Source organism: Scatophagus argus, chromosome 3 (genome assembly GCF_020382885.2).
Source record: "Scatophagus argus isolate fScaArg1 chromosome 3, fScaArg1.pri, whole genome shotgun sequence".
NCBI lineage: Eukaryota > Metazoa > Chordata > Actinopteri > Scatophagidae > Scatophagus > Scatophagus argus.
The window spans coordinates 16,414,934-16,536,829 of record NC_058495.1 but is presented as its reverse complement, the minus strand read 5'-3'; the positions used below and the strand labels follow the sequence as shown (position 1 = coordinate 16,536,829).

Here is a 121,896-nt window from a genome sequence, read left to right as displayed (position 1 = left end):
CTTTTAAACTCAGCACAACTAAACAAACTTACATAACCTTGAACTTTGTCTTTTATATTCCATATAATATGTACCGAATTATATATTTCTTTCATGGAAATATTAAAGAAAATGGCGGGCCTGTAAAATATATCCCCTCCTCTTCTTATTGTATATTATCAATGTACTGTGTCTCAGTGGATAGAAGTCCTTGTTTATCTGCCTTTAAACAACACTCCTTCACTGTTGTTATGTTATTCTCCTTTTACATATCTGAGATTTCCCGACTGCACTCAGATGACAGCTCTCCAGGTCAGTCATGATCTTGAGGCTAACCTGGGGTGAGGAGGACTGATCCCTCGCCCCTTCTCCTCCCCCCCAACTCAGCTGTCCAACAATTTGCTGCTGCTTGTCACTGAGGAGCAGTGGAACAGTCTTCTCAGTGACAGGGCAATCCTGGCTACACACACACATGCACACTTACATTAACACACACAAATACACTCTTGCGCACACATACAAAATGTATTATGTGTAAATTATTTAGCTTCTATTGTTGTAAATCACACAGTTATCTTTATGTGCTTTCTCTTTTGATACATACTTGTCCCATCAATTGATTGTAGATATTAAAAACATTTTTATTTTGCTTCTCACCTATGGGTGATCAGGTACAAGCGGCTAAAATATAAAGTACCGCTATGGAAACGATAAAGAGAGATCAATCTATCACAAAAGTGAATATTTGAGTTGATCAGTAATTTGTTCAGTTCATTAGTTTGGGCTTAATGTCACTGCACTTAGGATGGAAGTTTCGGCATGTATAATATCTACAAACAGTAAATAAACACCCGATCTCCTCCTGCTTTACTGCATCTCAAGTGTCCACTTCAAAATGCTGAGAGGGGGACTTGTTCCCCAAACAAGACACAAGTGTTTGCCTGAAACTCCAACACACATGCACTAAGTTCTCTCGTTCTGCTGACAATGGGTTAAGATGACAGAGGGTTATGAGTGACTCTGACACACTGCAGACCCCCTCCCTGCTGTACCCCTGAGAACAACACAGGAGTCTTTGTACTGGCTCCACCATCAGTGACTATCCATCACAGACTAACCTGACAGGCCACCGCAGCCCTGCGCCAAGCCTCGAGTGCGCTCTGCCTCGACCCCAAACTCCAGCCCGAAGCCCACGACTAGACCACAATCTGCTGCTGCCCAGTACTGCCCAGTACCAGATTTGAACCCTTTGTCTATATCAACAAGTTGTTTGTTCTAATGTTGGATAGTTTCTCTCACCACTGACGGCAAAGCATCCCATAATTCAAACATGTAGGAGAAGTATTTAAATCTGTTACTTAGATAAAAGTACTAATACCACACTGTGAAAACACTCCACTACAAGTAAAAGTTCTACATTCTAAATCCTTATTCAGTCAAAGTGTGTAAGTACTATCAGCAAAATGTACTTAAAGTATCAAATGTAAAAGTACTCATTCTGCAGTGAAGTGGTCCCAGCCATGTTTTACTATATATGATGTTTTGATTAATATTACCGCTGTATATTTAATGTTTAGTTAATTTAAACTCATAAAAACAGCCCTGTTTCCAGCTTTCTGACAATGCATTTTTCAACTGAACCAAGGAGGTTTTAAATAGTTTATTTAGCTCCAGAGGTAAAATAAAATGTTCTCATAAAACAGTTTAAGATATGTATCATCAGTCTTCAGGGAGAGGCCAATATTACCCCAGAGGAACTGAAGTTTCCCTTGCAAACTATGCTTTCAAAAAAACTGAACATTGTGCTGTAAGTTACACTACCAAACGGCAACTAGCAACTTTATGAGCTGCCACAGATGCATAATCGGACTAATCACCTAATAATCTGTTGCTGACTCTTGTTGGGCATTTCGCAGTTGAATGATACCAGGAAAAATAACTTAAAAGAACTTTATTTTTTAAAGAATTTTAAGACAGAAAATTAAGCTATGTGTTAGCTTTTGGTCCAGTTTTTATTTTATTGTCTCTGTTAGGGAAAGGAGAAAGAAGGAGGTTCTGAGAAAGAGAAAGGATAACATATGACAAATGTCTCAGGCTTGACTTGATTTATAACTAGCAGTATTATGCCTTTATACTGTATACATTATGCAGTATGGCCACAAATCAGAACAATCTCCCTGTCTCCAGCAAACCTTTCCTGTCTGGTATGGGTATCACAGAGATAAACCTAACACTCACACTATGCCTGTCATTCAAGGCCTCTTCTCTGCTGACAGAAGTGTGTGTTTTGGCTGTTTGTCCATGCTAGCGGAAGCACGTCCAAATTAGTTTGTGAGCTATGAGGTTGAAACATGTCCTGGAAGGATTAACACTCAGTGGCTAGGCTAACGCTATGACTGACTGGAAGAGGTCAGGACAACGAAGGCCATGCCTCTGCGTGGTTGTCTGATCATTGTCCCTTGATTTCCGAGAGTAACGGGAGCTAGCGTCAGCTTGGTTCTGTACTCTGTCTGTCTCTGAGTCAACTTTAGCTTAGAAGGTCCCTTGCAACGCTCTGTGCAACCATGTTAGAGGGAAAGTCAGTAGATATTAATGTGACTGCATAAAACCAAGACCCAAAAGTGGCATGAGCTTTAATGTCACCTAAGATGTTGCATATTTAGCAGCCGCCACGTTCATTATTCTGAACGCTCATCCACAGCAGAGTACAAGTGTTTATATGTGACCTAGTTACGAATAAACAACAATTTCTGGCCTCATTTCCTTCCCATTTAGAACTACATTCAAACAAGTCCTCGCCATTCCTTATCATTGGCTACTAGTAGAAGTGACAGCTGTTTTCAGACCGTTTCTACTGCCCGTCCTACTGTTTCACCCACCATAGCAGGGGAATTCATGTATGGTGTCATGGAGGGAGACGCAAGTCTGGGATTAGCTCATTAAGATAGACATCTTTGATCCGAGTTTATCTCTCCCATTTCCACAGCAACTTGATCATATCCTGGCCTCTTAAGACGGGCACAGGCGCACAGACCCACACAAGGGCACATGCAAACACACACACACACACACACACATTAAGGGGCCTTAAAGCCCTGGAGAGCAGGGCCCAACAGAGATGTGAAGTGTAGATGTGCAGCAACAGCTAAACGTCGTGTCAGGTTTCTGGGGGCTCGTGCTAAATTTAACCCTGTGATCCTGCAGCAGGCAGAGGGGTTTAAATGCCAGCCTACAGTTGCTCCACACCAGTTGTTCTCCACACGTCTTCCACTCATCACAAACCCAGGCAAGACAGCCTCATACACCTACACTCCGACACACACGCTCCAGGCACCGGACCGAAGACCACATACAGTACAGCAGTTCCAGGGGAAGCAGGAGTCTTTGTCCCCTTTCAGACCACAGCATTGTCCAGTATGGAGCTTTTTGAGACCAACCCTTACTTCTTCCCTGATCAGCGCTTTTATGAGGGAGGGGACAACTACTTCCCCTCTCGCCTGCCTGGGGCGTATGACCAAGGTGCCTACCAGGATAGAAACTCCATGATGAGCTTGTGTGGGAGTCTGTCTGGAGGTGTTGGAGTTGGAGTGACAGGAACAGAGGACAAAGCCTCTCCGTCCAGCCTGTCACCTCACTCCGAGCCCCACTGCCCCGGCCAGTGCCTGCCCTGGGCCTGTAAGCTGTGCAAAAGGAAGACGGTTACCATGGACCGTCGGAGAGCGGCTACAATGAGGGAGAAGAGGCGCCTGAAGAAGGTGAACGAGGCCTTTGATGCTCTGAAGAGGAGCACTCTGATGAATCCAAACCAGAGGCTGCCCAAGGTGGAGATCTTGCGGAGTGCCATCCAGTATATTGAAAGGTTGCAGGCCCTTGTGTCTTCCCTCAACCAGCAGGACACTGAGACTGGACAGCAGGGACTGCATTTCCGACCCACTGCGGCCCAACCCAGAGTAAGTAGGACAGAGGAGTAATGATTAGAAGCAGAAAGTCAGGTATTCAGCCAGAAGGTAAACAGAAAGAACAGACAGAGAAAAGATGCAATGCACTAGTTGTGAATAGACAGAATATGTTGAAGATGAAATGTGAAGTAGCAAAAGGGAGACACCAGATAGGAAAAAAATGGAAAATTGTTCAAAGAAAAAATATTCTTGACAATGTGAGGCTTTGATGAACTGATACACCCTAAACTCAGAATTGATCAGTGAGGTTAAGATTTGAAGTTTCAGCTGCGGAGGCTGGTGTATAACTCTGTAGGCATAGAATGAACCTGACATTGTCTTTATTACTATTGTTAGGATTATAAGGATTATAATCCAGTTTTCAGTTGCAATGGGCCAGAATGTAGCTTTCATGAATCTGAAGGTGATGAGACATGTTTCGCCGCAAAAATAAACCTTTATGAAGTCCACAATCTAATGAAGACTGGCTCTGTGAAATAGTTACACAAAGTCCTTTATTTTCAGCTTTCTTTTTCTGATCGAAAAGAGAGTGCACTGAGGGGCCACAGGATGCATTGGTGGTGGTGGTGTGTGTGTGTGTGTGCTGTGTTTCTGTGTGGGGCATAGTGTGCCGTGTCACAACACAGAGTGACTGACAGCAACTTCTGTGTGTGCATCTCCATGGTCACAGGTGTCGTCATCAAGTGAGCCCAGTTCGGGCAGCACCTGCTGCAGTAGCCCAGAGTGGAGCAGCACTCCCGAGCAGTGCACACAGAGTTACAGCAGTGAGGGTGAGTACAGTTCTCACACACACACACACACACACACGCATGCAGGGTATCATTAGATGGTGCAAACAGATCCATGTAACCTCGCTCAGATGCTGAATTTGTGCCTGGGTATTTTGCAGATCTCCTGAGTGTTGCTGACTCTCCAGAGCAGGGGAACATGCGTGCTCTGACCTCCATTGTGGACAGCATCTCTGCAGCAGACGGTGCTGTGACCTTTCCTATGGACATTTCCAAATAGGCCCTTCAGACAGCGGACCCATAGGCACGCAGAGAGCCACAGACAAAAAGGAAAATGACAATTGGCAAAGCGGGCTGAAAACCTGTCCTAAATACCAATTGAATTTATTTTTCCATCTCTACCAATCCGATTGTCTTATACTAAAATTTAAAAGCAGTGATTTATTTAATTGCAACTCTGTTGATCAGTGGGTCTGCTAGCCAAACTGAATTCCTCTGTTCCCAGCGAGGCCTTACTCCCTTTATTCCCTGCCTTATCCCGTGGTCCAGACCTGTCGGTCAAAGTCACAGGAGCTTAGTCTAACTAGAGATTCGAGGACTTTACTGCATGAACCCAACACCTATTTACTAGAGTGGATCTCTGTCAGGCTCAGTCTGACAGAACCACAGAGGAATGATAAAGCCTGGTTTTCTCCTTACTTAATTTAAGTTTTCCTTTTTTCGAAACCTTTCCCTGACCTTCTCTCATTCTATTTGTGTGTGTTTTTATGCTTAAAAAAATCATGAGATAATTTGTGGGGCCAATAAGTACCATGGCAGTTTTGACCAAGATCTGCTTAATTTAAACTGGTTATGAATGCTAGTGATGTAAATACGTTCCCTTTTTCTACAGAGTGGTTTTGCCATTTTATTTTTTATTTTTTTGCTAATTTATTTTTGACTTTTATAACTAAGATTGTTGTGTATTTGTAGATGTTTTGAAAGGTGATATTTTCTGTCCAATTCTTGCAATAAAGACCATTTTCCATACTTTCTTTGTCACTTTCCTCAACCCCCAGTGAGATATTCTGACTACAGTGAAAGGAACACAACATCCAAATCTTTAAAAAACAGCTTTACTCATGTCTATATAGTGTCATAAATACAGTTCACTTTTTTAAATAGCCAAATAATAAAATCTTGATTTGTCAGCATTGTTTCACACCTGGAATAAAGACACAGTACTCATAGCTGCCACATAGCACATTACACCTTTTAGACACCTTGGAAAAAACGATAACATAATAATAATAATGATTAAAAAAAAAAAAGATTGTACACCCATCCAGCACTTCACTGGTTCATATGCTGTGTTCTCATCGGATGAGGAGTTGGTCAGCCAAGAGTACTGACTGCTCACTGGCACATCTCCATGACAACTAAATCAGTGGTGACAGAGGAGAATCAGACGAGTCCATCACTTTGAGCAGTTTTATGAGTATATCATTGGCTGATGTTGAGCAGCAGTTTACGGTTTGATCTGAGAGAAAGCAAGGAATCAACAGAGAGGAGCTACAGTGTTCACACTACCCATTCACAGAGAAACGTCATGGTCACACGGCTGGGGTCGGCCTTTCACACGCAACCTCTCAAAAGTCTTGAGCAGAGAAACTCATTCGCTCACTCTATCTGTGTGTCTCTCTCTCACCTGCACGCACACACACACACACACACACTCACTCTTCATATTAAAGGATTCTCTCTACTCTAGGCTACATAGTGTCATACTGAAGGCGAGAGAGGCGAAGAGAGGAGAGGTAACAGCTACATAATGTCAAAAGAAGAGGGGAAAAGGAAAGAACAGGAGAATAGGCAAAGAGAGAAGTTTGAAATTGGACCCATGAACCTGTGACGAGTCCTTGTAGAAACACACCCCATCCTTAGCGAGACCATCCCACTAACGAGTCACACACTTACAGCATACAGCAAAAGACACACAAAGGTCCAACACGGAGAGAAAGAGAAAGAAAGAGAAAGAGAGAGAGAACAGTCACTATCGAATACAGGGCATTGGGTTTCATACAGCAATTATATTATATTATTTTCCATATATATTTCCAATATATATATATATAATATTTCTATAAAAAACATAAGTCATCCATTTTCTGTACAGAGACGATAAATGAGTAATACCTTGCATAACCGGTAGAGGGGCAATGTGCAGTGGGATCTGCCATTTATACAAGTATTCATTATTCCCAAATCCAAATCAATGACTTGTCACCATGCCTTCAAATCTTTTGTTTTTTTACACTCATCAACTTTTGTGTTGCCTAGGACCTAATGGCACAGGAAGATTGGTTTGGACTTGGCCATGTTGAGAGATAAGAATCAGAACAAGAACCCACATCTGAGACCAGGGGAGCAGGAGCACAACACCACAACAACAAGGCTACTGGGAGCACTGGGGTGAACTGGGAGAGACGAGGATGAGTCTCCTTTACAGCAGCGAGCGCAGCCAATGAGCACTCTCAAGAGTTCAAAGGTCAGAATTGGCCTCTGTATTGCACATGTCCGAAGGAGAGGTGAGAGGTGAAGGGCGGGAGGTGAGGCTGGGCGATAAATGGTGGCACCCAGGACTCCCTCTCCAGATTTGGCATATCACTCTCAAAAGGCCGCAAGCATGTGTCCATATAGGTAATGAGAATGCACTGGAAGAGAGAAAAAAGGTGAGAAAAGTGAGAAAAGAACCAAGAGAAAGATCGTGTTTGCGTGCTAGTCGGTTTTACTTTGACAAACAGGAAATCAAATGGCATGACATGAAAACGGTGACAGACTCTCTGAAGTGTCATTATAAACCACGTCACATTAAAAACTTACACTGCACCTGTTAACAAAGAGTGGAGTTAATGAACCAAAAACTACAGCTGTGCAATTATTCAGAGTAATCATTATTGCCGTTCACATAAATGATTCCAGGCAATTTCTAATAAGACCTAACAAAATGAGTTATTAAAGGAAAAGGCTGGTGTTATTCTGCATTTTTTCTAATTATCAAGAATTTCCATGAAAATCCTTTAACTAGCATTGAGTTAGGTCATCAACTTTGCTACTCAGACTCACTTCTGTGTTCACTGGTTGCTACTAAAGATGTAAAAACAGGTTACGAAAAGGTAGTTTAATTGCAGAAAATTACACAAAAACATTTTCCTAAAACAAATAGAGAAACATAGTGCATTTGTTAGGGACTATTTTCTGTTGGGAAACTTCAAAACCTTTGTCCTTTAGTAAGCATTTTTGGCGACAGGAAGTGAGTTGAAATAAAATACAATAAAACGTCTACATGTAATGAAGGAACACGTCACCCAGTGCAACAATGTGGCTTATATATGTGTATGTTTTTTCATGGTCTTTTCATAAAACATTGATTGTCTCATTAAACTGTTATGACAAAAGTGCTGGCCAACGCATCAACATTAGCATTCATTTGGAGTCGTGCTTGTGTCTGATGAAGTCTGTGTTTACTCTGCTTTTGTCTCTCTTTTGGTCTCAACCACCTCCTGAGAAAAATATCTGACTGCCACCACATACTAGATTCTGAAAACTAAAACAAAATAAACAACAAATCATGCATAAAAAGTTAAATCTCAAAAAACAGAGGCAGACTGCAAAGTTGGTTGATAAATCTCTGTGGGTTTGTCACATCAAGCAACATTTTTCACATAGTTCACTAGCTAAAAGGCTCAGATCAGCCAAAAACACCAATACTCCAGTGCCACATTCCTTTGTGTTCTCATGCCACGCAAGTGGGCAATGCTGGTTAAAAGCACACCGATCTGTTCAGTTCAGCAGTTTCAGGTAGTTGTTGTATTGGCTTACCTGTTAGCATTAGCACTCCTGTTAGTAAGCAGAGAGAAGTTAGCATGAGTAGGTCCGCACAGCCGAGGGGTCGAGTCTCGGGGGTGCCGGGGGAGGAGCTTGAGAGGATGTGGCACAGATGGGGTTCGGGCACAGCAGGACAGAGAGGGCACAGCATGCAGTTAGTCAGTCCAGACCAGCCCAAAGAAGCCCATAGATAGACAGAAAAGTACTGAGCAGTTTGGTTAGTATTGTGACATACCTTCAGGCTGGAGCTGTTTCTTGGGCATCAGATTTACAGATGGTGGCATGGACATGGATGGCATGCGGAATCCAGCAGGAAGTGTTTCCATGGAGCCCGCCATCATGCCCAGCCCCGCACCTCCCTCACGTGCCCGAAACCTCTTGCGCCACGATGGAGAGCGTCGAAAAGGCTTGTCATCGCCACTCTACAAGACCAGGGAGAAAAGCAAAGTCAGACAATGGACCCTTTTCCGATTATACTGTATTTGATCGTGGCAGCAGCTTGATATATCACCTCCTCTAGTCGACGGTCGGTCCCCAGGGCTAACAGGTTGTTGAATTCTCTCTCCAGAACCTGCCGTGCCTGAAAAACACACACAGCCACTGTCAGCAGGACACATAGCGAAGCTGTGGGTTAACCAACAAGAGGCAGAAATTAACAGGAACTGATGGCAAAAAGTCAGTGAAAGCTCTGGAAGTACTCAGCCACAGCAGAGTACCCTCATGTTCATCTATAAATATGAAACTGTGGGCAAGTAATCTAGCCAGGAAATTCTCTCATGTGAACAACAGAGCCCTTTTGATCAGAGAACAACTGATACAAAATCTGAAGCAGGAGTAAATGTTAGCACCACAGGCAGATGGCAGTAGAAGGAAATACTGACTGCACATCAACCACTGCGTCAATAAAAGGTAAATCAACTAATATCACAAAAACCTCAACAACTATGACTGTCCGAGGACAGACTGGTTGCAAAAGGCCATATGTTTCAGAAAGTAAGAAAATGTTCAGTGAGTAGGATATTAGACCTCAAAATAAAACAAATCTCATTCATACAAATTTAGTTTCGGTCCATATTGTACACAGATAATTCATTAAGACAGACTCCCTTTGTAACCACCTGTGTGTTCTGCATAGGGATCTGCAGGATGAGTGCTAGGCTGCTGTAGTCAAAGGTCTCATCCAGAGCAATGAGGGCTCCGTGAACACCGCTCTCCAACAGGTTGCTGCTATACTCCCTCAAACCGATGGACAGGACCCAGTGGATCACCTGTTCATTGGTCCACACTAGGACGTCTGAAGTAAAAGAGAGTGTGCTCAGAGTCACGGTAGTGTAACACAGTGTTATACAACATCAGCACACATTTCATTACCAGCAAATGAGAATAACTTGTTTTTGGGTAAGAGAGCTAGAAAGAAATAGAAAGAGAGAGAGAGAGACAGAGAGAGGGACAAGGAGATAATGTGCATGTCCACATAGTGTCAACTCACTGGCACACTCCCTTTGTTCATTTAAAGCACAGCTGTCAGCCAGCTTTCCAAGTTGGAACAGGCGGTGTGTGTGTGTGTGTGCGTAAACAGGGCAGGATTGTGATCTGACATGGCAGCTGAGTCAAGTTCATGTGCAGAACTCAAGGTCAAAAGGGCGAAAGGGCTGGATGGATCTAAATCTGTGTGTGTGTGTGTGTGTGTGTCTGCTCTTGGTATGTGGTGCTTTGGATCATAAGATTGCAGGCCTGCTTCAGTTGGCTTTTTGACAGTCTTGGGTGCAGCTGTTTCAGTGCTCAGGCCAAATTGACAATCTCAGGCAAAACCACTAGGTGGTACTCTGGCTTGATGAGTGTTGGAACGTGTGTGTGTGTGTGTGTGCATGCTTGCTTTTTTGCTTTATTGTCACTGTGTGTATCAGGGTGTGTGTAAAGTGTACCTTTCATGTCGTGTTGGCTGTCCTCTCTCCGACGCTCCAGGTCTTTCCTGTCATAATTGAGTCTCTTCAAGCACATAATCCCATACTGCAGACTAGCCCTAGTACACACAAAAACACACACAGAAACACACAAACATGACAGAGCAAACAAGCTCACAAATACGCACATAGAAAAACACAAGCATATACAGTATGCATCATTAGCTTTCTCATCTCCATTGCTAATGTATCTAATTAGCAGGAGGCTGATCAAACAGCAGCTAAGATAATTGCCCCAGCTACAGACCTATGGAAGCTGTCCACCATCTTGAGGTGGCTCCTCAGGTCCTTTTTGGTCAGGTGGTCCAGCATACGTGCATCCACCAGACACTCCATGAAGTAGGAGCGGTACTGAGGCAGACCAAGGCTGGGCAGCCACTCATTCCCTATCCACTCGTGATTCATGTCACCATACGCCAGAGTCTACAGGGAGAGGAGGACATAATGTTACTAATCTGTGCCACAGAAAAACAGAGAGACTGCTCCCTGTGGTACTGTGGCCCTGGTACTGGACAGCTTCACTTACTGGGACACTTAAATGTAACCGAGTAATCATTATTGTATGATACACCTATCCTTGCCATGCTAAGACAAGATAAACTATGCTTTGCTGTGAAAAATATTAAAAATTACATTTTGTTCAATTGCCTGTCTGGATGATATTCCTGCATTTCAAGATAAATCGGCACTACTGAACACTTCATATCTGTGTAAAGGACAGCCTGGACACACAGGTGTTTTCTGTCATTCTCTCTGATTAGACGTCCACTCATGATTGATTGGAAATTGCACAAGGTTAATAAACCCCGTGTAACAAAAGATCCTTTTTCACAGACAACATTTAGTCATGTCACAATCAGCGAAAAACAATATTCCAATCTTCCAATAAAATACTGTAAATAATCACGGAATTACATTTAGCTGCTTCGGTTTCAAGGTCAAATTCAAAACATCTGCTGTGAAAAACGGAAACGGAGGAGGCATTAGTTATCCTGACTGACAGATGCAACAAAAACCAGTAGGACCGTAGTGAGACACATATCACTGAAACACAGTCGCTACATTCCCACAGTGCTAAGAAGAGCTCTGATCAGGTAGATGAACCGAAAACACCTGCGTAGGTGCATCATGACAGTGTATATACCACAGATAAAACATGCAAATTGCTAAGATATGGGATGATGGAATATGTTGCTGGTGAATGCAAACATAATCATAATTTATCTTTATTAAGTTCAATACAAAAGTGGTTTAGTCATGAGCGTGGGCTGAGCGCGTGTCCAGATAGATGTTAGCGTCATCTCACCTGTGCCCAGCTGCCCTCCTCATTGTCCTGAGAGGCAGCGTGGTAGAGACAATTTACAAGGTTAGAGAAACAGAGGCTGGATAACCAAAGACACACACGTTGCACACTCAGAAACACACATACAAAAGCTTTTACTCTGCAGTGTACCTTCATTGTATCAGTTCACTGTAGAAACACACCACCTGACCACAGCTTGCAACATATACAAATACCAGCAAAGAGATCCAAAAGTGCATTAGTGTGTGATATAGGGGTCTTCCGGGAGAGGACAAATGTGTCACGGTGGGGACAGTGTGAGTGTGTGAGAGTGTGTGGTGGGAGGGTGTCAGGGGAGGGGAGCACCCAGATGGTACTGACCGCTTTGGTGGAGGAAGCCAGGTTCTCCATCTCTTCATGAGTCACCCACACATTTCCGGAGGACTGCTCAGAGAACGAAAACACACCCAAATAAACACACACACGCACACACACACACAAACACACCCAAGAATGCGCTCATTTATTTTTAAACAACCCCGCCACGCACACACACACACACACACACACACACACACACACACACACACATACGCATACACAGACAAAAACTGTGTTGAGTGTTGCCAAGGGAGGGAGTGCATTTCAGACAGGTAGCTTGTTGCTATATCTGACATAGTTTGTGTGTCGTTTTCACACAGAACCTGGTGCAATTTACGGCGGCAGAAAAGAGCAAATCATTTTGAGGTGAAAGGCATAAACCAATCCTCCACTGTGGTCTGAACAGAGGAACAAAAGAAAAGAAAACAAATAAAGCCAAAAGAGTGAGGAGGCATCACTGCAGGGTGCAGAGTGAAGTTGCGGTGCAGGTTTTTCAGTGTTTTGTTTAGGATAATGAGTTCATATTCACACAAGCTAGATTGAATTTTTGTGTGGGTACATATGCACATTATTTGCACATTTACATGCGTGTGTATGTATGATCTTGGAGGTGTATTTGCTGTATTATTTTACCGTTCGAGAGGTAAGTGGTGCAGACGGGCTGGTGAGGGAGACCATCTCCTGGATGGCCAAGCGGAGTTTGAGTCGGTGCAGAGGGTTGCTGATGCCAATCTCCCGCTGGATTTCTGTGTCTGACAGAGCTGACATGATGGCTCCGCTCTTCACGTTGGCACGACAGGCTGCCACATACCACGCCGGCATACCCACCCACAGCTGGGAAGAGTCGTCAAGACGCTCAACATCACTAGCACCATAAACAGTAATGCAGTAATGGCCTGTCTCATTTTTCATATCTCTGATATAAAGACAGTGAGATAGAAGGAGGTTTTGTGAAAATTTATGGCTGGTAGACATAAAAGTAGATTAGGGTGTACCTCTAGCCAGGAGACAACAGTAGGGCCGTCCCACTGGGCAAATGGCAAGCCTCTTTTCCTGGCGTCTTCCAGAAGCTCGTGTCTATTGAGGGAATTAAAGATGAACAGAGAAAGAGAGCAGGAAGTGAGAATTACTGGAGAAAAAGCTTTGTAAATATATATGACAGGAGTGAGAGAAGAAGCACATGAAGTCAGACAAAGAAAGGAAGCTTTTACTTTTTCTTCATCCTACGGTCCCTCTCAGCCTGTGTGCCCAGTTTTCCCAGAGTCATAGTGTCACCGATGCCCATCTCAAAGTCTGAAATACACCAAAACCATGTTAATTCATACCTCTGTAACTCTCATAGAGTCTCACACAGTGTGGCTCAGTGTGACTGGATGGATTTAGACTGCAGGGGACCTGATACGGCCGGTAGAGGCTGTCCGTCCCTGCCTACACTCTGCTCCATTCGACCCCCCTTCTCCTTCTTCCCGAACAATCGGCCGATAGACGACTTGATGCCTTTCTTCTGCTTGCTGCAAACAGAGCAAGTTGTGTTACGCTACATTTTATACATTTTATTACAAACATAATATATGATCATCAGCCTTGGATAGGCAACTGTTGTTTTTGTGTGAATGATCAAAGGCAAAGATCACTCAAAACTTGTCGGTGGAAAGTTGAAGTGGACTGTGCTGATGCTGATTTATCACACTGAGCTGCTTGTGGTGTGTGTGTGTGTGTGTGTGTGTATTTACCCTCGTCCATCCTCTAGGCTGCCTGTAAACTGGGCGAAATTGGTTTCCAGCCGTAAACTGCGTGGGGATGATGGAGGTGATGTCTCGCACTTGATAGTAGCTTTGTCCACTTCCACTGGAGACTAGGAGAGGAACAAAAGCACCTCAGCGCAGTCACAAAGTCTGACCAAAGCAGCCATAAAGTGTCAGCTGTGTTTGCAAACTTACTGCTACTTTCCTGCGGTGTTTCCTCAGGTCACTTGGCTAACAAACAAAACAACATACAGTTACACACACGCATCTTTTACAATAAAAATACTGCTGTTTGTGTGTGTGTGACAGATGGAGTGTCTGTGCTCTCTGACCAAAGTCATGATGCCTAGATGATGGCTGGTGTTGCGTGAGTGGTGTTTAGGTGTAGAGTGACCACTGGTCGGAGGGGATGAGGACGATGCCAGGGACTGGGCGGTGGCCGAGGTGGGCAGGGCCCGGGGTCGAAGCGTCACATTCAGTCCATCCATGCTGCCGCTGTTCACACGAGACTCAATCTCGTCCGAACGGAGGTCCGCTGACTCTCTTTCCACCTGGATCATCCTGCACGCATGCAAAAGTGCACACATACAGCATTACCTTTGAATACCGACCATCTCATCCATTAATTAAAATTAAAAATAAAAAAAAAATGCATTATTAATCACATATTTCTATTTTAATCAATGAAATTCAGTCAATAAAAAAGTATTTATATGGAGATTTTCTCTGAAAGTAGTATGTTATTATGCATTTATCTTGTTTCTCATTTATTCAGTGAATATATACAATAATCACAACTTATTATGATATTAATTTATCATTTACAGTTGCATAAAAATGCAATCAGGCAAAGATCCCAGCAAATTTTGTATTAAAAAAATACTACATATAGCAAAGATATTATCTTCACTTGCTTCAGTGAAGTCTGGCTCCTCTGCGGCATAATCATCATCTATTTTGCATCTCCTCACCCGAAGCGTATTCTGAGGGGTCACAAGAGGACCTTGTTTACTGTAAACCACAATAAACAGAGTCCTCTTCCCGATAGAGAGAGGCGTCTTATCTATGAGTTATCATCTCTGTGATGCCACTATCAGCTCTGGTGCATCCTGTTTGGCCACAGGCCTTCATCCTTTGCATTAAGAGGGAACAGCAGCACCAGTATTTGCTGTAACATGTTCAAAATGTCCCCAATATTTGTTGTGTTATCTATCTGGATCATGAAACTGTCATGTGTTGTAATCTAATGTGCCTGTGATTTGACACCTTATCTCTTCATTGATAGCATCAAGCTGCTCCTGCAGCATGAGAGCCAGAGTCTGAGCATCTGATTGGCCGCTGGGGGAAAGAAGGGCTGAACTGACGTCGTCATCCAGGTCTGACTCTGCCTCGATGTCGCTGCCAAGGAGATGGCTGACGCTCCCGCGCAGAGATGGGTAGTCCTGCTCAAACACCGCGCACACCTGGACACAAGAAGGCACGAGCTTTGACAAACAGTGTGCAGATACAGTCCGCATGTGAAACACAACAAAACCTTATCAGATTTTGCTCACTAATTAATGTACCTGAATTTTGATTAAATGTTTACATGTAAAAATACAACATGACACTTGCGGAAGTATGTGGCCAGTTATGAGAAGAAATGGATGAACAGGTAACTTACATCAGACAGCATGTCCATGGCAGCACGTGAAAGAGAGACAGAGAGACAGAGAGGTTAGTAGAGAATGGTACGGAAGTTAGACATGGAGATCATCATACATCAGCCAAGCTCTGACACTAATCAGCAAAGCAGACATGAACTTGGATAAAGCGTTGGTGACGAGCTGTATGCGGTTAGAATAATAGTTGACACATGATCTTGCGATCTGCAGGTTGGCCATCCTGCTTCGCATATGTGTATGTGAGGACCTGTGCAGTTGTTTCAACCTGATAAAAACATTAGTAGCACCTTGTTTGGGTCATCTCGTAGCGCTGAGAGTCTGCCCTTCTGCGCTCGCCTGATCACAGTTGTGCTGTAGTGGCCGTCTTGGCCCTCCACCACGGAGAAGCGAAGGTCGCTGGCGCTGCCCAGGTGAGACCTGAGATTATATACACAAAAGAGCTTACCATCAATAGTGAACACATTATAAATCATGTATATGAGAGAGTGTGTGTAGAGAAGATGCTTGTCTGGATGTACCGCGGATGAGTTCCGTCTCCAAAAGCCCCACTGCGGCGTTTCAAATGGTCGATTTCATTTCTCAACTTCTCAATCTCTCCGATCAGCCGTTCCTGAGGGAGAGAGCATTACAGGCAGTGTAGTGTAAGTAAAAGTAGCAACAGGCCTACATATGCTATAATAATAATACTCTCTTTACAAGTGAAAGTCCAAGTGAGAAGTAAAAGTAGTATAAATATTATTTTTAAAATGAGATAGTCATTATGCAAGAGGAGGCTCTGAGTATCGGTGCATTATTGGTTTTTATGCACTGTATTAACTTGTGAGGTAAGATCTAACTCTGAAATTTCTCCACTGAAATGTGGTGGAGAAAAAGTATAAAGTAGCCTATCATAAAAAGGAAATATTCAATTATAAGTATCACAGAAGTGCATGTACTTAGTGACAGTCCTCGACTGATGTGGGCCAAGTTGTAAGTGGGGAGGTAAATAGGTGATTTTTATTTATTTTTTATTATTAAGTTTTACTGACCCTGGTGTGATGGAATTCTTCAAGCTGTTTCTGGCAGTTCTCGAGGTCTTGAATGAGGGAGTTCTAGACAAGAAAATCGTGAAACTGTGTCAAAATAACTCTGGGATTCAAGTACAACATGTGCGACTGTATATTCATTTGTTCTGTGAGGCAATACAAAAAACCAAAATAAAAATATGAGCTGCTGCTTAGATGAATGTGTGTGCACGGCCCTCGCCTTGTCCTCCAGGGCAGCCATGCGCTCTTTCAAATGGAGCTGCAGTCTTTCATTGGACTCAGTGAGCAGACGATCCACAGTGTCTGACAAACGCTTGTTGTGCTCCTCATTCATTTTCTCTCTCTGACGAGCCTGATGAGCGGAGAGAGAGTCAGACAAGGAGGGGAATGACATCATCAAATTTTCTTTTTGACACAGACTCCATTTGGGTGTATTTATGCAGCTAATCAGGCATCTCTGCATGGATTAAAGGATGAAGTGTGCATTTAGCCCAAGATCACCAGCTGCCAGATATAGGTCTTCTTGCCCAACAATGGATCTTGCAGACAGAATGATTTAATTACAGTCATTTACATGATGATGAAAAGGGGTTAAACGCCTTCTCTTAAATGGGAAGCGTGTTGCTTAATGTGCAATCTGCAGTAATTTCATTAAAGTAATTTAACACAGACACACACAAACACAAATCTGTATCCTCAGAGAGCTCCTTTGACTAAATATAGTCATGAAATCACAGGGAGATAGAGAGAAATTAGCCTTGCGTGAATTATTCAGAGTCTAAAGATAGCAGCCAATCAGTCTTATAGAGGGGGGGAGGGCAAAGTGTTGCAGCATGATATGTGGAATTGGTTCAAATTCATGCAACAGTGCACCGGGAAAATGGAGAGCTCGACATATGTGTGTCTGTCCTGTGTGTGTGTCTTTGTGTATGTGCATGCGTGCCAGAGGGAGCGCAGAGCCAGGAGTCGAGGCGTCCAACTAATGTGAAGCATCAGTCCACACACACGCACAAACACACACACACTAACACACAGAGAGTGAGAGGTCAGAAAAACCCTGAAGGGCTGGCACACATGCACATATGCACACACACACACACACGCATACACAAAAACACACCCTTCCAAGCTCTTGGTTCTTCTCCTCCAGTTGTGACTCCAGCTGTCTAAGCCGCTCCTCCACGTTGCCATGGCGCTCCTCAGCCTGCAGGGGGAGACACTTACATGTAAGTACAACTGCCTCTATGTACAAGTTCTGTAACTGTGGTTATGTATGTATCTGCTTTTGTGTTTTGTCTTTAAATGGTTCCTTCTCATTTGCTTTGCTATGTTTTCCACAGCTGCATCTTAACATGTGTGTATGTGGATGCATATTCCTGTAGTTGTGGGGACAAAAATCTGTTCACAGATCACACCGTGGGGACCTGCCTTACTTATGAGGATAAAATTCAAGTCTCCACAATGTAAATATTAAATATTAGGGTGAAGATTTGCTTTAAGGTTAGGTTGAGATAAGGGTTAGGATTAGGCAAGTAATGTTTATTGTTATGGTCGGGTGGAGGTTAAACCTGCAGGCAATGACTGTAAGTCATGTATGTAATGTTCTCAAAAGTGATGTAAAAATGGTTGTGTTTGTGTGTGTGTGTGTTACCTTGGACAGTGCTGCGACTCTCTGTGCCAGTTCAGCTTCCACCTCTGGTAATGTCTCAGCCTTCCTCATGGTCTGTGCCAGTCTCTGCTCTGCCATCTCCAGCATCTCCTGCAGCTGGCGCACCTTCTCCTCACTCTGACATGCACACACACACACACACACACACACACACACATTAGTGTGATCATAAAAGAGGTGTAATCAGTGTAGTGCAGCCAGCGAGCAGCAAGAACACGACACACAGGCACAAATGGAGGATGTTCCTGGTATCCCCCATCTGAACCCAGATTCACCCTGAACTACACATGAACCTTTGACTTGGATGTTCACTCACCCACTGACTGTAATAGTCTTCAGTGACTTACATACGCTGTTCTAAACACAGTCGATTTTCTGATTTTATTCCTGTCTCAGCTTTATTGGGAGTGACATTGGCATGAAGTATTAAAATGATATAAGAGAGACACATAGAGAACAGACTGGACGTATGTCACCTTGCATAAAGACAAATGTGCCAATTTGCTGTCACTTAACAACACATTAGGATTGTAATACACTTGAGGAAGCCTGAGCATAGCAGAATACGACAGTGCATGACAGTGATGTAGCCCTAATGTCTTACACTAATATCTGTTGTTGTTTTTAAAAACTGTAAATAATACTGACAATAACAAGAGACGTGTTCTGCCATATGCGTGCACATCTGGCCTTGCCCCATTTTCAACTTTTTCTGTTGAGTTTTATGGTGGTTGGCATCCATAAATTATTATTACCATCTGATCGACTATCCATTATCCATCTATTAAGGCATCACCAAGGCATGTCTGAAACAATGTAAGACAAAAATGTTTATGAATGAAGCTGCATGTGTGAAGGCTTGAAAACATGGGCAGTGAATAAAAGATTATTCCAGTAACCTACCAAGAAATATGCGTGAAACAGGCTACGTTACCTGCCGGTGCAGTGAGTCCTTGGTGGCCAGTTCATTCTCCAGTTTGTCATTGAGGTCGTGGATGTGTGTGGTCTCCCGCTGAGCAGCCAGGTAGCGTTTCTCTAATGTTGTTATCCTCTCTTCCATGTCCTCTCTCTGTGAGTGCAGACACACAGCAACAACAACAAGAAAAGCATGAGAGAAAAACCTGCAACAATGTGCATGGTGTGCCAGTGTACTTTATATTTATGGACAAATTCCCCAATTTTATGATTTCATGCTACACCCTTGAAATAAGTTTTCTTAAAATCAGGCCAGGGTTTTTTTTCCCATAAGCCTGCTGACAAAGAGACAACCGAAAACTGATGACCTCCTTTGAGGAGCTAATAACACAAAGAGATATGGTGCATGTCTGACCAGTCTTTCTCTGTAGGGGTGAGAATACTCAAGGCGTGTTTTTTTTTTTAATAATGATGAAATTATCTATTAATATAGACATATTAATATATGATGTATAATATATATATATATATATACATTTAAAATATAAGTGTTTTTTTATTCACCAAACTGCACAATGTTGAATTTTTTTGAATTTCATTATTTTTTTTACTTAAAAGAGCTCAAAGTTTTGTTAGCTCCCCTGCTCTCAGCGCTTACTCTCAAAACAAAAGCATATTTTCCATCACCTCTCTCTGTTCCCTCTGCTGTTTGATTGACAGCTCCTCACTGCGGCTCAGTTCTCTGCGTGCATTTGCGAGCTCGGCCTCGAGATCAGCTATACGGCTGTTGAGAGCGGTGGAGTGCTCGCGGCTCTGGACCAGCTCCTTATTGGTCCGATCCAGCAGCTCCTGAAGCTCAGACACCCGGCTGCCATCATCGTGGGCGTCTATAGAGCCGTTGGGCAGTCTCTGTGAGATGGACACCCGGAATGAATGGATATATATATATATATATATATACAGGCATGTGAAAAAATTAGGACATCTTATGAAATCCTGTGTATTTTAAAATATATTTGGACATATGGGTAGTTAATGTCAATTTTAATTAAACTCAGGGATCCAAGTAATATAACTAAACAATAAAAAAATAAGAAAAGCCTTTTTAAAACTTTCTGTAAAATTTAATTAAAAAATAATGCAATTTCTGGTGAGGAATAAATTAGGACACCCCCTATATTATCCCTCTTAAAATGTTGAAAATCCCAAACAGGTGCATCACGTCAGGTGCACATGATTAGTACATCGTTACCCAGCATTTGAATGGAGCCTTGCCCTATTTAAACCTCAGATTTAGTTTGGTGTGGCCCTGACAGTTGAGATGTTGAGGTGAGCGCCATGGTGAGGTCTAAAGAGCTTCCTGATGCCCTCAGAAAGAAGATTGTGGCCGCTTACGAGTCTGGTAAAGGATTTAAAAAGATTTCAAAAGAATTTAACATCAGCCATTCCACCATTCGCAAAATTATTTACAAGTGGAGGACATTCAAAACAACTGCCACCATGCCAAGATCTGGCCGTCCGGGCAAGTTTACCCCCAGAGCAGAACGCAAGATGCTCAAAGAGGTCCTGAAAAATCCTAAAGTGTCATCAAGGGAATTACAGCAGGTTCTGGCAACTGTCGATGTGAAAGTGCATGACTCTACGATCAGAAAGAGACTGCACAAGTGTGACTTGCATGGGAGGTGTGCAAGGAAGAAACCTTTGCTCTCTAAAAAAAACATCAAGGCCAGACTGAAGTTTGCCAGAGAGAACATAGACAAAGACCACGACTTCTGGAATAAGGTTCTTTGGACAGATGAGTCTAAAATTGAATTATTTGGACACCAGAACAGAAGACATGTTTGGCGTAAACCAAATACAGCCTTCCAAGAAAAGAACCTCATACCAACTGTAAAGCATGGAGGGGGCAGTGTCATGGTTTGGGGTTGCTTTGCTGCAGCAGGACCTGGCCAGCTCACCATCATAGAATCTACCATGAATTCTACTGTGTATCAGAGGGTGCTTGAAGAAAATGTGAAACCATCTGTCAAAAAATTAAAGCTGAAGCGTAACTGGATACTGCAACAAGACAATGACCCAAAGCATACCAGCAAATCCACCAAGGACTGGCTAAAAAAGAAGAAGTGGAGAGTCCTGGAATGGCCAAGTCAAAGCCCTGATCTTAATCCCATCGAAATGCTGTGGGGTGACTTGAAACGGGCTGCACATGCAAGACACCCCTCAAACATCTCACAGCTAAAAGAATTCTGCATTGAGGAGTGGGCCAAACTTTCTCCTGATCGATGTCAGAGACTGGTAAAAGGCTGCAAAAAGCGTCTCGTTGAAGTTATATCAGCCAAAGGGGGCAACACTAGCTATTAGGGGGTAGGGTGTCCTAACTTTTTCCTCCATTAAAATACATACTTTATTTTTTTTCTTTTTTTGGATTTGTCAAACAATGTTCATTTTTGTTGTTAAATTGCAATCAAATCACTTTCTTTTTGAAAAATACATATAAACATGACTGGATATTGGTATGTGAACCATTTCTAAATAAAGAGCTGATTATTTAATGGGGTGTCCTAATTTTCTCACATGCCTGTATATATATATATACCCAATGTTTTATAACATTTTATATGCCCAAATGTGTTTGTTCTGAGAAGTGAAGCATGTATACAAATATGAATGGTTTGGGTGGAGAGTACTGAGAGTTGTTGCAGAACTGATAAAGTTGGATGACCTAGATAAAAAAGTATTGAGTCTTATGCATAAGAAGTTGTGTTGTGTGAGGTTAGGCAGCCATGCTGTTGTTGATGTTTGTCTCTCTTCTTTATTCCTCTCAACTCAAAATGCAGTTAATTCCAGGGCCTTAATTAAACAAACCTTTGGGGACACATATACAGACAGGCAACACAGTGGGCAGCCAAGGTTAGCAGGACCCCCCTCCGCTCCCTCATGTTCCAATTTTGCCTGCTCATGAATACCTGACAGAAACATAAACATACCATGAAACACTGGGGGAAATAGGGCCAAATGGTCTGAAGCCGTGTACTAAAACACACCTGGTGTTTTGTGCAGTTGTACATAATTCCACTTCAGCCATGTAAACTCATTAAATTTACTCCTAGGGTCTTTGGAAACAGTATTGTACAGTCCCATCTGACTGACAACGTGTAGCAATCAGATATGACGTGGCTCTAAGGCATGCTTGGTAACCGTTCCTGCTGAAAAGTACATGATAATTGTACGGTGTTGCAATTGTAAATATCCCACAAAGAGTGCTGGTTGCAACATCCGGGGGCAGTGAATGTTAGCAGGGCAGCGGCTGTCATGGATGTATTTCCTGGCAGAGTGTGTATTTTACACTGTTCATACCATAAGACATTTATGCTCCTAATGCTTGTACCCTCAGCAACTCTCTCTTCATCTTTTCACCCTCACTCTCTCTGCAGCCGTGCTTTGATACAGTCTTCTCCTAGTTGTCATTCCATCTTAATGGCAAGTTATTGATTTTTTTTTTTTTAAGTTTAATTATTCCTTTAAATAAAGCTACTGTATACTGACAGTTATTTCTGCCTTCTCTATTCTTAAGCCAAAGAAATAGGAGCCAAAGTAAGTGGATCTTGCACTGCTTCTCCTCGGCTGCCCAGGCCCGCACAGAGGAAGGCGATTTCTATCCAGATACAAACAGGATCTGCTGTTTAATCGCCCAAAGGTTTGCTGTTACTTGTTACCCCCCGTGGATGGACCCAGACACAGTTACATAATGTGTGCTCGTTTCAGGGCCGGTCTCAAACCATGGAGGACATGGTTTGATTAGAGAGAAGGAGTTTTATTTTTGTCAGAATCATAAAAGATAAAGGAGAATTCACACTTGTAGTGCCATTATCCTATATATGTGTGAATGTGTGTGTGTGTGTATGTGTTGCAGGACAGGATAAAGACAGAATAAAAATTCAAAGACAATGATCGCCAGACAAAGGAATACTACAGGCAGAGATAAGATAAAGCACAGTGCAGAAAAACAATCACACAGCCAGGAAGACCTTCCATGTAGGTTTGGATCCATCTGTTCGCTCCACTGAGTCACCGTCCTTCCTTTGTCTCACCATGTTCAACTGAAATGGAGATTAAAAAGAAAAGAAAAAGAGAAAGAACAATGAACAAACTCACACATTTACTATCTTCTCTTTTCTCTCAGTGAATCCAAGAACAAAACTCAGCCTCCCAAAGGGAAGCTTGGCTCTCAGGCTGCCAGCGTGCTTCAGACAACATGCTCTACCATCTTTTACATAACTGCAAATATGAATTTTGCTCAGAATAGAGGAAGGAGGGTCTGCTCCTCTTATAAAACTGTGTGATCAGTGAAATTTAACAAGTTTTGACTTGAGCCACTGGGAGTCAGAGTTTTTACTGAGCCTGTTCTGAATATTTAGCATCACTTTATCTTTAGAATGATTTCTCAAATGACATTTTTAAATAGATGAGCACAGAGGATGAGCTGTGAATGTGTGTGAATGGAGGGCTAAGACGACCGAAGCTCTTACCCAGCGTGACTCTTGAAGCATACAGCAATCGATCACAACATTAAGAGAATCACATAACCACCCCCCAGGAATCACTCCGCTCAGGAATGTCTCAAGGACCACAACAAAAGCCTGCAGACTCCCCAGATCCCAACCTGACTGAGAATCTGCGGGATTCACTGGAATAAGCCCAATCCACCCTCTCACCAGGTGGGGCCTCCAGGCCTCCTCCCTCGATGCAGAGGACCCAAAGGATCCAATATTCCAATGCAGGCACCCACAAATTTCCCTTCCCCTGACAAGTCAGAGCTGTTTCGGCAGGGGGGGGGGGGCATGGGTGGTTTTAATGTTATTGTCAATTTGTGTTGTGTATTAGATCAGACCGGAGGCTTCAACAGACCACTTGGGGCACAAGCACACACACACACACACACACACACAATCGTGTTTCCATCACTTTTGGAGACATCATGTAGACTTACATTCATCTCCTGGAGGCTTAACCACCACCTGACCATAACATTACTTGCCTGATCCTAACCCTAACCTCAGCCTAACCTTAAAGGAAGTCTTCACCCTAATATTTAATGATTTAGGTTATGGGGACTTGCAATTTTTGTCCCCACAGCTACAGAAATACGCGTCCACACACACAGTCACATTCGCACTCCTCACCTCTTGTGTAGTTGCTGCTAGCTGTCCCTCCAGTGTGGCCACCCTCTCCAGAGCCACTCGAAGCCTCTCACGTACCTGACAATCATATCATGTCAAGACAAATTAATATAATTTGATAACAAAATTTAAAAAAGTGAAAGTACTGTTCATTTGAAGCTTTATTGAAATTAAAGTCTGTGATAGGCTGAAATGTGACCCCACTTAGACACTGTTTTCTGTAAGATGTTAGATGAAGCAAGTTGGAAACCACTAGTTTAACCTTTAACATTGTGCTGTATTTGTTATATTATCCATTGTGTAAAATCGTCATCATAAAAGTAACTGTTTACTGTTGTATATATACTTTTTTTATATTGCCTTCGATATATATTTTAAATATGCCACTTTTTATTTTGCTGTTTTTAACATTTTGTTTAGCTTGTTGTGTGCATTGCTGGTGCTGCACTACAATTTGCCAGCCTGGGATCAATAAAATCTATCTATCTATCTATCTATCTATCTATCAAAGCTTTCAAATAAATGTGGTGGAGCGGAAAGTACTGTATTTCTCTCTGAAACACAGTGAAGGAGAAGTACAGTATAAAAAGTAGTATAAAATGGAGATACTCTTGTAGAGTACAGGTACCTCAAAATTTTGCTGAAGTACAGTAACTGAATAAATGTCCTTAGTTACTGACTTTCCCCTATGGTATTTCAAACTACAAAATGTCATATAGTGGCTGAGGAGCTTTTTTAATTTTTTTATTTAGCTCAACTGAACAAAAAAGCAGTTTTATTAATTCTAATTTCCCAGTTCTACTGCATTCATTTTATGCCTTAATTTTTTAGGTGTTTTCAAAAATTTACTTTGAAGTGCAGACATTCATTTACAGCTTAATGATGAGAAAACAACAGAATTAATTATTAAGGTATGACAGTAACTTGAGTGACAAAGTGTGTTGTATGTCTGGACTGATGGAAATAGCATGCCGGGAAGCAACTGTTACCCCTGCTTTTATTTGTTTGAACACACCACATCCTTCTATGTATTGTATCCGCGTTTGTGTGTGTCCACCTTTTCATCCAGAGCCTTGTGGTGTTCAAACAACGACTTCAGGGCTTTGAGGACCTCCACCTCGCTGGAGACTCCAGATGGTGGGGGAGCCTGTCTCTTCACCACTGTCATCCTCAGACTGCGTTCGTGACGAGACACCAGACACTCCAGGTGCTCCAACAGCAGCTACAGCACACAAACACACACACACACACACACACACACACACACACACACACACGACCAAAGAGAATACCAATTTGAAACTTTGCACTGTTTGCTTTCATCAACAGCCATCACCACGCACTTGCACTTACCCCCCACAACCCCCCCACCCCCACCCAACACACACACATACACACACACACACACACATACCCTGGTGTTGTTCCTTTCAGCTTTCAGCTCCGATATTTCCTCCTCTTTCTCCAGCAGCTGCTCCCTGCATATGTTCAGCTCTTTCGTCAGGGTGGCAAACTCCTACACAACACAACAGCAGCAGAGGTTAGTGCTGTACCAAGGATAAACATAATTGGCTTTGTTTATGTGAAACAGCTGAAAACTCAGAGCGCAAGCACACGTGGGAGCAGCTGACCAGCTTTTGCAGTTTTGGTGGCACACAGTCACACTCCTAGTGCAGAGCAGCACAGGTTGAGCGCATTGCCAGTACCTGCACGAGGACTACTTTATCAGCAGATGAAGTTAGGGCAGACTTAAATAATGGTCAGTTCAGGCTATCTTCTCCTCAAAGAAAACTTGTTGTCCTCAGCTTTCTGTGTACTTGCGATAAGAGGTGGTCTGAGTGGGAGGAAATGGCCGAAGTGACCGTGTGCTATCTGATCTGCATAATAACAGCCTTGGCTGTGCCACTCTGCCCACCGCAGCGCTCGCCTCTGGGTACTTGGGAGCTATGAAATTATTGCAGCAAGTGCAAAAAGAAGTGGACTTGTATCTAATGGTGTTGTGTCTAATTGAAAAGAAGGGTCAAAATCAAGAAGGAATAAGAGAATAGAAAAGAACAGAATTTTGACTCTTGCTGTTGCTGAGACACGACCACACTGACCACACTGTGATTAAATGCAAGACAAAAATAATCCAAATCCATTAGTGTGAGACAAGAAGAAAAAAACAGTGTACCTCAGCTGTTGACTTCCCATTAGTCAACAAATGAAGCTGCAGCCAGTGCAGGAAGATTTTTCTTTTGCATGCTTCGATCTGTCATTTATCTCACATCGTCATGTCATTCACTTCTCCCAGTCATCCTTACTTATAATTTCCTTCTGTTATTATCTGCTGCTATCAGCTGTTCTCATCAGCGGGTGACATCTATCCAACAGCACAGCGACAAAGCTACACCTGCTGTCTTTTTAAGCACAATTATCTGCCTTTAGTACGTTCATGCTGCTGTTCATGCACTCCCCTCCACCTCCCCACCATAGCCCAGTCTTTGCAAATTCACCAGCTTCGTTTCATCAGACTCTCAGTGTCAGCAGAGTCATCAACCATCACCAGCACCAGTGTCTGGACTCCATGGGAGGGGTTTACCTCGCTGCTGCTCAGAACAGACGCCCCTTGATTACTCCCCGTGGAGTCTGGGCACCAAAGACTATCTGACAAGACTTAATTATCGCACATCATCTGATGTGATAAACAATTATCATAACTTAATTCGCTTGTCTCTCCTGGTCAAAACGTGGCTTCCTTCACATCTGCAGAACTGAAAATGGGTGGAAAAGAATGTCTAAACATGTCTTTTGGTAAGAGACAACATTATGGACTGTTGTTTTCACAGTCCTGTGATACCTTTCAATATATTGTCCAAAAAGCAGATACAATTGAGTGAAAACAGTGTCATTTTACTCTGACAATCAAACACATCCATAAAACCAAAGGGCTTTTCATTACTTAATTGAAGATAGATTATTGATCATTCAAAATGAATTCTTAGCTCTGTGAGAAGTGCATTTCATTCCGGAGCCTCTTGATTTATTGAATCGTCCTTCACTCTCCTCAACACTGACAGATGGCTATGCGCTTCACCGAAGCTTTTAAGCATTTGCGGTGCTCCAGATGTCCTTTATAGCCACATTTGAAAAACTCTCTGACCGATGAGCAACTTGAAGTTGTGCCACAATGGTTTCTGGTCGGTTGGGATCCACTCAGTCTGTCAGAAATCACACAATTGAAGCAATTTTCAGTCTAGCATTCAGTCACTTTGTACAAACAGGTAGTACAGCATAGAGCACAGATGCAATTCTGAGATACTGTTGGCATCTTTGTCAAAATGAGAGCATACATTCTAACTACTGAAGGTTTCCACACCTGTCAGTTGAAACACACTACTTAAAAGAATAGTTGGACATTTTAGGAACATGCTTATTGACTTTCTTGTCAAAGAACCAACTACTGGCTGCATGTAGCTTAATGTTTAGCGTACAGACATGAGAGTGGTATCAACCTTTTCATCTAAATCTTCCTCTGATCTGTTGAGTGTGCAGGGTGTTACTGCGTGTGGTTTAATCACAGCCCATTCTGTTCAAGATGGGAGCATCACCTTTTCACAGCTCTGCGAGCAGCCATATTTGATGGACATTTTATGCTATTCTCAAGCAGTAAAGAAGATGGCTCCATTAACTTTAATAGTGTGGGAGAAAGATGTGATGGAACCACAGCACCATTCTGGTATGTGTTTGGTTTTAACGGTATATAAACTTTAATGACATTTTACTTTGATGTAATTTTTCATTTTGGGATGAAGTAGTCTTCAAAATAACAGGAGTCAAAAGTCTTTGACATAGTTGCTAGCAAAAATGAAGTGACATAACTTCTTCATCATCATCATCTCTCTGACTAACATACCTGACTGAATATCTGATGCCTATTAACATGATACTTTAACCATCAAGGGAACTTTTAAAACATTTCTATAGAGTTTCACAAATCCTCACAAGCTTATCAGTTTTGCTGAAATTGAAAAGCTTCACCTGCTCTGCTCCGGGATTATAAATTCTCCCCATTCTGTCCTGCTCAGATAAATTATAGCAATGTAAACTGATCCTCTCACAGCTCTCTTCAGATCAGTGGAAGAAAAGTGGTGAAAAAAGAAGTGTTTTTTGTCCTTCTTGTACATCCAGTATTCCGTCGTTTGTCTTGCTGTTATCTAAGTATTCGTATATCAGAGGGCATTTCCCAGTCTCCCAGGCCTTTACTTAAACCACTTGCTGATACGATTTTCTGCTATTCTTTCTGCCATTGATTAGATTTACACAAGATGAGAAGTAGTTGTTCCAGTGTACAACAAAGAATGAACCAGCGACTCACACAATTTCTGCTAAGAGTTGATTTTTAATATTTTCTGTGGTTTGGTCACACTGGAGCAGAGACGGCAGTTTGTTAAATGTGTGTGTGTGTGTGTGTGTTCGTGTGTGTGTGTGAGAGGGGGAGAATCTCTTTGTGTGTGCATGTTGTTTTAATGTCTCTTGGTGCTTTGTTGGCATTTCCTGTAAGCTTGGATTTAGTCCAAACCAATACCCAGAGGCTCATGCTCTCTCTGCTTGTCTCGAGCACACACACACACACACACACACACACACACACACACACACACACACACACACGCATACACACAGCTTTAAAGTCCTGGTTCTCTCTGCAGCCATGACACTGCACTTTTGGCTTCATATTTCTCACTGATGACCTAGACTACTAACCTACACTAGGCAAGACTAAGAAATACTTCCTTTAAGTTGAACACACAGGAACGTTCTACTTCGTGGATCAGCGGTTAGGGTGTCGGACCCGTAACCGGTGGATCGCTGGTTCGATTCCCCGTCCCGGTGTCCATGGCTGAGGTACCCTTGAGCAAGGTACCTAACCCCCACTGCTCCCCGGGCGCTGCACGCGGTCGCCCACTGCCCCGGGTTTGCTGTGTGTGTGCACGTCACTTGGGTGGGTTAAATGCAGAGCACAAATTTCGTTGGAGTGAGTTCCCTCCAATGACAAAATATGTCACTTTAATCTTTAACTTTAAATGCTATAGCACAGCATGATGTGCAGATACTGCCACACACTTCTAGTGGGTGATAAGTGATGACTAAGAGGTGACTCTCAGTTATGCACAACCGTATTCTGACATAATTCTAAGACTTTTGGAAATATATCCAGACTAGTGATACGTGGAACACAATTATATCCACAAGCAGCGCTGTTATTCCGCGGATCAGGAGTGTGATGCGTCTGTCCATAAAGAGAGACACTGTGTGCATGCTTATGAGGCACAGCAGCTTAACTTCATTGATCATTTAAATCTCCCAACATGGAGATGAGTCAGGATCGAAAGTTAATTAATGTTGTGTGTTCTTCTGCACATCTGAAAGGTCACACAGACACAGCCCAGATGCATACAGTGGAATTGTTTGGAGAAAAGCAGCTGTCTTTCAGATAAATCCTGAGCTCTATCAGATATGTCTAAAAATATTTGTAGGAAGCTAAACGTTTAATTCTGTTTCCTCTGTCCTGTCAAGTTTATAACAACGGCTATCAGTTTTGCTGCTTAAATAAGGCACAGTATTTGCATGACATTACTATGTGCATGGAAACGTTTAAAATTACTGTAAGCAGCCTCCACCCACTTAAGTAAATCTTTGAAAAAAAATCATTTTTATACTACACAAGTTACAACCCTAGGCTGATTTCTTGCTAAATTAATTATATTAATTATATATTTCAATGGGTCTGTGCTCTTCAGAAAGCACTACTATCTACTATGCTGATGTAACTGGCACTGAGTTGATGATAATCTAAATTATAGATAAACAAACACATACATATACACATGGACATGCACAAAGTAAGAGAAAGTGATTTTGATTCCTGTACATCACACTGCAAGCAGAAAACAAGTAAGGTGAGAGCAGGGTAGCGATGGGAGAGAGGAGAGAGAGAGGGAAGCAGTGCAAAGAAAGTGGGGAAAATGGGTCAGCGTGTTCATTTTACTTTCTCTTATTCCACAGAGGCCCACCAATAGACAGGAGCTCAGCCAAAATCCACCAACAGATGTTAGAGCTCACTGTCTCTTTCAGTCGTGGCAAAAAGGCTCAACAGGCCACCTCTCATGCTCTCTACCTCATCTCCTCATCCCTTCATCCTTTCATCCCTCTGCCTTTTAGAAGCCCTCTGCATCTCCCCACAAACCGCCTCAAAATGCCAACAAAAAGCATGTAAGAAGCATGCACTGACAAATAACTAAGAATAGATAAAGGTATGAATACATAACCTTTGTTAGAAGTATTATATAACAGAACAGACACATTATATAAAATATACAAACACATCACTGTCTAGACAAAAAACTTTTCTGTTTAATTTCTCATGAGTGTCGGTCTATTGCCTTCCCTCTGGCAGCTTCTGCTGTGCACTATACAATCCTAAACCCCCAAAACCCTGCGAAATAGACCAGGATGTTTATTCAACTCCACACAACAGTTAGATACAGACGCGACATGTGTCAGGGACTATATCATATAGAGCGGAGAGAGGGTTCTGGGCATCTGTCTCCAACCTCAGTGTGAGATAGCAAGTGGTTACCAAACACTGCTGAGCCAAGACATTGTGAAGGGATTTCTCCCCTTCGCTTCCTTAAGCAGTTTGGGATTAAAGGATGAAAAAAAAAAAAAAAAATGCTGCATATGTGTGTGTGTGGAGAGAGAGAAGGAGAGCGACTGAAGTGTGGTTGGATAAAAAAAAGTCTCTCAAGTGCACATGCAATAATGATAATAATAATAATTTTAAAAAAATGGTTTATAGTGATGTGCTTATCTCTCTGTACGTTTGTATATATGTGTATTTGCAATGTGCTCAGAGGTCAACATTGTCAAGAGTTAACTTGCACATACCTGAACTTTGTCTGAAAACTCCCTCTCATTCAGAACTAAAGAACATGAACTATTTAGTCTATAATCAAATGTTTGGACATCCACAGCATCACTGTGAGCTAAAAGTAGTGCTGTACATTTTTCATTTCCTTCCAAGCAGCACCGACATACAGCTTGGCATATATTCTGCATTTAATATAGGCATAATACAAGCAGTCAAATACAATATGAGAAATGAATATCAATACTATACTGAGCATAATTCTAGAATACTTTCACAATTTCTTTTTTGCTATACTGCAATAAAAGCAAACCGACTGTGAGTATTTTAAGCTCACTTTCGCTCATTAGCTCACTGCTAACAGTATTCAGACACTTCTTAAAGTTCCGCTGTAACATGCAGTAGTCATTTTAAATTCCTCTACATGTCTCCTACTGAGGCTGCCTCAGCATTTCATATCCCCTCTCAAAGTGAAAGTTGCTGGTCATCAGCACTGATCCCAGGATAGCTCTGGATACCCACTTTCAGTACTTTATAAATGGAATGACATTACAGATGACTTCAAAGTCTCCTCTCGCTGGATCAATTTAAAACTTTGGATCTTTTTTAGGGATATTTGTAATTGTTTTGGATGCTGTTTGCATGTGCATGTGCATGTGCGTGACTTGCTGTGTTTTGCTGTGTGTCGTGTCTGTCTTCTTATTTCTGCTGTGGCATCCTGACTATAATCATTTATAGATGAATCCAACATAATCCCTCTCCAAATCAAAGTGTTAAACCTGTGATCACCGTCTCTTTTTTAAGCCTTCTCAGATATGGACTTACAATAGAAAAGTGAAGGAACAGACAAAAAGTACAACCTTCTTAATTACAGTGTACAGTGTAACGTGTACATTTAATAATGTAACTTCTGGTGTCCATCCCAAGGTTTGTTCTTGCAGCACAGAGGCTCTAAAGGCGAAAAGACAAAGAAACAAGGACACACAAAGAGATTCAATGAATCACATAAGATGTCAGAGACAAATCTTGGGAGTGCCTTGGCACTTTCATGCTAACAAAAAAGCAGTTGATCTCATATCTCTCATCTTGTATTTTTCCCGTTTTTCCGTGTAAGCTCACAGAATGCATATGGGAATGTAAGTTGTACTGCACTACTACTACTACTACTACTACTACTACTACTTTTGTCTTTAATAAGAAGTCTCCACCTCTTACCACACCATTGCTTTCACAACTGCTCACTCCGCCTGCGCTCACAGTCTCAGCACAGTGGAACAAGTTCTGTTCTCTGCAGGCTGCTGAAGGTCATTTGGGGAAAAAGAGAAAAGCACTAACAAAAGCAGATTTTAAAAAGGCAAAGAAGAGGTTACAGGGCTGCATAATACCACACTCGATTGACAAACAACTCCAGGAATGGCTAGAAGTTTACAGATACAGTAGCATACCTTTAAAGGATTATTAAACTGAACAGCAAACAGCCTCTAATTCCATGGCTACTTCTGCTATGTGTGGGCAGTTTACAAGATTAACAACGCGGGAGGTTTAAGCCAAAACAAATATAAATCGATGAGAGTGGGGACAGCGGGGCATCAAGCATCAGCTGGTGGGAGGAGAGCAAAAGAGGAAAATATGTGACTAAGCAAGAAAGGAAAGAGATGGAAACTGTAAACACGACTATGAACTCATTCACACATTGTATGATTCACAGGGCAGGGTTGTGATATGTGATATCATTTATGCTAATCTGAGTACACATCACAAGCACTCAGAGTGTGTTTGTATCTGTGAAAACAGGAACACACTCTGAACAACGTGAAATTCCGGTGCACTTAAAGGCCAGTGACTAAAATTACTCAATCTGTTTTGCTTTTTCCAATTTTCATCTTCTGTCATTCAGCAATAATGACAGAGAAAAAAACTGTTCTAAATAATACTGAGTGATCACCTTCACCCAAGTATCTCGCTGTCACTGTATCGTAAACAGAACCAGAAACCAAGGTAGGAAGTGTTTATTTGAGAGATTCTGCAGGAGTGATGTGGCACAAATTACACAATGCAAATGCAAGAGGGAAATCGCCGAAAAGATCAAGCTTCACCAATACGCCAACAGAAATAATGATTTGGTGTGGAGAGGCAGCGAAGAAGGCGGTTCCTCATCACAGATCGTATATAATCACTGAGCTCATTTCACTTGTGTGCACTGAAAGACACTAAATTAACTCTGATGTAAATTGTGGTAATTCACTTAGGAGCGCCACAGTGAAGATGAATGCAGCGCCGGGGACTGAAGAATGAGCGAGTCTCCAGGGAGACTCAGATATCAGCTCTGCAGCTCTTCACCACCACAGAGCGAGTGAGGTGGCAAACAGCACAGAGATGGACTCCACCTTCCTGACAAATCATAGTCAACACACACACAAGCACAAGAACTGGGACACAGTCCACCATCAGCACAACACCTTGCCCAGGCGTCTTAGGGTGTTGGCCCTAAGAAAGCAGTGAGTAATCTGTTGCCATGACGCCACCCTGCGCACTTGGACTGTCACCATGGCAACGGCTCGTTAGGAAAGCAATGTGTTTGAGCAGAATGCAAACTTTGCATGAACATTTCATCAGCTGAGCGCAGATGCACATTCCACGCGGGCGCACAAACATGCACAGAGCCCGCTGACAGATATTCCCTGCGCGTGGTGGTGTGACAGCTCTTGAGACGTGGGGAGTGAAGCAGCTGACTGCAGCACTTGACAGATCTCCACCCTGACTGGTGCTCTGGAGGAACAACTCTCACCAAAAACTTTTCTCCAAAGCTTCCCTTTGGAACGCAGAACATAGATAGCAAATGTTTTAAAAATTGTTGTTATCCTTCATGGCAGAGACAGATGTGGTAAAATTAGGCTTCTGGATAAGTGAGTCACGAGCAAATCAGCCTAAGTGAAGCACATGAGGGATAATGCCAAGACTGACTGAAGCCGTGCCAGCTCTGGCCTCACTCTTGGAACGCTAATAACACAACGGTAAATGCGCTCGGCATAAATACAACTCAGTGAATCCCTCTCCGCACACCTTGGAAAAATTTTGATTTCTACGTGAAATCCGAAACATAAGTGAATCTAGAAGAGTTCCAACCACTTTTGGAGGATTAAAAAGGGGACCTAGCAAAAACCTCTGTGAACCTGCATATCAAAAGTAACTTTACCCTGATTATAGGCCTTAAAGTTGATTGACACAGCAAACATATTTTTACAACTGACACATCAAATAGGTCTCTCTCTCTCTCTCTGCTTTTCAAAGGATGCTTTTCTTGTGCTTCATGAACAAAAGGTACCAAAGCATGGCAAGTTTTACTACTTTCTCTCCTTGTCTGTGCCCACTGAAGGCCTGAGCCCAGAATAGCATCCATTCATGCATTCCAGTTTTCATCATTAAAGCAAAACAAAACCTGCAATAGAAAGATGCACAAAGAAAGAGAGGAAGGAAGAGAGGGAAATACTTCCTCTGTTTGGATGAAAGGAGAAACACAAAGAGTTTTTGTTGTGCATCAGTAGAGTCTGCCTCTCCCCCACACACTGTAATAAATGTAAAATGAACTGAAGGCTCACAGCAGAAAACTAGGGAGATTTCCTCATCAGTGGCATGACCGATGTTTATCTCCTTGATTTTCGTGGACAAATTAGAGGTTGAAAACATGCAACTAGCCACATCAACCAGCAAAAAGCCTTAGTGGAGGAGGTGTGCCCACATTTCTAAACCGATTTGCAATTTGCATCACTGCGCGCATTAATCATTCTCTGCCGTTCAACTGAGGCATGGTGCTGAAAGGAGGGAGGACGAGGAGGAGGAGGAGAGGAAGAGGTGGTGAGGAGGTCATATCTCAGTCCTGAAAAAGAGCTATCAGCACTGAAATCAATAGGGACATATGGGGACCACAGAGAGAGAGAGAGAGAGAGAGGGACAGAGAGAGAGAGGGAGAGAGAGAGAGAGAGAGAGGGAGAGAGAGAGAGAGAGGGAGAGAGAGAGCTATTTCAGCTGGAGACAATCCTTCACTGATAATATGCACAAACTGTACAGGAGCTGGGTCCCTACCTGGTACATGTAGGTGTTAAAGTGGGTCCCATTCTGAAGGTGGATCTTCACTGTTGGGTTCATGGTGAAGGTTAAACATCTCAAACAGAACCCCCATAAAAAAGAGAGAGAAACAGGCAAAGGGAGTAGGAGGAGGTTTAGGAGGAGGAGGAGGAGGAGGAGAGATAGGTAGAGGGGGTAAGGTAGAAAAGAGGGATAGCTCCCGTGAGTCGTTGCCGACAATGAGAGCAGCAGGGCTAGAAGAGATTCCTGTGCTGCTCCCCCTGCCCTCCGCCTGGGACAACAACACTCCGCTAGTCAGCCTGCTCTAACTGCAGCCGGGACAAAGACAGCGGGGACAAGGGGCAGGGAGAGAGAGAGAGAAAAGAGAGGCAGGGAGATGGATACACAGGGACAGGCAAAAAAAAAAAGAAAAACTAGAGCAGGGGTTGGTGAGGTAAACATGGATGATTTTGATCAGAGAAAAAGACAGAATGAGACAGAAATGCTGAGGATGGATATAGGAGGAGGAAGAGGAGGAGGAGGAGGAGCAGCAGCTCGCACTGATCAGCTGATGGAGGAAGGAAGAGGCAGGGTTTAGATGAAGACTGCTAGGGGCTCAGGCCACCTGTTCTCTATTGCTCGTGCGCACAGGTGCAGGCACACACACACACACACACACACACACACACACACACAGGGAGTTTTTAAGTAACATTTGGAACTAATGCCAAGAATTAGCATGAAATTAAACGCTCTATTTCCTCCTTATAAAAACTACAGTCCCTGCACACTCAACACAAATTCAAGAGACCCATTTTCCTCCAGCGTGACATTGTCCGTACTGATTCTTTCTATTTATAAATGGCAGCCCATTTCAGCCCTCCTCTCTCGGTCAGATTTCACAGCGACTGAAACACCTTCAAGTGGTTTTATACAGTAAATAATATCAAGTATATTTTATCATCATATAGGATCTAATGTTAATAAATGTGTACTGCTCACCATTATGAAATGATCACAGTACTAAGACTATGTCATTAGTTCCATTAGACAAGTTATTTCAATTATCCCTGAATTGATATGTTATGTTTCCATCTGACAACCAGTTTAATTAAACTTTCTATGAGAACAGGTAGGCCTACTGTACGGCTGAGCAAATACATGAGTCTGAAATAAAGTTTTATTTGACTGTAATCCAGCTAATTTTTTAAATTAATGTGAGGAGAAACAGTGAATTTAAATTTATAACCTCATAAGAATTTTTTAAATCATTATTATTATTATTGAGATTAATTATTTAATATCCGTGGTTCAAGTATCATATATATATTCATGCCCTGTATAGGGAGTTTGTGGTTTATCAACATTTTTGCATCAAGCGTCAATTGAAAAAAGTTCCTTATTGAGTGTAGTTAATATTTTGTGACACCCATTTCACATTTTCATCTGTTCAAATGTTTTCAAAATCAAAATAAAGTGAAATTTTGCTTGATATTTTTGATTTTTGTCACATTATGAACAAAACTCTAACTGGAACACAGACTGTAAATGGCACACATACTCTCAATATTACTTACACTGTATGGACAAAAGTATTGGGACAACTGACCATTACACCAACAGGGACTTTAATGACATCACATTCTAAATACATGGACAGCTTTGCAGCTGTAACAGCTTCCACTCTTCTGGGAAGGCTTTCGACAAGATTTTGAAGTGTTTCTGTGGGAAATTTTGCCCATTCAGGCATTTGTGAAGTCAGGCACTGATGTTGGACGAAAAGACCTTACTCACAATCTCCATTCCAGTTCATCCCAAATGTATTTGAGGACAGGGCTCTGTGTGAGCCAGTCAAGTTCTTCCACACCAAACTCATCCAACCATGTCTTTATAGACTTTGCTTTGTGCACTGGGACTGGAATAGAGAAGGGCCTTCCCCAAACTGTTGCCACAAAGCTTTGCTTGCATTTGTTTGCTGGAAATTTGTAGTCCTTTTCTTAAGCTTACTTGGCTGATAAAGTTGGCTCAGACTCCAGATACACCTCAGTCAGACGTGTTACAGCAGAGTGTCTCTGTGATTAAGTTATGGGCACTGTCTAAGTAGGTACAACTGATTTGTTGATTAATTGCATTCTACATATCTCCCATCTTTGTTTATTCATTAATTCCCATCCTTGCTGCTTGTCCTGTGCTTCATCACTGGCTGGGCTTTCCCACTCGCTGATCACGCTCTATGTTCAGACAGTAGAAAACATATTAAAGTGCTCATTCAACATTATAACCATTATGGCTGGCAGTGAATACAATTAGAAAATGAACCGAAAATGGTTCCTGTCTTCAGGTCTACATGCTTGCACCTGGTTGTCAAGGAAACAAGGTTCACAGGAGAGAGAGAAGAGAAAGGGAAATAGAGATGAAAGGGGGAGACAGACCCCCAAAGCTCCCACACATTAAAACATCCTTTAGTGATTGTAGTTATTTCCACCACTAACTGGCTGCAGCTCACTGCTGGCTTCAGCCTCAACATCACATCCACTGAGTCGCCAAACACACTGGTCACTGCTGCTATACAGGTTAGTGGTGAGAGAGAGACCTCAACTGGCAGGACAAGGTACTGCCACAAAGTATCAGCAAACCAAGTCACCACATTTACAATTTTGCACAGAAACAGGCAAAATATGCATGTGAGGAAGAGGCAACATTAGCTTTAGCTTGTCATTATGGACTGATGACTGCACATGTGGTCATTTAGGCCCACGATAAAGGAGAAGCAGGAAAACAACAACAGAGGCAGCTGAGACTTCATGTACGTTAACAACTTCTCATCCTTGACACCAGTGGGAGCCAGACTTGAACCTGAGAAGAAGAAAAATTCAAACAAGCACTGAACAAACATATACACACAAACACAGACACGCACACACACACACACACCACAAAGCACACATGCACATCAGCAGTACTGACAAAAATACCAAAACTTGACACATTTGAAACAGCATTTTTTCTGCTTGCTTTTCTCTTCTTGCTACCTTAGTCTCTCTCCTCTCCCTGCTGCCTAACTACACTTGATTACTTCTTTCACACTCTATCCACTCCAGTTCCTCTGTGCTTGCTCTCTCATCCTTTTTTCCTGTTTTGCTCTTCCACTCTTACTCCCTGTTTTTCTCAAGCGTTGCTAATCTCAGCTGAACCTTTCCTCAGCGGAGAGCAGCCATTTTACTTTATAATGTAACATGGAGCAGAGGGCATCTCCCCAATCCCAGCACTTCCTCTATCACAAACAACACACAAGCACAAATAAACTTAGAAATACACACACACAAAGGTTGCAGGTTTGGGTTTAGAAGAGTAACATCTGCACACTGTATGAACCACATGTTTACCATGTTCATCATCATAGGTTAGTATGCTAGCATGCTAATGTTTGCTGAAACAAAAAACACCACTGAGGTTGATGGGAATCTTAGTAGTTTTGCAGGTACACACATTTGGAAAGTCCTGGACAAAATAAAACTTTTGATAGTGCTGGATAAATGGGGATTACCAAAGTTATTACAATTCTTCTTCAGGGGGAACAATTTTTTTGGCAATCAGTGCAAAAGATGTTTAGGTCATTCCACTGAAATATAAACCTGAAACTCATGGTGGTGCCAGAGAAAAACTCAGCACTTCGATCAGCACTTTGTAAGCTAAATTCTGGGAGTGGCATGCAAATGGAATGGGCATGAATGTCTATACAGAATCTATACATAAGTGGTGCACCAACTGGGCATGACATGGTGGTGCAGTGTTTAGAACAGTCACATCACAGCAAGAGGGTTCCAGGTTCTAATGTCTGAACCCTTCTGTGTGCAGTTTGATATTCTCCCTGTGCCAGAGTGGGTTTTCTCTTCATACTCTGGCTTCCTCCCACAGTCCAAAACACATGTACATTAGATTAATTGGCTACTCTACATTGCCCCTAGACATGTGCGTCTGTGGTAGTCTGTCTTTGTGTGTCTGCCCTGTGGGTGTACCCTGCCTCTCGCCCTTGAGTTGCATGGAAAATGGATGGATGGATGCACCGACTGGCTGACAGCACTCTCATCTCTAAAGCCACTCACTACCATGGCTAAAAATGTCTCCAAAAAAATGAAACTATCAACATAGTTGCAGAGTGATTAGTGAGTTGTTGCTGCGGCTCACAAAACTGTGAGAACACTGTTAAGTTAAAGCAACCTAGGTGATGATATCTGCATTTCTATCACGTCAAAGCTCTTTGTGATTCCCCCCAGCTGTCCAGTCATCACTCTGGGAAGGTTTAGCCATACTTCTAGGTCATCACCTTCCTCGCCACGTCATTCTCCTGCTGCTGCTGCTCTCCTTCTTCCTTCTCCTCTGTCACCTCCTCCCTTCTGCCCCTGTGTAAAGCACCGGTGTCAGCTCTGTGGCTCTTTCGTCCTGTCCTCATCACTCAGTTGGTGCACACTTCCTACCTCCCTCCATCTCTCCTTCACCGTGTCCTCCTCAAGCTCCTGGTCAGTCTGCAGGGAAGCCTATTACTACGATGCACGCAACTATTGCAAACAACAGACTTGTATACACATTCAGATCTGAACTCCCCATGCAACCCCAGCTAGTCTGTCCCCGAAATGGGAAAATGCTCTTCTCTTTCTATCTATTCTCACATCTTCATAAAAAAATGTACTAACAATATTGTGTTTGTGCAGAACAAATAAAATAACCAACATTAAAACAGCGCTTAACAAATCGATGATACACATTTTTGGTTTCCAAGTCTGGCTTAATATACTAATATATACACCCCGACTATAAACAAACACATCGACTCATTCACTGAAAAGTACACAAGCTAACACACACAAATACTCCAGAGACCACACAAACACACACACGCAGTCCATCCCAGCTGCTCTGTTTTGCAGATGAAAGTGTATTATGGTTCTAGAGGAAAGCAGGGGATGCATCAAACACAGCTGTATTAATATTAATCTTCATATGCACAGTAAATAAACTGCTCCAAGGGTACATCCAGCATAATTTTCAATAATCTCTTCTCTTCCTAATCCTTCATGTGGCTAAAAACAGCTGTGAGTAATGAGTAGCCTAGGTGTGATGTGTTTGTGCGTGTTTGTGGAGGTCAGGAATGCTGCTCTTGCCCTTCACAGAGTGCAAACTGCAGTGGCAGGATGTAACTCTACACCACTGAGTGTGTGTGTGTGAGTGTGAGTGTGTATGTGTGTGTGTCTACAGTACGTCTACAATAACTGTAACTGCAATGACAGTGGCACGACAGGCACCTCTCATGGTGCCTGAAAGTGAGGAGTCACACTGCTGTCCTGCCCTTCTCCCACAGATTCTGCCCTTCATAGACTGGAAAACACACTGATGGGAACACAGTGTGTGAGAATAAAGAAAAAAAAAAGCAAAAAACAAACGCTGGTCTGAGCAGTATTTTTACATTATTGAGAGTATAATTGTAAGGGTATAGTTTTATCGTGCAGTTTTATAATGTCTTGCTCAAATTCAGCAACAAATCAATTCAACAAGGTACGTCTTCAGCACATTCTGCCAGGTTGAAGGGTTAAAGTGTCCACCATCGCATACGCTGCACCCCCTTGTCCTCCATCTTTGTAGTCGACACATCCCATGGGAGCGCAATACCCTTGCGTTTGATCTTGTGTCAGGGATACATGGATGTTTTCCATTGGGGCTAATTTCACATCTCCCATGGCTCAAACTCACAACCGTAGACACAAGGGACAAATCATGCTGCTGCTGCCAAGTGAGACATCACTGACGGCTGCACATGATGACTTACGCAATCACCAGGGTTGCATGTAAAGGCAGATTTCAAGCTAGTGTCAAAAATTCATATGTCAAGACAACGTTTGTGTACTTCAACTACACAACTTAATGATGTCTGTAATCTACTTTTACAAAGACTGATTGCTCCACACTGATGTTTAAAGGTGTTTATTTCCCATCGACTACGTCCATCCATCAATTTTCTATACCACTTAGCCGTCAGGATCGCGTGGGGGCTGGAGCACCCTGGACTGGTCGCGAGCAAATCGCAGCACTGACACAAAGACAAACAACCACACACTCACACTTAATCTAATGAGCATGTTTTTGGTATTGTGGGAGGAAGCCGGAGGACCTGGAGAAAACCCACGGAGGCACAGGAACATGCAAATCACACACAGAAGGGCCCAGACCGGGATTCAAACCTGGAACCCTCTTCCTGTGAGGTAACAGTGCTAACCACTGCACCACCATACCATTGACCACAACGGTAGTTTGGAATAGATTATTTAGCGAGAATTCACAGAATGTGGGGGAGTAAAGCACCAATGTGTAATGATGGTGTCATGGCTTTCTTTTTCTTTTTAAACTAACAAACATGATCTCTCTTGTTTTCCTTCTGTAGAGACATGTTATTGTTACAGCTTGCACATTATGATGTATTTCCGTATGTCCGCCTTTGGAAGCCAAATTATGTCAGTCAAGTCTTTTGATGTAGCAGCACCATTTTTCCAAATCATATCCAGACTGAGAGGTGTCAATGTTGGTGCTTTGCTACGACAGAAATATAGCTGCAGTATGAGATTACACTGAGTTCAAATTAAAGTTTGTTCTACTTGTCATTTTAAGCACATTATGCAAGATTAAAATCAGTGCTGCACAAGAATAAGAATATGAGTGCACAAATATATTTTTTTTGACACTTAGCAGAAAAACATATCCAAAACAAACATGCTGCTCATGTAGACGTCTTTAATAATGCATCCAGCTCAACAAGAGGAAAATAAATAACAAAAAACACAGCAGCAGTCCACAGCTAATATCTTCCCCCCTTCATACTCTAGCAGCTATATTGTATATTTCCACCACAAATCACACAAACACACACACATCTCATTTCTGAAATTATAATTCCTCACTCCAAACATGCTCATCTGGGTGTGATGTGGGTTGTGAGCAGTGGCTAACTCATTTCAACTGACTGTTTAACGCTAAATAACCTGCATTATTCTTTTCCCTCCCATCCATAAATTCCCGTCCATCTACCTGCGTTCTACACTTCATCACTCATCGATTCCACCGTGGGTTTGTCCTCGTCTCAAGCACCCGCCCGCCTCCCCAGTGTAACTGCTCATTCAGCATCATAGCCTTCAGACGTGCGATGGTGGCTGAGGGAGAAAATGGGGAGAGTAAGAGTGTGTGTGAGAGAGAGCGAAGCACAGAGAATGTATCACGAAAGACTTTCTCTCACGCAGGTTCCTAAAATACTCATACCCTAAATACTTTCTTTTCACAGCTCAGGAAGCACACACAGATATAATACACTGGTCCCATGTAGAGTCACTTTCTCCAGTGTCTGACATTTGTTCAGATATGCAGATTAACCAGTATTTATCAAGGTTTCAGCTAGACTATATAGACAATAGTATTCAGACACACCTCTTTATTACCGCATTCAAGCGGGGTTGGGCTTGGCCCCTTACTTCCATTGAAGGGAAATCTTAATGCTTCAGCATACCAAGACATTTTGGACAACGCTATGCCTTCAACCCCACAGCAGGCATATTCACCCCAGCATGACTGTGCACAAAGCAAGGTCCATAAAAACATGATTGGATGAGTTTGGTGAGAAAGAACCCGACTGGCCCGCAGAGTCCTGACCTTAACCTCAACAAACACCACTGGGATGAACCCAGAACAGAGATTGCCTGTCAGACCATCCGTCCAACACCAGTGCCTGACCCAACAAATGCTCTACTGCATGAATGAGCAGAAACAGACCTAAATCTTGTGGCAAGCCTTCCCAGAAGAGTGGAAGCTACCACAGCCACAAAGGGGGGGGGGGGCAACTCCACACCAATGTCCCCGTGCTTAGAATGCAATGTCACCAAAGTCCTTGTTGGTGTAATGGTCATACTTTTGTTACTTTTGTTTATATAGTGCATGTTAAGAGAGTAGTAAGTGGACAATACAAAAAGCGCCTTCTGCAAGTTCCTAACACAAACAGACATTTTGTGGACTGATGAGAAATATAACACTGTGAAAATCTTTATTATTTACTATAAATTGTTACCCTTATTGTATATTACAGGGCAAAACTTGGTGGATTTTTGTCATGGTTCTGGACAAAGGGACGGTAAGGCTCTGCCACCAGCTCAAGAGCATTAAAGCACACACACGGAGCAGCAGCACACAGCTTTTTAAAAATGATTCGCCTCTAATCTGGCCATGGTATGACGCACTGCAGTCTTGTGTGTGTGTGTGTGTGTGTGTGTGTGTGCGTGTGCGTCCGTGCACACATTTCTGCACATACATCATAAGGCCATGGATGATTTATTTATGAAATGTGATTTTTCTTTCTGGTGCTCTCCAGCCTTGTAACACAAACTCACACTCATTTACTCAGTCACTTGCTCACAACACACAGACACACAAACACACACACACACACACACACACACTGGTCACTTTCAATCATACTTTGCTGTGACACTAATGTACAGCATTTGCTCTACCGAGAGATGATTTTGTTTATTTTGGGATATGAAGATTTAAATCCTGTGTGTATAATATGAACATGTTTGGGGGGGGACTGGGGTCATTTTGTGTGTGTTTGTATATTGTGCGTGTGTGAGTGTGTATTTGTGTGTGATTACTGTGGCAGCCCCTTATTTTTCCACCGGTTTAATCCCTCACAATGTACCATTCCCTCTCCTTGTGACTCATGCAGCGGCGGCTCATTTTCACAGAGAATGCAGGAGCTTTTTCTGTCACAGCGTGTGTGTGTGTGTGTGTTTTCTCATATTTTCATACTAACAATAACCCTGAACTGCGTCAGGGTCATTGTGACTCTATTTTAATTATTTCTGCATGTATTGTGACGTCTGTACAGTCAACTTGTATGCAGTGGGCTCGTCAAGGCCGGTGGGTGAAAACATGGAGACCAGAGGAGGAAATATTTATGCGAGTGGGTGTGGCATGGATTGCGTGAGTAACTTCTCTGCTACTTCTTCGGTCTTTGTGAGTCTTTGCGTGTGTGTGAAGTGAAGCCAGTCACACTGAGTGACTGAGTGAGCTCATCTGTTCTGGGGGTCTATAAATATTGTAGATGCCATGTGCCTGCAGTAGACTTTCTCAGCAAGCTACTGTATGATGTCATTCTGGCACACCTCTACCCAACACACACGCACACACACAGCTGTGCTGCCAAGGCCTAATATCCATGGCAACGCTGGGGTGTGGTAGGTAGGGATGCAGAGCCCACGGCTGTTCAATGAATCCAGCAGCTCAACACTAACATCTTCAAACTTTTATATTTCTTATCTTTTCCCAACAGTTTTCATTTCCTACAGTACAATCATATTTTTTTTCTTCCCATTCCTCTCATTCTTCCCTTCACCCACTTTTTTTAATCATCTTGCTTTTCCTTTTCTTTTTATTTCCTTATTTCTCATGTTCACCGCCTTCCTGCATTGGCTTTCTGGTTTGCTTTGTGAGCTCCAAGTCCATCCTCTTTCCCCTGAAGATCATGTGGCCAATGGAAAGACGAGAAAATGTTGGATGAGGTCTGAAATCCACACCACGATTACTTGCAAAACCCAAATTATTAGTCAAGTAATGATACCATCATGCAGCTATTGTGAAAAGACAAGACATTAAAGTGGACTCGGGAAAACTGGTCTTTTTTCATTATTTTCTGACATTTTATAGACTTGAATGAACAGAAGAGACACATTAATTGATGATTGTTGATCAAACAATTCTGAACTGTAGCCTTTAGAAATGATCAAATTTCCCTGTGTCATCATATAGAAACCAATTTGTTGTTAAATACACCTGGGATAAGATTCTCTGTGATCACAGTGAACCTCTGTGTACTGCAGGGATATTCAATCAGGATATTCAGTAGGATAATTAAAAAATCTTTTAGGCAAAGTTCGCTAAAATAGAAAGTCAAAGAATCAATATCATAGGCCCTGTTCTGTTAAACCATTGCTCTCTCCTTACTTCTTGTCTATCTGCTATCAATAAAGGCCACAATGTCCCCCAGATCAAATGAATATGCTCTGTTTCAAATACTCTCATTGCTGTTATTTCTTTTCTTGGCCATGCACTTGTCATATCGTATGACATGATTGTGTTTCCTCTTAAAACCATAACTATTATACAGTATACATGTGTTTTTAACCTTTATTTCGGTTTTCCATCATCTTTACTGAAGCCCTGCGCCTCTGACATGGCATCTTTTTATCTGTTCCAGCTCTCCCTCAACTTGACTCTCGACCTCAGCTGTTGTTTCTCTCTCTCTGTTACACTGACTACTTGTGTTTTATCAAAGTGTGTGTTAACTCCAGAACTGCATCTAACAATCATTTTCACTGTCTATTGAGGCTTATTATTTAGTCAAATAACTTGTTAATTATTTTATCGATAAAATACAAAGAAAATAAGGAAAAATGCCACTTACAATCCAAGTTAACAATTGTTTTGTTTTTTGTTTTTTTTTTGTTGTTTTGGCCAATCATAGCAACAAACTCAAAGATATCCAGTTTACTGTCATAGAAAACCAACAAATACTCACACTTGAGAGGCAGGAACCAGTCAAAAACTGACTTTCCAACACAAGGGACACAATCACATGCTGCCTGGCAGTGACTATTTGTACTTAGGGTTAAATATAACTTGTTGTTTTGAGTGCATCACAGGACTGAGCCACAGCCTTATGTGATAGCACAAAGTTAACAGAGGTACAGTATTCACACCAGCCTCTTCCTATTTGCTCTCTTCTGGTCCAGCCCTGCTTTCATCATCCTGTTCCAATGAACAGGGGATTCCTTTACACAGTCCTTCAGCCAGACCCAATGACACACTGAGTCGCTCAGCTTTGGCCACTGATTAAAAGCAGCCACGAAGGTTGAAGCCATACAAGCCAACGAATACACACATTACACACAGATACAAATTCAGCTTTGTAAATTCACCCATGTCAAATGGAGATGACTTCTGTCTAAGATGTTCATTTGTAACTCCTTCCACCTTGGGATTTTAAGGCTCATGCAGCTCACATTCATACATTATATTTATCACATGTGAGGAAAAAATGCATACACATGCACACATGCGCACAGACACACAAACATGCAGAGTTGCTGACAGTTGGTGTCCCACGAGACAGAAGGTGTCAGGAAGTCAACATCATCCCCTCCCTCTCCCTCCCCTCGTTTCCATGGAGACTGAATTTGCCGGGCTTTAAGAGGTGAGGAGGAGAGAGAAAACCATGGGTCTGCACGTGAACCCACACACACACACACACACACACACACACAAAGGTATGGAGTCCGCTCAGATTGCCAAGCGGAGATGTTGAGTAAATAAGAGTGCAAACAGGATGGCAGGATACATGGTGAGTGTGTGTCTATGTTGTGTGTCGATACATGTGGGTGAATGCGCGGCTCACTGGCGCAGTGCCCTCAGGGAGAGAGGGGAACACTGGAGGGACGGATGGACATATATTCCACTGGGTCAGCATTAAACAAGCTCCAACTGGATCTGTTCCCACTGGGGTGTTGTGTGTAGTCTTTGTGTCTGTGCGTGCAAGTGCAAACGTGTGTGATAGCAATGATGCACCACAGGTATGAAACATCACTTGTGACGGGGAGGGAAGGAGAAGTCATTGTGCACAGAAAATACAAACAAACCGACAATGATTTTAGATCATCTTTGTCTTAATAAATGCCAATTATTTGACATCGGAAGACATCAGTTTTTATGCTTAGTTAACGGGTAACTTTCACGAATGAAAATAAAGAATAAACTCTTGATTGCAGAGTCGTGCAGGCTTTCCCCAGGGCCTGTCAGTTAAAGTGCTCTAAATCAGCCAGAATGGGAGGATTTAAGCAGCTGTTTATAAAGGTATGCCAATCAAGAGCAAGTGCAATAACTGCTAATCTGTAGAAGGCTTGTTAAAACTGCAGGAATGTTAAACCTAACTGATGGATCAAAAGGTGATACAAGACCTCCCCTGAATACATGCTTAATCACACGATGAAGCATGTATTCAACAATCTAAAAGGTTGTTAAGATTAAGATTAAAAGATTAAAGTGACATATTTTGTCATTGGAGGGAACTCACTCCAACGAAATTTGTTCTCTGCATTTAACCCACCCAAGTGACGTGCACACACACACAGCAAACCCGGGGCAGTGGGCGACCGCGTGCAGCGCCCGGGGAGCAGTGGGGGTTAGGTACCTTGCTCAAGGGTACCTCAGCCATGGACACCGGGACGGGGAATCGAACCAGCGATCCACCGGTTACGGGTCCGACACCCTAACCGCTGATCCACGACTGTGTGTCGCTGTTTCTGTTCATCCTGCTTTCTGTATTCGTCTCATTTTCACTTACACTCACTCCTCAATATGTTGAGTTGTTTATGGGCAGGGAGGTCTATTACTGTAATTTGGCAACCATGGAAACAGTATAGGGTTACAGAAGAACAACAGACTGTGGATGACAATATGTGCTTAAAAGAGATAATAGGAGAGAAATATCAAATACATGTTTGGGGCACACGCTACAATGCACCCACCACCCTGGCAGAAAATCCACACAGCCAATCTGCACCAATTAAAGCACAGATCTGTGGATGCCTGAGTGTGTGTGTGTGTGTGTGTTTGAGTTTGCTCCTTCCAGGGTAACCCCTCCCACATTATTTGGCTCATGCAAGATAGCAGAGAGAAGAGAAGAGAAGAGAAGAGAAGAGAAGAGAAGAGAAGAGAAGAGAAGAGAAGAGAAGAGAAGACGTTGCTGACACAAGATGCTGACATGCCAACACTGGCTGCGAGATGGCTGAGAGGACGAGACATGGGGAGAGGAAACGGAGGATCAGATAGGAGAAGGCAAAAATGAACAGATCACAATGACAAAAGGATGCGACTGAAACTGGAGAGGCACAGGATGGAGAGGAATATTGGACGATGGCAGCGGAAGCGAAGTAGGGGATGGGAGAGGGGAGGAGAGATGACACTGTCTGATGCAAGCTGAGGAGCTTCATATGACCTTATGTAACTGAACTATAGGCACTTCCTCTCCGTTGCAGTTCTCAATTGTCTTCCCTCTCTCATTTGCGAGGGGACACACGCCTAATGGAGTCAAAATTAAAACAGCTTTCATTTGAAGCTTTTAGCAGCCATCACTGAAAACTTGAGCAGAGGGAATGAGTGCACTCCTCCACTTGTTACTACTCTGTTTCACGCGGCGGCTGCATATGAAATTTTAATACAATGTTTGTTTCACCCATGAAATTAAGCAAAAAAAAAAAAAACAAAGAAAAAGAAAATCTATAAAGACAAGCGATTGTGGTGGAACTGTTAGATGCAAGGCTAGTCAAATGTGAACCCAGTGAACTAAAGGTTCAAAGGTATAATAAAACTGGAAAATGTTAAATTTTAGGACTTGTTGGAGTGCTGTTGATAAACACCTGAAACACCTTTAAAGATGGTCATTAAACTCTCTCAGTTCCAAAGAACAAGCAGCTATGTTAGGAAATAGCTAACAATAAATAATAAATCATATAAATGTCAAAGCGCCAAGACCCTGTGCATACAAATGTCAGAAGTCCACTTTCGTTTAGTAAGAAAGACATCCAATCACGGGGCTTAAAATGAAGCAGCTGAACATTATTCTTTGCAGAAACCCGATTCATTCATGAGCCTGTTCACTTTTAGATTCTGCTCCCATTTTGGATGAATCAAGGATCTATACTCATTTCCCCAAACTATAGAAACAATTATTTGTAATTTGTGAAAGCAGTGATGGCTCATTGGTATCACAGTATTTGTCAGGTCGAAAATCAAAACCGTTCACACTGATGGACAGAACTGGTGGCAGACAGAACTGTTGAATTATCCAGGAGAATCCTGTTTCATTCAACATATTATTTAAAGAAAACTTTAAAGCTACAAAATGGTCTGGATCAATATTATTCCACAACAGGCACCTGTAGCATTTGATAGTAGTAGACCTTTGATATTTTGCATGCTTACACTTTAGTGGTTTAACAAAGCACTAACCAGGAGGTCTGTTAGGCTCTGAGAGCTTTCCAAAAGGCCCAGGCCCATTTTTACATGCAGTAAAATTATATCCCATTCACGCTCCGAGTCTTCTAATGGGAGCTGGAGCGAGCAAATCAAAACTCCACCACACAGATCACATTACAAAATGTATGATAAAATTTAACTTGGAGTGCAAAGCACTCTTCATAATCAGAATTTCCCTGTTTTTAGTTTGTATAAAAATAAGCAATAGATACGCATAACTGGAATTATACTATATTTCCTGATTTAACAACAATAATTATTTCAGCAGTAACAGAACACTAAATATACTTCTGCCACTAAATGTACTGAAATCATTATGCTTTTTTGTAACATTTTCTGTACATGCAAGGGTGGCCTTGCTTCCTAGCACTGTTTGTATGACACAGATTGCTAAGAATCCTGATCTCCTTGAGCACTGTGGTGTACACTGTAGTGTCTAAAGGCATCTAGAGACCAAAAAGAACTTCTATTGAAGAAGTCCTGGCAGACCCAATGTGCTGCATGTTAATAACAAACAGACAAACGTGCCCTCAATGTTAAGTCAAACAGAATGCTGTTGGCTACAGGTGCCTTATTATAGTTATCCATATCCAGGCCATTTCCAATTGCATGTACTGCAGGGCATTTCAATTAAATCGTCACAAATATTTCTCAGAGCACTTATATTCATTATTTATATTCTCTACTGACAGGGTAGTTACAATGAGTGCATTTCTTGAGCTTTAATCCAAATTTGAGGTATCCAAAAACATCTAAGAGGCATTTGATATCACTGTCGTTTCTGTGCTTTAAGTCTAACTGTAAGTGTGTGTGTGTGTGTGTGAACGCATGCTACAGAGGGAGTGTGCGACAGTAAGCATGAGTAAATGAAAGGGTTATTGAAGTGTGGAATTGAGGGCAAGAAGAGACAGTGCAGGGCACACGGCGACGGAGAGAGTGAGCAAAGCAGCTAACTGTGAATGATGTTCTTCTTGCGAGGGGGCAGGCCACGTCACAGCCCCCATTATTCTAATGGGGCACCACAATGCTTACTGACCTTCATCATCGACAGGCAGAGCTGGCCACCGAGATGACAGCGAGTGTGTGGATATCAGTTATTCATACAACGGCTTGTAATTAGATGTACTACGAGGGCTTTGCAATCGCAATACAAATGTTTCCTTGGTTCCACTGAAAGAGTGCAATAACAAGGCATGTGGATGGCTGCACATACAGTATAAGCACGCCCTCATTTAGACATAATAAAATGTTCTCCGGCTACAAGGGAGAAGTGAAGACTCACCAGACCTCTTAGTTTAATGAGCTGATTTAGGTCAATTCAATGCACATATGCAATTGCTGAAGGACATATGCATGCACACACACACACACAAACACACACTTCCACTTGATGTGATATGTTAAAAAGAAAAAAAAAAAAACCTTCGTAAAACAACATTTTCAGATTCATCGAGCTAACGCCAAGAGACTGAACTGGAATCACAAGCTGAATCCAAAAATATGAAAACATGTTTTTAAGAAATGTTTGAAGTTTGTGGCCCAATATGACATCCCAGCAGCTGCTCATATCCCACCTCATGCAGTCAGAGCAAAGCTGTAAGTATAATGAACTGGGAGCGAGATATGAAGCATTATCTGACAGAATGATAGCTAACTAATAGACCTCTCAGCACACACGCTTAAAGCCATCAGCGCTGATAAGAGGTAGTCAGTGAGACAGAGGAAGAGAAAAAAGGGAGGGGAGGGAGACTTTAAAGAGAGAGAACAGATCAGTGTGTCGTGATCTTAATATGGATATTGGATCTTCACTGATACAGTGATTTTTAAACAACAGGTTTTCATGCTTTGCAGAAAACAAGGAGACACAGCAATGAATGAAATCGAAAGCGATAAAAAAGAAGCAACTTCACCAGAAATTCAGTGAAACAGGGATTGAACTTGAGTATGTGTGTGGGCATCAAACTGTGCACACACATTTGAGTGTCTGCACCAGCCCACATGTCTGTGAATGGAGCTGGAAGTAAATGAATAACAGACTGCAGCTGAGAACTGAGGCATGTTGTAGGTGGTGATGAATAAATGGGTCTGCACATAATGCAGGGACAAGACGGTCTGAGAGCTTGCTGTGGATGAACTGTATATGCAACAGAAATATCTTAGTTTAGTTTAGTTTCTTCTGCACGTACTTAGCAAAGTCACGCTGTTTAAATCCACATCAGATAGTCTCTTTTCAGTAGTGTGAGGTTGGCGTATATTATCATGTATTTATCAAAGCCTGTCCTCACAACACAGTGTATTTTGGTGTCTGGTAGACCATGACCTGAGCTGGCTAACATCTCATTCACATCAACACATACATCTCTCTCTCTCTGTGAGACATAGCCAAGTCTGAGTGTTGTGTGTGTTTATGCACCATGGCTGTGTGTGTATGTGATGTATGGACAGTTACAATACGGGAAAGGGCTGACTCGGTGTGGGCAATTCATCACTTGAAGTGTTTTCTTTTGCAAGAAATCAACTCCTCTAGGATCCTTTTACCTGGAGAAACAAAGTGAGCACTGTATGGGGAATGGGCCCTGCGACTGACTGGCGACCAGTCCAGGGTGTACCCTGCCTCTCGCCCGTAGTCAGCTGGGATAGGCTCCAGCTCCCCCGCGACGGATAAGTGGTATAGAAAATGGATAGATGGATGGATGGATGTATGGGGAATGATCATATCCTAAATTTAAAAGCCTGGGTCCCTTTGTAAGTGTCCATCGATCAATTACATAAACATTTTACCCAAGCATGTAATCCAGGAGGTACAAAGGTACAACCTGTAAAAGAATTCAAAGGTAGCTCATTGCTGTAGCTATGGGCCATTAGCTCAGTTAACTGAGGAGCTAGTGGCCTTATAGCTGACTGGATGGTGTCTAGACTGTGACCTCAGATCACCAGGAGTGAGTTACCACGAGCAGTGGGATTCAGCTCAACCGGACTCTGTAGTCTGGACACCAGACTGGGAGGTGATACAGGACACAGTCATCAAGTAATGCAGGTTAAAATATAATATAAAAAAATTATTAATTTCTAATTTTTACCATTTTATTTGTTCATTTGAGATTCAGTTGAATTTAAAACATACTGCTGATCACACCACTCCTGAAAAATAGTTTCCACATCCATTTTTGCTGCTTAGTCATTCCAGTTCACGAAGGCTAAGCGAGGCTATCGCAGATGCATATTCATATCCCAAAACCACTTCAACAAAATGATTAAACAAACATGAACGAACACACATAAAGACAATGTGTTCTGTAGCCTGTTCACATAGCATGAATATGCACACAAAGAAATATATGCTTCATGGGAACCATTAGTCATATACAGCAATATTTGTCCTACCACTGTGTCCTTCTCCCAAATCCTGCATTTCACTTGCACCGCCATGCTCCCTCAAATCTCTGTGAGTGTGTGTGTGGGTGTATGTGTGATGGTTTTATTGACAGTCAGCAGCAGGGGGGGCGGTATGTTGTGAGACACTGACAAGCTGTATTTCATGCAGCAGATGAAACATTTTGAAGTTCCTTAAATCCCTTTAAGGGTCCAGCCGGGGACTGGCGCTTGTGATGCCGCTGCCTCTGTGCTGCTGCTTAACTCCATTGCTGGGAAAAACTGGGGTCTACAGGATATCGCTCCTATTGCTGCGTGTGTGTTGGTGTGAGCATATTTTTGGTAGAGAGGCTGAGGCGATGCGTAGTCCTGTTTGCCTTTTGTGTTTTTTGCAGAACACGTGCTGGTGATTACATGTTTACAGCAAGGAAGAAGTTGGAGTTAACATGATATGCTGGGAGCAACCCCCCCTCTCCTTCCCAAAAAAAAAAAATAAAAAATAAAAGGAAATTTCAAAACATCCTGTGATATCTGTAATATAGCCTCTTATTGCAAACCTGGATAGAGAGCCAGTAGCCTACAGCCTACATTGATTGGACCTGTCCAACAGCAGTTCAGCAATTGTCTCTGCTGAGGTACAGCAACACTACTTGGACAAACTACACGCAGAACAGCATACAACACACCATAACACTAGAACCTGTACAAGAGTAATGGCCATTTGAGTTTTGTTGCTATTATGACTACAGTTGCTCATGACTATTTTTGACAGCGGTGTGAGGTGGCCTGCCATTGAATAGCAATTTGTTTTATTTATATTAATTTATCAATATGTTGGGTAGGATATTTTGAGCATGTTTGAATATATTTTATACTTACTGCCTTGGCTTAGAATGCATACCTTTGAGGTTGATCTTGAGCACTGACCCTCCCTCTCTCTCCCTTATTCTAACAGAGTTGCAGGAGGGAAAGTGAACTGACAGAGTTCCAATAGTGTAGTTGCTAGACATTGCAGGGCCGCTGTGGGCTTAACTGCTGGCAGGAAAACTTCATCTCACATCCCCCTGCTCCTCCTCCTCCTCTTTCTCATTCTGTCCTTCTCTGCCTCTCTCTGTCATTACTCTTGCCTTCCCCTCTGGTGGTCCTGCAACTCCAATCACTCCACTCTTATTACCAGGCAGAGGAAACTCACACACGCACACACATCGACAGTTGGTTCTCCCCATTGCCAGAGCATGTCCCTCGCTGCCGGGGACCTGCAGTTATGCTTGATTCTGCTTCTTTCCTGACTTACTCTGTTTCTCTCTTCGCTAAATCTTACGCTCTTTATCTGTATCTCTTTCTCACTCCTCCTCTTCCTTCCCTCACTTTCTGTCTCTCTCTCCAAAGCAGCCAGGGGGACAAATTGGCGCCCGGCTGAGCTAAATGTGCCTGGTGCTGAGAGCCAGATGGTACTGGCAGAGGGATGGAGCGAGCAAGGGATGGATGCTACTGAGAGATGGAGCTCCGAAGCCGTGGTGTGGTATGGCAGCGTGGGGGAGCTAGCTTTGCACACTAATAATCTATTAGTGCTCAGGGGGCCAAAGGCTGTGCACAAGCTCTAACCACAGGAAAATCTGACCTGGTCAGAGCTTTTGGGCAAACCTGAATCAAGACAGGATGACATACTCAGGAAGAATAAGAAAGAAGATTGCGCAGTGAACTGCAGAAGCGAGGAGGGAGAGAAACTGACAGATGATGAAAAGCTGTCATGATGCAGCAGGAGGGGAAGAAAGGATAAAAGAGAGAGAGAGAGAGAGAGGTGTGATATCAGTCAGTTGTTGGGAGGTAGATATGTTGTTAATTAGACTTACTTCTCACTTCTTATGAGGTTATTTGAGGTTGTCTCTTGCAAAATTATGGACCTGAACATGGTTATGGGCAGAAGGCCTGGTCTGCTGAAATACAGGGTGGGGCAAAGGCATGAGATTAAAGGATAATTAAAGACCCTTGACCACAAAATTCTAATCAGTTCATATCTGAGTCTGAGTGGATGTGAGTGCCAAATTTGAAGAAATTCTTTCAAGGTGCTAATGAGATATCGGGTTCAAAAGAATGAGAAGGATGGACAAGCCAAGAACATGCCTCCAGCCATGATTATGGTCAGTGTGAGGCACAAAAAGAAAGGCTGGAGATTGTTGGGGATAAGCAAAGGTTTGGTGTAGATAAGATGAAGAATGTGGACAGGACTGCCTTCTCTGTAAAAGAAGAACGCTGGCCTCGCTGATTCTCTCCCTCTCTTTTCTTACAGGGTTTCTTGGTGACATTCAGCTGTTCACTTCATGCTCCACTTTCCTCCCCATCAACCCAAATTCCAGTATTTGGTTCTTACATAACACGCGGCACAAGATTTGGACTTCAGCAGCAGACCAATGGGATGTGGTAATTTTTCAACTGACCTCGCCCACCCTCCTCAATATTCTCCTATCATGGTGCACAAAGCTGCCTCAGCCATCCATGCATAAGCAACACTAGCTGTGGGCATGCTCGCTCGCACACGTACACACACACACACACACACACACACACACAGTCAGGACGACATGTAGACAGCGCACGCTGACATTTAAGAAAACACAGGCAGCGCGTGTGTTTTAATGTTTGTTTGTGGATGAGTGCAGACGTGAGTAAGAGCGTTCGTGCCTTGCTGAATATGTGTGTGTGTGTCATGATAGGCTCAGGCCACCTCCAAACACAGTACAGGGGGACCTTGAAGCTCTTCTTCCTTCCTCTGCAGTGTAAGGTCTATTAGCTTTGACATGCACTCCCACTCACACTGTACCTGTAAGCAAAACACACCTCTAGTACAGTAACTAAGATGGCTGAGTACCAAGCCTGCAAGGCTCACTTTTGCTGGCTTCGGTTTAAGCACTGTGAAATACCCTGTTCTCGACCAGCCAACCCAACTATTACCATATAATAGGAATGAAGGTATTAAACTTGTATATTTATTCATTGCAATAATGCGGTTAATTAAGGTCTGTCATCAGTTTCTTTGTCCTTTATTAGATATACACTGAAGCATTTAAACCCTGGCCACATATCATAGTAGGAATATTAATAAGAGTTACAACATTGTGAGGTACACTTCAGCACTTCAGGTACATCACAGCAGCAAAGTGAGAGGTTAAAGGGTCAGTCGACCAACCTACCTACAGCTGACCCGTAGCACTATTTATCCATCCAGAATGTTTTGGTTTAAGCAGCAGAGTTCTGGGAATTTTGGTTACAGAGATGTTTGCCTTCTCTCAGATATAATGGAACGAGATCTTAGGTGAACTAGATGGAACTGCTCACAACAAGGTCTGTGGATTATCTTGAGTAAATATTTCAGAATTTCTGGAAACAGCTTGCTTGCTTGCTTTTATTCTGGTTTCCAGATATTTTTGGCTCTGTAAACACCACAAGCCAAGTGCCATCAAGTTCCATTACGTTCCAAAAGCCCATATCTCCAAAACTCAGCAATTCACACCAAAACAATCTAGATGGACAAATAACACTACAGGTAAGAGAAAAGCATAAAAACATTTTTGATTCTCGGGTGAACTATCCCTTTAAAGGACCGTATCAGCAAAGAAGATTTTCAGTTGCTGCTAAGCTGCACTTTAATGTTTCCTAAACACAAGCGTCAGTACAAGAACTTGCCTAAATGAAAATCAGTTGAAAAATTGTGCCCGTCTATCAGCTTATCATGTCTAATTCGAACAAATCCCCATTGACCAAATGAGGAACTGGTGCCTGACTGTTATGTTGTCATACAGACACGGGGTGCTTTGCAGGGCTTTAAACAGCGAGCAGTCTGTGTCACCTTCCCTCCCATGTAGACTGTGTTGAGCTGTGGGCTAAGGTCAACTGCAGGAGTAGGAGGGGACGAGCTCTGTCTCAGGGACCAGATAATGGACTACTGGGTTATTGATGAGTTAGATAAACAGAGAGAGAGAGTGTGTGTGTGTGTGTGTGAAAGAAAGAGGAGGAGAAAAACAGAAAACGAGAGCGAGGTCAGAGAAAAGTCAGGCGGAACAATAAAAGAAGGAATGAAGGACAAGTACAGAAACAAAAGGAATGAAAAAACTATAAACACTACCTGAAACATGAAGAGGGACAAAATGAAGAACTCATACAAATAAACACAAAGGCATAGATGACGTGTATTCCTTCACAGGCACTCAGTGAACGTGTGTGAGCAAGTTCTGTACGTGTGAATTTCTGTTTATTTGTCTGTACAAGGATAAAGCGGCGACACGTCCCAGGAAAGGTCGACGGCACGTGTGAGGTTGAGTATGTGTGTAGACGTGTTTCTGAGCGGACACACACGTTACACTTTAGAACAAGAGGCGGTTGTTGTTTTGGAAGGGCACCGAGGTGTGTGTGTGTGTGCCTTTCCCCTGTCTATTTGTACGCTGGCAAAAAATAGCCAGTGTTGTGTCTGACTGGAACAGGTGTCCAAACATAACAACACACACACACACACACCATCAGACATACCATGAAACTCACATCCCATTATGAAAACATGCACCTCCTTAAAAAATGGAGGAATAGAAGCTATTGATATGGTGTGTGTGTGTGACACAAAAGAAATTATTTAAGCTTTATTTTAAAATAAGCTAGCAGATGCTAAGATATCTTGATTTTAGCCTCTGGAATGGATAGCATTTCAAAGAAGCTGGATTCAACAATTTCCACAATGGAACTAAACAAAGACACCCTTCCTGTGTGGTGACCATCCACTTTTTTAAAACCTCACATCTTCAGTTTGTAACACGGGGTTTCTATTAATAATTAAAAGTCTCAAGGCCAAGCTGAGTCATAGAAGACATCATATAACTGTTTTCTGAATACAAAATAAAACAGTCTGGTGGGATTCCCCTTCAGAAACAGTGTGACATTTTTGGAAACAGGTTTATTAATTTATTTAGGCAAGAATTAGATAAGAAATTGAAACTAATTTCAAGTCTGTCACATGGCTCTAATTAACTTACTAGCTGTTTTGTCACTTACTGACCCATCTGCTTGAACCCATAATATTTTGTAGTAAGTAAGCTTGCGCAACCTGGTTAAACCTCGAGTTACAGACCTGCATGTACTACTGGCCGCTTGAAAAATAAAACACCACTTACATAAGATCAGTTATTAACACGTTGATTCTTGTTTGGTTAATCTGTACGTAGACGGAAAACAAAAAAACAAAAGTTTGCAGTTTGAATTGTATTTCGTTGTCATGGTAACAAGCAGCGGAGACTAAACTGTTCATGAAAAAAAGCTGGCAAAAATGAAAATAGTAATCAGTTAATTGATATCTCCTCCAAAAAAACTACAAATTGTTGTTTCTGTGCGTATTAAACACAACACACAGATAGCCATTTTTCCCATATGCTTCTAGTCTTCATGCTGTGCTATAAGCTAACTGCATCCACACTTAATTCACCAACAGAATGGTGCCAGTCTTTTCATCTAACTCTCTGCAAGTAAGCACATAAACTTGTTCGCCAAAATATTGAACAATTTCTTGAATTTTGACAGTTTGTGGGGTTAGGTTGTGACTCCCCCAGTTGGTACAGTACTATTAGATTAGATTAGACTCAACTTTATTGTCATTACACATGTGCAAGTACAGGGCAACAAAACGCAGTTAAGCATCTAACCAGAAGTGCAACAAGCAGAAAGTGCAGGATATATATTATCTACACCACTGTAGACAATACACCACTGACCCATTAACACTGGTACCTTTCCAAGTCATTGTACAACATTTAATAAAAGAACATAGTGATAATATAGAAAATTATTACATGGATAAAATACTGACAGTAGAGGAAGAGTGACCTGCTTTGTTTGACACACAGTGTTCACACACTGTCTGCTCTCTCTCTGCGTTACACACACATATGTACACACACTCGCCTCACAGCACACTATACTTGACAGTGTCGGAACAGTTTTTCTCACTCAGAAGAGGGGCGGGCACTATGAGTGCGCGTGTGCAAGCGAGCCCGTGTGTGCAAGCATGTGTGTGTGTTTAAAATCTAATTTGTCTATGGGCAGACCCATCTCTGAGGGCTGTATTAAAGGCATTTTGCACTGTAATGGGCTGACATGTTAATCTGAAACTCTATTCTCTGCAGCTAATGAACATATCCATCCTAGTCTCTGTACGCCCGTGTGTGTGTGTGTGTGTGTGTGTGTGTGGTAAAATGGTATTGTCGTCCCATATTTGTGACACTGCTGAGGCAAACATAAAACTGAACACTCATGCTGAAGTGATATGACTTTATGTATTTTTAACAATGAAGAGAGTGAGGAACACTGCATTTTGAATTGTTCACACAGTTGCTTTGTTTGTATGTGTTTATGTGCGTTTCAGTGTGTATGTGTGGAGGAGAGACGCAAATCTGACAGTTCTGGGTCAGACCAGTCCCATGGAGTAAGGAAGCCTACAGAAGACATAACAAAATAGAAAGAAACACACACACACACACACCTAGTAGATGAAGATGACAAATGTTAGGCAGATGGAAAGAGAAGAGTGGTTGGATTTGGGCAAAAAAAAAGGCCATCCTGCTGTGCCAACACTCATACATCAGTCTACACCTCAGGAGCAGAGAGCACACAGAAAAAAAGAAGTACAACACACATGTAGAAGCTGCTGACTGGAGGGCTGCACAGGGAAGGTGCAAAGAGCAAAAGGGAAACTGTGATATTACATTGTAGATGAGGTCATCTGCACACCACACTCCGGTCATGTTGAGCGCAGTCGCGAATTGGCCTAATTACCACTGTCACATATAAGATGGTGGGGTCAGCAGCATCGCCAGCATCGCAGTGCATTCATAACACCCGAACTTGAGATAGCAGATGCAGTATGTTATTCTTTCCACACTTCACCCTCGTTATTATAAGATGCAATTTCCACTGACGCATCAGTGCCAGACTATCCCCATACTTCAGCTGAGCAAAGAAAACTGAGCAGAAATCAATTCCAACTGAGAATTTTCTCATTTTTCATTGCTTCACTGTCCATTGCATCATCTCTCCGCTCTGTGGCTGGTGTGGAGATGACCACTGCTGTGTTTGCCATATGAGTGTGCATGAATGTGTCTAGTGATTTGAGATAGAGAGAGAGAGAGAGAGAGAGAGAGAGAGAGAGAGCAGGAGACAGCTTATGCATGTGCGCGCCAGTCATAATGTCTGCATAATGTCCCCGAGGTCTATGACTGTATAACTAATACTTGCATTATTGCTAGAATAAAACATTACGCTGAACCAAGCAGGATTAGAAAACAAGCATGACAGCCTCTTCCCACTCTCTCCTCTCTCTCTTACACACACACACACACACACACACACACACACACGTATGCATGCACGGAAGCAAGCAGCTCAGGGCCATGTACACTAGCAAGCGGCCATGTTTCTTTCACAAGAGGCTGCAGTGAGTCTGTCATTGTCAGCATGGTTTTCTCCCTCACACACACACGCTCACTCACACACACACGCGCGCACACCCTGCTGTGACATCATGCCACGCATTTAGACCAGAGGGCAACTCAGCTGTGTGTGCTGAGGCTTCATTGTCGTCATGCTTGCTGACTGCAACGGCCCTAATTCAGTTCTCTTTCTCTAAAATGCACACACTTAAACACACACATGGGCAACAGACGTCAGAGTTATCCCTGTATACCATCAGCTTCTTTCGCTCACATTACCATTGACAGGCAGGTCACCACATACAGAAGTGAAGATGTTTCAATCCAGATGATGACGGTTGGGCCCTGCCCTCCTCTCTCTCTGACCGGCAGGACCCCTCAACATCTGGCAAAGACCTTGAGAGTCAACAATCTTCTAGTGAGTAAAAATGTTCCATTACCTCCCATCCACCTTTCAGCCTACTACATAACCTTTTTACCCACTAGATATTTAGATCCTCTTTTTTGGCCTGCTGCCACTTGTGAGTGTTTGAAGCGGTATGTGCTCACTGTGCATCCCCATCATCCTCAGTTACCCTCATGGTGATATCCCAGGACATGTGGGAGTGTCCTCGGAGGTGTATATTTAAGAAATACATCTATACGTTCTAATACGTTCTTATTCAACTGTTTCAGGTCTAGCTCTTTTGATTATTTGCCATGGTCCAACTCACTGGCCCAGTTAAGGAGTATTGTCATTTCATTTGCTCCAAAGCAGTCAGCATCAGCACCATCATGGATGTGTAAACCTGTGAATTCACCCAGTGACAAAATAAGGTCCTCGGGTCCTATTAAGCCCCCCCCCCCCCCCGTTCTTCCCACTTTCTGTCATTTTTGTATGCTACAATATTGCCTTGCAGATTTGTGTAGGAAAACCAAGTATTGTCGGCCTAGGCAACATAGAAAAAAAAGAAAGAAAGTAAAAAAAGGGAATAATGAAGGTCTTAAAATTTGATGCACAATAGCCCTAAGTTCTGGACTATGGAGTTCTGGGGCCCTGAAGGTGTCCACTCTGCCTGGTTTGTGATCCAGCCCTGGTGTATTGAGCTACTATCACCTCACACAGTTCTACGGTGTAGACAGCTGTCCAACTCAATATCATATTTTTACCTTACGACAAATTATGCCCATGTGGTTTGCTGCTCCTTTGGACAAAACCCTTTCCATCTTACCCCACACCACAGCCCGACGCCCTGCCAAATCCCTCTGGAAGCCGAGTGCTCCTCACCTGAGGCAGCGCAGCGTTGATCTGCCGCTGGAGCACGTCCCTCTCGTGCAGCGCCCCCTGCAGCTTAGTCTGAGACTGAATGAGGGTCTCCTGAGTCTCCCTGAGGGACTCCAGCAGTTTGTCCCTCTCGTCCAGCATGTTGACCATCAGTTGCTCGAAGTTGGCCTCCTGGTCCGAGCCGTTCGGGACGCCGCCGGTGCCTCTGGGAGGACCGGCCGAGTCTCCCTCGCTGATGGTCGGCATCACTTCGCACATCATCTTTCCTGCTCTGTGGTGTGGGCAACGCTATAGGACAGTGTCGCTATCGGGATTCAAAAGCAGGGATATTGGGGGGTTATAAGCCTGACAAACAGACTTACAATAACTGATAAAGAGGGCCTATTTACGCCTCGTAGCGACGGACAGCCTGTGCCATCATAGATACGCGCCTCATCCCCATTGCATTCAATTTCTCATGCATCAAACATGCATCCTGAGGATTCATATCACCTTACCTAATCAGAGTGATTGAAATGCTGTGCTGATGGCTGACCTTTCATCCATATTAACCGGCGTCTTTTCACCCCGTGTGCACAGCAGATCCGCCCTGCCCGGCGCGCCGTGCACTCACATGTAGAAATCCCGGCGTGATATGATTGACAGCTCAGAGATAGACGGGTGCGTGTGTAGGGGTGGTACCCGTGAGCACGACGTAGATCATAGTGCATTGGCAGGAAAATAAAGAAGCAGGAATAAATCCGAGAGGAGACGTTTTAGCTGCGTCCTTAGTACTGTGGACAGTGGGAGAAAGTCTTATCTGCATCCGCCTTCTCCGCTTACATCGCTCCACACCGCGACCGAAACGACGCTCACTCCTCCTCCCACTCAATCTCTCTCTCTCTCTTTCTCACACACACACACACACGGTCACACACACAGGGGAATCTGCAGTTGTCACCACCAGGCTACAGCTCTGGAAATATGGGACCAATTCCGTTTAGCGCCACATAGCCTAACGCATATGGAGGACTGGATTTAGCGGGACGCCCATTAATGTCAGCGCTAATCTCTCAGCTCCGCAGCAGTATCATGTTTCTACAGTTACACACACACTTGACCCTTGATTGGTAAAATGTAATTAACTTTTCACATCAGGACCACTAAGCACGTTCGTGATCTGACAGCTGCTGAGACGTGATGTGCGCTCTGGCGACATCAGCTTTGACCGAGCCTCTGGGTGTGCAGCGCCCCCTGCAGGATCTGACACGAACTTTAGGATTGTAAATATTAGTAATATTAGAAAGAAACCTTCTCACACCAAATTTTTTTGCTGTGCATTATTTTGACTCTCACAGTTGTTTGGTTGTTCTGAAATATATCGACGGTTGCATGTGTTGCAATGTATAATTAAATACCTATCAGTGGAAAAATGAAACTAAATACATTTGTTCAAGCACAAAGTACAAATTCATTGCACTTACTTTATGATTTTTAATTACATTTTTTTTCCAATAAAGTGAAGGATTAAGTGTTCCTGTGTAGGTTGAACATATTCCCCCATGTCTTAAACTAAATAAATTATTTAATCCTCCTTTGGATTAGCTAGAAGATGCACTGTCATGGACCTGAAAATAGGACTGCTTTTACTGGCTCATGAAAAGTTGACATTTTAAAGATACAACATTCTCCGAGGACACTACAAACACCGGATGCATTGCTGTAGCAACAGTACATGAAGTACTCAAAATTACCACAGCCATAAACAACTACAGCAGTAAAATGGAACATGCACAATGCAAAAGTAATATTGATCCAAAAACAACAGATATAATATCAAAGCGTTGACCAAGTAAAGTCTGCTGAATATTCTTATGTATTTTTACTAAGGTAAAGATTTGAATGCAGGGCTTTTATTTGTAGTGACATATTTTCACAGTGTGGAAGTTTTAAGTAAATGAAATAAAGACCTGACTACCTTCTCCATCTTTGCTCACACAGGAGTAAGGGGATATTCCTCTCTAAGGACAAAACAAGGGAATAGTGTAGTGTGTAGACTTCAGTGAATTGTCTTAACCTAAATATCCATCCCTCCATCCTTTTTCTATACCGCTTATCTGTCGGGGTCACGGGATTGACCTAAATATTTAAAAGAAAAACATGGTCCTAAATTTCCTTCATTGTTGGATAACTTGTGCTTCCACACAGTAGACATTTAAAGAACTTCTTGGCCAGAAAAGCAAAATATATGAAAGGTATACATAGTTGCTCTTGCCACACAAGAAATCAGACACCAGTGATGGTACTCATCTAATTTAGTGTATGCTTGTAAGTTTTAGTGGTGGAAAACAAGTATATGTACTAACACACTAACATACTTAAATACTTAGATACAAATCTAGCAGTACTTTGCTTGAGTTTTTTCTTTTTATGTCATTTTCTAATTCTACTCCACTACATTTCAGAGGGAAATTTGTAATTGTTTTGGCAGATTTAGTTGAGTTTGCATCCACAACACAGAAAGAGTTTTGTTATGAATTAAACTACAGAAAAGTGTACACAATCAAAGCTGCAACAAGATCAAAACTATGACCTACTGTAGCTTTCACTTCAAAGGTTAGCAACAGAAGGTCCTTTGTCGCCACCTAGTGGCGTAAACTGACATCACCTCAGTCGGAGGTAAGAAATATTCATATTTTTCTCAAGAAAAAGTCTAAACGCCAAAGTTTATAAATACTTAGACGGCTTAAATCCAAATTGAAAGTCAATGTAGAATGGCCCATTTCAAAATAATCAGAAACGAGAACAACCTGATTTCCCCCAATGTCTCCTCTGACCCATCTCTAAAGTTGGAGGAGATGAGGCATTCACTGCACACATTACTTAATTGTCAGGGAGCAATTTCTCATGACCAGGGGTGGAAGCATCACGTCTGCTTTTTTAGGTCTTTTTTGACTCCAGCAGGGATTTCTCCAAAAGCTAATTTTGCAATAGTTTCACAGGGATTTGCCCCAGGAGATGTGGCTCTCTGCAGAGCTTTCAAGGTTTTGACAACATTGTTGTCAACAGTCATTCTGAGATGCTGTGGAGGCCTGTGGCACTTTTGCAAAGTACTTACACAGGTCACTGAACACAGCACTGTGGATCTTTTTATGTTTGAACATCTTCCTTTTCTGACTGGTGCTTATCATCTGAGTCTACTTTGCTCAGTGATGTCTGAGCAGCTTTAATGGTGGGCATTAGAAGCCTTATGACAGCCAGAGTAACAAAGTATCTGTGTTTTCAGTCCCATTCTGACATTAGTGAGAGAGAAGTGGATGAGCAGATGAGACTTGTGGCACAGAAGCCATTTCATGACTTTTCAGATTTTTCTTCTCCACTGGTCAGCATCACTGAACTCTGACTGTTAGCCAAAACAACAGAGATTTAGTGCAAATTAATATACACACAATTAATCATCAAACTATGAAAGATGTTTGATGATTGATGAAAGATTGTTTAGAAGACTCCCCAGAAAACTCCTAATATGATGCCATGATAGACAACAGAGTTGACCTTCTATGAGGATGAATTACTTATTATAATAATTACTTATCCAAATCATAGCCAGAAATTAATGAACAGTAGAACAGTTTTAAACTGCTAATGAAGCATCATAAGCTTAGTTTTCAATTATGTCTTACCAGCAAAACTTTTGATGTTGTTTGAGACCTAATTCCATTTTTTCAGAATAAATGTTAAAAATAAAGCAATACACAATATTAACACCGAATCAAGAAGTAAAATGATTTCTATTAGGCTTAAGATTCACTGAAACAATAAGAAAAGAAGTGCAGTTGTTTCTTGTGTTACAATAACAAGACCAAAAACCCAGTTTTCTACAGCTTTCTTTTGGTCTCGAGAAATGAAATGATCGCAGTGACCGGCAGATGGCGGTAAAGCAGAAGAGGAAAAAAAAAATTCAACGAGAGTCTCGCGTTACTTGAATTTTCACGTCATTCCATGATGGCTGAAGATCCTGGGGGAACATTTTTCAATTTCTCTCTCATTTTTCTTTCTTTTTCTCTACCTCAGCTTGCCATAGAGACATGGCAGTATTCACAGGCTCGTTAAGCGTCCACAGATCATTGGTGTCGACATGCCCAAGAAAGGAAACCGAAAACGGCTGAAATTTAGGGCCGGGGATGTTTGTTCGGAATCAGGTAATGTTAAGTTACGTTTACACCGAGCGAGCAGGCTAACCCGCCCACTATTAGCAGTGGGTAGCTGGAAACCTTCAATTTGAAGGGGCATATCAATGCACACGAATTATTATTACTATAAGTGTTGTAGGACAGAATTTTAAAAGATAGGACTTTTGCTACCACCTTTTTATGTGTGATTTCCAATATTACCAATAGCCAAAAGCCACTTAAATGTAACTTTAATGTAATAGAGGTGTTTGTTTTCCTAGTCACCGTTGCTGATTATGCTGATGCCGACCCTGCCGTTGTGAAGTCAGGGAGAGTGAAAAAGGCTGTTGTTAATGCAGTTGAAAAAGAAGGTAACTTGTGACGATGTTCAGACAAACATTTCTGCATATTAATGCTTTGAGACTACAGTGTCACTTGGTCTTGTCTGGAAAGGTGATCTAAGTGCTTTACTTATCACTGTGGGTTTCAGTAAAACTCCTCTGCGGCCTGGAAGCATCTCAGGGAGCTGTAGAGGAGGTCCTCTCGTCTGCAACAAGTGTCAGAGCAGATGCATTAGACAGCAGCGATGACCTAGACCCCGAAGAAGATGGGGAAAATGAAACTAAAGTGGCCCCCAAGAAGAAAAACAAGAGGAGAAAGGGTATTATGCATAATTTGTTTGAATCATTCTTGCAGAGGAGTAAGTTGACTGTGGGTGGCTAAACATTTTGGGAATGTTACCACCTTACCAGAGTGTTTACTGTGATGTTTGAATATTGTCACCACAGAAAGCAGTGAAAGCAGCGATGGGAAGGAGTATCCGGTGGACATATGGTTAGTGCTCTCCTCTTATATTCGGCCTGAGGATGTGTGCAGATTCGCTCTGATCTGTAGGAATGCCTGGACAGTAACTTGCACTGCAGCTTTTTGGACCAGGCTCTACAGAAGGTGAGGTGGTTTTATTGATATGCTTGATTAATAATGTATAACACATAACAGGAAAGTTCAGTGCTTTTATTTTTTCCTGCAAATATTTCTGCGTCAGAGTTAAGCTATTGTGAAGTTAACCAGGAGGAAAACAGAAGGACATCTTTGCTTCTCGAGGTCCAATTCAAAGCAGCGAATTGAATGCTGTTGCAATGGGATTTTGGTTTGTTGATGCATTATGTCAAAGAATTATTCGGCGAGTCACTCAAGAGTGAATGTGCCAGAGCCGATAGGCGCTGCAGCTTACATACATGCTTTCACTTTCCTCACTGGCTATAAATATAAAGTGACATTCTGTATAATTATTTTTTTGTGTAATTATTTCTTTCCTTCACCCCTTCCATCTGTCCTTCACAGACACTACAGGATTGATGTTCACCTGCCGTTTCGTCTCCAGCCTGACTCTATTGACAGGATGCGCTGTTTACGGGCCAGAGTGATTCGCTCCCTTTTCCATTTGTATGAGCCGTTCGACCTGCGTGTCTCAAAAATTCCTGCCCTGCCAGAATCCACGCCCACAACCTTGCTCAACTCCAAGGTAAATTAACTGATGGACCTTCAGTCACCTAACTTTGTCGCTGTGGACCTAATTTTGGTTTGTTTTTTTGTATATTTATTTTCAATGTGAAAAAGACACTAGGAAGAAACGCATACCTGTATGTTCATCAAAGCTGAAACTGGCCTTTTTTTATGTGCTTAATGTTTCCTCTTGCAGTGTTTACTGTTCTGGGTCAGAAAGGTGTCAGGGACCCGGCCTGAGGCATTGTGGGAGTTCAATTTCAAGTTTATAAAGCAGGTAAAAAGGGTTGCTTAATTCCAGCAGAGCTGATATGATCGTCTTTGACATAGTCAGTAATAGCCTGTGGTTGTTGCTGCTTATGTTTATATTTTTGCGTTTCTCAGCAGGGACACAGTAAGAATGGTTGTGCCAAGTCCCTGCGCATGCCCAGACAATACGAAGATGTCCACATGAACCCAGACTCTGACTGCTACATGCTTCAGGTCACCACCCTCAACTTCATCTTCACCCCTGTGGTGATGGGCATGACGCTGACCCTGGTTAGTAGCCCTTGGATTTTGGTGGCTCTTGGCTACTCCATCACTATCAGAAATTGGGTAACAGCAAGAGGCTGCATGTGTCGATCGATGCATGCGCACTACACATCGGTAGAGAGACAGACTGTTTTTTCATTACCCTTTTTAACTGTTGGCCTTATTATTTTTGGTAGAATTAGGTCATCAAAAAGGAAATCTTTAACAGTTGAGATGATTTTTTTTCTTTCCAGTGAAATATATGTGTAGTGACTGAGAAACATCTGTGGCATACACAAGGGAGCAGTGTGGTTTTATTTGACGATACAGCCTCCACCACTGCTGTCAGTGCTCGGGAACACCACGGTTTAGTGATGCTAAAGTATGGGTGGGCGATCAGGCCAGAAAATAATATCAAAATTGATTTAATTGCAATTGTGATCTAGATTACGATCTTTTTTTCTCATTAATTTAAAATGCCCTGTAGATTTTAGCCAGACTTGAAATAGCTTATGAATGTCTCAGTCTTCACCATTATAACACAGTGTTTTTTTAAAGATTATTTTCTGGCACACGTTCCTTATTCACCAGGCTTTTTACTATAAATCATGTTGGACTGCTTACAATACATCACCCAAGGAAGAGCCATGTGAAGTGATTCTGCCCAGTGTCAATGACCGTATGAAGGTTTAGAGACTGTGTCCTATATGCTGATCAAATAAATGAGTTTCGATCTGTTAGCTGTTCAGATACCTTTAAGACTTGAGAAATGAGAGGAAGTATTGGTATGATAACAAGGCCAGAGGTTGGTAAGGGGTGGACTTAGGAGGATGGAAGGAAGTTGTAGTTATAAACTCTTTCAGGAAGTCTGATTGGGGTGACACCTCTGGAGCTACATTCTATAAGCACCAAGTACCCTTAACTCATCCTCTAATTATATTATATAATTATATTATATATTATTAATAATCCAAACTGCTCTGTTTCTCTCTTTGTCATAGTTCACAATCAACGTTAGCACAGACATGCGCCATCACCGTGTTCGCCTGCTGTTCCAGGACTCGCCGCTCCAGCGGGGCAAAAAGAAGGGGGATCAGGGCGGGACCCAGGTGGTGTTGGATCCAGTACAGAGTGTGAGGGTCATGGATTGGTGGCATCCACAGTACCCCTCCTCACCTCACACGTAGGAGTCCCGCTCTCTCAGTTACTACTACAGCAGAACATCACAGCAAGAATACTGCTGTCATCCCCTGACCAAACAGAAATATGATATTGTATGATTCTGCAGAACGCTCAATTATATTCAGTGACTGAATTTTTGGCATATTTTGATCATCATTGCTAGATGTTGAAGAAAGCAAACATTGACGGGCCTGGGGTGGGGCTTAGGGCTTATCTATGCATACAAACCTGCCACTCCTCAGTTTCTGCAGTTTGCTGGTCTTTCTGAAAACATGAAGAATTAGAGATCGGCAATATGGAAATGAAATCAAGGCCACAATAACCAGAATATCTTATCACCTGAAATCGGAAAAGCATAGTCAGATTGTTTTAGTAGTTTCTCACTTTGGACAGTATGGAAATTGAAAGTCATAATGAAACTGTGAGTTTCAGATGACATTCTCAAGAAGTTTAGAAACTGTTCTGGGAGAAATGCAGCAATGCGTCTCAGTGTAGAAAGTGATAGTAAATAGATTATAAGCCTCGATTTATCAGCTCGCCTACAGATGTGGTAGAGAGGAACATTTGAAGCCGCTGCATTAAGGGATTTGCTAGGCCGCTGTTTAACTCTATTTAATGTAAACAACACTGTTGCATGTTGAACCGGCGTGACAAGTTTTTAAACTCGTGGATTAAACAGGGTGGAAAATCTGCACCATCCTCCCTTGTTTTTTTTTTTTTGTTTTTTTTATGTTCACTTGAAAATTTCTCCTAAAATGTTTTCGTTTTGCATTTGTTTGAATTTTGACACCACTGCATCAACAGAATCCATTATTAGTCTTTTAAACCATGTTTTTTTTTTTTCTTGGTGTATTTAACTGAAGGCAACCTGGTTTGGTATTATGTGAATAGTAATAACACTGCTTTTTGCTAAAGGGGCCAAAGAGATGATTTACCTCAGATATCATCTGATCAATTGCTGATTTGGACAGTGTTTCTCTTCCTTCTGGTGTCGTCTCTGTGTTGAGCCCTGTGTGAGCCGTCTCCTCTACTGCCTCATGTGGAATCTGTCTCAACTTTGAGTGGCTCAAAGTGTTTAAGGTGGTCTGTCTTATGAGTGTTGAATGTAAGTAGGATTGTACAAATCACGTACTTGATTATGACAGGGGAGAATAGCTACTATTGACATTGATCCATCCATCCATCCATCCATCAGACAAAGTCGTTTAACCTGAATTGATTTTTACATACACATTGTAGATTGTAAATGAAAAACAAAAAACAAACAGACATTAGATTATCCACAAACAGAAATAAAAGTTAGTTCATGACAAAACCCCATTGCAGAATACTGATATTAATTGTTTTAGTTGGAGATCTAGTTTTCTCAGACAGGATAAATTGCATTGATAAATCGATTTACTGCACTGAAATAAAATCTGAAACTGCCCATTCAAAATGCCCTCAGTCTCCTGTCTTGAAATGTTGATTTGCTTCCCTCTTGTGGTGGTTCCCGTGCTGAACAATCTGAGATCCATGGATCCCACGACTGAACTTACTTTTCTCCATGGCCTGGTTCAGTCAAAGGATAATACAAGGACCCTTTTTCTCAAGTCTGTGAATGCTTTTCATACTCATAGTGCTAGCTGTACAGATGAACGTGCAGTATTCTTAACAGAGAAATAATAATGAAATAAAGATTGCATACATAAAATTGGACAACCAACATCTTGAAATGCAAGCAGTCAGACTTCAGGTGGTCTTTATAATATAATAATATAAAGAGTATTTGGGAACTGGGCTTTGATCATTAGTATTAGGCATTTCACACAACATGAGGAACAGCTGTGCACCTATTGCATAACTCAAACTGTGCCTTCATAAATATATTTATAGATTTTTTAAAAAAATATATTTTAAGTGTAGCCGCTAAGATTGAAAATGGAAACTTGGGTTGCATGAACTGATACATGACACTGAAACACAAATGGGACTAAATAAGGGGTAATAAATAAAGGTTTGCATAAATATGTAAACTTGAAGTCAAAGCATAGACGCAGACAGATGCGCGTCTCAGCTGCAAAACAAAAAAACCCAAAAAACACCAGTCGTGTTGTTGGTCTTTGAGTGTTGGCTGACAGTTGGAGGACTTCTTTGCAGTCAACAGGCATCACGTCATCACCTCGAAATACCGCCGACTCCAGTCTGTAGAGGATGTGCGAAAACTACATTTCCCATAAACCCATTTACGCTGTGCCATTGGTGGTGTCACAGGTGACCGTAGACGCTCCGAGCGTTGACAACATCTCGTCGGTCAAAACGAAAACAAATTATCGTGTGAAGTGCCAGGGGTTTCACGCCATAGCGGTCTGTGAAAATACACAGACTCTCTAAACTCTTTTCGAAGTTTTTTCTTTCGACCCTTTTCCTCTTCTGAAAGTGTCTGCGGGCAGGTTTGGCGTTACCGGAGCGCGCAAGAGAAGTTGGCACACACTTTTCCTGAACCGGACTACCTCGTTCTGTCTGACCTTCAGATAGGGTAAGTGAGATTTTCACCACCGCCACCGATATTTAGCTGCTGCTACAACGCCACTGTCTCCGGAAAACCCGCCAATCCACATTTAAAGTGCGTATTTCTCGCCCAACGTCTTGTCATTGTTTAAAGTTTCAAAAAGAAAAGTAGCTCACTTGTTATGTGCCCTTTGGAAATTAAAGGCAACACTCTTGTATACATGTATTTTATATATGTTTATATTTGTATATATTTTTATAAGTGGACGTTGATAAATCATTGCACAAATAGTAAAGTAACGATTTCTGCCTTGTAGAGAAGTTAGACTTTATCCTCAAGCCTTACATATAGGCTACATGCATCACAAATGACAGTGCACCGGTTGTTGAGTTTGTCTGTAGTTCATGTTATGATGATTTTGATTGGAATAAACGTTCATGAGGACATACTAAATATTTAAGAATAAAATAGACATCCCAAACACCCTCATTTGCCATTTTCTTTACATAGATTTTTGTTTCTAAAATAAAATAAAAAAATATTTAAAATAAAAAATAGTATAACAATATGGACTAATCCAGCAGTGAAGTTGGGACAGGGACGACAGGGACACTGGTACTACTTTGGGATCCACTGGGTTAGACCATAATGCACCGCTTCACCCCCCTTTACTGTCATCAGTGAGTCTGAGAGTAAGAGCTGCCCCTCTTGCCATTTATAAGCAGTAGCCAAGCTGGTATCAGTAACAACACCTCAGCCCCGGGGTATGCTGCTATGTATAATCTGCTGCTTATTCAAGTGCTTTGCTTAAAAGTCCTGCATGGTGCAAACACAAAAATAATGAAGGCAATAGCAACAATTTTTTTGTTTGTCCCCTCTGTAGTGTGGGCTTTAATTACATACTGTGTGTTTATTATTAGTGTGCATACATGGGAGGTACAGTTCGTTATGCCTGATGAGTATCCAGTGATGCAATATCTATGTTTTATTCCATCTGTGACATTTGAAACATTGGATTTAACTGTGACTTTTAGAAGAACCCACATGTTTTATTTGGTTTTACTGTAGAATGAGACCACATTTATTCATGTAGATATCAAGACTTACAGCTTTCTGAAAGTAGTGCCAGTCTGTCTTCTTAACTCCTTCCCCATTTAAGGACTCACTATATCCCCTCCCTGAAGCCTGCAGGCTGACCTGCATGTCTCCTTTGAGTATGTGTGTCACCATACATCACATCAACCAAGTATTTGACACTAGACCCTGGTCGCTTACCTCTCCGCTTGGCCTCTGTGATCATCCATACCTTTCCCCAGAGAACAAAGAGGTTCAACGGTCAGGGCAGAAAGGTCAACAGGCATGAGAGCATGTAACTGATGTCCTCTTATTTTCTTTCAGGCTTCTGCTTAAATTAATGACTTGTGTACTTTCATTCTTAGTGCCTAAGGAATTTCCCTTTAGACATTGTCATCAAACACTCTGATGACATCTTGAAGTGAGTTAACAGAAGCAGAAAATCTAGCTGTCACAATATGACTACTGTATGTATGTATGTGACATAAGTCGCCACAGGTAAACCATAGAGTGGCCTATCAGTAGTTTATGTTTTTAATGAAATATGTTAATAGAAATATGTTTGTAAAGTAAGGTGATCTCTTTTAGTCCTGCTTTGCTTCCAGTCACTTCCAGTAACATGAGTTTTTACAGAGGATCACTGAGGTCAGTCAACCACAATAACAATCTGTTTTCAGATGACATATGTCCCCCCCCAATGTAAATGACCGAGAGAAAATGATACTGAACGACAAAAGAACTTCCACATCTGAGACACACAGATGGGCATTCACATGCATGATGGGAAGGTCAGTCTCCAGGTCTGAGGAACTGAGACCTGCATAGACTCACTTGAATATGTTATTGATGTGTATGCAGGCCGTACAAGAGTTAGCTAAACAGAACTGTAGCATGTGAGTTAGTAAAACAACAGTTATGTCATCACATGATTAAACCTGAATTACAGTAATCCTGGAAAGACACAAGACTTCCCTATTTGTCTCCGACTGGTTTATGTGTATATCTGTACATGAATTAGACACTGGAAAGCAGTTTAGTTGTAGCTATCTCATGTCGGTAAACCAGTTTAACTAAGTTGTCATCTTAAAATGCCTCTGAACGAAAAAGAAAAAATGAAAACATAGGATATTTCTGTAGATATCCACCGTCTGCGATATCTGACACTTTATCAGGAAGCGTTTAGCAATGAGACAAAAGTTGGACTTTAATAACCACTTATCTAAGAGGAAAACATATGCAGGGTGTCCGTGTCAAAACAAGTGTGTGTGTGCAGCGTAGGAGTTGCGAATGGGACAGATGCGTGTCGGGGAGACAGTGGGGTTATGGAGTGCACACAGTATGAAGGGTCAGGGGTTAGTTAACACACTGAGCCGTGGGGTCACTGTCAGCAAGGTCAGAGGTGAGAGCGGCCACTATGTAGAGCAGCGGTGACGCCTGACAGGCTGATTGCGCTTTCTCCAATAGCATAACAGTTGGCAACCTGCTCAGATGGCCAGCAAAAGAAAACAGGGTAGAGTTTCAAGCTCTGAAACCACACTCACAAACTACTGGCTGGTATTAGAGCATTTCTCTTGTCACAAGATTTCATCTTGTCTCAAAAAGCGCACATATTAGCACAAGCACTACATCCTGAGTATATGGAAAAGTGTGTGTGTCATATTTTCAGCCTCATTGGACTCATGTCCGCTTGTAAATGTTGGGGACTGGGGTTAATTTTCTTCAGGTAAACAGAGGCAGTGGTGGACACACGCACATGCACACTGACTTGGCTCAATGGATGTACTCTAGTGTGAAAGAGCAGCAGGTGTGTGTAAATACAGCTTCATCTGTTTGCCATATGGACAGATCTCTCATGGCCTGCACAGCGACTAGAGCAGGAAAAGGTTAACGAGAAACTGTCTTTATGGTCGACTGGATTTCCCTTAAAAATAAAAACAAGACCGACAAAGAGACCAAATAAATTACCTTGTAAGATTGTGACTGAAGATTGGACTTTTCAAACCACAAGAATGACAGCTTGGCATGCGCTGTGTGACAACATGACCCATGATCTGTCGGAGGTGAGTGTGGGTGGGACATTTCGGGGCATGTGCTGAATGTGTGACTCCACTTCCTCATCTAATCTCCGTTTCACTGTTTCATGTCCTCTTTTGACTGACAGACAGTAGTGATGGTCTTGCGCAGTCTCTCCTTTCTCTGTAGTGTCTCAGCTGAATCTGTGAGCACACGCTGCAGCTGCCCTGTTGTGTGTGTTTAGACAGTGCGCTTATTAGTGTGAACTGCGGGGATCTGCAGTTGTAGCTCTTTGCAACTTTTGCTCTCTCAGAGGCAGACGATAGTTGTCAAAGAGTTATATTTTTATCTCCCTTATGAAGGTGTTGTTCGGCATTCTTAGTCACATTCATTAGAAATAATGAGGCCCACTGTTCCCACACTATGATAATGACAATAGTGTTTAAAAAAGTTCATTTATAAAGTCAAATCTCAGTGTAACTGTCTTGAAAGCCTGTTTCTCCTCAAATCTAGCAAAATATATGAATAATATGAAGTGGTTTCATTTTTTCAAGAAACTGTATCTGGTAATTTTAAAATATTTTGACTGTGTTTGTTTCAAGACTGAGTGCTGCACTGAATATTTAGTTTTGCCTGCTTATATTTAACAGCCACACAAAGCCTAGAAACTTTCATATGAGCTCTACAGCCTGCTCCTTAAATACTACGCCCTCTGGGCTTCTCTAACAGGTTTTGCTTGTAATTCCCAGCATTTGTTCTTTTGCCAGTGGTATTAGACTAATCACTATCAAAACAGACATGCTCTTACTCTGAGCAGTGTTTTTGATCACGTTCAGTCTGGTTTCTAGGCTTCAGCAAAACCAGCTTTCATGACGATGTTCAATGACCCACTGATGACTCAGGATGTGACTGCGCTAACAGACCCAGTCTTGGATGTCACATCTGCCTTTGATTTGACAAACCTCGCCGACTGAACGTGTCATTACATTACTTTACTTGATTATTCAGCAGACAGCATAGTTCTCCACTTTCATTGATGACACTTAGTTTGGTAGGAATCTTCATAGCTCCTTCATACGTCTCTAAAGTCCATCACCAAAATTTGCTTTATAGTTCGATTTGTCAGTTTGACCTGAAGCTTCTGGATGTTCACTAAAACAACCTCTGTGTTTTATCTGTTCTCTCTAATACAGATTAATTTCAAAATGCATATTTTTGTGCTTTAGCTATACCCCAAATTGTCCCTTTACACCTCAGAAAACATCTTTTTACTCTAAAAGGCCCATTTCGGGTTGAAGTCTTGGCAGGGGAAAGAAAGGATTTTTTCCTTGTCAAGAGGACCACCACTAGATGCCACTAAATCCTCCACACTGGATCTTTTTAATTGTAGTGGTAAAACACGTTTTGACAAGCACATTTGAAATCAAAGAGGAAGTAAAAGGAGAAATTTAACCTTTTGCACTTTCAAAATCAGCATCAACTTATGTTGTTGTTAAAGGTAGCTTTTGAAAGAAGTGGCATGACTACTGTGGTTGCTTGTCCAGATGAATATTTTATTATTTTATTTTATATTTTTACAGATGTGACATTGGTGAATTGACCTTGATGAAGCTTGAGCACTGAAATTGTTTTAGTGCATATTATCTGTGTGATATTTTAGGTGAAAAAGTGAATGAAGGCTCCCTCTTCAATCAACAGCAGGCACTCTTCTCGCTCTGAAAGGACTTTTATCTGCAGTTTCAGTTGCAGCACTCTGCACTCTGTCCGGGTTTATTGACATTTTTTATTGGATAATCTCCTCCTCATCCTGTCCGTTAGTGTCAGCCATAGTCCACTGCAGATTCATCTGTAATGGAAATTCAGTAATAGACTGTATAAGGTTGTGCGTGTCTGTCTGCATATAGAGAGGCAGTATTCCTTTGTCTGCACCCCATATTTGGTCGAAATGGATGCTGATCTGACACACACACACACACACACACACACAGGGGAAGTTCTGTTGTTAACTTATTGTTGTAAACTCTTATTATCATACACTTGACCCCTTCTTGAACTTTTCACATGCTGTCAGTGGTTTCTGTACTTTGTTATCTCTTCTTCTTCTCTCACTTTCTGTAGTTCTTCCTCTCTCTTTCTCTCAAAAGCCTGAAGAGCTCATAAGCATCCACATTCTTCATACTAATGGTAACTAGCTTTCAACTTGTCTGCGCATTGAAAGTGAAGGGGAATGTAAAGTTTAGTAAAGATCAGGTTGTGTGACAGCCAAATTTATTTTGTGTGTACTTTATCTAACAGCTCATCTCACAAATGCCTTCCATTCCATCTCAGTGTACCAGGTGACTCTCACCCATGCAAAAAGAAATGCTGCACAGCTGGTTGGCTGCTTATTGCACTACTCTCTCCCTATCACACACAAACACACTCTCCGCTTTTGTTTGCTCTCTATTAATAATGGTTAATGTCTATGCTCCAAATATACTTTAAAAATAAACATTTAGTAGATCCTGTTTTTTTGCTGCTTGTAAATCAATGGATAATACAAAGTTCTGTAGAAATAAAATTATTAATTCTTTTATGTGGTTAATGTTATCAATGCTGGCAGGTGATATGTACAACCCCAATTCCAGAAAAGTTGGGATGTTGTGTAGAACGCATTATTTTGAAAATCCTTTTCGACCGATATCAATTAAACACACTAAATGTACTTTTTCTAAATGTAAACTCTGAATTTGATGCCAGCCAGCACAAACAAGTTGAGAAGGGGGCAACAGAAGACCATTGCAAGGAATTTAGGGATTAGACCATCTACAAAACATATTATCATTAAAAGATTCAGGGATTCCAAATCTCTGCATGTAAGGGACAAGGCCAAACCCCATTGAAAATCAACAGGGATATTTAATACATGGCCTTGCGAACACATGAGAAAGCCATTGTGGCTAAATTCAGTTCATCTACAAATGCAAGTCAAGACATCAACAACATTCAGAAACGCTGCCAACTTCTCTGAGCGCAAGCTCATGTGAGATGGACTGATGCAGAGAAAAAGTGATGTAACACGGTGGTACACATGCCCCCATCCCAACTTTTTGGAACATGTTGCAGGCATCAAATTGAGAAAACATTTCTATTTACAAGACCAATGTTTATCAGTTTGAACAATAGATATCTTGTCTTTTACTGTTTTCAATTGAGTATACTATAATAACATTTTACATGAGTGCCCAACTTTTCTGGAATCCTTAAACCACAGATTCAGGCTTAATACTCATGAACACAAGGTTACCTCAGGTCATATGATGTAATGCTTATAGTATGAGGAAGTGTTTTCTTTGTTTGTTTTTTTTCTAAGGAGACCATAAATCATTTTAATAGAAAACAGGTCTTGGATAGTGGATTGGATATATGGATATTGAAAACAGTGGCATTGTTCACACATTTAGAATTTTATGTGAAAAAGTAAATATTCAAAGGGTGATGTTGCGGACAGTATGCGTGAAAGGATTCTTATGCTATGAAATCTGTTTGATGAATCCATGAAGTGTCACCTTTGATTATTTCGGTCAGCATCTACTGCATCATAATGCTTCAGATACAGTAAATATATGATACAGATGAAATGACCACAAAAGGGTGGAAATGTTATGTGCATGAGCGCTTTAACAGGATCAATTGTAGGCTGTTTGCCTGCTGCCCTCCTATAACTTGTTTGATATATTGACAGTATTGTTTGTCCTACTTAACAGCCCCAGGTTAGCATAGTTGGGTCAACCCCCCCCTTATCAACACAGTCATCCAACACTTTCAGTAGATCTACAGTTATGGTCTTTGCAGCCATAGTGGGCAAGGGGCTAAACAACAGGAAAGTTCCCCTGCGGACAAGTAGAAGAGGGTCTTGGGTGGTGTGTGTGTGTGTGTAGACGTGTGTGTGCATGTGCGTGTTTGGGTCCTGCCTCCTCCATAGGCCATTGTCAAAAGAGTACAAGGCTGTCCTGGTCAATGATTTCCCCTCCTACACATATGCCTTATGATTGGCTAGGCTTGACAGGAACGCAGCTCTCCCAACCAATAGGCTAAGGGCCCAGAGGGGTCCTGCCCCTGGACCAAAATAGCCCAGTAAATACACTGCGGGCACTATGAGAACTGGAGCTGGCCCACTGTTAACTGCTTTGTGTACAAACAAGGGATGCTTGTCAGCTGGGTACTGCTGAACCATGCTGGCCTCTGTTCTTCTCTGTTGTGATAGGCACAACTGGCTGAGTGGCACTTTGATACCAGTGTTTGTGTTTCTGCATACAGGGACACAGGATTGGGGCTATATTGGAGAATGTGTGGGCGCAGGGATGCTAGTCGTCAGGTCACATACAGGGATGGAAGAAAGGCTCGAGGTGGAGTTTTATTAATACAGCAAAATGGCTCTAAAACACACAAAGAGGAGCAGCCGTAACAAGCAGCCGTATACCTTAGTATACCCTTTAAAGTTTACCCTATAAAGTTCAGCTTTAGCAGTATGTTTGTACGGGCGTGTGTGTGACATCCTGAGGCAATAACTTTGATTTCTCACAAGCATGGAGAAGAGGAAATTGAGTGAATTGCAACATGACTACTGTTTCTTGTTTCTCTTGAAAGTTTTCTTTTAATGTGAACTCGCTGGCCTGTCACAGGTCTTGTACAGGGCAGCAAGTCACTGAGAAGTAAACACACAGCCCTGAGGCTCTTCTTTAGATACACGGCGCAGTTTTTTAAAGTACCTTTAATCACAGATTAAGAAGCATATTTCCAAATTATGCTCTTGTTGTATAGTATGCACAGATGAACTTAGCTTTTATGTAATTTTTTTGTCTAGTGATGGGCTTACAGATTTTACAGAAAGTTTTATATTGTTTGACAATGTAAGTTACAAAAATAAATACTGTATTTTGTCCAGTCACCTGCACAGTGTCACAACTAATTGGTGTCTCAGTGACTTCTCTGAAGTGTGTTTGTCCCAGTCAGCAGCTATCTGCTGTGTTTCAGTGCACTGTGGCCATTCAGAATACTTCCTTTTTTTGTGTTGTGTGTTTTAAGGATGCAGTGACAATGACTTCCAGTAAATGATACTTGAATCTCTATGTCATTTTTTAAAAAGTACTTATTGTGTAACAATAGGCTTAAGTCCTATGGCCATCTGAGGAGGAAGATGTGTTTGTGGCAGGTTGACAGTGTGTGGGAGTTCATTTAAAGAACTAAATTTGCTGATTCATTGCAATATAGTTCTCAAAATCACATAAGACAGTCACATAGAAGGAAAAAAAAGGAATTACTTCTTGGGTTTATGAGTGTCAAAGCACGCACACGTGTAGGTGTTGCTGTATGTAAATGCTGCACACTGTCTTAGGAAGGAGGATGGGCTGAAGGAGGAGTTCTACTGTCGAGCAAAAATCAGAAAAAAGCTACAGAGAGATGAGATTAGTTTACTGGACACAGGGCTGCCATTGTTGTTGCCCAAGACTACGGCATTCAGACTAATTTAGGGGAAAAGGAGGAGAAGGGGAGGAGGAGGAGGAGGAGCAGGACAAGGAGGAATAGGAAGCTTAGCTGGTGGTTACTGACTGGGAGGAAGGTGACTAATAGTGACTGTCACTCAGCCTACTGTTACACTGGAGGGAGGAGTGGCGTCACAACCAGTGAACCACCATATGACTGCAGTAGTTGATCGGGACCAGCCAGCAGACTGTCTCTCTCAGTGAGTGAGTGTTATTAACACGTGGATTACCAGATTTCTCTTGGATACAGTATGTTGTCTTTGGGATAGTTGGAGAGTTTGCTGGTAAGAATCTTAACTTGAAACATACTGTGCTATGAGCATCATATCAGTGTTTATCACTGCCAGGCTGGCGGATACGACACTGTCAATCTGAACTCTGTTTGTGCTGTTATTTGATTAGAAATTAGAAATGAAACTGAAGATATGTGAATAGTTTTTCTTTGAAGTGTTTTTCGTAGTTCCTCAAGTAGATGCAGTAGCAGCAACAGAAGCAGCATGCAGTATGCTGATTGTTACATATTGCATTTTGACCTTTCAATATCAGAAACAGGATCTAGAGGCATTGCTGCATTATTTAGCAATGTAATGAATGTTTTTTTTACATGCAGCTAAGTGGAGGCAGAATGTCACAGTGATGGTATGGTGTGGTAGGTGTGGTGGTCTGGTGGTCCGTGTCCCAGTTCTTAAGCTACTAGCAGCACTGCACCTGTGCCACAACAGGTTGATCTAAATGTGAATACCTGCTCACTACATATTCTGTATGTGGCTTGTGTGTGCAGCACATGGCCTAGTGTGGGTCAAACCAGTTTGGTTAGGCAGGGAATAATCTTACTGACTCCAGACTGAAGATTTTACTTTGCTGGAAAGTGTCCAAGTTGTGTCTTAAACAGTGGCTGTCGCTATCAAAACGTTACAAGGAAGGGCTTATGTCTCAAACCAAATAATCGTGGTATGACAAACAGCTCTTGTTCTTTCCCTGGGTTTCCTGCAGGGGAAGTTGCTTCATTGCTGAGGAGTTGTGAAAACTGATGGAAGGAAAGGAGAAGTCATACATTGTGGTTATAATCGATGTAGTTTGTCTCATGTCTTTCCTGTATCTTGTTGTGTTGTTGTTTGATTAGATATTGCTGATTGTGTGTTTGTGTTGATAGCGTATTCTTCTCTCCTCACTAGTTTCACATCACTCTTTTCTCTGACCTGTGAAGTAGAATGACATGCGTAAAACAGCACTGAGCTGACAGGTTCACTCTAGACAAGGGTCAGCTTGGTAAACTATATATAGACTGTGTTTAGAAGGTGACCGGTATTGTGATTCACACACAATGTTGATGAGCTATGGTGATTCATTCTGATGACCTTTAGAAAGTCGGTGACTGTTTCGCTTTTTGATGGTAATTCATGTCAAATGACTTTTAGAATCACAGTATGCTAATTTATACCGGCAATTTAAGGACACGGATCATTTTGCGGCATCCAACCCTTAACAACGTCAGCTATGCTGAAATGTATCACAAAAGGAAGAGGGTGCAGTATTTTGAATATCATACTTGAGTGCACAAGTCTCATCTACAAAAACATGCTTGAATCTCAGCTCATTTAAAAAAAACAAACAAACAAACAAACAACAGCTTCAGCGATTTACTGCATGAAAAAAACAGCTGAAATGTGTCTCCTGCAGCACAATTACAGAATTAATCATCTTTTCACACCATTCAGTACATGTGTATACTCAGGGCTAACCATGGTCTGTTGCTTCCCTTACTTCCGCCGTGGAAATTCTCTTTTCTGAGTTGTTAAGTGTGTGTTGCACACCTGCTGTTTCCCCCTCTTGAACACTCCACTGCCTCCTCTGCTGCTTTTGCACACATCAGTCACATATTTTCTGTTGCAGCCATTCATTCCATCTGTCCATTTTGTAGCCTTAGATATTATTACCAATCATATTTTCTTTCTCTGTTTTTGTCTGTCTTTGTTGGTTTCTTTTCCCTGTCACTCCTCCATCATCTTCCTTCATCTCTCGCCGCCCAATGACTTCCCTGCTGCAGATTTTCATCTACTTTCTCCGGCATCCAAATATGTAGTCAGCTGCATAACAGGGCATATTCCTCCTCGCAAACTCTTTTTCTCCTCAAACAGGTAATGGATTGTGTGTCTGTACTGTATGTGTCTGTATCTGTGCATTAGTATGCCTCTATGTGTATGAAAGTGCTTTAACACAGCAGGCAGTGCTGACTTAAATGATTTAAATAGAAATGAGACCTCATCCACTCTGGTGTGCATACATAACCCCTGCATGCTGTAACAAAATCCTTTGTGTCTTATGAATTTAGTGCAGATGTGAGCTGGTAACAGAAGGATTTTTATATCTAAAACAGCAACTGGCCCAACAGAATACCAGTCCTGACTGTTTGAAAATGATCTGGCTGCGTCTGCCAGTCTGTCTGCATGTCCGTGCAGAATAGTTTGGTGTGTTTTGTCGCTAAGGGATACAGCTGGTTGTGTGTGTGAGACCAAAGAGGGAAGAGGAAAGGACCTCATGCTTGCAATGCCAGCCCTGTCACATAATCCTACTAGCGTTACTCGCTGAGTCTTTGTGGTGGCTTAGACATATTGATAATTTAGATTTGTTTGCATGTGGTTAAAGGATCTTTTCAAAAGTCAGCAGATGCTGTACAGCAGTTTCTCATGCACACACTTTATGTACATTGTTTATATACATTGTTTATGTGCATGTCCCCCTCTCACACCCATTTGTCCATAAAGAGACACCAACACACACATGCACTTACATAAAATAAAAAAAAACAACTCACCATGGCTCAGGGGAACAGGGTGTTCCTGAAAAGGAGAACAGAGAGCAGGAGGGGGGTTATTTTGGTCATTAGAGCAACCAGACAGATAGCTTAATGCGGAAAGGGCGTGTGTGTGTGTGTGTGTGTGTGTGTGTGTGTGTGTGTGTGCGTGTGCGCGGCGATGGAAAGGCTAGTAAAGTACACAGTGCAGTGTCACATTTGGAACCTTCTTGATATTGACAGGAAGTTGGACAATAATCTTATACTAAACTTGACTATGACTATAAACTATGAGTATGAGTATATGAGTATATTAAGTGAAGACTACAATTTCTTGCCAAGAATCACAAGAGAGCATTTTTTCAGAGAAGGTGTATGGCCAGGCCAAACTAACTTTTTAGTTGCTGTGCAGAGCTGCTGTGATCATAATACAGAAATAAGATAGATTTTTGTTTCTGCATTTGTTCCACAGTCTTTTTCAATATGTCTGTGAATTTACTTCGAGTTTTGTTTTGGATTTGGCTCCATACGTGTGGATGCACACAAGCTTTGTTGTGAGAGAGGGCACCTGAGTGTGTATGCACACTTGCTTGACATTGGACAGTCACTTCTAAAAATACACTCCCCACAAATTAACACCATGTCTCTGAGCACAGGTGCCTTGTCCCCACTCTGCCCCCAAGTGTGTATGTACATACTTATGTGTTTCCCTCCATGAATGTGTATGCTACACTTTGCACATGTATGTACAGGAACGAACCAAAGCAAACCAAAGCAGTCATCACACTGTGCACAGCATGTTTCATGTGTATACACACCCTGAGTATTGTGTGCTTATAGTTGGCATGTATGTTTGTGACTAATCTGTGGCACAATCCAGAGTCAACCTCTGACCTGTGGCTTCCTCCGCTCTATATCCTCCCACTGGCTGTCAGTGTTTGAAGTGAAAGGGCTGTGACATCACAGTGTTGGACGCACAATGGCCGCTGTGTGCTTGTACTGCGTCACAGATGCCTGCTTGCCCCAGTGGATTCCAGGCAATGGGAAGGCCCATATGGGAGATCATGCTGCCTGGTTAACAGTGTGTCATCATATGATATCAGGAAGTGATATCCTGTCAATATGTGTGTGTGTGCATACATGTGGCAGGACATATGCATTATGTATCATGGCTTAGTCACTGGTGTAGGGTACACATACTTCACACATGCTGAAAAGTTAGGCGGTGTTATGTAAACACTGCAGCCGCCATCATGAACAGTTTCTTTTTGCAGAGTTGATCTTTACTTGCATACTTTTTAATGAATTTGAACCCTGTGTCAGTGAAACACCTGCTCAGTGCTGGTATTGTGTTATGGAGTAGCAGATACAGTGTCGAAAATTGACTCTATATGTTTTGTTATGATACAAATCTGCTGTTTGGGACAGTTAAACTAGAATGTGCAGTTTATACTTTATAGCTCTGGGTTTAGCATATGAAGCAACAGGAAATCATTGGACCTATACAGTGGATTATCATATGCTCTGTTTGGTGTAGTTCAAGTTGGCTTTAATTTTGTTTATGAAATTACACATGTTTTTTTTTTGTTAATTAGAATCACAAATATACATCGAAGAGCTTTACAGTCTGTACAGCTTATGGGTCTGTCAGTTGACCCTCCTAGCACAAAGCACGTCCTCATCTGACTTACATTCCTACTGCTGATTGAGTTTGAAGATGTAATCACTCCATTTGTCAGTCTCTATAAATACATAGTGGAGCATACCAACTCTCTGTGTGCCAGTACACTTGTTTGTTTATTGGTGTGAGTGAGCACCTTGAAAGAGACAACTATCACTGCCACTACAACAAGAGGGCCCTGTCTCTAAAGCTTCCTGTGTTAACAATAGGTACGAAAGTTAGTTCCATCTGCATCAGCAGTGCCTTTTGTTTATATAGGAGATATGAGAGTATTTTAGGCTTTTTTGACTGTTTGGAGCTGCTGGTGTGGGGTCAGCCTCTTTTTGAGTCCAAGTTCTGCTGAATGGTTTTTGTTGGAATGTGTGTTTTTCAGTGTGTTACTCTGCATGGGTGTGTGTTTTTCATGTGGGCCACCAGTGGGCACAAAGCGGGCAGTGTGTGCCCCGTCGGGTGCTGAAATGTACACTTCGGACAACAGGCGGCTTCAGTCCTCAATAGGAGCTGTCCTTCTTATTGTACCTCACGCACAATGAGCTTTTCTCTCTCTCTCAGTCTTTCTCTCTGTGTCTTGCTCTCTTTATAAGCATATACAGATGATGAGAGAGACTGGGGAAATTGGATTCTGATTGGCTGTTGATATCAGTGTTTCTGTTTATTGACTTTTCTCCCAACACATCACTATCACCACATCAGAATAAAGCAGAAAGCTGGGCTTTGCTAGGTTCTATCACACTTTTTTGGGTGCAGACAAGCTTAGTCATTCAGGGGATGAACATAAGTCATTGCAGAAGGGGAACTAACAATCTTGGGACTCCCCACTGTCTATGTGCATGTATGCATATATGCGAATGTGTGTGCGTGAGAAGAAATAGAACGAAATGTTATTAAGGGTTTGTGGGTGTTCCCATCTTCTTTTTGCTCACATGATCGCCCAGAAACAACAAGACCATATGACTCCCACATGACCCCCTGAACCGTTAATGAAGAAGTACCTCGCAAATCGCCTGTCTTTGCAGGGACAGAGATGGGGGGGCTGAGAGTGTTACTGGTAACTACCTTCATGCAAGTGCCCCATTGCAACCACAAGTTACATATGACACCACTTAAGGGAAATAGTCTCACCTACACAGGCGATGTGTAGATGTTGATGTGGTTAGTTTTGCTTTTGTTTGCTTTACTTGCACAACACTGCCCCATGTAATGCTATGCTCAGTCAATCATACCTGAATGTTGTGCTCAGTTAGAACTTAATTGCAAATTGCTTAATTAAAAAATGAGTGCAGTTCTGCAGTTGTTGGACTGTTACAGTGTCACTGTTATGATTTGGAAAGAAAAGGTGGAATTACAACGGACTGTTCAAATATCAAAACAGTTGATATGTGTCTTTCTTGAACGACTCTTAAATCCAACTGACAGTGACGAAAAGGAGATTGGCCGATGGAAGTATAGATAGCAGACAGAATGGTTGAACAGAACCTTAGTTTACTTTGTCTTTAGTTATTATCTGATAAATTTTGGCAACATTTTTAATTATTTGCAAAGAGAGTACACAGAGTACAAAGATCATCATGTGAGTACCAGGACACATCTTTTAAAAAACACGATTCATTAAAGATGCGGTTCTTCGAGGACTCAGACATGAAGACACACTGTAGCAGTGAGTGCTCCAAGGCATATGCAATAGTTACATAGGATTAGGATTCTTACGATGTGCCTTGTAAAAAGTTACTTGGGTGCCTTTGATAATAGGAGCATACAGTGCATGTGAGTGGAAACCAGATCTTACCTGCAGGTGCAGGATGAAGATGGATCAAGATGAAGGTTTCAGGCACACGTGTAAATGGAAACGCTCACTGTCTCAAAGCGGACAGGTGGCTTTTGGTGTTGAGAATATGTTTATTTTCTATCTTGCTCAGAGTAAGATAGGAATCTGTTTCATCTCAGTACAGGCAATGATAGGTCCTGGATGTATTTAGCCTAGCTTGAATGCACGTAGTTGTGTTGTGTTATAGTTGTGTTATCTGGAAATGAGGAAGGGGAGGCCCAAACTACAACTGAGAACCATTTCAGTGTTAAAGAAGTACAAACAAAACTAACACATAGATCAAGTATCACATAAAGAGCACCTAACGCCAAAGACACCGCTCAATTAACCTATATTTAAAAAAGTGTATCACAGTATTGCACGCTTCCCTCTTTCCTTTCTCATCTATCTTTTTATCACTAACACCTCCTTGAACAATTGTACATTGAACTGAGCTGAACTGAATTATACACTGCTTTTTGCAGCAGTCAGATCCAACTTTGCCAGCAGTTCTCCTAATTTCTGCCACCCTTCTCTGTTTTCACCTTGTCTTTCTCCCTCTGCTTCATGTTTGTGTTGCTTCTTTTCTCCCACACAGATCCCTCTACCTCTCGGGCTGGACTGCGGTGCATTGACGTCGGCTCGCCCTCCCCTGCCCCCTCGCCCCCCAGCAATGGCCTCGCGCATCGGCCTGCGGATGCAGGTATGACACAGTTATCCTCCACTATCTAGCACATGCAAGTCTTATATTAGCAGTGGATGTCAAAGTCTGTTTGGAGTGTTGTTTGATTGAGTGGATACTGAAGAGGAAGGTAATCTAGTCAGTATTTTGGATGTGTCATTTATTTTAAGGGCATCTTCATGTTTCAGCCATTTTTACGCTGATAAATTTGGCCATGCTATTTGGCCCTGCATATTTGAATATATTTACTTTTTTTTTTAACAGGCAGACTTTATAGATGTGAGTCAATAATTGTACTCTGTCAACAAAGTTGCCTTTTCTTCATGTCCACTCTTGATAAAGCAGGAAGCCAAGCAGCATCACTCATCACAGTCAAAAAATGCTGTAATAAGCACTCTTGTGATCTGTCTGTGTGTGTCCGTCCAGCTGATGCGAGACCAGCTGCAGCAAGAGGAGCAGCGTGAGAGGCAGCTACAGCAGCAGCAGAATGCAACCCTGCAGTGCATGCAGCATCGCATGGCTGGGCCACCTGCCCCGACCCCAGCCATTAGCACCCCGCAGCATTACCAAAGCATGCAGGTCCCCATGGAGGTTCTCAAGGTCAGTGGGGCTGACCCATTTTTTGTTCATCAATTAATGTAATTGAACTGATTTTTTGATCAAAATGGTGAAAAATGGCCATCACAATTTCTCTGAGGCAGAGAGACTGTATTATTAGGTTATTGTATAAATATAGGCCGTGCTTTTGATCATCAAGTATTTTGGCACAAAAAAAAAAAAAGTTGCGGTTTGAGTCGCTGATCACGGGACACAGAATCCCCTCCTTCCCTCGACATGCTCTCTTTTATTTTATTTCAGTAATTAAAATCTCTGTGACTGATTTCTGGTCAGAATACAAATGCATTATGAAGACAAAAGACTAAAACAGATCTCATTGAGGGGATTGGTAAAAGACAGAAAAGATGTTGGTCGGTTGTTCGTTTGTTGTGACCTCTTGCACAGCAGCACTGCCACACAGGGGAAAATCAGGGATTGGATGTGATAAAAGAAAAGAGAGAAAAATGTGGCAGAGCAGTTCGCAGGTAGGGAGACAGAAGGGTGGAGGAGGACGCACAGATAAGAGAGGTTTGACGTGTTGTGCGATAGGACAGACAGGAATGATGTAGATAGCTTGAGGTGGACAGGGACAGATAACGCTGAAGTGACATTTTGTCTGATTCCTAAGATGCTTGTGTGTGTCCTTATCTTTGATGTGTCTGTGTGTGTTGTGTGTGTGTGTGTGTGGGAGGGGGGGTTGTGCAATACTCCATCAGATGCGAGTTTGTGCTTTGTGGTATTTTGAACAGTAAATCTGTGCAGTTTGTATGCACTGCTAACTGTGTGAGGTATTTTGCTGTCTCAACAGTTTACTGTGTGTTTATGCGTGCGTGTGTGTGTGTGTGTGTGTGTGGGTGTTTAGAGTTGTCAGCGTCTCTCTTTTCATTTTGTAGATAAGGTGAACATTCTGTCTATCAGTCTCAGCAAGCCTGTCATACCTCCTGCACTGTTTTTCTTTTGGGCTTCGTCTGTGCTGACAAAACTGGGCTTAACAGTTATGACTGAATAGTTGGTCCTCTGACTCATGAGTCCCAGACACATTTAAAGCCGACAGCCGTTCATATGTTTTCAATCAAAAGTGTCAATCTTTGGAATAAAAAAAAAGCAATTGTGCACACAAATTGTACACTTGCGTTAGAATTTATTAACAAGTTTGTGGTTCGTTTGATATAATCCTGCTGTTGGTTATAAAACACAGGGGGTGTTAGAGGGATGAGGAGTTGAGTCTTTCTTTGGAGAAATGGGGAACAGACTTGCTCTCTGCTGAGATTTACTCTTTGATGTGAAGGAATGAAGCCACCCCATTGCTCCGCATGGCCACACCAAAGGATTTACTCCTGCAGGCTTTACTACTGACTTAAAGCCATATCCTAGTGCCATGGCAGTGTACTGGGACAGGGATAATGGAGTGTGTGTTTGAAGCAGCACTTGCTGCGTGTTATGTGTTTTAAATATTAGGGTTACACCATGCTGAAGCAATAAGATAATATAAAACACTAAATATATAATATATGTATTCATTAAAACATAATTGTGATGAAAACACTGTGTGTTTAGAGATAGGCATTGTAGTGTTTTTTTTTTGTTTCTTTGTTTGTTTTTTGTTTTATAAATGGTAAAGTGGAAGAGTGCGAATCTTCCATATGTCAATATGGTCACATAAAACTGTGTTGCCTTGCATTGTATGTCATCAAGTTTTTGTACAGTTTTTTTCTTTCATTAGTTTATTGTAGATGATAATCTGACTCAGAGATCAAGTCATTCATATTATTTATATTTTTGCAAATCCCACTTTAAATTGTAATGTATGCACTGTGGGTTTTTCTTCAACCTATTGAAAGCCAGTTCTGTAATCTTTAAAGGTATCAGTCGGTTTGGGAGTAACAGCAGCTTTCAGTCCTTTTGTTTACTTTTCGATCAGAGATTTTCTTTAAATTAAATAAACACTGCAAATCTTCTCTATAATGTGTTTCCACCAAAGACTGGTGAAAGGGGAAGAACTGGATCGGTTAATGATGGAATAAGAATTGCTCATGACCTTTTAATGTCCTTCCCTAATGCAGGTACAGACCCACCTTGAGAATCCTACAGACTACCATATCCGTCAGTCTCTGAAGCAACAGGTGAAAGAATACCTGTCTACCACCTATGCCACCAAACAGGTACCTTTGGATGCCTCGATGCCTACTCTTCATTCTGTGTCTGTTGATGTCTGCCTGTCCATCATTGGATGAACTCTATGTATATATGGCCCATCTTTCTCTGGTACATTTCTCCATGTCAGTACTCTGTCAGTCATTAACACACTCTTTCACTCTGTCTGTAGACGGTGCATGCAGCGGCAGGGCTGGTGCCGCCCTCTCCTCCTACAAGCATGGCGCCTACGGGGGGTTCGGCGTCAGCTCCCCCACCACTCCACTCCCCACATATTCGCACTGAGCAGCTCATGTCTGGTAACAGTGCCCCCAACAGTCCCATGGCTATGCTCAATATTGGCTCCAGTCATGAGAAGGAGGTGGGCACCCGGACAGTGGCATACACATAAACCCATAAACATTATTTCTAGTTAGGTGACAAGTATAGTTGACAAGACAAATAACCATAAAATACTATATGACTTAGCTACACTTTCCTCTCATATAAAATTATGAGGATTGAATATTACCCTGAATGTTGCATTATCTCCACATTTTATGAAAGCATCATAATGATTTAATTGGTCTTTGGCATTCACGTTGTAAAATCGCATGTGTCGTGCGCACAGTAGGTGAATGTATGAATGTGTCAACTAACTTGCAAGAGCTTAGAGTGGCCATCATTGGAATTTAAACGCTCCATTATAGCCTTGCAAGAGTAATTACAGCTTAACAAGTGACAGGGCAACTGCAGAATGTAAGGCCCTTTGAACCATGCAGACTTTGACCAACTCCCCTCCTCTTCCTCCAACCTGCCCTGCTGCTTCTCTTCTTTTAGTCTCTCTGAGAGAAAATAGTGTTTCCAGCTAGCCTCCATGACACAGATGTCATGTTTAAAGTGTTTTCTCATGTGAGACATGCACCTGCAGGCGAGTTCACCTGGAGGACCTACATGCCAACAGGTTTCAGATGCTTTAGTTAATATGCAAATAGTGACAGCCTTCTCTGTGTAGTATTTGCTAAACATGGAAATGTAGGTGCAGTTTTTTGTCTTGAAGAGGTGTAAGACTCTTTTCCTGCTTTTTTTTTTCCAGATGGATGATGTCATTGATGACATCATCAGCATGCAGTCCAATTACGATGACATTCAGGGATATATTGACCCTGTCCAGATGCCAAACACAGTAAGTGAACCCACCCACAAGCTGTAATTTTGTCTTTTTTATAACCAATGCTCTTTTCATCCAACTGGCTCATTTTCAGGTTAATATTTTAGGTTAAGTTACTACCCAAGTTTTGGGGGAAGTTCTTCCTTATTTGAACTTTTTTGCTCTTCATTGTTTGTATAATATAATAATGCCTGAATCACTGCCGCAGCTATTTTACTTGCATGAACCAAAAATCTATAAAAGCACTCCAGACTACACAGGACTTGGATTGCTACCTGCTAATTTTTTCGGCCTCTTAGTAACATAGGTGTCTTTACGGGCTTTGAGATGGCCAGGGCCGATAGCTGAAAACTAAAAGAGAGAGTAATTCAGTTTCCAGTCAGGGCTCCAATCTGCCTGTGGAAATCAGGCTGGCTCAGTGATTTGTTTCATACATACTTCTTAAAACTTTTACCAGAGAGCCTTTCCTGATTTTACTTGAGTTTTCTTGTCTGTCTTCTTGATTTCTATGTTTTCTGTCTTTTTGATGGTTTTACAACTTCACCTTTTTGTGAAGCATGTTGTAACGAAAATTTTGAACAGTGAGCTATAAATTAAGATCATGATGGTGATGGTGATTCTGCATGCTTTGCATTGGTCCACATGAATCATACATCCTTGAATGCATCTCCTTTAAAATGCTGTATTCACTGAACACATAGAAGTCTGAAATCCACTTCAGGTTATATTTGTGCCCAGTCTGCCTGAAATGAGTCATAGAGTTGGATATGCTGTGTCATCAGTTCTTAGACACTGGCTTTTCAGTAGTTCCTGTAATTGCTGTTCCTGCACCTATTCAGTCTTTGTCTGTCTTCGACATCTCCATCATTTGTTGTTAATGGTTTTAGTTTTTGCTGCTGTTATGAAGAACTGTGATGGTGCTAATGTAAGTTGTTGGTACTACTAAACCTCAGTGGGTGTAACAAATGGTTAATGTTGTAAGGCAGCCATAATTTTGTCAGTCCGCCCCAGCGTGTGCCTGAAGGAGACAAGAGGTTAGCTCTTTACGCACGCATATACGCACATTCACACAAACACATACTAACACACACACATGCAAAATCATATAATTGAATTAAACACTAAATGTAAAGCACCTAAAGCATGCTGGACATAGTTACCAACTGTAGGAAAGACGAGGACTGTACTGTGCTTTGTGTTGGAGGGACCAAGTTCAGAAAATTAACAATTAAACTAGCAGCAGTTAGAGTTCAACTTGTTTACAAGACATTCAGAGAGGGAGAGGGAGGTGGAAAAGAAGGGAGGAGGGAAAGGGGGATGAGGGCAATTTGTGCAAGGGGAAAACAGGCTGAAAGTTCAGTTAGGGGAAAGTTCACTGTAGTTTGGTGGGGAGCAGAGGTAGAAGAAAGACACGATCGGTGTAGCGGAGGTCAGTCTCTCAGGACAGAGTGCCAGACAGTGCCGGACAGAGAGCTGTGTGTGCAGCTGGTGCCTGGGAGAGAGGAAGAGATAAACGCTGAGACGAGTAGAGAGGAGCAGAGGATGAAGGAGATGAGTAAGACCTATGCAATTGTGGAAGTTATTGAAGGAGACCAGATTCAATTGGTAAGACACAGAAGCGCTTGATGCTTGTCCAACACTGTTTTTATGTAACTTCAGTGTTGAAGGAGTTTAGTTTTTCTCTGAGTTTGACAGATGCACTGACGGCTCTTAACTCTGCACCACTGGTCACGGTTTATAAAATGAGTTGCAGCAGCAGGGTGGGGTGGATGAAGTTTCATTTCTTTGTTTGTTTGTGCATGTGATGGGTGGTTCTACATTACTAGAAACAGAATTCCTGCTCATTTGAGTTGATGTTGACAGTCATATTGGGGTTCAGGTCTTGAAAATGCAGCTCAGCTCATTGTGTGGTCGTCTATCTGACTGTGTATGCGTGTGTGTGTCTGTAAGTGTGTTGTGTGTGTGTAGTTTTATCTCGCAGTACGTCCTCTGGTTGATTGGTTCAATCAGTGTGAGCAAGTCTGCTTGTGCATCAGTGTGTATTATGTGTGTGGGTGGGTGTACTTGTAACATCACACTGATTGATTAGATTAGGCAACTGATCAACCCTGAGGATGATCTGTGTGTGTGTGTGTGTGTGTGTGTGTGTGTGCGTGTGCAGTCAAAGAAATAAATGAACTGAGAGAGAAACTCAGAGCACTGATCAATATGTTGAACAGTGCTGCATTTTCAGAACACAGGAAACTCTGACTCTTTTTCCCGACTGACAGAGCCGTGAGTAAAAATCACTTGCTAATCCTAATGGGGATTAAAGTGGCAAACTCCACGGAATTCTTGGAATCTCAAAGTAGAGTAAAAGCACCACTGAATACCAGGCACAAGTGAACAGTTTTACTCTTCGGTGCATGTGAGTGAGTATGCATGGTTACACAGAGCCACACTTGTTCATTCCAATGAGTTTGATGGGCTCTTATTGGAGAAGGGGCATGGTGAGGACCAGGACATGGGAGGTCAATGCCAAAGCAAGGAGGATGTTGGGAATTAGAGTTTATTGGAAACACTGTGTGGGTTTTTTTTTTTTTTTTTTTGAGTCACATGAAACAACCATAGCGTGGTGTTGCATTTTAATCTGCTTTTATTTGGGATTTTGCCTCTTATGATGATGGAAGTTTTTTTTAAAAAAAAATTGTCGAGAAGAAGTCCATTTTAATTTTTGTTTAATGAAGTATTTAAGCATTAACAAGCCGCTGACGCACTATAGTGCTATCAGTGTTTGAAGAATGGCTTCTGTTTTTGTTTTTCTGAGCTGTAAACCACAACAGTATAATTTCCATCTCATTTGTGAAGATTTGTACTTCATCTCCACATTCACCAGATCTTGTGTGAGATTTAACAGAGCATATCATTTACATACAGAAGTGAGCCTTTGGAGGCCTGTGTATTTATGCGTGTGAATAGCTCACACAGTAGCCAACAGATAAGGTATCTCTTCCTTTGAGTTCTTTATCTTCTAGACCTCATAAGCAATGTCACATTTGCCCTCACTTCAGGGAGCGCGACACGATTGGTAACGAGGCATAAAAAGTCCATCACACTCGAACTATACAGTATAATTAAAAGCAAATCACGTCTTTCTTGGAGTCTGCACAGAACTGAATCGCAGCTGTTGGACAACGTCTAAAGTGCAAGAGTTGGGAGACTCCACCACAAGTGTGAGTTGAGGAGAGGGAGAAGGCAGAGGAGAGGAGCCATAAAGAGAGATAAGACAGATAGGATGATAGTCAATCATTGCTGTGTGTTTGGCAGTCTGTTCTCAGGTGTGATATTATTGCATTATCTCCTGCTATCTGTCCTTTACAGCACGCTAAACACGAATGCTGACTTTATGAAGGTGTATGAAGCTGTAAATGAATAATGTAGGAAACTTAGAGAGATGATCTAAACTTAACTGCCGACCATTTAACATTTCTTTCTATTTGAATTACTTTTTAAATTTCATTCACTCTGATTATGAGTTTTAAAATACGGACTTTAGAAGAGGCACCGATGCCAATGTGTTGATTTTATTCTGTTTTTATGACTCTCATTTTGTGAAAGTGACTTTTCACAGCCAGTCTGCCATGTTCACATTCCTTCTTCACTCTCTACTCATAGCGTTTGCAGAGAGACTTACAAAAGCACTTTTTCACTCTCCTTGTCCCTCAATTTGGATCACAGAGATCCATAAACTGCAGTTGTCTAGAGCTGACATAATGATGTGATTTTTTTTTTTAATTTTATGTATAAATTGGTGATTTTCAAATGTGTATGTTTGTTATGTGTAACCTCTTCAGCTTCCCCTGTCGAGCAGTCACCTGGATGTGTACACAGGACCTGGGATGAAGGGCCCAGCCATCGCTATGACCAGTAACTCTTGTCCTGCCAACCTGACCATCAAACGAGAACTGTCAGGTGCGGAAGTTTTGCATTTTGTCATTTTGTAGCAACATCCAGCGCATCCACACCCAGTCCAACTATTAATGTCTTACAAAGTTATCTCAGAAATCGTTTCATTCCGAGTATGTAAAGCATTTTCTTCCTACCCTGTCCTGTAATTCATGTTGTGGAATTTGGCAACACAACTGAGAAACTGTTCGTGCTGAGACATGGTACAGTCTCAGCCATCAATTAATCACTTGTTGTTTTTGCAAAGATGCAGAAGCCCGTGCGCTGGCCAAAGAGAGACAGAAGAAAGACAACCACAATCTGAGTAAGTCTTTCCCTCAGCATGTGCCCACTTCTCTGCTTTCTCATTCCAGTAGTGCACACACACACACACTGACACACACTGAAGTCTGTCTCTTGCAAAAACAGCCTTGTGCTGATTTAGCTGACATAGTACAACTAGTGGGTGGATGGTTAACCTGGTAATTTCTGCTGTCCTGGCACCTAAGTGTAATTGCCTGTGACTGTGTGTGTCTGTGTGTGTGTGTGTGTGGTAGTCTTGATAGATGATGATTGCTCATTCTTTCATGCCTCTGAGTTCTCTGTACTGTTTGCCTCATCACATTGTCCTTTGTCTCTTCTTTCCTCCTCAATAGTTGAAAGGAGGAGGCGATTCAACATCAATGATCGCATCAAAGAGCTGGGAACCATGATCCCCAAAACCAATGAACTGTGAGTTGATTTTGCTACACTGTATTTTCACTGTGGGTAAAGTATTTGAATGAAATCAGTTACTGCCAGTTACTTACCTGCAGCAATTGCCTGTTTCTACTGTGTGCACAGTGATGTGCGCTGGAACAAAGGCACTATATTGCGGGCATCTGTAGAGTACATCAAACGCATGCAGAAAGATGTTCAGAGGACCAGAGAGGTGGAGAATAACTTCAAAAGGATGGAGATGGCCAACAAGCAGCTGTTGCTACGCATCCAGGTCATGCACACACATGCACACACAAACACACACAGAGAAACATAATCACAGCAAATGCACTGAGACTGACGATGTTGCGCCCCCACCTACTGTCTGTAGGAGTTGGAGATGCAGGCTCGTCTGCATGGCCTGCCCAGCAACTCTCCCTCTGGCCTGAACCCGACTGAGCTGATGGCTCCTTATATAAAACAGGAGACAAGCCCAGAGGAGAACCTCTCTCAGCCCCAGGCACAAGCCCACCACCAGACCCAGCACTTACCCCAGAACCAGGCTCATCCCCAGGCCCAGCAGCATCACTTCCTCCCACACGCCCACCTCCACCACCAGGGCCAGATTCAGCCACAGTCCAGGCACCTGCCTCCGCTCCCCCACCACCTGCATCCCCAGCCACCCATCCAGTTCCCATCTGTAGGCAGCTCCCAGCCCTTTGACTTTGCCCAGTCGCTGGACATGTCTGATGGGATTCCTGGCTTTTCAGACGGCATGTCAGGGCTAGGTGACCTGGGCGGACTGGACGTCCAAGGAAGGAGAGGCGAGCTGGGCTTCCTGATGATGGACGAGCCCTTGTCCCCTATGGGCGGAGACCCGCTGCTCTCTGCAATGTCCCCTGAAGCCTCAGTCGACTCCAGCCGCAGATCCAGCTTCAGCATAGAGGATGGAGACATACTGTAGACACGTGTGCACACACACATTCACTTACATGAAGAGGTACATGCAGATGTTTCAGAGAGGTTGTGACACAATAAGTGACTGTACATCAGCTCAAACGCAACACATTTATAGCACATACAGCAGGAAGGAATCAGCCATCAGCCGTGACATCATTCACACAGCACATACACATCACACCGGTGACACTCATTTGTGGTACAATTATATCAACATAATGGCACGAGCAAACAATGGTACACATTACTCACACATTTGAAAATATTCTGTACGGTGCAAACGTTTGCACAAGCACAAAACTGAGCTGCATGAAACTTTGCCCAACAGACTGAGAATTTATGAGATGTGAACCGACTCTGCCAGGTCAGGAGTTATTTGGCCTTGTATCCATAAAGGTGGCTCAGAATTGTAATTGAACAAGGGACAAAACCGGCAGTTAATTAGATTGAAGTTATCAGATACAACCGAGCGCCTTGTCTCACTTAATAGAAGACTAGTTATTTTCTCCTTATATCAGCCAAGCAACCATAAATGATTGAATGGACGATAATGAATAAAATGGAAAAAGCTGTATGGTCCTGCATGCAAAGTTTCTCTAATGGGGATGCAGTCCAGACACATTGCTCTGTTCCTCAGTCTGTTGTTCCACAGTTTGCTTTAGTGTCTAGCACTAGTCATTTGGTGTTTAGCAAAGATCTGTGTTGGACTGTTTGGCCGAAGTGTATTCTTAAAGTGTCAACATTTTAGGGAATATTTTAAAATTTACCGGATGGACAACTTACTGTAGGCAGAAACCCTTTTCATTTCTTTTATCTTCATCACTTCTGGTTCTAACTGTTGTCTTCTCACAAACATGCTCACACACTCTGCTGTCCCCCAGTCTCTGCACATTTAACAACTGACGCTGTCAAGTCCCGAAAAAGTCACTTTAAAGCATGTTGACTGAGTGGAGAAAACCATTTGATTGTCTTCAGAAACAAAAAAAAAAAACAACAAATTAAAAAGGTTTTCCAAAACTGTGAGGTGTCAAAATACTCAGGTACTGTAACAGAATACCCAAGCAGGAAGAAGATATTAATCTGAGCTGTGTCAGGCTCATAACTCCTGTCAATGTGCCTTTTGATTTTTGCAGCTACTGTACTTCAGAGGCTTGTTTTCATAGGTCAGAGGTCATGAGCAGGGTTTAGGCTTAGCATCAACTTAAACTGCGCCTTTAAATTAAAATTTTTTTTCTTTTTGCAGGAGATAGAAGTTTGATTTTTCTCTCACTAACTGACCCAGAGTGTATGAGAGGGCCAGGTGAGGAAAAGATACAGTGAAAGGGTTTAATACTGGTGGGAAAGACAAAGATATATTTTTTCTGTCTTGGCACAGCATTAGCACAAACATGAATTCATTCACGCTCTCACTCCGTTCACACACAGGCATGTGTTACGCATGCAGACGCTCACCTATAAAACACACGCATAATAGTGCTCACTTGCCTACGATACATACAGTGCAGCCTTGACGCTGCCTTCAGATCAGCACATTAACAAGTCTCCCGTGCTTCAGCCTCTCCCCTCACAAGTCGAGTGAAGCTTGCCAGCCGCAGAGGTGGAACTCAGGTCTGTTGTCCTGCAGTCATCACAGTGGTGGTCGGATCAGGCCGAGGTGGACCTGAGTTGTACCTCTGCTGTGGAAAACCAGGGGTTTGGCATTGATTTGATAGAGCTTATCATTAGTTAAACATAGAAATGAAAACTTTTGATGATGATTTTATTTTTCACTTATTTTTTTGATTAAAAGAAGTGGTTGTTTTCTTTACTATATAGTTTGTTGTTTATTGTATCTCCCAAAGCACTGGAAACTATATTATCGTTTTGACTTTGTACATGGAGTAATTATGGATTAAGATTTATTTCCAATATTTTATGCCACTAAGCCACTTAAATGTATTTCATTTGTATTTGTTGTTTTAGTTTTGTTTAAATTTTATTCCAGAACTACCCTTTCGTCTTGGAGCCATTTTAAGTAAGCACACTATAAAGGCTTTTAAGCCACCAAGTTGGATTGTGGAGCCCTTTATCAACTTCAAGATTTCAACAAACATTAGAGAGATGAATAGATTATGTACATTTTTGACACCATTTTTACATGATTGGGATTATATTTTTAACTTTGAAATTTGGAGCCAGACACGGATGAAAGGCGACTCTTTGATTTGATTGAATTGAATTCAGATTGCTCATTTTATGTGCTCATTTTATGAATGTATGCTTTACCGGTGGTTCTGGTCAGAAAGACGCATGTTGGGTCCTTTGTTTCACCACACCTCCTCCCTCCCTGACTTTGGTTTCCGTGGAGACTAGAAGACAAACAACTTCACATAAACTTTGAGCCAAGGAGTTGTGATTGCCGTGGTGTCGTAGCGCTGACTCTGCGTTTGTCTCTGTCTGTCTGCCAGTGTTGTGCCTTTTTCCCAATCAGCCACAGTTTGACTGTTGTTGTACTGTCACCCAGCCAACACTCCAAAGAGCTGCTCAGGCCTCCTCTGCTCTTCCACTAGAGGGCGCTGTGCCAAGCAAACCACACAGGGAAAAGTGGTTCTGATTTTACTGAGAATATAAAATACCAGAATCTGTTCCATGGCTTTTAGTGTTTTCTTTATTGGTACTGAGAAATCTGTGTGTGTGTGTGTGTGTGTGTGTGTTTGTTTGTGTGTACCCCACAAGGTTAAAATTTCCCTCCCCTCAAGAAATGTCTTTTGGTTATAAGCATCTTGGATGTTTGAGCTTCAGAGTGCAGAGTGATTTATGTTTGACACAAGGAGGCTGTTTAACTGTTTAAGTTTAAGACGTGTATGTACGTTTGTGACTCCACAGCTAGTTTGGAAACCGGTGTAAGACTCACACAAGTGTAATGTAGAGACATGAAGCCTCCAGTGCACAAACTTTTCACTTTAGTCAATTTAGAGACATCTTGTGTTGAGCAGTTAAACTTTTGAAATGAATTCAGTTTCTTGATTTTATTTTTTCAAATAAAACAAATCAGTTTTAGGATTGCAGCTTGTTAAGGTCAGCGTGAGTCTCCGTGGAATGAATGCAAGTCAGAGAAAAGAAAAAAGAAGGGGAAAAAAATACGAAATTTGGTGAAGAAATTCACATGCATGAATAAAGTGTACATGCTTCTTCTGCACTTAGAAATAAATACAAATATAAATAAATATATATTGATAAAACTTATTGGGGAATGTGGCTATTCTGGGCGACAGAACAGAAGGATAGATATGTATTGTCTGCCAGTCAAATGTGAGATAGTGAATGAAAGTCTAGTAGATCAAGTCTATAAATGTTTGTGTCTCACTGTATGACGATGAAGGACAGATTAGATAAACCTGCTGTGTGTTGTTACATGTTCTGTCCACCAGGGAGCACAAGGGATCTACACTGCAGAGGACAGTGCCAGTGCCTCCTTCAACTCTCTTCTGTGATATTACTATGACAGCAGTCACAGAATCGACTGTGCTGCTGTGCAATTAACCTCTTTGAAGTACTACTTAAGAACCCAATTTCATTTTTGCTAGTTCACAAATGGCAAGCAGAGTTGAGTGATGCTCAGTATGTTTTCTGTGCAGAAATCAGCAGCAGTTCTTGAGGATATTGATTGCATATTTTTTCCTTGGTGAATCAAAACCTTTTCATAAAATCCCCAGCATAGCAAGGCAGAATTTCCATTACATGCCTTTAACAAACAAAAAACATAAAAACTTTTGGCAAATTAAATTTACTGGCACAATTTTTGTAATTTTTTCTCAGAAGTTAGCTGCTACCCTTCGCATTTCATCTGCCTCTCTCTTTTTTGGGCCTTTTTCTCTCTTCTGCAGCTCTTTCTATCATTTCCTGATGTATTAGTCCAGAGGCTGCTTCGGGATGATCCATAAACCATTTAACAGCCTTTCTTAAGTTAAATCAGGGTAATCTTATTCCTCATCCGCATGCACACACACACACACACACACACTGACTGATGCCGCAGAGCATGTTTAAGTGTAGTGGTGCTGTCTGCAGCCCATCCACAGGCCCATTCTCCCAGGTCTTTATGATGCTAATGTACTCCCCAGTCTAATAAATCCCTGTAGAGCTGCAAGGAGTGGATCTTATAGCTCACTCCGATCACCACCTTTTTGCCCACACACATACACGCACTGCTATTACCGCAGCAGAAGTGCCTGCCTTGCACTTCCACAGATACTTGGGTGGCTGTTTAGTAAGAGGGAGACAGAGAAAGGGTTAAGACAAATCAAATATGAAGGTGCAATTTAAGAGAAGTTGGCATGGGAATGTACGGCCCGGGCACGGAGTGCTGGGAGACTCAGTGAGAAACACTCATCACCCCTTTTTCTTGAGGTTGGGCCTCTTGAAGTGGGTTTGGCACAGCACATTGAGCACCAGCGTGTTCTTCAGAGGGCTAAGGAAGAGGGAGAAGTTTAAAAAAACCACACAGGTTTGTTTAACAAGCAGCGAACAAGGGGCTCCTTTCAGAGCTGAGTATGGATCCTGTGTCGGAGTGGGGAAACAAAGCTTCATTCTCTTCTACATCCAGTCCCCCTTCTCATCCTTCCTTCTTCTCACCCCAGCTTCTCCATCTACCTGTCCTCCCTCCCTCGTCTTCTTTTGGCTACTGGGCTCAGTCAGTGTGTGTGTGTGTGTGTGTGTGAGACTCTTTCCTCCCTCCCAGGGGAGCAGTGTGTCACTCAGCTTGAAGCCCATGGAAGAGAGGTGAAAGGGGGCTGATTGAGCTAATTTAGCCCCTGGATGTGAGAGCAGGAAAGGCCTCACCCTCTGCTAATAGACAGACATCAAAATGGAGATGAGGGGGGAGGGAAAGACGAGCGGGGGGGCATAAAACTGAGATGACTTTTTGATGGATTTATCTCTTTTTGTCCAAGGGGATGTGAAAACTTTTATGAACACTGAGTGACATTGTGAAGTTGGTAAAGGTTTATGTGTGTTTCCCTGAATTAAAACCTGCTGATATTACTTATTGATCCGTCCTCCTCCATTAAGATACCGTCACAGTCTGCTTTATGATCTCTTCTGCCCGGGCCACTCACCGTATCATTCCCTCTGACAGGCAGACTGCAAGTCACACCAAAAAATACTGTCTTTTACCACACGGACGGAGATTGGGGACACTTTTTATAGCTATTGCCGGCATACATACTCCTGTAGGATCTGATGGCCCACTATCAAAAAGCCTCTAATGAAGATGGCACGATGACACAACATTGATTTTAGAGCCATAATTCAACCACACTGCAGATTTAAGTTTGTCCTAAAGTTTTTAAAGGAACCTCTAAAACTCTGATATCTCTTAATTTCCCAAACCCATTTCCAAATTTATTGATTTTTTTAATAAACTTTTTGGGTGTACACAGAATGTATGTTCACATACATGGGTTTCCAGTTTAGGCATCAACTAGTTTGATTTATACTGGATCTCAGCTGAGTAAAAAGTTAAAACGGGCTGAATAAAGGCTGTCACACAGTGTGAAAGTAGCATCCCTCTGAAAGGTCAAAACTCAGAGCTCACAAACCCATCATAGGCGGCTGCTCCTTCCTTTTCCTTTCCCTCACATTTTTTTCTCTAACTAACTCGGCCTCAAAACCGTCTGTCCTTCTTCATTCCCACCTCTCCTGCCCCTCTTTATTCTGCTGCACCATTGTCCATCTTCCTCTACATATTTAATACTCTTCGCTGACTCCCCTCAACCTCTCGTGCCTCCATTCCTGAAAGAAAAGGAACTCAAATTGGCTGGAGAGATGAATAATGTCCCCGCCATTAACAGTGGCACGGAAGGATCAGTCTTTTCATGTGTGGGGGTGAAAAGCTGAGTTGCTGGAGAGGTGGTGGTGGATGTGGTGGACGTGGTGGACATCTGGTCTGGGTGGATCCTTCTTTCTAACTTTTGCTACGATTGCAGCAAAGACTTTTATGGAGATTTTCTGTATGTTCTGTATGTGAGATAGTTGCTGAGAAAATGCGAGATGGTGGTGGTTTATGGGTGTGATTACACTAGTGTAGTGCAGCAAGCTGAGTTTAAAATATAAAAACTATTCCATGATAAGACGTTCGAGCCTGTGACATTTGGTTCCTTTGAAACAGGCATGGGAACATTATAATTCTGATTTTCTCCCAACATCATGAAAAATAAATTAGAAATAATTTCAGTGTGGCTTCTTTATTGATGAAATTCAATCTTGGTGCAAAATTAAGTCCATGTATCCTGGGTTCTTCTAGTTATTTCCCCCCAAGATGCCATAACAGGGTGTCTGTCCCGTTGGATGGCCAATAGGGGGAGTTAGTGGTCCACAATACAGACCAGCACAGTTAAGACAGAAGACAAACAAGACCTGACTGACATTTCTTAGCACTGAAAATGAATATGTTGTTTGGAATTGCAGTGAATGTCATCCGTTGACAGAAAAAGCGTCTGGTGCAACCTCTGTAAAATTAAGACATGGTGTCATCTCTAAATTCCACCGGCAGGCTGCCCGGGAACATAATAGGCAAACTGTTGTTCGGCTGCGTGAATGATCTGAGATGGAACACAAATACTGTAGCATCTCTCAGTTTTGAGGGTTGGTCAGAGAGATGCTAAATTAAGCTTATCATTATTAAGATAAATAATGCATCTGACGTAGAATTTGTCACATTTTGAAGGTTAACCACTCCATCCTTTTCTCTGGCAATTGATGGAGTGGCTATGAGAGTGATGAATCCTGTATCATTTCTTCTTTGCAAGGTTTTGCTTTTCAGACTTGGAAATTTATCTTGAGTGGGACCTCAAATGATGGACAATATTGTCCTTGACCGCCAAAAAACCATGAAGAAGCGGCTCAAGAATTTCCCTCCAGGGATTAATAATAAAGGAATTCTGAAGATAACTGACTAACTAACGCTCTGGTGCACAGCATTCATTTCAAACCTAAGCTCCTGAGATCTGTTTGTTCTCTTGCTGTGTTTGTTTCTCTATCTGCCAATCCATGCAGCCATCCACTCATCCATTCATCCATCCATCTTGCAAATCCTCTTCCGTCGCGTCTGGTGATGTTTCTGAGTGAGGAAGTGTTTCGCTGAACTTAAAATCTGAAGGTCGCAAAGATTTGACTTTCTTTTTCCATACCTCCCTGAAAAGCAACATAGATTATACAGCCCACAGCTGTTATCACATTTATGCCCTTCTTCAAGCTTCTTTTAATTCTCATCCTCTCGTCTCCCGCCTTTCAGAGACCTGAAGATAACGCCACATGATGCCATTGTCCTCCTTCTCTCTGTCTCTCTGTCTCTCTCTCTCGTAGGTGGAGATTTAAAGTTCTGTTTTAAAACTGCCACTGTTCCAATCCTACTTAACCCCCCTCCTCCTCCTCCTCTTCCTCTCGTCTACCCCCTTCCTCTTGAGTATACTACCTAACCCTTCTGAACTTCAGTCAGAGTTACTGAAGACCCGGAGTACACTGGGGAGTCAGCTACACCGCTGAGAGAGAGACAGAGATAGACAGAGACTTAGCTGCCTGCTATTCTACCATCTCTGTGGTAATAAGAAAAGTTTCTGTTCTTTTCTGTGTTACAGCAGGGAGATAAAACTAGGGATCACTCACATGCACTTTTGCACACACACACACACACACACACATGTTGATACCTATGCTCAGTAACACACTCACACACTTGATCCTGAAAATGCACTCAGTAAAGCATGAATTCAGACACAAAATGGAGGCACAAACTTGTGCTCTTGCACATGCAAGCTTCACCCTCGCAATAAATCTTTCTGACTTCTTTTGCACAAACTCGTACAGACAAAGAGAAGCAAAAAGACTGGAGAAGGGAAAAAGAAACAAGTTTAGTCTGTAAGCGGCTCAAAAACCTGATTCGAATTAGAGGGCGATTTCCACAAAGGTCAATGTATTCAGCTGATATCCTAAGAGGGAGGAAATTTAATACCCCTTTTTGGTTGAATTAATTAATTATAATATTAGGCTAGCTCTAGGGGCCCTTTTCTTCAGTGATTAAGTGAGCACATATCTTTAAAAGACTGTGTTGGTCTCTGGGGCCCTGGGCTTCTGAACCTTGGGGTGAAACCGAGAAAGATGTATTAAACATGAGAGGACGGAGAAACACAGACCCGTCTGCTCACCTCCACGGCAAGACACACCATGTTCCTTATTTAGACCTTCAATAGCACTTGTCTTCCTTTGCAGAGGTGCTTCTCTATTGTCCCTCTGGTCCCTTCAGTGTTCGGCTCGGTGGGGTTCAAGTTTAAATGTCTTCAAAAACAGTTCGTTACTCGCTCGTGCCTGGCCTGCACCTTTGGGTTTGTGTGGAAATTTGAACAGAATGTCCATTAGAACAGACAAAAACACAGAGTTAATGCATTAGCCTGCTAGCAGCATTTTAATGTTGCAGATCATCCAGGTGATGCTAAGATTAAATTCATTATACTAGTTGTACATATATAATTTTTTTTAATCTTATATGGCTTTATGTTTACGGAGCATTAGTGCCACATTGTGTCACTGTTTATACTTACTAGCTGTATTAACTACAGCTTTAAGAGAAAAAAAAGAAGAAATGTAATTTACCTGTACAAAAGGTGCCAAACAAATCAAATTTGATTGACTTTGATAAAACACACACCTTATTTTCTTAAATGATTTCAGTTACATAAAATAATTATCTGAATACAGCCGCAAGATGAATGTAGTGGAATAATAATTACAATATCACCGACCTCTGTAATGTGCAACAACATAAAACTGCACATTGATAAATACCATATAAAATCCCTGTTTATGTACACGTGTGTGTATGTGTAGCAGGTGTCTCCGTGGGCATGTGCAGTGAGGAACCTCCTAGCTGTCAGTCATTTACAATGTGTGTGTGCGTGTGTGTGTGAGTGACAGGTCTTTGACATTACCTCTAAATCATGGTTGCTTAATGGCAGTTACCCTTTCCAACAGAGGTTGATGATAGAGATAAAGAGGAAGGGCAGTGACAACAAGAAGGTGATGACAGGCTGGCAGAGAAAATGATGGGATGCAGAAGTTGTCACAAAGCTCAACAAGATCACGGCTGGTCGCGGAGCTGTTGTGTTTATGTGTGTTTGTGTGTGTGTGTGTGTGTGTGTGTGTGTGTGTGCAATATAAACAGAACAAATACACCTGGAATAGAATGACTCTAGCTGTCTGCAAATTACATCCTCCTCCATGGAAAGGTGTTATGGTGTAAAGCCAATGAGTGCTTGTAACTAACACCCTCCCTCCTCTGTACATACATGCACACACACACACACACACACACAGAACCGTAGGCATCCTGCCCCCACTGCCTGACCTCACTAAACATTCAGGTACAATTAATTATTCCTTCCTGATCTAACGAACGCAGTGCACTGATTGGACACCCTGAGGGTGCAAGGGCACTATTTCAAAAACACTTTCTGGTCATGAATTTTAATCACTTCAAATGTATTGATAAATTATTAATTAAGTGACTTTAAGTGATGCCAGGTGGGCATAATTTTCAGGAGTAGTAAAATGCTTTTGGGGGTAAAGTGCTGTGATGTGAAAGCAGAGCGAAGGAGCTTGTTATTTTTCTCTTAAAGCAGCTGTTTTATTTAAAAGGGGTTTCTCACAGTGTTCAACAGTCTACAGGGCTTATTTGGTCAGACTGAAAGGATCCACCATTTTGCAAAAATTAAACCCATTTTTCATTATTTGTTTAATTTCAGCTGTGGAGTTCCTGTAGCAGTAGTAGTAGTTGTAGTAGTCCTCACTGAGTCAGATTTTTTGCTATATTGAAAATATTCTGTTTGGTTAGCATGGCCTCGATCCTTATGGAGTCACACAGTACATATTTTTTGGAATTAAAATACAACACATCAGCATTTTGTGCTCATACATCTGAGGTTTTGGAAGAACGAATACTATGGTCTGAAGCCACAAGAGGCACACTCTTCATCATGCTGTTTCTGGGGCGACATCCAGCATAAATTCCTCCTTATATTGCTAATATTAGGCTAATGTTCAAAAACTGAGACGGAATACGTACATGAATCCTGCTGGCACCCGGCAGGATTGGAGTAAAAATACAGCATGTGTAAGTGTGGGTTCCAGCGTGTCTGTTTCGCATGTGCCTGCCTATTCCATAGGTTAACCTGCCGAACAAGACCCGAGCGGGAACAGTGCAAATTACAAATTACCTCCCTTATTAGGCCTGACCCCAAATTTCCTTTCATGAATATTCATTATGGTGGCCGCTTGGCGTGCCAAGAAATGAATTTGCCCTCTCCTCGAAGTGGACTGTGAATAAGGAATGATTAATGGAATTCTGCGTGGTATGAATCCATCATTCCTAGGATAGAGGCTGGCCTGGTAATAAGGATCCAATTAGAGCCACAGTGGGTGGGACACAGCAGGAGCCACAGCAAGACAGACCCTGTAACACCTACACACTCCCAACACTTAAAACCCTACTAACACATTCACTTTTTCAGTATCTTCAAAAGTCATCACAAAAAACGTATGAATGTACAAATTTATAATTAAGTATAAATGTACAAATTTACAGAGAGCAGAGTTAACTTTTCTGGCATGTCTGTCGCTCTGCAATCTTTTATTATTTTCCCTTTCTTGGCCTGCAGCAGAGTTTTGGGTGGCACCAAGCAGCCATACCCCTCCACCTCTTTCTCCCAGCACACCTCTCCTCTCAGCAGGGCTGCTGCAGCTCAGCTGGCACCTCCACCTTTCCTGGTTAATTTCATGTTCGGGTGCGTCCTGAGACAGCTCATCCTGCTGCCAAATATTTGTGTTGGGAAACGAGCTAATCTGGAGCTGGGTTACACGCTCCTATCCACAAGTGCATGTACACACGAGCACATGGAGGTTTATCGGTGCACGAGTTGGTTTTTGTGTGTTCTGGTGCGTGTGTTTGTGGATGTGAATGATTATGGAGCTGCTGATTCCAGTGTGTATCTTCTGTCCTCTTGACTAGCGTACCAAACATCTGGCCAAGTTACAGAAGATTAAGAGTGATGCTTACTGCTGGAGTGCAACTGCATCTGTGTTTACAGATGGACGGGATGAGTGAAGAGATGAAGGGAGGAACTTACTGAAAGGTAGAGATTTCCAGTTCCTTTCTGTCTTTCAAGAATTGGCTGATTTCGCTTTGACAAGTTTGTGTGAGAGTACTGTGTAAATGAAATTTACTGTTCTACTAAGTCCATCTTAATTGAAAATAACCCATGTTTCACCTGTGGCCAATGTAAATTCCACTTCCTGGAACATCTTTATTGTCCGTTCATCTATTTTCCTGTGTCCTCTCTCCTCTCCCTGGCTTTAATGAGGTGTTCTGTTCCTCTACCTCATAAACTAAAACCTTTTAGATGAATTACATCTCCTTAAGATTCATCTCCAGCACCGTGGCTTCTTCTCCCCCTTTTATGATTGTATTTAATCCACATCACATCTTTATTCAGAACAAATACCCTCGCATGACACCTCGCAGAGCGCAAGCGGAGAAGAGGAATGTTTCGGGGAAGGTAGAGAGACATGGAGATGTGCCAGCACGGCTCAGCCTGCTCTCTGATGATATCCTCGATAAGACTTTTAGCTAATTACTGACTGCTGCCTCTGAATGCAGCTTCAGTGAAGAGAAAGGCAATGAACCTGCCTGCTAGCTCAATAGAGAAGCAGCAAGGAAAAAGAAAGGGGACGCGGCTGTTGAAAGAGAGACAGATTAACATTTGTTCTTTTACATGCCTCCCTCCGCCACACACACAATAACTTTGCTTATACTAATTAACAATTAGCAAAGACTGGTTGGCTAATTGTGTTATTGCTCCTAATCAAGAGGCTAATTACCAGAATGTCAATTTAGATTTAATTACTAAGTGCTTTGTTAATTCCCACTGAGCATAAGTTACCCTTTCTCTCCCTCTTTCTCCCCCCTCCTCCCACCTCTCTTTCTCTCCTTCTCCCTTCCTTTTCCCCTCGTTCCATGTTGAACCTTTGGTGTGTTCTGAGGTCCTGTGTTGGGATTGGGGGGTTGCTGGGTAAATACAAAGATAAATGAGGCAAGGTGTTTGAGCAGGGGGACAGAGAGGCAGAGGCATTAATGAACAGCTTTTACCGCCGGGCCTCCAATTAGCCAACTCTCTCTTGCCAACATCACAGAGAGGAGAGATCCACTAAGATCCACTCAGCCAGCCCCCGCCTCCCACCACTACACCTCCCCACTTCCCACTGGCCCCTCACAGCTGCTGTCCCTCACTCTCCACACACATCCAAAGCACTGAACCCGCAAACACAACCAGGACTGATAGCAGCCACACCCAAGCAATTTATTGATTAATGTATTTATTAACAATTTGGTTTTTTTTTTAGCTTTGTAATTAACTCTGCTTTTCTTTCTTCTTCTCTCTCTCTGTGTGTGTGCGTGTGTGTGTGCTGACGTGCTGGGAAAGCAAGAAAAGCAGCAAGAAAAATATATTATAGTCTTTGTAGTTGACATTTATATTGCTATGGTATATTTTTCTACAATAGTCAACATCGTCGTTGACACATGAACATGGACAACAAAGCGGTCAATAAATGGTTATTGTTTTTTTTTTTTTTTTTTTGACAAATCCAACCTGTTATTTTATCATACAGTATTGTCCTTTTAAGTTTCCCTTTCCCTCTTCCTTTCTCTTAATCAGTACATATGTTTAACTCTGATAGCAGTAATAATCAATGTGCAATTAGTATTAGCTGTTGTCTTTATGTATTTAAAAAGTATTTAAAAAGTTCTTAATTATTTTTAAACAAAACGTTCCTTCCTTATAATCATAATTTAAAAAAAAAAATTATTCTTGCATTTATTTCCGATTTATATTTATTTTCCCATCTTATGAACGGCTTCATTGCCCCCCTCTTCTTTCATAATTCTCCCCTCTGATCTATGAGGCTCTTCCTCACAGCTCATGTCCTCTAACATGGATTTAATGGTGACTGCTTGTCTCTCCGCCTTAAGATGAGAAAAGCTGTTATGACCTCCACAGCATGTAACACAAGTGAACCAAAATACAACTTTATCAATTTTTCAATGCTTACTACGTTTGTTCTGTCAGAGAAAGCCATGTGCGTCTGCGCTCGCTGACTCCGAGCATCACATTGTTGCCTGGAACAAAATGTTTAAACACAGAACGCAGATGTTGTGAATGATGCTCATCTGATGTCTGTCTCTTTATGCAGGCATCTTGTTCAACCACTGTTTGGTGCTATTGTCTTACAATTATTCATCCGCTGGACCACTGCCAAAGATGGGGTTGAACTCATACATGTGAGTGCGTGCACACACACAAACACATGCAAGCACATCTCTGTCTCAGAAAGAGCAAGCGCTTTCACTCTCCTCTCTAACTGCCTGGCTCCTCATACTCCTGCCAAAATACCATAAGACAGGGTATAATATATATAATTATCCCCACTTACATTAGCCATTATGCCAGTGGAGCATTGCCTGCAGAATGACACACGACCTGTCAAGACTTCATTCACGCCATTAATAAGCGTCATTAGTGTCTGCTTTGAATACCCCTCTTGCACACTGCAGTCATTTCAACATGTCATAGATTTTAATTTGAGGGTAAAAATAGCTGTGAGGATATTATGCACTCTCCCAGCCAGTCTCTGTGGTCTTCTGATGGGGAGGAAGTTCACAGTGTGACCTTGGATTTTCTCTTTATTGGAATTAGAACCATTACTGTTCTTTAGTGCTGTGGGCCAGGTACTAGCACTGAGGCTGCTATGCACAGTGAGCCCCTTTCTTTGTGTTGTCGATCAACAGCATTCAAAATCAAAAATTTAAACCATTAGTTTGTCACAAATGGCGTTCAGGCAATTGACCAGCATCTTATGTAGACTCATACAAAGTGGGCTGACTGCCTGAAATTATTTAAAAAGCAGAATGCACTTAAGGAGCTAATGCCATGCTGGCCTACTGAGAAATGTCAACTGCTTATCAATTGTTCCCACCACCATACTGTATAGTGAGTACTTTATAAAAGATGAGGCTGTGATCTAGAAGCCAGTTTCCTCACTACAAACAGGATAAAGAAGACACTTTGATATAGGACTCTATGGAGATCACTTGAGCTGGGATTCATTTTTCAGTCCAGGAAGTGGTCATTTGCTGGAAATAGGGGGAAAAAACTAGTCTGACTCTGTTCAAGTGACAAAATTCACCTACCAGCATCCCTAAATGTCAGAATTTAACCAGTAAAACCACTTCATTTTCACATTTTGCTAGCTAGTTTCCCCTCATTTTTTAGCAAAGCTAACCTCACTGGATAATGGCTTTAGCTTCATGTTTGCTAACATCAGTTTTCTCATCTCTTGGCATGAATGCAGTGGATCCTATTTCTCAAAATGTCAAATTGTTCTTTTAAATGTTTGATATGTGACTCAGTGTGTGAGAAAATTTGAAATATCAAGATTACAATTTTCACTTCTTAGCCTAGAAAAATTAAACACACAATTAAACAAATATAGGTATATGTCCACAGCCTATGTCATCAGCCAACTCTTTTATTACTTTTGGTTATTTCACTAGAAGTTAAAAAAAAAACAACTTTTAAGGATGTTTTTTTTTACTTTATGTTGCACTTTCACACATTTACTCACTGTGTTAGCAGTGGCCATGTTACAGTTCCAGTGGAGTTGATGGCTGATTGTTGCCAGACTCTATCGATGCTGATGGACATCTACCTTTTTAACCAAATCTCCACCACAGCTCTCTGTGGGATAACAAATAGGCCTTCCTCCATCTTTCCCTTGGCCTATTTTCACTGCTGACTCAGTGTTTAGAGAAACTGTGTTTGTGTCAGTATCTCTGTGACTTGTTAAAATGTGTCCCTGTGTGTGTGTGTCCTTGCATGTGTGCGTGTGTTTGTCACTTCAACTCAGGAATAACAGGCCGGGGAGAATCTCCCACAGGTACAATCTGTGAGTGAGTGTCTGCGTACGCATGTATGCTTGTGTGTGCGTGAGACAGATAGAGAGAGAAAGAGAGGGAGAAAGAGAGAGAGACTGTCCCACAGGTACAAGTGAGTTTATGTGTATGTGTGTGTCTCTGTGTGACTGTCCCACAGGTACAGAGAGCGTTTGAGCCTTGTGACAGGCTGTGTCTTTGATCGTTCGGTGAGTCGGTCCTTGTTTGCCTCGCCTGTGTGCAACTGCTGTAGGGGCTAATTAGCCAATAAAAAGACTTAATCGCTAGAGCCTGCTGTCAACTGTACACCTTGGCTTGCTTCAGGAATCTTTAAAAAGGGAGGCTGAATGAGTGAGGGGGGGGGCAGAGGAGTTAATGGTGCAGGAGGAGGAACGGGGGTGGGGGGGGAGGGGTTGGATAGGAGCGAACTTAAAAGAGCTGTTTGTTTCCATTTTATCCTATGACAAGTATGTATCTGTTCAAATGATTAAAATGATAATTTCTGCAATTAACCACATGGTATCTTTCATTTTCTTCCAAAGTAAGAATGAGAGGGAAGGGAAATATTATAAATGGATGAGAGAACGAATCAAAAAGACATAGCCATTAATCCTGATCAGTGACCCATCACAGCTCTCTGCTGAGCAGCGAGGAAGAGGAAAAGGAAGGGAGGAAGAGTGGAGGGGATGGGGAAGGACAACTGACACACCATGAACCTCTCCTCCATGTAAAGAGCCAATTAAAAGCAGGAGAAGGCTCTTCTGTTGTCCCAGCCAGCTCCAACACGGTGGCCCCTGCTCCTCTAACTCCCGTCTTCAGTCACCTCCCGTCAGCAAACTGCCTGTCTGGCCTTTATGCTGTCATGACTGTTTCCCTCTGGCCCCCAGTAAACACACTTTAAATAACATACACAAAATGATGTGTGTGTGTGTGTGTGTGTAGGAGTGATGATGTGGACCTACAATTGGCAAATAAATTTTTTTATTCACCAAGACCCTGTAATTAGAGAAACAGCATCAAGCACAGAGCTGAGTGTTTTCACCCTGGATTTAACCCTGCTGTTCAAGAGGCTGTGTGTGTGTGTGTGTGTGTGTGTGTGTGTGTTTTAATTGGTTTATGTTGTCAGTGAGGCTATGGTGGGATCTTGTCACTGTCTCTTTATGCAGCTCTTTCTGCCCCTTTACAACATACAGACTGAACACATGCTGGTCAAAGAAACAGGTAGACCAATAAGGCAGTCTGAGAATCTAATCTGCATGTTACTTGCTTCTTACAGTAATTAAAATAAATAAATAAATTATATATATTTTTATAATTATATATATATATATATTCTATCTATATATATAATATCTATACTACATACTATATATATACTATCTACCAGCCACTGCTGAAGGGAAAACCTTCAGTTGTTACAAATAATAGTTAAGTTTATTTAGGTGTGTCAGTAAAGTTTCTTTTTCTTTCAATTATTATGAATACTTGAATTAGTATTAGTCAATCAACACAAGACTGATTAACAACTATTTTTACTATCACTTATGCCTATAAGTCCTCTATCAAGCACTAGTGCTAAATATTTATCAGTTTCAGCTTCTCAAATGTGAGGATTTGTTGAAAATGCAATTCAAAGATGTCACTTTAAGCTTGTGGTGTAATAGTGTAATATGTTGGAATATGTTTGTGGCATATTATCCTGTGAGTTTGTGTGTGTGTGCGTGCGTGTGTATACTGTAAAAATGATGATTAAGTGGAAAAAGAAATCTCCTGTTAACTGACAACGATGATAACCATGTTGCAAACCTATGAATTATTAAACCGACTATAATGTAACCTCAACATTTATTCATATCCGTAAAAATTTTGTTTGATGTTTTTAGAGAGAAATAACTCCACTGAGAATGTGAAAGTCAGTTTTTATTTTTGCTTCAGTGAGTTCTTTAGGATTTAAAAATCTACAACTTCTTGCATAACTCAATGAATAAAAAGAGATAAATAGGAGCCTTTTTGCCACTGCAGACTCTGTCAGAGCATGAAGATCGTGGATGTAGCTAATAATGATAGCTCTTCTCCACCTAAGTGTACTATTAAATCAGCACACACAATAGCGAGGCCCTGAGACTGGGAGTGTTAAGTGGAAAGCGGTCATTATTAATGTTATTAATGACTCCTGTGTTTTGAAGTCAAAATGTCCATCATGTAAAAAGTATATCGTGCCAGTGAACTGCTGGTCTGCATGTTGAAACACTAGTGAGAAAATCATAACCTCCTCTCCCAAATTGATCACACTGTTGGTTTTTGGATCACCAAATCTTTCACCTTCAACTTTCCAACAACAGTAATGCATCTACTTAATAATGAACCTTAGAAGTGAAGGATTTAGGGAACAGGATGATGGGAAGAGAAGAGAAGAAGGGAAATCATTTAAGAAGGCAGACAGATAAGAACAGATGGTATAGAAGAGGGGACTAAGTGGAGAACTAATAGACGGTGTGGAAAAGTGATGAGAAATGAGTTGCAGGCTAAATACCCCCCCACATCACCCCTTCCCATTTCCCCTCTCTAGTTCTCTCCTTCAGCTCTCCTCTGAATATGTGTGACTGACAGTGATGTTAAGTGCCGTTTGACACCAAAGACGGAGGTGACTATGTGAAGGTAGCTATCTGACTGAGAGGTTTTGCGTGTGTGTGTGTGTGCGTATGTGTCAGGAAGGGGTTGTGTAATGAATTAGAGACGTGGGTCCGATTAAAATGACTGGTAATTTCTCCGGGGAGATGAGAGCCTGGAGCAGCATGAATCAAACGACTGCCAGGATGACTCACCAAGACCATCTCCTATAGTCCTTCTGACAGAGGCGAGGGATGGACAGAGAAAGGGCTGGACAGAAGAGTGGACAAGTGGGTCTGACAGGAGAGATGGGGTGAGGGTACAGGGGAGGCACAGGTGATGGGGGATGCAGGCAGAGAGCATGCGGGGATGCCGGACAAGCAGGGGATGAGAGAGATGCAGGACATGTGCTGTCCAGAGAAGAAAGGGAGGAAAAGGAGCTATTAGCGTTTATGAAGAACTATAGAGAGACAGAGGTGACAAGATGATAGGGACAGAATGAGCGGTGAGCGGAGTGAAAAGAAAGGTCTCAAGCATCACTAGTTTCAATCTTTTCTCACCGTTCCCACTCCTGTCTCTGGCCTCATTGCAGGTGACAGCAGCATGGCTAAATTACCTCCTGCTGGCACTCAAATTAAACAGGGCATATAGTGAGAGTGAGAGACAGTGAGAAAGAAAGGGGGAGAGAGAGAGAGAGAGAGAGAGAGAGAGAGAGTGAGTGTGTGGCGCTTATGAAAAGAGTGTCCGTGGTCACATTAATGCAATTTCTCTCTCGATCCCTCCGTTCCCTCAGCCCAGCCCTGGATAATGAGCTAGCGAACACCCCCCCTACCCCTCCCCACTGGGCCTACCTGCTATGCACAAAAGGCTCTGAACGCTATTTTTGGAGCCCCTCTTCTCATTTATTTCCTTGAATTGGTGATGATAATGATCATTGTGGCTGGAGGTGCCATATTCAAATTAACTGCCATTCCTCCAGTGCTATCGGCCCGGCATCACCCTGCCTGCAAAAGTGTCCCTGCGCCTCCTCCGTCTGCTCCCTCCGCTCCTCCACTACCTCACCTCTCCTGGAAGCAATACAAAGACCATTGAAGCAGCACCGCCTGATATGTTTCCTTGTTGAGCTTATTCAAATCAGGTGTTTGAAAACTAACCTTGTTTGCATTGTAATGTTGCGTGGCAGAGCATCTACAATTGACAATTTACTGATACAGACCTGTAAGAGGGCTGGGTGCGGCGGTGCTGTGAATATGAAATGAATTTGATTCCCGTCTGTAGTTATTCATATCAGAGTGTAACATGATAGCTTACATGAGTGGGTTTGAATGGAGGTCTAACTAAATAAATTTGATGTGGAAAGGGTGTGTTTGGCAGATTGTGCCACTCACCAGGTGCTGCCACGGATAAAGCAAGCAGTTTATTGTACATAATGGGATGCAAGAATCTTTACATATACATGAATTCTATTAGACATCGCTGGCACTGGAGGGAGGCACAAAAGGCAGCAGCGCTCACTGAGAGGAGGTGAGGGAGCTGCTCACTTCCATCAGTCTGATAAAGAGATTTGTATGCGTGAGTCTGTGTGTGTTTGCGTATGTGTGTGTGTTCTCTTAAAAAAAATAAAAAAAGGCCATCGTGCTGTCACTCTCACTTTGCAGTTTTTTAGGAACAAAGAAATTAAAGTGCTTCTGTGAAACAAAACACCTGGGGGATACCTGTCACTGCAGAGATTCTTCTCAGTGCAAAAACAGAGATATGTGTGTGTGTTTGTGTGTGCGTGTGTGGGGGTTTTATGTAGTGCTGGCTGAAACCTTGGTTGATATCAAAACTTTTTTGTCAAAATATTTGTGCAGCGGAGCGTCTTGAATATTTTTCTTTTTTGAACAGTCAAAGTTTTCAGAAGAAGCAGAACGGCGAGTGATTCCTCCAGTCTGTGACGCTTCGTGGGCATCTATGTCTTATATCTGCTCGAATTTAGCAGCTGCTGTGGATAATCTGGGCTGGTCAGGACTAATGGCTGACTTGTTTTCTGGTCCAGCTGAGCTCTTAATTACATGATTGAGCTTGTTATGGCCTAATTAAAATGGTAAAACACAAGACATGAGGGAATGAGTGAGAGCAGAGCAGAGAGAGAGAGCTGGACTAGCAGCACTCAGTCCCTCTCTCTCGTTCTCCCCCTTTATTAAACTGTTGACCCACAAGGCCCCTATCTCCACCTCCGTCTGCCCCCGGCCATTTGGAACGGGCCACCAACTACAGCCATAATCAGCATGCCTACATTTCAATAACACATTTTATCATTTAACCTTTGGTTAGACACATCAAGGTGGCGGAGCATGTTCTATTTGGGGAATTGAAGTGTGTTGGTGGGGGAGGAGGTGAGGGACTTTGTGTCGATAAGAAAGTTAAACACAAAAACAGAATTACCAGCGAGTTACTAGAAGAGCCTGAGGATGGGGGGAAAAAAAAAGTTGACTAAGTTTGTATCAGAAACTAAGACACAAGTGGGAAGGGAGGAGGGCACAGCCAGAGAGTGAGGCGATGAACAATGTTTTTGTTGTTCAGTTTTTAAGAGTATACTTTTGGGTCAATTAATAATAAAGATCAATTGATAGCTCCTTATCCTTTCTTCTGTGATTTTTTCGCCCGCAGTAATGAGATAAATATTTATGAAGGCTGAAAGTCCCCTGCCTCTCCTCCTTGTGTCAAATGCTCAGCATGATCAAAGGCTCAGCCCAAAAACACACGACACACTAAAAGCATCAAGGCTCTGTTGGCATTGTTTTTCTACTGTCCCACAGCTCAAACACAGAAAACTGAACATCAACTCCCACACACACCCCCACCATCACCATCACCACCACCACCCCACCACCCCCACTCCCTCCATAAGAAAAAAAAAAAATCCCAGATAGGTTTGGGACCAGTGCACTGTCGCTTTAAGATAAAATATTCTATCTTCTACATCATAATTATCTCCTTAAGGTAGAAATATTAGCATATCCACCAATCTTATTATCTGAGAAATTGGCTCATTAAGTCGACTGGCTCCCCTTGCACCCACCTTGTTCTCCATTGTCCATACTTCATCAGAGAGGGAGGCTGCTGAGGGGCATTCTGACTGACAGGAGGCACACAGCACTCAGAGCAGGCCTCTGTGGGGACCGGCCCGGGCCAGCACACGCTGACGGGACAGCGCTCTAATGTTCTGCGAGGGAAGAAGAAGAAGAAGAGGAAGAGGGCATCCTCACTGCTGCTGAAGTCAAATCTCAGAACAGGCTCTCCCTCGAGACCAGGAGGGACCGAGATGTGCTGTGACCTAGCACGGCTTCAATAATGCTTTGTGATTACAGAATTTCTGAGCATCCAGTTGGTAATTTAGTGAAGACTGATCAACATTGCTTGCAGCAAGATAAAAGTTGCTGCACTTAGTTTGACCTTCCTGAGTTTCGCTTTGTGTGCCCGGCTGTGAGGGAGACTGCCTGTGTGACCCTGCCTGGGGATGAGGGCTAAACCCTGTACAGAGACAGTGTTCAAAGCCCAATTTATGGTCTTAAAGAGCAAAGCATACATATGCTTGGTAATCAGAAAGACAAGCTTTCCAAATTACATTTCCCGTGCTATTAGATATTAATGAGATGCTAGAGAATAGCCGTGGCCTCTAATCTGCAGGATTAAATCCATAGATTGAAACCTGACACCCATGGAGGCTAATGAAATCATCCTTTTAATCCAGGGAAATGTCCCCCATAAGCCTGCAGCTTTAGAGAACCACAGGACGCAAGGCGCACTACTCAGCGGACAACTGTGCAGGAAGAGTGCGGACAGAGGTAGAGGACTGAAGACAGACACACAGAGATTTGTAAAAGTAGATGTTTGGGTTTTTTTTTTTTTTTTCAAAAAAAATATGAAACAAATGGATAGAAAGAGGCTGGAAAAGCGTCTGAAAAGGCTCGAGGTTGCAAAATTATAGTGTAGCTATGGTGTGTGTGATTAAAGATGAGCCAATCTTTCTGACATTTCTCCTGGACAGAGAGATGCTTCCACACAATACAGGAGCTCCCTCTCCCTCCCTCTCCCTCTCTTCAGTCTGTCTGTCTGTCTGCCTGTCTCTCTCTCTCTCTCTCTCTCTCTCTCTGTCTCTGTGTGGCTGTGTGGGATTGAGTTGTTAATTAGAATCGTGGCCAGGCCAAATGAATTCAGACCTTCTTCCCTCTGTAATGGTGCTGCAGACCCCAAGCTGTGGGCTTTAATTCTCCTCTCATCAGTCTGATGGAAAAAGCACCTCACTGCCATTCAGCCCTGTCACTCATTAACCAAGGCAAGAAAAGGTGATCGGCACAATGGACAATTTATTATGCTTTTTTTTTATTGTCTTTTTTTTTTCTGATGGCACACATATGCATATAAATTACTTTGTGACAAAAAAGTGTGTGCATACAGTATGCGTGACAAGGAAAATATCACATACGTCAAAAAATGACATTTTTCTTTGTTTTTTGAGGAAAAAAAAACAAATAGCAAGGCAATATCATCTAAGAACTGTTTCAATGAACAAAACATATCCATAGGCACCTATTTAAAAACACGTGTCTTTAGATCTGTGTGTGTGTATGTCTAAGTGCCTAAATACTTGTGACGGTGCAGTTGTTCGGCTTGTGTGTATTGACAGGCCATGTGTGAGGCATGAGGGTCGAGCTGCGATATGCTTAACAGCCAATTTACAAAGGTCAGGTGAGTGGGATCAAACGGGTGGGAAGATCACACCTCACACTCCTAAATGAGAAACAATCATCCCTCCAAAGGTCACCCAGACACAACCAAGGATTAGAATAATAGAGCAGGCCTTCTGCTCCCCCTTCCTCTGCTTCTCCTTCGGCTCGTCACCTTCTCCTCTCCACAGGGGGCTTGGAGGAAGCAGAACTCCTCTCTCCTTTTAGCTCCCTCCTCGCTATGAGCATCTCTGTGTCTCTTACTAACTAACACTCTTAGCATCAGAGAACAGGTGATCATTAATCCCAGATGATCACAAATCAGAATTTCTCTTTAGTGTGTAAGTGTATATATATTTTTTTTAGAAATGAAAATAGAATAAGTATGAATTTCTAATTTCTGTTTTTCAAAAATGTAATATGTATATGTATTATTTTTAGAAACTGATTTTAATTTTTCAAAATTGTAGATTAATTTCAATCCACCACATCATTTAAAGATTACAGCCCATTAAACAACACAGATGAGCTCTGAATATGCAGATTTAATTTTGCTCGCCCCACTGCTATCGTCTGAAAAAAAAAAAAACTTTATTGTTCATCACAAAGCAGTGGAAATTGCCTTTGACGTGGCTCTCATCGTACACATAGCATTAAAAATATTAAAAATATATATACACATGGAGCCAAGAACAACATACTGTATACGCATAATCCTCATGGTTAAATGCAGTGGGTTTGCGTGTTTTAGAATAAAAATTAAAAATTAAAACAGCAAAAAAAAAATTGTTTGTTTGTTTTTGTAATAATTGCAATAAAATATTCCATTCAGTGTGATTACTAACCTTAAAATAAAAGTACTGAAAAAAAAATATCTAAGGCTGACATTTCAGACATCTTGTAGGTGAAGCTGGTGGATGAAGAGGGGCAGCAGCAGCAGTGTCGTCCCATGCAGAGACACTGGGAAGAAACAACAGGGGGCAGTGTTGGGTCATACAAAACACTCAGCTTTCTCTGTCCACCCCTCTCCTCTCTCTCTCTCTCTCTCTCTCTCTCTCACTGGCCAGAGTCCAGTCTAACCACCTCTCAGGATTAATTACACGTTTTCAATTAATGTTCTAATGAGAGCTGCTGGTGCATAAGTCTGATAAGGCAGTTAGGGAGCGAATGAGACACAGATACACACACACAGACACACACACACACACACAGTAGAGACAGACACAGATGAACTAACTACAGTGATCAATGGGACACAACAGAAGCTGATGGAGTTGATACAGAGTGGACAGTAACAGAGATCAGCTTGACCAAAACTGGACCGAGATGGACAAACAGTGACAAATCAGGGACGCAAACATGCAAGCGGGGTAACATACACATGGAATTAAAATGCACTACTGATAAGGATACTCGCTTTGGTGACACAAACCCACACATCTGCAAACTGGGTTTCCATGGTAATGAGCTCAACTGGTGCAGAAGAGGACCTCGCACATACACACACACACGCAAACTTTGCTGGCACGCACCAGGGGACCTGTCAAGTATAAATTACTGCCGTTGATGTGTCACAAGATGCCCCCAAAGGTCATTAATTGGTCAGTGATTGGACGTTGGCATGTCATTTATATGAAGATAATTTGCATAAAGCAGTAGAGCACTTTAGCCTCAAAACCATTTCACAGATTATTTTGAAGCCCACACCTCCGAGGGCTTCTTCTTCTCCTTCTTCTTCTTCTTCTTCTTCTTCTTCTACTTCTTCCTCCTCTTCTTCTTCCATTGACACAGGCTGCTTCTGCGTGGCTGGAGCTTTATGTTTCAGTGTAGAGTGAGTGAGATGGAGCATTGTAAAAGAATGTGCATTCCTTTTCTTTTTCCTATTGAAAATGTAATAAATTCAGTCATTTCATCTAAATGCAGCGCTCTAAGGTTTACACCCGGCAGCAGCCCAGTATAATTAGTTACTGTTGAAATTTTTTATCCAAGTGAAAACAGATGAAATTTCAGGAGGCTTTATAATTTCTAAACGTTGATGTGTGCAAAATGATTTTGAATATGCATGGCTGTCCTGCCAAATATAATACATTCAGATTATCATTTTGGAATAAGTCAAAGAGTGAATAAGTACATTTTAAATGGCCAGAAATAAAAATCAGTCGAGATCTGAAGAGAAGATCTTAAAGAGACTTTAGAACCAAAACCAGATTGAAGGTCAAGGGAAACAAAAGGAAAATTTTCAGACTTTTTCGATGACATCCTTTTGAACATGTGGAGGCTGTTCTTAGAGGACAAAGGAGAAGACAGCGTATGGTGTGTGTGTGTGTGTGTGTGTGTGTGTGTGTGTGTGTGTGAGAGAGAGAGAGAGAGAGAGAGAGAGAAGTGTAGAAATGTTTTTAATTTGAAAAAACGCTGAATTCTTCCTCTCACTAATCAGAGCAAACCATTACATTACATTTTACACTTTCAAAGATAATAAGAATTAATATTGTCTTGTCTGTATATGCATTAGTCCATATATGCATTAGTTAGGAGTTTGTTAAATTAGAATACCATTTTCTCTCATGTACTTACATAGTCTCGACCAAAGGAGAGTATGAAAGTACGAGTGTGAGAGATTGCTTTTCCCTGCGCTGCTGCGCTCTCTCGCTCTCTCTCCTACACACACACACACACACACACACACAGACACATACACAAACGCACACACACACCCCCGCGCACACACACGCACACATACACTTATTCATTCACTTTCTTTCTCCTTGTGTTTCATTCTCTTTCTCTCTTTTCCTCTCTCTCCGTCTCATTGCCCCATAACCACAGAGAGATGAGTTCAAGCCACCATTAAAGCGTTAAAAATTTAAATATAAAAAAAAAAAATCTTAACGCTCTTTTTAATTAAAAAGGATCCTAATAATCCACATCATATTATACGTCGCAGATTCATCGGTCAATTTAATAACAGTGAGGCTTTTGGATCTTAATATCTCTGCTACCAGGTTTCCTTCATAACTGAGAGCCCGTGTTAATTACAGCAGAGCCTAATGGTGGGGAATATTCAGGGCCTCTCCATGTTTTGATAAATGGCTTTCC

General features: G+C 42.1%; 4 protein-coding genes across 18 annotated transcripts; 3 read left to right on the top strand and 1 right to left on the bottom strand.

Annotated features, from left to right (window-relative positions):
- Nucleotides 1–3,242: 3,242 nt before the first annotated feature.
- Nucleotides 3,243–5,689, top strand: myog (myogenin). The gene is made up of 3 exons (XM_046384204.1): nucleotides 3,243–3,929; nucleotides 4,609–4,708; nucleotides 4,828–5,689. The coding sequence occupies exons 1-3, from the start codon at nucleotides 3,396–3,398 to the stop codon at nucleotides 4,944–4,946; spliced, it is 753 nt and encodes a 250-aa protein (XP_046240160.1). The 5' UTR covers nucleotides 3,243–3,395; the 3' UTR covers nucleotides 4,947–5,689.
- A 92-nt stretch (nucleotides 5,690–5,781) lies between these two features.
- ppfia4 (PTPRF interacting protein alpha 4) lies at nucleotides 5,782–62,752 on the bottom strand. 7 transcript variants are annotated; one of them, XM_046384196.1, is made up of 31 exons: nucleotides 62,060–62,752; nucleotides 61,566–61,866; nucleotides 25,773–25,874; nucleotides 25,416–25,580; nucleotides 24,362–24,436; nucleotides 23,207–23,278; nucleotides 19,866–20,087; nucleotides 19,198–19,332; nucleotides 18,246–18,380; nucleotides 17,715–17,798; nucleotides 16,815–16,946; nucleotides 16,598–16,660; nucleotides 16,088–16,179; nucleotides 15,857–15,986; nucleotides 15,172–15,368; nucleotides 14,238–14,466; nucleotides 14,101–14,136; nucleotides 13,894–14,015; nucleotides 13,556–13,671; nucleotides 13,372–13,453; nucleotides 13,156–13,237; nucleotides 12,794–12,994; nucleotides 12,161–12,223; nucleotides 11,804–11,830; nucleotides 10,745–10,920; nucleotides 10,459–10,556; nucleotides 9,652–9,827; nucleotides 9,045–9,113; nucleotides 8,769–8,955; nucleotides 8,528–8,625; nucleotides 5,782–7,359 (listed from the first exon to the last, which is right to left on the bottom strand). In XM_046384196.1, exons 2-30 carry the CDS (start codon nucleotides 61,821–61,823, stop codon nucleotides 8,567–8,569), a joined length of 3,585 nt encoding a protein of 1,194 aa, XP_046240152.1. In that variant the 5' UTR covers nucleotides 61,824–61,866; nucleotides 62,060–62,752; the 3' UTR covers nucleotides 5,782–7,359; nucleotides 8,528–8,566. The 7 variants fall into 7 exon arrangements, with proteins under 7 accessions (XP_046240152.1, XP_046240154.1, XP_046240155.1 ...); XM_046384198.1 differs by having other exon boundaries at nucleotides 15,172–15,347; nucleotides 62,060–62,751; XM_046384199.1 differs by lacking the exon at nucleotides 11,804–11,830.
- Nucleotides 62,753–65,526: 2,774 nt separating this feature from the next.
- Nucleotides 65,527–70,352, top strand: tmem183a (transmembrane protein 183A). Its single transcript, XM_046384195.1, has 8 exons — nucleotides 65,527–65,743; nucleotides 65,995–66,084; nucleotides 66,204–66,374; nucleotides 66,502–66,661; nucleotides 67,058–67,238; nucleotides 67,416–67,496; nucleotides 67,604–67,759; nucleotides 68,734–70,352. The coding sequence occupies exons 1-8, from the start codon at nucleotides 65,680–65,682 to the stop codon at nucleotides 68,917–68,919; spliced, it is 1,089 nt and encodes a 362-aa protein (XP_046240151.1). The 5' UTR covers nucleotides 65,527–65,679; the 3' UTR covers nucleotides 68,920–70,352.
- An 804-nt stretch (nucleotides 70,353–71,156) lies between these two features.
- tfeb (transcription factor EB) lies at nucleotides 71,157–97,479 on the top strand. 9 transcript variants are annotated; one of them, XM_046384191.1, is made up of 12 exons: nucleotides 71,157–71,432; nucleotides 82,065–82,155; nucleotides 86,895–86,999; nucleotides 87,405–87,578; nucleotides 89,639–89,737; nucleotides 89,902–90,090; nucleotides 90,805–90,894; nucleotides 94,713–94,830; nucleotides 95,072–95,128; nucleotides 95,460–95,535; nucleotides 95,638–95,794; nucleotides 95,894–97,479. In XM_046384191.1, exons 3-12 carry the CDS (start codon nucleotides 86,970–86,972, stop codon nucleotides 96,464–96,466), a joined length of 1,563 nt encoding a protein of 520 aa, XP_046240147.1. In that variant the 5' UTR covers nucleotides 71,157–71,432; nucleotides 82,065–82,155; nucleotides 86,895–86,969; the 3' UTR covers nucleotides 96,467–97,479. The 9 variants fall into 9 exon arrangements, with proteins under 9 accessions (XP_046240147.1, XP_046240142.1, XP_046240145.1 ...); XM_046384186.1 differs by lacking the exon at nucleotides 82,065–82,155; XM_046384189.1 differs by lacking the exons at nucleotides 71,157–71,432; nucleotides 82,065–82,155 and adding an exon at nucleotides 79,424–80,217.
- Nucleotides 97,480–121,896: the final 24,417 nt, after the last annotated feature.

Coding starts and splice junctions, on each gene's coding strand:
- myog (XM_046384204.1), top strand. CDS start 3,396: ATGGAGCTTTTTGAGACCAACCCTTACTTCTTCCCTGATCAGCGCTTT. Junction 3,930..4,608: donor CCACTGCGGCCCAACCCAGA/GTAAGTAGGACA, acceptor CCATGGTCACAG/GTGTCGTCATCAAGTGAGCC. Junction 4,709..4,827: donor ACAGAGTTACAGCAGTGAGG/GTGAGTACAGTT, acceptor GGTATTTTGCAG/ATCTCCTGAGTGTTGCTGAC.
- tfeb (XM_046384186.1), top strand. CDS start 86,970: ATGGCCTCGCGCATCGGCCTGCGGATGCAG. Junction 95,536..95,637: donor ATCCCCAAAACCAATGAACT/GTGAGTTGATTT, acceptor CTGTTTCTACTG/TGTGCACAGTGATGTGCGCT. Junction 95,795..95,893: donor AGCTGTTGCTACGCATCCAG/GTCATGCACACA, acceptor TACTGTCTGTAG/GAGTTGGAGATGCAGGCTCG.
- ppfia4 (XM_046384196.1), bottom strand. CDS start 61,823: ATGATGTGCGAAGTGATGCCGACCATCAGCGAGGGAGACTCGGCCGGT. Junction 24,437..25,415: donor ACAAGGCTCTGGATGAAAAG/GTGGACACACAC, acceptor TATGATTGTCAG/GTACGTGAGAGGCTTCGAGT. Junction 9,828..10,458: donor CAGCCAACACGACATGAAAG/GTACACTTTACA, acceptor CTTTTACTTCAG/ACGTCCTAGTGTGGACCAAT.
- tmem183a (XM_046384195.1), top strand. CDS start 65,680: ATGCCCAAGAAAGGAAACCGAAAACGGCTGAAATTTAGGGCCGGGGAT. Junction 67,239..67,415: donor CAACCTTGCTCAACTCCAAG/GTAAATTAACTG, acceptor TTCCTCTTGCAG/TGTTTACTGTTCTGGGTCAG. Junction 67,760..68,733: donor TGGGCATGACGCTGACCCTG/GTTAGTAGCCCT, acceptor TCTTTGTCATAG/TTCACAATCAACGTTAGCAC.